We start from the raw sequence: 101,911 nt of genomic DNA on the forward strand, positions 1-101,911 counted from the left end.
CAGTGTCTCTGGGTCTGTTTCAGGATAGGTGTGTATCTCCTTGGAGCCTTGGTGGTGCAATGGTTAAGAGTTCAGCTGCTAACCAAAAGGTCAGCAGTTCAAATCCACCAGCCACTCCTGGGAAACCTCGGGGCAGTTCTACTCTGTCCTATAGAGTCGCTATGAGTCGGAATCGACTCAATGGCAGCAGGTTTGGTTTTGGTGCATCTCCTTCCCTTGCAGCATGCTTTTCCACCCTTTCATCTCACCTTTGCCCTCTCTTCTTGTATCCTCAGATTGTTTACCCTTCTCAGGTCCAACCCCTCGTATTGTGCAGCCAACACAGCCGCTATGCTGTCATGGGCTCCACACACCAGTCTCCTCTTCTTAAACTTCTGGGGCCAGGCCTTTTTAGCCCCTTTCATAACAAGTTATCACAAGCTGTCACATAAGAAGGCCAATAAATTCATTCATAAGACAGTAGTAAACACCACATGATTTAATGCATTACATGTCCTGTGAGAATTTGCATTTTCACAGTGGAAAAAGTGTCAAGCTAAAAAACGGATCTCCAAATGGGAACTTTCAGGAGAAAGTGGCAAGCCATCCCACTCCTCTTCAAATTAAATCATGAAGGTAAGGATTGTTTCCGTCTATCACACTGACCTGGACATATGCCAGGAGATTTTTACAAAATCTTTTTTAAAAAAACAGTTCTGGCTCTTTCAATGCTGCCATAATGGTGTGCATGGAATTCCTGGCCAACACTCTTAACAGCATCAATAATGCCTAGAAGAGAGGTAAACACAAGGTTGCTATCAGGTCATGATCGAAAATCATCGTTGGGTTTCTAACTGATGGTGAAACATGGTGAGACTGGAAAGTTTGAAATCATTGATGATCACAGAGGTGGGAAAATTGTTGTATGCCTCACAACGGGTTAAACAAGTGTGCAGTGATCAGCCCCAGATTCGATGTACAACTCAGAGATCTACAAAAGGGGCAGAATAATCTGCTCCCATCCTGTCAGTTTGGCTTCTTTGTACTGACAACCTCAGCTGGCATCAAGGACCACTAGGAAGCAAGACGAAAGCATACAGGAGGGACAATCCTGGCATTCTCTTTCTGTTGCTGTTAAGTGCCATTGGGTCAATTCCGAATCATAGCAACTCCACGCACAACAGAACGAAACATTGCCTGGTTCTGCCCCATCCTCACAATCGTTGCTAAGTTTGAGCCCACTGTTGCAACCGCTGTGTCAGTCTATCTCATTGAGGGTCTTTTCTCTTTTTTGCTGACTCTCTACTTTACCAAGTATGATGTCCTTCTCCAGTGACAGATCCCTCCTGATAACATGTCCAAAGTGTGTGAGACGTAGTCTCGCCATCCTTGCTTCTAAGGGGCATTCTGGTTCTACTTCTTCCAAGACAGACGTGTTTGTCCTTTTGGCAGTCCATGGTATATTCAATGTTCTTCACCAACACCACAGCTCAAAAGCGTCAATTCTTTGGTCTTCCTTATTCATTGTCTAGCTTTCATGTGCATATGAGGTGATTGAAAACACCATGGCTTGGGTCAGGGGCCCCTTAGTCTTTAAGGTGACATCTTTGCTTTTCAACACTGTAAAGAGGTCTTTCACAGACAATTTGCCCAGTTCAATGCTTCTTTTGATCTCTTGACTGCTGCTTCCCTAGGTGTTGACTGTGGATCCAAGTAAAATGAAATCCTTGACAAACTCAATCTTTTCTCCATTCATCGTGATGTTCCTTATTGGCCCAGTTGTGAGGATTTTTGTTTTCTTTATGTTGAGGTGTAATCCATACTGAAGGCTGTAGTCTTTGATCTTCATCAGTAAGTGCTTCAAGTCCTATTCACTTTCAGCAAGGAAGATTGTGACATCTGCACAACACAGGTTGTTAATGAGTCTTCCTCCAATCCTGATACCCCGTTCTTCTTCATTTTGTCCAGCTTCTTGGATTATTTGCTCAGTATACAGATTGAATAGGTATGGTGAAAGGATACAACCCTGACGCACATCTTTCCTGACTTTAAACCAATCAGTATCCCTTTGTTCTGTCCGAACAAATGCCTCTTCATCCATGAACAGAGTCCTCATGAGCATAATTAAGTGTTCTGGGATTTCCATTCTCCGCAATGTTATCCATAATTTGTTACGATCCACACAGTTGAATGCCTTAGCATAGTCAATAAAATACAGATAAACATCTTTCTGGTATTCTCTGCTTTCAGCCAGGATCCATCTGATGTCAGCAATAATATCTCTGGTTCCACGTTCTCTTTCAAATCCAGCTTGAATTTCTGGCAGCTCCCTGTCTCTTTCTAGGGGTATAAAACTCCTTGATGTCAAGTCGATTCCCACTCATAGCGACCCCATAGGGCAGAGTAGAACTGCCCCATAGGGTTTCCAAGAAGTGGCTAGTGGATTCGAATTGCTGACCTTTTGGTTAACAGCCAAACTCTTAACCACTGGCCACCAAGGCTCCAGGGATATAATACATACATATAAATAAAATGCATCTCAATGGACAAACACACACACATGAAACAATTTCTGGCACAATCCTTGGGTTATAGTTTATTCTGCCTCAACAGACCAAAAAAAACAAATAATTTCTGGCACAACCCTTTCGGTTACCGTCTATTCTGCTTCAATAGACCAAAAACAAACAAACAAACAAAGAATTTCTGGTACAATCCTTTTGGTTATAGTCTATTTTCTTCTGCAGAAATAGATGCCAGGAGATAATTGGTTTTGTTTTTTCTGAGAGTTGCAGTTAGTTAGGCCCTGGCTAGGAAAGGTTTTGCTGTACGTATCAAAAGTTACACTGCTGGTACCCATGTTATAGAAAGCAATGTGTGAGTCTCATTGTGGCACAGTGAAAAGAAGGCTAAAGAGAGACACCCTTTCCTTAAAAGGCTGCTAATGGAATGAGGGAAAAGATACATGCAAGAGCTTTTGTTAAGGTTGGGATCTAGCTGACTCTCCTGGAGAGCAGAACGGTGGAGGTCAGCCAAGAAAGAACAGGTCAATGAGAATCTTCTATTTATTACAGATTAACATGGAAAGAGCAACTGATGGAGCCAAGACAAATGGCTTGGGCCCAGCTGTGGCCACCAGCTTGGTCAGGGCATTAGGCACTGTGCTGAGTTTGTGAGCAGCTGTGCTTCAGGCCTGGCGAGTTGCAGAGCAGGCTGGCACGTTTATGAACTAAGAAAAAGATGGCACCAGCTTGAGTAATATATCAGCAGCTTGCAGAGAAAAACGCGAGCCTGCTACACACGAATGGGGATTTATGGCCAATCCAATCTGGAAAATATTTAAAGCAAACTAGCATTGCAAAACCACAATACTCCCTGGGGCTTTGAAATGAATTCTTTACACCTAGGCACAAAGGAGAAGCCCTGGTGGCACAATGGTTAAGTGCTCGGCTGTTAACCAAACGGTCAGTGGTTCAAACTCACCAGCCTTCCACAGGAGAAAGACGTGGCAGTCTGCTTCCCTAAAGATTTATAGCCTTAGAAACCCTGTGGGACAGTTCTGCTCTGTCCTATAGGGCCACTATGAGTTGGAATTCACTCAACCATAGTGGGCTTTGGTTTTGGGGCCCAAAGGACTAGTTTATCACAGATTCCCTCTGTTACATGACATTCCAGCACCATACGAATGAACTTAGATACCTGGCTTATGAAATGTCTTCCAAATCACTGGACAGACAGAGGCAGAACAGAGCCCAAGAAACATACATGGGATTTGTTCTGTTATTTTAAAAATTTTCTGTTAGTTAAACTAACAAATGTTAGGTAAACTAACATTAGGTAAACTAACATTTGAGTTTCTGAGATGAGCTAAGCACGGCTCTGGGCTCTGTAAGGGATAAGCTTGCCTTTTTGTCCCCACTGCCAAGTGCAGGTTATGGACACACTACCTGTGGCCTTCGAGCGGATGTTGACTCACAGTGTCCCTATAGGACAGCGTAGAACTGCCCAATAGAGTTTCCAAGGAGTGGCTGGGAGATTTGAACTGCTGACCTTTTGCTTAGCAGCGGAGCTCTTAACCACTGTGACACCAGGGCTCCGTGGGCACACTAGAGGCTCAATATTTCAGACCCTACATCACAGCTCAGAGGATGAAATGCATGTTACGTTTATACATTCACTTTGGGGTTTTTTTTTAAAAAGCAATTTGATGCTGAAAGCATTCACAGAGTTGTGCAACCATCATCACAATCAATTTTAGACCATTTTCACCCCAAAAAGAAACCCTGTGCCCATTAGCAGTGGCTCCCTATTTCACACCAACCCGTCCAGGCCTAGAAAACTACCGATCTACTTCCTGTCTCAGTAGATTTGTCTATTCTGGATGTTCCTTGTAAGTGCCATCATACAACATGTGGTCTTTCGTGCTGGCTTCTTTCACTTAGCATAACGTTTTCAAGGTTTGTCCATGTTAGCATGTATCAGTACTTCATTCCTTTTTATCATCAGTTAATATTTCACTGTGCAGCTATACCAAATTTTCCTTATCTATTCATCACTTTGTTTTTTTTATTCATCACTTAATGGACATTTGGGTTGTTTCCACTTTGGGGTATTATGAATGATGCACCTACATGGTACTGTATACCTTTGTACTGTGTGCATGTATTTGTGTGAAAATATGTTTTCATTTCTTTTGGGTATACTTGGGAAGTCAGATCAATTTGAGGAGTGGATTTTTGGGGTCATATGGTAACTCTACGTTTAAACTTCCAAGGAACTTCCAGATTGTTTTCCAGCGTGACTATACATTCCCACCTGTAGTGCTTGAAACCCAGTTGAACCAAACCCATTGCTGTTGAGTTGATTCTGACTCACAGCGACCCTATAGGGCAGAGCAGAGCTGCCCCACACGGTTTCCAAGGAGCTGCAGGAGGGTTTGAACTGCTGACCTTTTGGTTAGCAGCTGTAGCTCTTAACCACTAAGCCACAAGGGCTCCTGTAGTGTCTGAGGGTTCCATTTTCCCCACATCCTCACTTACGCTTGTTATGACGTCTCTCTTTTTGATGATAGCCATCCTAGTAAATGTGCAGTGGTATCTCGTTGTGATTTTGATTTGTGTTTCCCTGATAGCTAATGATATTGAGCATCATTTCATGTGTTTATTGGCCATTTGTATATTTTCTGTGGAAAAATATCTATTCATACCTTTACCCATTTTTAATTGGATTATTTTTTCTTTTTATTATTGAGCTGTAAGAATATTTATATGTGCTAGGTACAATTTGCAAGTATTTTCTTCTATTCTGTGAATTGTCTTTTCACTTTTTTGATGACTTCCTTTGAAGCACAAAAGTTTTAAAATTTTGTTAGAGGCCAGTTTACCTATTTTTTCTTTTGTTGCTTGTGCTTATGGTGTGACATTTAAGAAGACTTTGCCTAACACCAAATCCTAAAAATTTGCTCCTATGTTTTCTTTTAAGAGTTTTATAGTTTCATCCTTTATATTTAGGTCTGTGATCCATTTTGAGTCAATTTCTGTGTATGGAGTGAGGAAAAGGTCCACCAAAGAACTAAGATAAGCTGTCATGGATTGAATTGTGTCCCACCGAAATATGTGTCAACTTGACTAGGCCGTGATTTCCAGTATTGTGTAATTGTCCTCCATTTTGTGATCTGATGTAATTGTCCTCCATTTTGGGGTATTGTGCAATTATGTGCCGTAAATATAAACCTCTTTATATTAATGAGGCAGAATTAATTTTGGGTCACGCCCTTATTAAAGGCTCAAGCCACAGCCTTACTCAAGTCACATCCTTACTCAAGTCACATCAAGTCATGGCCTTCTTTGAGTGATACTTTTTAGCTTACAAGAGATAAGTGAGCAGAGAGGAAAAGTGCCTCATTACCACCAAGAAAGAAGAGCCAGGAGTGGAGTGCATCTTTGGACCCAGGGTCCCTGCTCTGAGAACTTCCTAGACTCAGGGGAAGATTGATGCCAAGACACATAGCGATCTTCAAGGAACACCAGGCCCACGGATGTTGAAAGGAGACAAAGACCTTCCCTCAGAGCTGACAGAGGAAGAAAGCCTTCCCCTTGAGCTGGAGCCCTGAATTCAGACTTCTAACCTCCTAAACTGTGAAAGAATACATTTCTGTTCATTAAAGTCATCCACTTGTGGTATTTATAGCAGCACTAGATAACTAAGTCATAAGCCCACGTATCCCTGGGTGATCAGAAAACCATTCATTGTGGGGAAGATACAAGAGAGCCTGACAAAAGTAAAAGCAAGGGAGACTTGAGATACAGCTCCAATTCGTAATGCATTCACACAGATTCATCAGCAAAGAGTGTAAGCCTTTCAGGCTGGAAGTGTTTGAGCGTCGCTTAAAGAATTCGCTGACCGTAGAGCTATGCAGATGCAGGGGCAGCCCCTAGGAAAGGTGGGCAAAAAATTGTAAATAAGGATAAAAACTGATGAGAGACATTGGTGGTTGCACACCATGGGGGAGGCAGAGTCCACAGTTTAAGTTCAACTTATAAACAACAACAACTCTAATAAAAATAAAACAGAATCTAGAGTTGCTGCAATAGAATATCTAAAATGTTCATTTTATTAAAAAATTACTGAACTGAAAAGAAAACAGGAAAGTATGATTCATGTTCGTGGGGGAAAAAAAAGCAGTCAATATAAACTGTCTCTGAGTGAGCCCAGAGTTTGAATTTGGGAAACAACAATTTAAAAGCACCTGTTACAGAGTTGCTATGAGTTGGAATCGACTTGAAGGCAACGAGTTTGGTTTTGGTTTGGTATTACAACTATGTTCAAAGAATTAATGAAAACCATATTCAAAGAATTAAGGGAAAATATCACAATGGTGGCAAAGTGAAGACCGTGTGATAAGATGGCAGAGCCACAGGTTTGAAGCAGTCTAGATCCTTAAATCCCATATAGGCAACAGCAGTCCATGCAGGATAAAAGACTTTGAATGAGCAAGAAATAAGCTTTTAAGTGTTAAACCACTGAGATTTGGGGTTGTTTGTTACCACATCATGGACCTAGCCTATTCTGACTTTGGGTTATAGAACAAAAATGAAATGGCTTTCTGAAGCTGCTCAAAGGATTGAGGAAAGAAGATGTTATTAACAGGAAATCTGAACACTCACAAATGAATGACTGGCATACGCTGGTGTCATCTGATCCCCCTCATTCCATGGTGAGGTAATATTCACAACCCACATGATGTCTCCCCTGCGGTTGTTAAGATCTGATCTTTTAAGCGGAAAACAATGTCTTAGATCTAATCTAAAAAACAAAAAAGAAACCCATTTCCATCCAGTTGATTCCGACTCATAGCCACCCTACGGAACAGAGTAGAACTGCCCTGTAACGTTTGCTTTATGGAAGCAGACTGCCACATCTTTCTCCCGTGAGACCTAATCTAAAGGACAGATATAATAAAGTGTCATTTAACTAGAGCCCCCCAAAAAATATCTAACCAGAAGCTTCATTTGTGAAAATATTTTCAACTACCAGTGTGAACACATTCTTTCTATTTTACTCTTCAGCTAACCAGCACATTTTGTTAATTAGAATCTATAACCTATCTCCTGAGCATTCTCATTATTTGAAGTTCAACCTTATACACAGAGATTTTTAGCAATATTAAACACTAAGGGGGCAGAAACTAGATGGTGCATTTCATAACAGAAAAAGGAATAATCAGAATTAGCAAAATTGCTTTCAGCAGGGAAATACTCAAATGTCTCTTTACCTCTAAGAAAAGCACCAGCTATATTACATATACTATGTAGCTGGTTATATTTTATGTTTAAACAGCAAACATTAGTTTTAAAGATTCATGGCTTTCTCAAGCTTGCTTCCCATCTGCTGTCTCCCAACCCCAATTTCACACCAGTCTTTCTTTTGCTCACCTGACTCACACCCCCCAATCAGAAAGGAAAATCCCATGCACGCGTGATCCATCAGTGCACTTATAATCAGAGAGCATGTGGGTTTTAGGTTGGAGGAAATTAAAGGCCAGCTTGCAGCTCATAGAAAATATTGTGAACCCATTTGGTGAGGTTAACTGCTAAACTATGAAAGTCAAATCTACCTTTCCTCTTTTTGCCTTTATTAACTTTGACATTTGCATGAAAATTGAATTCTCATTTCCTGGGGGTTCATCTGCTCCAGCAGCTTCCTCCCTACCTGAAGGCTTAATCCTCTGTTGGTGACAGGACCACCAGTTCTCCAGCCAGCAAGTATGATGTCACAAAGAGGCAATTATCACTTCAGGTGAGAAAATAAGCAGCCCGCACAGATGATCACTTGAAATCTTTATGATTATCTTAATGTAATTTTTAGTTCTAAAGATTTAATTTTATGTGAGAAAATGACGATAAGCTCAGAAATAGAACCCAACAGGCAATGGTAAAAGTTTTCTTTCTTGGTCCTGAGCCAAATATTTGTGGGGCGAAGGGGGCAGGGGTGGAAAGACCACTACTGCCATCCAGTCGATTGTAAATGACAGCAATGCTCTGGGACAGATTAGAACTCCTTCATAGGTTTCCAAGGCTGTAGTCTTTACGGAAGCAGACTGCCACATCTTTCTCTGGTGGAGCGGCTGGTGGGTTCGAACCACAAACCTTTTCAGTTAGCAGCTGAGTGCTTAACTACTACCCCCACAGGGCTTCTTAAATATTAGTAAAGGTTCCCTAAATCCTTGCTTAACAGTTCTAGAGCTTTCTTCTCCCTCCTCTGAGATGCACTGCAAAGTATAGCATACTGAATCCCAATGGAGATCCATCTATTGGCCCTAAATCTTCTCCCTCTTTCAAAGCGAAGTGAACAAAAGTAGATCCAATTGGAAAAATTAATATCATGGAATAAGACCGTTAATTAGGAGAAAACACATTTCATTGCACAAAAAATAGAGAATGTCTATAAGCAAAAGGAAGTCAATAAAAAATCATCTATAATCCTACCACCCAGAGAAAACCACAGCGTTAGGTTCCCGTTTTTTTTTTTTTTCTGAGTGTGTTGGGGTACATGTATGTGTGGTATGTTTTACGTGAACTAGTTCACAAAGTACACACTGTTTTATAATCTCCTCTTTCATTTGACCATACTTTATAAACACATTTCCATTGCACTATTACGTTTTAAATAAAGGAAACCAGTAGTCTTATTATAAAGAGAGCTCTAGCCAGGCCATTTTCAATGTGGCTGAAGAGATAGTGTTTGATCACAGTATTAAATGTATTTGGTGATTACTTTGCTGAAGACTAGGCACTGGGTTCAAGAGTCAGGAGTGGTCCAAAAGTGGCTACCCATCACGTGGGACAAGCTAATTTAAATAGACCTACTCAGGCCAAGAGTGATCTGCAAAGTTCTTACGGGCTAGACCGTTGCAGCCCCGATGTTGTCGTTAGTAACCGTCCGGTCGATTCCGACTCATGGCTTACCTTCCGAGTCAGCTCTGGTTGGATTCAAACCACCAACCTTTGGCTAGTAGTCAAGTGCTTAGCCATTTGTGGCACCCTGGGACTCTACAGTCCCAGTAAAAACCCAAACCAAACCTGTTGCCATCGAGTCAATTCCAACTCATAGCGACCTAATAGTCAGCTCTATTCACCCAGTCCCTAAAAGCACCGATTATTGTCCTCCATCCGTGCTCCCTTCTCCAGAGCATGATCACAAAAATTCAACTGCCAATCTTAAAAGGCTTCTACAAATGTTGACTTCCCTTTAGAATGTAAACACCGTAAAGGAGAGCCGCCTCTGCAAAACTGTGTGTCTGTTCTCCAGAGTGACAGCGGTGGATTAGCTTTTGTTTGGTTTTAGCGTAATAAAGGGGAAATTTTGCCTATAAACAATTGTCTTGTTGACTTTTCCAGATCTTCTTATCATCCTCATACTTGACACAGCTGGGTTCTGGGAGAGAAAGTTTCTGTACCTACCACAAGAGGGGACCATGTGGCGTAGAAGGAGGAGGAAAGAGAAGAGCACGCTTAGGCAGCATTTCTGAGAGTGGATTCTAACTCATAGCAACCCTATAGGACAGAATAGAACTGCCACATAGGGTTTTCTAGTTTTTAATCTTTACAGCAGCAGATTGCCAGGTTTCTCTCCCAAAGAGCCTCTGGTGGATTCGAAACATTGACCTTTCTTTTGGTTAGCAGCTGAGCACATAAGCATTGCACCACCAGGGTTCCTTCAGAGAGAGCCAGGGGTAGGCAATTAGAATTGAAAGGCCTAAGGAGCAAGTGGCAATGAAGCAGCTGCAGGAGTGAGAGGACTGTAGAAGAAAGGTAATCTCCAAAACTATGGTTGTGGAGAATTAATTGCATCTCTTCTAATATTTTTTTGATGGAAGCAAGTAAAGACTGAAATTATTTTTAATATTGGTTGCTGAACCCAAAGAACTTCTTGTGAATATAATGCTGAAATGAGACCGGACCATTTGGGATCTTCATTTATATCTAGGTTTCTCCAGTGGAGAATATAACAAAGGTCTGCAATGGGTCAGTGTAGACACATCATTGTTCTATTTGGCTTATTTCACATTTTATTATAATCGTAATTATAATTATTTTCTCACTATTCTATTATTTCCTCTAGACTCCACCCTTTTGCAGAATAGGGCCCTTTGGTTATTAATGAGCCGCTTTTACTGTCCCCCATAAGCACCTTTATTAATTAGGATAATAGAAACAGCTATAACAAAGATTCCCCCAAAAAAGTGTCTTACACAATTTAGATGTTTATTTCTCTTTCCTTCACATATTCATTAGGAGGTAGCTGGCCCATGGCTGGTTGTGTGGCTCTTACAACTTTTGCTGATACAGCTTTTATCTCTGACTTCAACATGGTTGCTCTACCTCTCGCCATCTCATACACATATGAGTCAGCAGAAAGGAAGAAAGAGAAACAGAAGGAAACACTCCTCTTATTTTGAAGGCCTAATCTGAATTCATGCAGATTTCTTCTGATCATATCCCATGTACCAGAACTTAGTCACATAACCATACCCAGCTGCAAGGCAGGCTGGGAAATGTAGCCTTTAGCTGTGTGACCAGGTGAGCTTGATTTCTGTGGAAGAAAGAGAGAAGATACACATTTTCTAGAGTCTGTTCACATTCAGCTTCACATTGCTTTTCCCCAGTTGTTCCCTCCCTGACCTCCCTCTGCCCTGAGCTCCTACGCGCTCCTTCCTCCTACGTCTGCTCACATGCTCTCGGTAATGTTTCTCTATTTCCCAGTAATATCTTCATCCCTGAACTCTCATCTTGTCAATTATGTCACGAATCGCTTTAAAGATTCTTAACCTAATTTATTGTATACTTGTCTCTTTTGGTTACCAACCCCCCCCCCGCCCCCAGTATTTACCACAATGCTCAGTACTCAAAGTTACTCAAAAGATACTTGCTGACTGAGATATTGGGAATTTTAGTAGACTGTCTAAGAGCATGAAGCGTTTTTCAGAAACTGAGTTGAATTACATACATACATTGGGTCCTGTGTATTTTCCTTCTCCTTTGAAGTGGGAACTTTTTGGCTCAGTGAAGAAGCAGCTGTTCAGTTTTAAGGCATTAGTTCTACAGCTATGACTGTAATCTTTTCAGCCCTGGGAATTATTTCTGGTGGTCAGACATCAAGAGACTAATCCAATTATGCTTCTGGATGTGAAGATATGTACCTGCCCTGAGACTCTTGCCTCAGGTATTAGCAACAGATCTTTCCAAATGAATTACTTCTAGGGCAGAACTTGCTAACCTCAAGTTTTGTATTGTGGGGCCACAAAGAAATTATTTTTACATTCTTTTTATTCTTTAAAGGAAGAAGAAACATTCCACTTTGATTTTTCAAATCTAAGGTGAAAGCCTGTTTTATATTTTAGGAGAGCCTCTGTTGAGTATGTGGTACCTTTTTTTCTCTAATCCATTCAGGATTGTAATGTTTCTGAATTTACGTAATAATTACCCAAGAGGAGGCCACTGGAAGTGAAACTTGTCCGTGTAGATCAGTTGTAATATGCCAGCCAAGGCTATATCTTGGGCCCGCATAGTGTAGTGAAAACAGCCTGGGCTTTGGAACGAAAGGCCAATGGTTAATAATTAATTTAGCCTCTCTGAGCCCCAATTTTCTCATCTATAGCATTTTGACAGTAATATCTATCTTGTTTTGTAGACCAAACAAGACAATGTATCTGTAACCAGCACATAGCTTCAATGGTTTTGATTTTCCACCTACCACCTACCCCTAGTTTTGTGATGTTGAATCTCGTTCTCCAGCTGGGTCATGGCTCCATTAATAATATCTTGGGAAAGATTTTATAATTTAGGGTCTTCAGCTTCACCTCAGCCCACTCAGAGCCCTTACAGGACTCCCTTTGACACCTGCACATAGTTCACCCTCAGCTCACTTTTCAGGTTGGATGTCCCATTACTTGGTAGTTACCTGTGACGGCCACTGTCTTAGTTATCTAGTGTTGCTATAAAAGAAATGCCACAAGTGGATGGCTTTAACAAAGAGAAATTTATTTCTTCACAGTAAAGTAGGCTAAACGTCCAAATTCAGGATGTTGGCTCCAGGGGAAAGTCTTTCTTTTTCTGTTGGCCTTCTCATCAATCTTCCCCCGGACTAGGAACTTCTTTGCACAGGAACCCTGGGTCCAAAGGACGCACTCTGCTCCTGGCACTGCTTTCTTGGTATGAGGTTCCCCACTCTCTGTTTGCTCCCTTTCCTTTTATTTCTTGAGGGATAAATGGTGGTACAGACCACGCCCCAGGGAAACTCCCTTTACCTTGGATCAGGGAGGTGACCTGAGTAAGGGTGGTGTTACAATCCCAGCCTAATCCTCTCAACATAAAATTACAATCACAAAATGGAGGACAACCACACATGACCTAACCAAGTTGACATGTATTTTGGGGGGGCGTATTCAATCCACATTACAGCCACTTCAAGTCACCTTGTAGTCAGTACTTACTTCCAACTCTTTGGTTCTGGTGCTTGTCAAAATCTCTCTTTCTTGAAGTTATTTATACTCTATGTAGTGAGTTGAATAAGTGCTCCCCAAAAGTTCATGTCTACCCAAAACCTCAGAATGTGACCTCATTTGGAAATAGTCTTTGCAGATGTTAAGATGAGGTCACGCTGGCTGTTATGGATTGAACTGAAATGCTGATTCTCAGTATTGCATAAGGGTCTACCATTTTGTCATCTGATGTGATTTTCGTGAAGACCCTCAACAAGTTGGTCTGACACAATGGCTACAACAATGGGCTCAAGCACAACAACAATAATGAGGATGGTCCAGGACCAGGCAGTGTTTCGTTCTACTGTGCATAGGGTCGCTATGAGTCAGTATGAACTCAACGGCACCTATCAGCAGCAACGTGACGTCGATGAGACAGGATTAGAGGCAGTTATGTTAATGAGGCAGGACTCAATCTACAAGATTTGGTTGTATCTTGAGTCAATCTCTTTTGAGATATAGAAGAGAGAAGCAAGCAGAGAGATAGGGGAACTTCCTACCACCAAGAATGGAGAGCCAGGAGCGTGAGCATGTCCTTTGGACCTGGGGTCCCTGCAGAAAGAATCTACTAGACCAGGGGAAGATTGATGGCAAGGACCTTCCCCCAGAACTGACAGAGTGATAGCTTTCCCCTGGAGCTGGCTCCTTGAACTTTTAGCCTTCTAAACTGTGAGAGAATACATTTCTTTTTTAAGGCCATCCACTTGTGGTATTTCTGTTGTAGCAGCAGTGGATAACTTAGACCCTGGCTTAGGGTACACCCTAATACCAATGATTGGCATCCTTAGAAGAAGAAAAGAGGACACAGAGAGATACACATAGAGAGAAGAAGCCCCATGAACATGGAGGAAGAGATTAAAGTAATGCAGCTAAAGCTAACGAACACCAAGGATTGCCACAACCACCACAAACTAGAATGAGAAGGAAGGATTCTTTCCTAGAGTCTCCACAGAGAGCATGGCCATGCTGACACCTTGGTTTTAGACTTCTAGCCTCCAGATCTATGAAAGAATACATTTCTGCTCTTTTAAGGCCCCAGTGTGTGATATTTTGTTATGGCGGCCCTAGGAAAATAATGGACTCTGTAACATGGGAGTGGGGAAATCTTTCCTATCTACCACTCAAAGGAGTCCTGGTGGCATAGTGGTTAAGAGCTCGGCTGCTAATCAAAAGGTTGGCAGTTCAAATCTACCAGCCGCTCCTTGGAAACTGTTCTACTCTGTCCTGTATGGTTGCTATGAGTCAGAATTGACTCGATGGAATGGGCTTATAAGTTATGACTCAAAATACAGAAGCAATATCAGAAAAGATTGTTATATTTGAGTACATAAAATTTTTAGAAAAAGAAAAAAACCTATATGACAAAAAATACTACAGGCCAAAAAAAAAAAAAAAGACAAATGGCAAACCGGAACTAAATATTGGCCAAGTTACTATGACTAACATATAAAAAGTTTCTCAGAATAAAGAAGAAAGACCCACCATCCTATAGAAAAGCGGGCCAGAGAAGATACATGCAAATAAAAACGGTACTGAGTTACCACGTCTTACTTGTCAGGTGACCAGATTCAAAAGTTAAATACTATACCCTGAGGAAAAGGCTGTGGAGAAACCAGGCACTGTCATGCATGATTTATAAAAATAAAAATGACTTTGCCAATAACTAACAAAATTCACTATGCATTTGCCTTTTAACTAAGGTAAATGATGTCACTGAGAAGTACATAAGAATAAGAGTTTTTAATAAATGCTATAACATACACAATTTTGCATCAACAGCAACAACCAAAAAATGTGTGTGGTTGCATATGTAGGTATGTATGCATGTACGTGTATAGGTAGGTATATGTGTGTATATACATGTGTATGGTCAGGTGTATCCATAGGCATATGTATATACATGTATGTGTGTGCTGCATATATATTATATATATATGTATATATGGAAACCCTGATGGCGTAGTGGTTAAGTGCTACAGCTGCTAAGCAAGAGGTCGGCAGTTTGAATCCACCAGGTGCTTCTTGGAAACTCTATGGGGCAGTTCTGCTCTGTCCTATAGGGTTGCTATGAGTCGGAATCGACTCGACAGCACTGGATTTGGTTTGGCTTGCTTTTATATATATATATATATATATATATATATATATATATATATATATATATATATATATATATACACACACACATGGGACACAGTTACAGATACTTCTTAGGCAAAACTAAACACCTCATGATATTGGTTTACTGGGTTTGAAGGCTTAAGGCCATAGTCTTGTGGGACAACCCAGTCGCTTGGCATGATATAGTTTATAAAGATTTTGTTCTACATCCTAGTTTGGTGAGTAGCATCTGAGGTCTCAAAAGCTTGCGTGTGGCCATCTAAGATACAACTGTTGGTCTCTATTCATCTGGAACAAAAGAGAAAGAAGGAAACCAAGACTTAAAGATGAAACTAGTCTATAGGACTAAGAGCCTACACAGACCACAGCCTCATCTACTCTGGAACCAGAAGAACTAGATCGTGCCCAGCTACCTTTACTGACTGTTCTGATCAGGGAGACAATAGATGGACTCTTACAGAATGGGATAAAAATGCAGAAAAGAACTCAAATTCTTAAAAAGTCCCAACTTACTGGAGTGGTGGAGGCTAAAGGAACCTCCAACTATCACCCTAAGATACCCTTTAAACTTTGAACTGAAACTATACCCAGAGGTCACCTTTCAGCGAAATAACAGGTTGGCTCATAAAATAAACAATATCACCTGTGAGTGCTGTGTTCCTTTTAAAAAAATCACCTACATGAGACCAAACGGTCAACGTTTACCCTAAAGCAAAGACGAGAAGGTAACGGTAGACATGGAAACCAAATTACTGGAAACGGAACAACGAGAACAGAAATAATAAGAATGTTAATATGTTCTGGAGAATGTGACCAATATCACTGAACAATTTGTATAGAAATTGTTAAATGGGAACATAATTTTTCTGTGTAAACTTCCATGAAAAAAACACTAAAATATTATTAAAACAAATAACAACAACAAAAAAGGTAGGGGAGAAGGAGAAAAATCTCTATCTACTACTGTGCCATGATCTCTAGGATGTATGGGTAAACGAAGAAAGCAAGCAGAGAAAAGTAAATCTAATATGCTGCCATTTGTCTAGGAAAGGGGGATATAAGTATATATTTTTAACAGCATGGAAGGATAAACCGTAAATTATAGTGCACCTTTAAGAGGAGGGAGGGCACGGGGACAGAAGCTAGTCTTCTCTCAACATACCTTGTACTTGGATTTGATAAAAGAGACACAAATACAAAATCAAAGAAGTAGAAACTGTTCATCCTAATTTAGTATTTAAAAAGAAAAGAAATTGGTTTCCCATAGCCCTCTAAGACCTGACTTTAACAGACGGAGAGGGGTTCATTACAGAGAGATGTCCCACTGCAAAAACGGTGCTGTATGGACGACGTCTGACCTCCTCTAACTTCATGAGTGTGGAGAATCACCAGCATCAACAGCCCCAGGCTGATTCCCAGGAAGCAGAAGTCAGACTTACTTCTTCTCTCTAACCTTTTTACTAATTCCTATCCCAGCCGTCCTTTCTGTGGCAGTCTCTACTCCTCTGCTAGATTCGATAATTCGTTGCAATGGCCACACAGAACTCACAGACAATACTCATGGTTATGGGGTTTATCAGGGAAGTAACAGGGTACAACTTAGGATCAGGAATGACTCAAGATACAGCTCTTCAATGAGGACAGCTTTTCAGTCATGCCTGCAGGCAGGGCTCTCCCTGGCCCTTGGAGTCTCAGCCCCTCTGGGCCCTTGGGCCAGCAGCCTCTGCCCTGCTTGGGCAAGTTTTACAAAGCTCTTTAGCTCCACTAATAAGTGCCAGAGGCACCCCACTCCATGAGCAAGTCTCCTGCCCAAAGGCACTCAGCTATCTCACTCCACGGGTCAGGGAGCCTAGCTCCATGAAGTGCCTGGTGGCACCCCTGCTGTAACTGCCTTGCTCCATGGACTGGGAAGCCTACTACGCTGTCTCTCACCAGTCTCCTGGTCCTGCTGCTGCTGTTTCCCTGCCTCTGCTTCTGGCTGTCTTGTGCCATCTCTGGTGTTACAGCTCTTTCTCTGTCTCCTGGGTCTAGAAGGTTCTCAGCACAGGGACCCCAGGCCCAAAGGACACACTCCACTCCTGGCTTTTCTTTCTTGGTGGTAGTGAGGTCCTCTCTCTGCTCTGGGATTGGATCTCTTTTAAGCCTAGGGGGATGACAAAACAACCAATCCCGTTGTTAGGGTTCCATACACCTTATTTGCATGGTCCCAACCCCAAGGGTGTCAAGCACCTTATTTGCATTATTAGCAAGCTATCCAATCCCTTTGGTAGGCCACAGCACTTCATTTGCATATTCCTACCCAGTCATTTGGCAAGAAAGGTCATATAAAAGTGATCCATCACAACATATTTAATCAACCTAACTATGTTTTAGAAGTAGCTCAGATTAATGGAAAAACATTGGACATGGAGTCAGAAATCCTAGGTTCTGGGCCAGCTTCCAGCTTCCATTAGGTTGGCCATATGATATCACTGCTATTGGACTGTTTTTCACCTACCAAAATAGAAGCTCAGAGTTATTACTCCTGCGGTCCCAGGCCGGCCGCATGACCTCCCTTACCTCTCTGGAAAAACCAAACTGGTGGGAGAAGAAGGACAGCCAGGCTTGGGGAATTATCCTGAGGAGCAAAAGAAACATAGGGAAACAGATTTTAGGTGTGCTATTGTTTTTTTTTTTTGTTGTTGTTAGAACTGAGAAGGAGATGAGTCTGTCGGGTGGGATTACAAGGTGTGAGTATGAATCCTTTTATAACTCCTTGCAGAACAGGTCTAAAAATAAGGCATAGATCTATTCCCAAACTGTGCCAGGTCTGCAGGCATGTTCTAAATTATACCAGTTTTAAAGATAGGACTCATTTGTAGTCTTAATTTGCAATTAAAGGACATTTCCTGGAAGGAGATTTTAGTTTTTTCACCCAGTGCTGTTCAAAGAGGATCCTCTGACTCATCTTCTCAATTGTCCTCAAATTTTTTTCTCCTTTAAAATGGTCTGTAACCAACCAGTTGCCATCAAGTTGATTCTGACCCATGGTGATCCCATGTGTGTCAGAGAAGAGCTGTATTCCATAGGGTTATTGAGGCTGTGACCTTTTGGAAGTAGATCACCAGGCCTGTCTTTCGAAGTGCATCTAGGTAAACTCAAACTTCCAACCTTTTGGTGTGTTAACCATTTTCTACCTCCTACACAACTCAAATTTGAGAGGCACTGGGCTAGAAAAATTATAGCCACCCAGGCAGGATATGATTTTGGCAGACATTTCTTAGAACCATCATATGGTGCATGGGTAGGAAATTGCCTTTTAGGACCCTTGCCAGATCCTCTGTGAAAATGGAAAGAACCATCCTCAAATGTAGATGTGATTGCCGATGACCCAGGCTGTCAGAAATACACACAGAGAGAAAGGCAGCAGGGTTACTTCCCTTCCAAGTAAGACAGTGCCCTTCACACTGGACTCAGTAAATGAGGAGCTAGTGGCGAGATGCTTTTGAGAAGTGAGTGAGTTGTTCCAATTTGGCTGTTTGCGGCCCTGAATTACAACTGCCTGGAAATGAAAGCTGTAAGCTGAGCCTCAAACCACAGGGAGTGGTGCTGAGGGCCTGCTGACCGCCTTACACAGCTCACAAATGTTTACAGTGCTTGGTAATGCTTGCTAGCATTAAGACAAGGGCGATAAAATGTGAATTAGATGGAGATGAACGTGCCCGGGGAGGCAGGAAGAAACCCTCCAGCAGATGTGTGTGGAAATTAATGGTGTGGTGATAACAAATTTTGATGATTGTGCACTAAATGTGTCCCCTGACAACAGTTTGTTTTATGGAGGGTGGAGCCTCCTGTGAATGAAAGGAAAATCTGGGCGCTGGAAGAACGTTTGGATTTGCTGCACCCCACACGTGTTAAGGCTCTCCTCCAGTCTGTCTCAGGAATGCAATTAAATTTGTGCTGCCGAAAGCTATTCTAGCCAGGGTCAGTATTCTTTGATTCGAGTCCACGTATTTTTTTTTTTTTTTCTCCTCTTCCTTCTACTTTCAGAGCCCTGGTGGTGCAGTATTTAAGAGCTTCGCTGCTAAACAAAAGGTCAGCAGTTCAAATCCACCGGCCGCTCCTTGGAAACCCTATGGGGCAGTTCTACTCTGTCCTGTAGGGTCACTATCAGTTGGAATTGACTCGACAACAACAGGTTTGGTTTTGGCCTTCTACTTTCGCTTCTTCTCTTTTTCTTTCCTCACCCACTCCTTTCCCAGGACAAGAATCAGGATAAGGTCAGTGGAGCAAAAATAATCACTGAACCCAAAGAACACATTTCAAAAAGATTCATTTCACAACATCGTTTCCTGACCCTTGTCTGGGTCTGGACAGTTACAGCAGTGTTTTCATGGAGACTCCGCAGAGACTCAGTAACATTTTTAAAAGTTCTGATCCTAAGCCTGGATACTCCAGTAGACTAGTGATTGGCTTTTTAAAAGCCTTATTTATATTAAATGTGAGGAAACTAAAATGAAAAATACACCACTTTATTGACTGTGACAAAATTCTTAATATTTAAAAGCAACACAAGTACAGATTGTATAGAGTGCGAATTCACAGTGGACCGTACAGTGCAGTGAAGTAGAAAGAATTGCTGGATTTAGCACTTGAAGACCTGGACAGAGTCTGTGGCTGAGTGAATTTTATAAGTCACCGTTGGTCTTTGAGAACTTTCAGGCTTATCATACTTTTCCAGCTCCAGACCCAAATCAGTCATTTTTCCAAGGAATCCCAGCTCCTTTTAGGGGAGAATAATGCTTAGAAACCACGATCTGGTGTGAGATATGTGTTATTGCTCCTAGACTCTTTCCATCAAGAGAGCTAAGGAATATATTTCAAACTGCTGACCTCTCAGTTAGCAGCCGAGCACTTAACCACTGTGCCAACAAGGTGCCTTGAGAAAATTAAAATAGTCTCTTTAATAAATGGTGCTGAGACACCTGGATTTCTATATGCAAAAGAATTAACCTGGACCTATACCTCATCATATACAAAACTAACTCAAAATAGATCAAAGACGTAAATGTAAGAATAAAAACCATAAAACTCTTAGAAGAAAACATAGAGGTAATGCTTTGGGACCTAGTTTTTAATAATGGATTCTTAGACTCAACACTAAAAGCACTACCAACAAAAGACAAATAGGTTTATTGGCCTCCATCAAAATTAAAAGCTTTTTTTTCCTATTTATTGCATCCTTAAACTCATTTCCTACTAGTCCGTAGAGTTCTATCACACTCATTTTTTACAGCTGCCTTGTATTCCTTCATGTGAATGTACCCTGGTTTGTTTAACCGGTCCCTTCAGGAAAAACATTTAGGTCATTACCAATATTTTGTGCTTACAAATAATTCCACAAGGGATAACCATGTAAATGTGTTGTTTTGTATTGATGGAGGTGTATTTTCAGAGTAAATTCCTAGAAGTGGGATTGTAATGTCAAAGGGTAAATGCATGTGTAATTCCTGCTAGATATTGCCACATTCTCCTCCAGAGTGATGACCCATGGTGACTGAGGGAGTCCACTGACATTTAGGGCCTGTGATGTTGGACATCTGGTGAAGGACTGTCCTGTACAAGGAAAGCGTACCTGGCTTCTTGCATATCTTTCAAATGGCTACCAATTATGGTACCAAATGGCTTCTAATTATCTAAACCTAACTCTGATTCCCATATAAACACACAAAAAATTTTTTGCATAGTTTTAATATACACTCTATAAAAAAAAAAGTTTTTTAAAAATTTTACCACGAATCATCAGCATTTCAGGAAAATCACATTACTGCTGGCAATCCGTATGAGGTGTTTGAGTCGCCAACACAACACGGCTGATAAACATTTTGCATTGAAGCTGCCATCTTCATAGAATTTTTGGTTTAAGTGCAAGTACCTGACTATTTCATTATGTCTTTCATCGTAGTTAATGCCCAAATACTTACTATAGAAATACATATTACCTTTATTACAAATTACTTCCCCTTATTTCTCTTTAATATAGTGAATTATATTGATTTTTAAAAATTATGTACATAAATAGAATGTGATTTATGAAATTCACTTCAGGATATGTTGTGAAATATTTGTTATATATACAGAGGGTTTGGAGTCTGATAGGGTTGGGAAACAATCCTAGATGGACCCCATCTTGTTCAGGCATTTTGACAACACATGCCGTGTAACAACTAGGCTGGCAGGGTGAGTTTGGATGCATCTTGGTAAACTCACTAGTGGCGCTGAAAAAACAGCTCGGACTCATGCTCGTCTGATATTGGGACAACGGCTTCCCCTGTGGTTCTGGAAAGAAAGTTATTTTTCAGGTAGTAGTAGAAGACACGAAAGATGAGAACCAAATCTGTCCAATTCCTGAGGACCCTCCCCTCTGAATGAGTGTCTTAGTCATCTAGTGCTGCTAGAACAGAAATAAATACTACAAGTGGATGGCTTTAACAAACAGAATTTATTCTCTCACAGTCTAGGAGGCTAGACGTCCAAATTCAGGGTGTCGGCTCCAGGGGAAGGCTTTCTCTGCCTGTCAGCTCTGGAGGAAGGTCCTTGTCATCTTTTCCTCTGCAGAGCCCTTTGTCAGTTACATGTGTTGAAACTCTCTTTTCCCAGTCTGTGTCTTATCTGTTCACTCTCTAGTGCTGTCATATATAATGTAGTTGAATGTAATTGAACACACCAATCTGGTCTTTTAGAAATGCTTCCCTACTCTGAGTTCAAGAAGAGAATCTCCTATATTATTTTCTAAAAAGTTTTTATTTTTTAATAGGGAAGAAGGGATTTCATGGTTGCAGATTGGAAGGACAAGAAAATAAGAGCGTTCTAGGGAAAGGGGTAGAGGCAGAGACGAGAGAACAGGCAAAGATTCCTCTATTCGTTTCCTATTGCTGCTACGATAAATTTCTACAGATTTAATGACTGAAACTACACCAATGTATCACCTTACAGTTCTGGAGGTCAGAAGTCTGAAGTGAATCCCATTGCTGTGCTCCTTCTAGGGAAGGGTCAGTTTCCTTGCTTTCTTTTCAGCTTCTGGAAGCCACCTGCATTCCTTGGCTCATGGCCCCATTCTTCAATCTTCAGAGCCGGCAAGGTTGGGTGTCATGGATTGAATTGTGTCCTCCAAAAATATCTGTCACCTTGGCTAGGCCATGATTCCCTGTGTTGTGTGATTCTCCACAATTCTGTCATCTGATGTGATTTTCCTATGTTTTGTAAATCCTACCTCTATGGTGTTAATGAGGCAGGACTCAATCTACAGATCTTAAGCCGGTTTCTTCTGAGATATAAAAGAGAGAAGTGAGCAGAGAGACAGGGGAACCTCATATCATCAAGAAAGAAGCACCGGGAGCGGAGTGTGTCCTTTGGACCTGGGGTCCCTGCTCTGAGAAGCTCCTTGACCAGGGTAAGATTAATGACAATGGTCTTCCCCTAGAGCCAACAGAGAGAAAGCCTTCCCTTGGAGCTGGTGCCCTGAATTCAGACTTCTAGTCTCCTAGACTGTGAGAAAATAAACTTCTGTTTGTTAAAGCCATCCACGTGTAGTATTCCTGTTATAGCAGCACTGGGTAACCAAGACAGAATTTTGTACCACGAGACTGGGGTGCTGCTCTAACAGATACTTAAAATGTGGAAGCGGTTTTGGAAATGTGAATGGATAGGGGCTGGAAGAGTTTTAAAGTGCCTAACAGTAAAAGCCTAGATTGCCTTGAAGAGAGTGTTGGTGGAATTATGCACAGCAGAGATAATTCTGGTGAGGTTTTAGAAGGAGACGAGGAGAGCCATTACACTGGAGGTGGCGAAGATGGCAAGAAGCAGCAGCAGCAGGGCCAGGATTCCAGCATAAGATGGTGAGCAGCAGAGCTGAGCGGCTTTGTGCTGGAGTCTTCCTGGTGGAGTGGGGCGCCTCCATGCACTTATCCAAGTTCTTTCAAGCCCATAATCAGGACTCAAAGATTCTTTATGCCCGAACCATAATCTGAGCAGCCATGAGCATCCTACTTTAGATTTTGCCTGTGGGGAGTGATGACAAGGCAGGGAGCTAAGGTCTCCTCATCAGAAATTAGGTTATTCTATCACCCAGCCCATGTTCTAAGACTGTAAATGCAAACTGGGGAGACAAAACCCCAAACCCAGCTTAACTGTAAAACCTGTTGCCATGGAGTCAATTCTGACTCATAGTGACCTTATAGGGCAGAGTAAAACTGCCCCATAGGGTTTCTAAGGAGTGCTTGGTAATCAGAACTGAAAACCTTTTGGTTAGGAGCCAAGCTCTTAACCATTGCACCACCAGGGTTCCCAGCTTAAGTCATCCCTAAATTAGAAAGTGAATGGGGGAGGGAGAAAAATAATTGTGATTTTTAAATAAAACTGAGATTGTTCTTTCCTTTCCACAAATTGAAACTTGGCTGTATTCCCAGTGCAGAATAAATAAAACTTTCTACATTCTTCTGCAAGGTAGAAATTAGATTTAAAAAATATGGGAAGAGGTTTATATGCTTTCCTGTTCTGAGTCTACTCCAGCAGTACCTAGAATTACCCTCTTGTGCCTTTTTGCTTTTTTTTTCAGTCCCCACCCTTGGCTGTTCTATCAGTAATTGGCTCACGTATGGCTGAGGTCCAGGTTGCTCCAGCAGTCACTGGGGGCCTGTGAAGTTAGGGGTCCCCAGGAGCACATAGCATATGGCTTCACTGAATGTGTGCAGTAGACAGGGACCCTCCTGGATGAATGTTTCCTCCTGGAGCCTAAATTTACTGTTAGTTCATACTGGTACTTCATCACGTTTTCTTACCTGAAGCTATATTTGTAGATATATCCTCTCATTTCGTTATTGTCTTTCCTTTTTGAGGTGTAGAGTGGGGTCGGGAGGAGGAGACACTAGGGGTAGGAGAGATCTGTCTACTTGTTCAGTTACTCTTTCTCTCTTTGTCTAGTTTTTACCACCTCTGGCTACAAACTAGATCTAAACCATTTTAAATCCTGCCTTTAACTTTATGATAAACCTCCACTCACTGCTTTGAATTTTCTGAAATTGGAAATACTGAGCATATATCCCCCTAGGCACCAGGGGAAAGGTACTTGCTTGGTCAAAGAGATGTCGTCTCTTTCTCCCTGCCAGATTCTGCCCTGTAGCAGAGCTCATGCGTGGACCTGAAATGTGACTAGAAGGTAATAATGTGGAAGACTAATTTTTTTTTTTTTAAGCTAATGTGTATTATCTCCTTCAAAACAGTCACTCTAGGAGGCTGAGCATTTATTCCAATTAACTGTTTTTGACCTTCTCTCAGATTTTGTGGAAATAGTTCCCAGTGTCAACAAACTTTCATCCTTGAGGAATGCTTTGTTTTTGGAACCAGCCAAAAGCTTTTCAGAGTCCTGGTGGAAAAGGGTGGGTGATCAAACATGATAATAATATATTTCATAAAAAAATGAAGACAGGGCTCTAGTGATTCTCAAAGGAGGCCACACCCTTTGGGGGTAGACATGAATCTTGAGGGAAAGGATGCATGCATATACTCAATATTATAATTCTATAGTTAAAAAATAAAAGAACTTCAAATAATATTAAAGGAAGGCATGAGATTTTAGGTTGTAAAAAGGGAGGATAGGTTTTACATTTTTGAGAAATAGCTCTAAAATAATCAAGGAAATGTTCCTATGTAGCCAGAAAATAAGCTCTGAATATGAGTTCTACCAAGGTCTCAAGTGAGTGTGGAGAAGTTGAGAATTGTGTGGCTGTCCCTACTTTAAAGGCCAAGTCTCAGGTGCAAAGTTCAGGCTCAAAGTAAATGCCAGAACTGACCCACATCCCATTACACTCGGGGCTGATCAGGGCACGCTGAAGCTCTGGGCTTAGCTCTACCAGGAATTTTAATGGGGTTCGTTAACCAATTACAGTGACCCAGGAGAAAGTCAACCTGCAGTGGAGAGGGATCTGGAAATCCTTTAAAACTGTAGAAGAATTGAAGAAATTCGCAGTGTGCAGTCTGGAGAACAGGGCAGTGGAACATATGACAGCTGCCTTCAAATATTTGACAGGGCTGACATGAAGAAAAGAGTTTTGACTTACTCTCTGCATCTCCCGAGAGCATTTTTTTCCCCTCTCTTTCTTTTTCCTTTAACCTGTTTTGTTTAAAAAGGATTTAAGGCAACTTATAAAGACTCGTATGTTATGACAAGAAAAAAATGGAATTTAAACATCTATGTGATAAAATTAGGGTAAAGAGAAAATAAAAGTTGGAAGGATTTATAAAGTGGAAGTGAGATTAGGACACAAAGTGTGTTTTGTGAAGCAGGTCACACAATAGGCTCTAATTTTTCAAGACGGTAGAACTAGGTCAATGAATTAAAGGGAGTTGGGCTTGGGATTAAAACAAGGAGAAATTTCCAAATGATTGCTGTTGTCAGTAATGGGAAAGATTGCCTTGCATGTGATAAGTCCCCCAGCACTGGAAGATGATTAAGCCAAGTCACAGACTGCCTGTTATCAGACACATTGTGGAAGGGAATTCCATATTGGAAGAGAAGAAGGGCTGGGTTAAATTAACTCTAAAGATCCTACCAACTCTAAAGTTCCATGATAACTGTTTAGGAATTGGTCTCATTACTTTTTAGTTTGTGATGGATTCATAGCCTGGGCTGTGTATTCCATAGATAGGTCATCCAAGTGGTCTCAGAAACAGGAAAGACTCAGAAACAAGAAAGTCCTCAGAGTACCTCCCCAGTTTTCTTCTTGAGGCCGGCAATTCAAAAAGCCAAGTACTTTTCCCCTAAGGAGACATGGAGGCACAGTAGTTAAAGTGCTCGGCTGCTAAAGGAAAGGTCAGTGGTTCAAACCCACCAGCCACTCCACGGGAGAAAGATGCGGCAGTTTGCTTCTGTACAGAGTTACAGCCTTGGAATCCCTATGGGGCAGTTCTACTCTGTCCTATAGAGTCACTATGAGTTGGAATTGACTCAATGGCAATGGGTTTTAGAGGTTTAATTTGCTAATGAAAGATAAGGCTAAAAATGTAAGATCTGGAGAATCACAACATATTTTTTAAAATTACACCAAGGCGAAAATGACTGACATAAAAACTTTCCAAAGAGCAGAAGCAATGAGAAATGGAGAAGGCAGATGGGGCAAGGAAGGAGTGACCTACTCTGTCCCAAGAGCTGTCCCACTCTGAATTTCCATGCCATCAGGTACCTCTAGCACCAGATCACGAGGACCATGTTTTTATATAAGAAAATATATTTTCAGTGTTTTGAGAAACCAAAGTACATCCCCCCGTAGCTCACCGGATGTTACTAATATACCTTTGGTTAATGCTCTCTGTGTGATGGCCAAATATGGTCACAGATGATCTCTAAATCCTTGTAGCTTAACACAGTAAAAGTTTGTTGTTTTTTTTTCTTTTTGGTCTAGACCCAGGCATCTAAGGATGCACAGCTTTCCTTAAAATGGTGACTTGAACCCAAGATCCTTCCAACTTGTTGGGTTACCATCTTTTGCATGTGGCCTCCAAATTTGCTGTACCAGAGGAAAAACGGAATTGAGAACTACGTGTGATCACACCTCTGCTCACGCCTCTGCTACCCATTTCCTATTATAAAGACATATCTTACCAGCTGACTCCAGGTTTCTTTTAGAGAAGCAGCTCTCTTGGTTAACCACCAAGAGAAGGTGAGATGCTGAGGGCATGAGCGTTGGCAGGAAACCAAGTAAAGACAGAGATAATTTGGGTGCCCTGCGTAAGACATTAATAAAAATTTAGCTTTGCTTCTGAAAGGGCAGAAATGGTGAAAGAAGCCAGCCAGATTTGGTGAGCCTGGGGCCTATTCAGGGAGGCGAGGGTGAATGACTACAGAAAGCCGCTAGGAGAACTTCCAAAGGCACGTGGAGGTCTAATGTTCCATTTAAGTTTGCTTGTTTGCGTTGAGATGATATAAACAATGCTTCATCTCCTCTAAGTCTTCAGCAGGGCTTATTATATACAAAATTACCAGCATCCGTCAGGGTTCCAAGTTGTAAGTAACAGAAAAAAATTCTGGCTAGTTCAGATGATTATGAATTTAGGAAAGGATATTAGCTGGCTTAGAGAATCTCTGGGGACCCGAAAACCAGATTGGAGACCATATAGTAGTGCCATGTCCCAAATCACCCCAGGGACTGGCCCAGTGGGGACCACCCTACAACCATCTCTGGAAACAGACACCACAGTTCGAACACTGATACCTCTGAGGCAGGTCACAAGACACTGCCCCTAGGAACCTGGCTCTGTCCCCCAAAACTAGAAGGAACTACCACCACTTTTGCCAGAACGAACTCAGCCAATGCCTGCTTCTTCACATAACGAGCTTCCAATTTAGGTTCTTATCTGACTGTTGGAGCTGGGATACTTGTTTGAGCCCTAGCAACACCAGGGGCTGCAAAGTGAATCAGTTTCACAAAGGCTCAAATGTGTGGGAGGCCACATATACATAAAGCCTGGACCAAAACATGGGGTCTCCATGAGTTAGAATCAACTCAGTGATAACTAAAAATAACAGAAGACCAAAACAAACGGCAAACATTCACTATATCCTTTTTATGACTGGTGGGATATATGGTTGCTCACCAACATTTTCTGCTTCTCAGGTTCAGTGGGAGAGTGTTTTCCCACTGACAGTGCCAAGGCCTTTATAACTGTTTGAAACAAAAACAAAAACAAAAACAAAAACAAAAACACGGTTTTGCATTGCAAATCACTGTTTCTACAGGGTGTTGTACGAGTTGTGCACATTTATGGTAGGAGAAATAGAAAATTTGGGAAAAAAATGGCAGATGTATGTCCCATGGACTTGAGAAGACTGTGAGGATAGAATTAGTATGTCCCTCTGGACTCTAAGGGTAAGCTTGTAGGAGGCGGCAAGAAAAAAATCCATACTATCTACCAAAAATTCAACAACACTCAATGATTCATCATGCTTCCTTTAAAGAAAACACATGGAATCACCAAAAAATTCAAAGCAGAAAATAATTGAGTCTTGAAAGGGATATGACTCTGTCATGGATTGAATTGTGTCCCTCCAAAATATCTGTCAACTTGGCTAGGTCATGATTCCCTTGAATGGTTGTATGACTATCCTTGTATATTCTAATGTGATTTCCCTATATATTGTAAACCCCATCACTATGATGTAATAAGATGGGTTAGTAGCAGTTCTACTGATGAGGTCTACAAGATTAGGTAGTGTCTTAAGCCAATCTCTTTTGAGATATAAAAGAGATAAGCAAGCAGAGAGATATGGGAGCCTCGTACCACTGAGAAAGCAGTGCCGGGAGCAGAACGCGTCCTTTGGGCCTGAGGTGTCTGTGCTAAATGCTCCCAGACCAAGGGAAGACTGATGACAAGGACCTTCCTCCAGAGCTGACAGAGAGAGAAAGCCTCCCCCTGCAGCTGATGCTCTGAATTTGGACTTGTAGCCTACTAGACAGTGAGAGAATAAATTTCTCTTTGTTAAAGCCATTCACTTGTGGTATTTCTGTTATAGTATCACTAGACGACTAAGACAGACTCTGTGGAAATCAATTAAGAAGCTGTATTTTTGACTGGGTCAATGTAAAACAGATATATGGGACTTTAGAATATATGAAATGAGGAAGAAGAAATAACTCCCCACATTGCCCTGCCACTCTAATTTTTCTTGAAAGAAATCTTGGGGAGAATGTGGGCATCCACTGATTGTAGAATTAGGGATTCAAAATACACAAATCTAGATCTCATGAGGTAGATGGGCCCCAGGTGTTATTATATGCTCATCCTCTTCCAATGAGAATATGAGAAGCTGGACTATATGAAGAGGAATGTGCATCAGGATTGGATGAAGACTCATTAACAACCTGTGATATGCAAATGATAAAATTTTGCTTGCTGAAAGTGTAGAGGACTTGAAACACTTACTGATGAAGGTCACAGGCCACAGCCTTCAGTATGGATTACACCTCAACATCAAGAAAACAAAAATCTTCACAACTGGACCAATAAGCAACATCATGGTAAATGGAGAAAAAAATTGAAATTGTCAAGGATTTCATTTTACTTGGATCCACGAACAACACACATGGAAGCAGCAGTCAAGAAATCAAATGAGGCATTGCATTGGGCAAATCTGCTGCAAAAGACCTCTTTAAAGTGTTGAGAAGCAAAAAAAATGTCACTTTAAGGTCTAAGGTGCCCCTGACCCAAGCCATAGTATTTTCAATTGCCTCATATGCATGCAAAAACTAGACAAAGAATAAGGAAGACCGAAGAATTAATATCTTTGAATTATGGTGTTAATGAAAATATTGAATATAACATGGACTGCCAGAAGAATGAACAAATTTGTCTTGGAAGAAATACAGCCAGAATGTTCCTTAGAAAGGACAATGGTGAGGCTGTGTCTTACATTGTTTGGACATGTTATCAGGAGGGATCGGCCCCTGGAGAAGGACATCATGCTTGGTAGAGGGTCAGCAAAAAAGAGGAAGACCCTCAATGAGTTAGACTGACACAGTGGCTACAACAATGGTCTCAAACACAGCAACGGTTGTAAGGGTGACACATGACCAGGCAGCATTTCGTCCTGTTGTACCCAGGTTGCTCTGAGTCAGAGCCGACTTGACAGCACCTAACAACAAAAACTTATTTAGGGGAAATTACTCTAAGCTATGGTTAAATAAATATATCCTGTGACCTCTTTACCAGCTGTGTGTCTGTGGGCAAGCCACTAACCCTCTCCGGACGCCTGTTAATGAAGGACTCGAGGGGATTTCTAGCTAATATTTTGCACTCAGCATTCACATTTTAGGAAACCTTTTTTTCTGTACTGAGATATAATTTCTATAAAGTACAAGGATCTAAAGTGAACAGCTTGATCACCTATAACCACAACTCCACTCAAGATATAGAACATTTCCTGAACCCAGAATACTCCTTTCTGCCCCATTCAAGTCACTATCTCCCCACAAACCTAACTACGATTCCAATCTATATCATCATAGTTTAGTTTTGCCTGTTCTTGAACTTCGTACAAGTGGAATCATACAATGTACTTTATGTTTGGCTTCTTTTGAACACCATAATGTTTTGAAGTTTGTCCATGTCATTTTAGGTTAGTTTTAAAAACTGGAATTGATCATCATGAAACAAAAAATTATTATTGGCTTTTAAAAATAGATCCATGATGTCCACCAGAGAACAAGGAGATTTTCTAGGTCGGCAGAGGGTGCAGTGACGTCTCTTCAGAGATCTGAGATCTTAATTTAAGCTGCAGAATGTGATTCTGTGGCTGATCCCAGACTTCCAAGGATTTTACTAACAACAAAAGAAGAAAAGGAGAAAGAGGGGGAGAGGAAGGCAGAGAGAGGAGATGGTACAGAAAGGAAGTGGGCAAGAGGGGCAGGTAAGAGGAAAGAAAGGGGTGGCTGCTAGCTGCAGGAGTTTGCTTTTTCTCTTCATTTTCTGGTAAACAACATTCCCTCAGAGAAGAAGTACAGTTGTATAAACAGATGTGTGCCTGGAATGTAAGGAAGGAGAAACTGCTGGAAAACAGGAAGAACTTGCCTGAAATAGAATACGCAAGTCTTCAATATGGAATTTCTTGGTTTTCAGGCATAACTGAAAACCAAACAGAGCACGAACAAGAACTTAAACACAAGGGGACTTTGCACCATGCTGTTCACCCACCTGTGGTGTCACTGCGCTTATACTAGCTCAGTGTGCCAAACAATGAGTTTTAGTGGGCTAATGGAAGAAGTAGCCAAGCTGAGGCCCTGACGGGTTAAGGGTTTATCATTAGACAGTGAGCTGAGAGAGGAATTGGAGCTAGACCCTGTTTTCCAGCCCCCTTTATCACTGGCTTCCCCCGAGCAGGCTGCTCTCAGCATAAAGGCATTTTTTACTTTTATCACATAACAGCAAATGTTGAAATTGTGAAATATTTCGTGAGGGAGAGAGGATAGACTTTCTACATTTTGGATCTTTGATCATGAAGAAATGATGCTGTGGAAATTCGCCTCTCAACTGTTTCTTAATGTATTCCCATTTGTAACAGATTTTTGCCTCTTTGCCTGGATTTTTCTTAACTGTAGCAGTTCAGGAACAGCTTTCTCTTGTCTTGACCCAACTGATCTTCTGTTCTGTTCCATTTTGTGGCCACTCTACTCTTTCCCCAATCTCTGTTCAGATTCCCCTCAAAGGTCTTAAGCAAGCTGATTGTTCCCTCTATAAACTAACAAATTCCACAGGTTCAAGGACGTTGAGGACTCAGGTGCTGTTGCTTTCCATTAAATTCTTTGGCCTTGCCGAAATCATATCTTTACAAAATAATGTAAAACCCAGGGCCAATGAAATATTGGCTATCCTCCAAGATGGATTTTAAAAATGGATGAGATACCATTACACTCCTATTAGCATGGCTAACATCCAAAAAGTTGACAATACCAAATGCTGGCAAGGACGTGGGGCAACAGGGGCTTTATTCCTTGCCGGTGGGAATGCAAAATAGTACAGCTACTTTGGAAGTCAGTTCGGCAGTTTCTTGCAAAGCTAAAGAAAGTCTTACATGATCCAGCAATTTTGCTCCTAGGTATTTACTCAGTGGAGTTGAAAACTTACATCCACAAAAAATCTGCACACAAATATTTATAGCAGCTTTATTCATAATTGCCAAATGTGAAGTGACCGAGATGCCCTTCGGTAGGCAAATGGATGAACAAACTGTGGCACATCCATACAACAGAATACTCATCAACAATAAAAAGGAACGAGCTATCAATCCACACACCAACATGGATGAATCTTAAATGCATATTGCTGAGCGAAAGTATGTAGTCTGAAAAGACTACATACTGTATGATTTCATTTATATGACCTTCTGGTAAAGGAAAAACTATAGAGACAGTAAACAGATCAATGGTTGCCAGGGGTTTGGAGGAGGAAAGAGGGTTGAATAGGGGAAGCACATAAGATTTTTTTTTTAGAGATGTGAAATTACTATGTGTGACACCATAGTGGTGGAGACATGACACTACGCATTTAACAAAACTCATGGAATTTCACAGCACAAAAGTGAGCCTTAATGTATGTAAATTAAAAAAAAAAATTAGCAGGTCATAGGATTCCAGGATAGAATGCCATGTGTGACAAAAGAATCTAACTGCATTATAAACGTACGGCATAAGCTTGCTGAAGGAGGTAAGGGGGAGAGGTGCTGACCTAAGCAATTTTTGAAATGAGTCTGTAAGATAGTGACAAAAGAAGCTGGCTAAGCACTGTACTCCCGGTGGTAAAGTTGTTTCTCACAGGGGTACAGGTTAAGAATTCTTGCACTGCTGTACACACACGCTGACAGGAACGGATTACCCAATAAGCAAGGCATGCGTGGTGTACTTGTGCTAGTTTACTAATCTGTAGTGCACAATTTCACATGGGTTTCACCACATCAAAATTATATGAAATTGTGCACTACGGATCAGTGATTAAACACAATTAAGCCAGTGTGTACCTCGCTTACTGCAAGCCATGCTTACTGGTTAATCTACTCCTCCATACTGGGATTAAAGGAATTAGTAAAATGGTGGATGGTGAGAACCAAGTTTCTTCCTGTTGGAGTGGGAGGTTACAGATAGGCAAGAGGAGAAAGCCTAGAATGAACCATGTGGTACTGGATTAGAGTTAACATGAGATATCAGTATGGACTCATGTTCAGCTTAGTATCAATACAGATAGGTAAATATAGAAATAATTATGGATCTGCATACACATACAGGTTCGCATCTACTCATATATTCCCAAACTCTGTCCTCAGTGAGGGCCTAGAAGCAATGACACCTCAGTAGCATCAAGCACATCCAGTGACCAGACCTTGACTTCTGATGCTGTTTCTCCAACAAAGGGGGCCAGAACTCATTAGAGAAATGGCTGAGCCTTAAGGTGGGGCAGGGGCTGTACAAACTGAACCCAGTGCATCTTGCGTTGTTGTTGTTAGGTGCTGTCAAGTTAATTTTTAACTCATAGTGATCATATGTGACAGAGTAGAACTGCCCTGTAGGGTTTTCTTGGCTCTCATCTTCATGCGAGCTAGTCACCAGGTCTTTCTCTGGCAAAGCTGCTGGGAGTGTCTAAACCACCAACCTCTTGGTTAGCAACCGACCACTTAACCATTGTGCCACCAGAAAATAAGGAAGTACTAAAAGCAAAAACTGATGTGATTATGTCGAAAGGACACAGGCGCCAACTGAAAGAACCCTCAACGGTCATAGATGGAACTATTCAAGGAACAAAATAAAAAATATACTATTGAATTATAACCCAAAACATAAAATAAATATTTATGCATTTATATTGGTATATGGATATTTATTTTATACTCAAACACACACACGTGAATAAATAAATAAATGAGGGTGAATAGAAAAATATTTTGTGTAGGTATTCTCCCCTTAAGGAGGTGGAGCATAACCCTCCACCTTTAGGTGTGGGCTGTGCTTAGTGACCTGTCTCCGAAGAGTACAATATGGAAAGGTTGGGTGGGAAGAGTAACTTTACAGTGGAGAAACCAGGCATACATTAGCTTCGCCAGGAGGTCAAAGTCAACACCTCAGTAATAAACCATGTTGACAGCATGTACCCTTGACATGATGTGATAAGAAATACATTTCAACTCTTTGGCCTTCCTCCCATATTTTATAACCCCAGTATAATCAGGAGAAAAATATTAAACAAACTGAAGTTGAATGACCTTCTACAAAATAACTGACCAGTATTCCTCAAAACACTCAGGTGATTACGCATTCTAGCAGAGCCTCAGGAGACGTGATGACTAAATGCAATATGGTATTCTGATTAGATCCTGGGACGAAAAAGGAGCATTAGGTAAAAACTAAGGAAATGGCTGAATGAAGCACGGATTTAGGTAATAACAAATCAATATTAATACACTGGTTCTGACCAGTGTTCCACAGTGATGGGACGTGTGAACAATGGGGGAAATTGGGTGTGGGTATATGGAGACTCTCTGTACTAGCTTTGCAGCTTTCTGTAAATCTAAATCTATCCTAAAATTAAAAGCTTATTAAAAATGGAATGGATGAAGATACCTACTATTTATACCAAGTTGGAGAAAATTATCATTCACCAGAATTTCATCAGAAATCTAATGATTTATTTGAAAGATACGCTTTGATGAACATCTTGGACTGGAGAAGGAGCCTCCAAGGGCATGCCACAAATCAACAAAAGTGAATAGGATAGTTTTGTATGGAATAGATTCCGTTCCTCAGAGGGATCCAAGAGTGAAATGTGGGAAAGAAGGAGGGTGAAGTGAAGGTAACAGTGCAAGCAGATTGTAATGTGGCACAGGGATGCTTCCTCAGGACCCCAGGCTTCACTAAAGTTTCCTCAGTCACGAAACGCTTGGCGGAAGTGGGTTTTTTTTTTTTTTTTTTGATAGGCAACTGATGGAGGGTCTTAGTTTCATGCTGGGGTAAAGAAAGAGGAATCAAGGAAGTAAAAGAATTTAATTTCCCTGGGAATTAACAGGAACCTTCAGGAGGGGATTGGATTACTCCAGCCATGGAATTAAGGATTTCAAGGCAATGGGACCTAGTTGACAAGAGACAGAACCCCCGGACACGAGGGTGGATTAACCAGTAAACACGGTTAATCAAAAAATGTGGTGAAACCCATCTGAAATTGCGCACTACAGATTAGTAAGTAAGCACAATTAAGCCCTTGCCTACCTTATTTTTGGGAAACCCATCTCTGCCCAAAGCGCGTTTGGATAGATACTATTTTATATTGTTGACCCAAATTGAAAATTATTCCTTAATTAAGTGTTAACAGCTATCTGTGAACATTGGTTAGCTAGTCACTAAGTTAAGAACATCACTGAATCAGTGCTACTGCTTCTCTCTCTCTCTCTCTTACAGGCACACACACAGCATGGTCAGGCGGTGGCAAATTTATGAGGCAGGCTAGTGTCATTGTTTTCTTCCTTCCATTTCACCTGTTTTCAATGGTCTTTTCCCTTCATTTTCCCCTCAAGCTCCATTTCTTCAATATTTCTTACACCTCCCTTAAGTCATCAACACCATAGTTTGAACAGTTAAGTTCCAGTAGCATTTACACTTAAAAAAAAAAACTTTGAATTAGAGGAAATAATCTAATAAATTAGTTTGTAATGGTTTTTTCAGCTTTCTACTTGTTGTAAAAATAAATATAATACAACGTTTGCCGATTCGACATTTTTCAGGTGTAAAATTTAGTGATATCAATTACGTTAATCATTTGTGCCGCCATCTCCCATAATCATTGCCAAATTTCCCGTCATTATAAACAGAAACACATTACTTCCTAAATCTAATGCTTTTGGATTCTGTGCTTTAACACGGGTGTTTTGGGTGGGGTGAAGTTCTGATGATGTAATTCTGAAAAAATCAACCACCGAAAACACTATGGAGCACAGTTCTACTCTGACACACATGGGGATGCCACGATTTGGAGTCAATGCAATGACAACTGTTTCTGTTTGATATTAAAGTCACGGAGCTCTGGTGACATAGTGGTTAAGAGCTCGGCTGCTAACCAAAAGGTAAGGAGTTTGAATTCACCAGCCACTCCTTGGAAACCCTATGGGGCGGTTCTTCTCTGTCCTGTAGGGTTGCTATGAGTCGGAAACGACTCGACGGCAACAGGTTTGGTTTTTAGTGATGAAAAGCATGCATTCGTGCAGTGGTTCTTCAAGAGTGCTCCCTAGACCAGCAGTAGCAGCAGCAGTAACACCTGCATCTGGGAACTTAAAAGAAATGCAGATTCTTGGTCCCATTTCTGACCTGCTGAATTAGACACTCAAGGGCAGGTCCCAGCAATCTAATCTTGTCTTTTAACAAGCCTTCCAAGGGATTCTACGAGCCTCAGTGGCACATTGGCTGCTAACCGAAAGGTCAGTGGTTCAAACACACCTGCAGGGCTGTAGGGGAAAAGATCTGGCAACCTGCTCCCATAAAGATGACAGCCTAGGAAGCCCCATAGGGCAGCTCTGCTCTGTCACAGGGGTCACTGTGAGCTGAAATAGACTCAGTGATGCCCAACAGCAGCATCAGGTGATTTTAATGCTCACTTCAGTTTGAGAACCACCAATTTGGTAAACTCCAGTTCTTCCCCTAAGGAGCCCTGATGGCGCAGTGGTTAAAGTGATGGCCTGCTAACCGGAAAGTTGTCTGTTCCAAACCACCAGTGGCTCCCCAGGAGTATAACGTGGCAGTCTGCTTCCCTAGAGCTTTACAGCCTTGGAAACCCTGTGGGGTTGCTATGAGTTGGAATCGACTTGACAGCAGTGGACTCTTCCCCTGGAAGCAAAAGGGTGGGGTGAGGAGTCAGGCACTATGCTGGGTTTTCCAAACCTGGTCGTACATTAGAATCACACGGGAACTTAAAAACAAAAGCCATTGCCTCCATCCTCAGAGATTCTGGTTCATATACTACTTTTTCTGAAAGCTTTCCAGGTGATTTTAATGTGTGCAACGAGTGGCGAGAGTCCCTTTTCCAGGGTACGAACCCAGGCCATTCTTTATTCCTTTTTTCTAAGGACCCTGGCTAAAAACTGAACAAATATGAGCGCACACCACAATCACCTGGAGGGCTCCTTAAGACACAGACTCAGGAGGCTGCATTTCTAACAGGTTCCCAGGCACTGCTGCTGCTACTCAGAGACCACTCTTTGAGAATTACTGTTGTAAGTTTAAGACCTGAGCGTATGACTGCCTTCAGGACCTGAAGGCACAAAAAAGTTACATGAGGAAGTGGCCCCAAAACCCGTGGTCCCCACTCCTGTCACATTACCTTCCTTCTCCCAGTCTTCACCTGTGGCCTCATGGGAGCTTCCTTATGATCAGTTGACTGAGGAATAGAAAACTCCTGCCTGGTTTACAGAGGGTTCTGTGCAACACACAGGCGCTGCACAGAAGTGGACAGCGCAGCACTGCTGCCCCTTTCCGGAACCTCCCAGAAGGACAATGGTGGAGGAAAATCCTTCTGGAGAGCAGAATTTTGAGCTGTGCATCTTGTTGTTCGTTTTGCTTGGAAGGAGAAATGGCCAGATGTGTGATTGTATACTGATTCACGGCTGTGGCCAATAACTTGAAAGGAACATAAGGAGGTATGAGGAAGGGCGTGTGGCTAGACCTGTCTGAATGGACCAAAGAAGTGAAGATGTTTGTGTCTCATATGAATGCTCACCAAAGGGTGACCTCAGCAGAGGAGGATTTTAAATATCAAGTGGATAGGATAGCGTGTTTTGTGAATAGCAGTCAGGCTCTTTCCCCAGCCACTCTTGTCATTTCCCAATGGGCTCATGAACAAAGTGGCCATGGTGGCAGGGATGGAGGCTATGCATGGGCTCAGCAACATGGACTTTCACTCGCCAGGGCCAATTTGGCTACAGACAATGCTGAGTGCCCAGTCTACCAGCAGCAGAGACCAACACTGAGTCCCCGGTATGGCACCATTCCTAGGGCCAATCAGCCAGAAGTTCTGGTGGGAAGTTGATTACATTAGACCACTTCCCTCATGGAAAGGGCAGCATTTTGTTCTTACTGGAATAGACACTTACTCTGGATATGGATTTGCCTTCACTGCACGCAATGCTTCTGCAAAACTACCACCTGTGAACTCACAGACTGCCTTATCCACCATCTTGGTATCCCACACAGCACTGCCTTGGTTCAAGGAACTCACTTCACAGCCAATGAAGTATGGCAGCGGGTTCATGCTAATGGAATTCACTAGTCTTACCACGTTCTCCATCATGCTGAAGCAGCTGGCTTGATAGAAGGATAGAATGATAGACTGGCTTTATAAAGACAAAATTGTGGTACCAGCTAGGAGACGGTACCACACAGGGTTGGGGCAATGTTCTCCAGGAGATTGTATATGTTCTAAACCAGCGTCCAATATATGATGCTCTTTCTTCTATAGCCGGAATTCATGGGTCCAGGAGTCAAGGGATGGAAATGGGAGTGGCACCACTCACTATTACCCCTAGTGACCCACTCACAAAATTTTTGCTCGCTGTCCATGTGACCCTATGCTCTGCAGGTCTAAAGGTCTTAGTTCCAAAGGGAGGAATGCTCCCCCTAGGAGACACAACACTGATTCCATTAATCTGGAATCTAAGAATGCCACTGAGCCACTTTGGGCTCCTCATACCTCTAGATCAACAAGAAAAGAAGGTAGGTATATTGGCTGGTGTGATTGATCCTGATTACCAAGGGGCAATCAGTTTGATATTACATAATGTAGGTAAAAAAAGAATATATCTGAAATATAGGAGATCCCTTTAGGGCATCTCTTAGTACTACTATGCCCTATGCTTAAAGTCGATGGAAAACTACAGCAACCCAGTTCCAACATGACTATTAATGGCCCAGACCCTACAGTAACGAAGGTTTGGGTCACCCTACCAGGCAAAGAACCATAACCAGCTGAAGTGCTTGCTGACAGTAAAGGGAATAAGGAATGAGTGATAGAAGAAAGTAGTTCTAAAGACAAGCTATGACCACATGACCAGTTGGAGAAATGAGGACTATAATTGTTATGAGTGTTTCTTCATTGTTTTGTTATACACGTGTGTGTGTGTGTGTGTGTGTGTGTGTCTAAAAAACCAAACCCATTGCCATTGAGTCAATTCCAACTCATAGTGACCCTATAGGACAGAGTAGAACTGCCCTATAGGGTTTCCAAGGAGCAGCTGGTAGATTCAAACTGCCAACATTTTGGTTAGCAGCCCAGGTCTTAACCACTGTACCACCAGGGTTCCACATACATATATATGTGTGTGTGTGTGTATATATATATATATATTTTTTCTTCCTTCCCTTATTCTGTTACTTATTATAAAATATAAGTTATAAACGGTGCTAGTGCATTTCTTGTTGTACACATGTTAGTTGTATCATGTTAGGTGCAAGTATGGCTTCATAATTGTTTTTATTTAGAGATTATGTATGGTTTAAGAGATGTGTACAGGTGCCAAGTTGACAAGGGGTGGACTGTGATAGTTAAGGTTATATGTCAACTGGGCTAGGCCATGAGTCTCAGCGGTTTGACAGGTATTATGTAATCATCCTCTATTTTTTGAACTGATGTGAGCAGCCAATCAGTTTAAAGAAGAGTTTTCTTGAGGGTGTGGCCTGTATCCAATATAAGTGGATGTTCTGGCAAAGCTCTCTCTCTCTCTCTCAGTGCTGCTTTCACCTCATCGTTCGCTCACCTCTGATTCTTGGGGCTTAAGCTGGCAGCCTTCAGATCGCAGGTTCATCAGCCCCTGCTACCACATGAGCCAGGACAAGCCTCCAGCCTACCATCTGATCCATGGATTTGGGACTTGACAGCCTCCACAGTTGCAGAGCCATTTCCTTGAAATAAATCTCTCTATACCCCCCTAAAAACAAAACAAAACAAAACCCAGTGCCGTCGAAATCTCTCTATACATATTCATATATATGCTTCGCTGGTTTTGCTCCTTTACAGAACCTAGCCTAAGACAGGTTGTAATCTCTGAAACTTGTGAATTTTACTTTATGTGGCAAAAGAGACTTTGTAGATGTGATTAAGTTAAGGATCTTGAGATAGGGAGATTATCCTGGGTTATTCAGGTGGACCCTAACTGCAATCACGAGTGCCCTTATAGGAGGGCAGCAGAGGGAGATGGACACAGAGGAAGAAGGCAACATGACCAATAAAGCAAGATGCTCTGTCGCTGGATTTGAAGATGGAAGGATGGGCCATTAGCCAAGGAATTCAGCTCCAGGAACTGGAAAACGCAAGGAAAAGGATTCTCCCCTTAGAGTCTCCAAAGGGAGTGCAGCTCACCTTGATGTTGGCCAGTGAAACTGATTTCAGACTTCTGACCTCGAGAACTGGAAGAGAATAAATGTATGTTGTTTTAAGCTACAGAGTTTGTGATAATTTGCTACAGAAGCCGTAGGAAACTAATATACACACGTGCGTGTACTCGCACACACACACACAGAATGCAAAAGGTGCAAGAAGCCAAGGGAGGAATCATAAATGTATGGAGTTTTACAACATATTTTCCCCTAACCTGATCTTCACAAGTTTGTTTAAGCAAGCAAGGAAAGTACTAGTGATATTCCCATTTTACAGATGAGCAAACAGTTTCGATCACTGACACATTCCCAGTAGGTAGGAGACCTGGGATTCAAACCCAGATTTTCAGATGCCAAGTCCAGGGCAGTTTCCACATCACACTGTGTTTTCTGTTTTCTCAAGCTCCTCCCCTCTGTGGGTTTAGCACATTCTCAAAGCCAACCTACTTCCCTGAAGAATAACTTTTACTTCTGTTTGGCACCTGCAAGAAATCACTTTCAGTGCCTCCCTCTCCTAAACGGTTGTTCATCATTCCATCAGTTGGCAAAAACTGCTGCTCAGAGAGTGCCAGGACAACTGCTTGCAATCTCCGTCCCCAGGGAAGCCCTGACATGGCAGCTGCCGCTCTCCCCAGCCAGGGACCCCAGAATGCTTTTGGAGACATTTAGGAGAGGATTGGGATGGCAGCAGCATGCCTTTCAGAAGGCTCCCCTACTTAAGCCTGTCAAGCCCAAGAGTTTCAAATAGTTTCCCCCACCAGCTGGATATTGCTCGTCCCACTTTTCCTGGATTCAAGGAGCCCTTGAATGCAGAGCAACTTGTTGTGGGTCAGGCAAGGTCATTTCTGCAGACCAGGCATTCAGGTAGGAGACAGGAAGCAAGTTGTTTTCAAAGGTGAAGTGATAACGTACTTGTTTCCTGGAGAGACACGTATGTCTTACATGCTGACAGGGTTGCCATATTCTACAAAATAGAGAAACAAATCCATTTCCTGTAACCGACTGTTATAGGCTTTGGTTGAATCACCTGGGGTGGCCCACCTTGCAGATGGTAGGCTTTTTGCCTGATTATGGAAACTTGGTCTGTTAAGAATTTGACAGCATCTGGGCACTTTAAGAAATATCTTAAGAGTAAGAAAGACAGAAACAGCTTTTCTAGGAGGTGAGGCCACATCACAATGCATTTTGAAGAATGCTTGCAGTTCTTGAACCTAACTCTGGTTCCTTCTCTGAGGAGCAGCCAGGGGGAATAATGACAGAAAGTCTCTGTTAAAGGGGAAATGAAAAATGCTCTGTAGTTAAAGTGTGTCTTGAGATAGCATTTATGTTTAAGTAACGTGGCATTTTATAGGCTCTCGACGACACTGGGTGGGTTTTGATGCTACTCAAGTCATATAGGGTCGCTATGAGTCAGAATCGACTCGATGGCAGTGGATTTGGTTTTGGATGCTATTCAATGGAGCCCTGCTGGCACAATGGTTAAGAGCTCAGCTGCTAACCAAAAGGTCAGCAGTTTGAATCCACCAGCTGCTCCTTGGAAACCCTATGAGGCAGTTCTACTCTGTCCTATAGGGTTGCTATGAGTTGGGATTGATTCCACAGCAGTGGGTTTGGTTGGTTTTTATGCTACTCAACACTGTCGAAAAGGGGTCTTTTTTATAGCAGAATATAAAGGACAGAAATGTCACCTGATGGGTGCACTTCCATGTGGGGGAAGGCAAGTGTGAGAGCCAAGCATGTGTATAATACTCTGCTGTGTTTGGGGACTGAAATAAACACTGATATCCTGTGTAAGTGAAGGTCAGGGGTCCTGGGTTTGCTTTTCTCATGGAAAACTTTGATCACAGGACAATCCTCACTAATAGCAGTTACTTCTGTGTAATGGACTTTACATCTATTACTTCATGAAATCCACACACCCCGCCGACAACACTGTAACTAGGTTGATTTCCTTCATTTTGCAGTGGAGAAACTAAGGCGCAGTCTTTAAGAAGCTTGCCCAAGGTCATGCAGCTGGTAACTGGCAGGCCCAGGATTTGAATCCAAGTTCGGACCTCCTAAATACCCGTTGTATCCCAAAACCAAACCCACTGCCATCAAGTCGATTCTGACTCATAGCGACCCTATAGGACAGAGTAGAACTGCCCGGTAGAGTTTCCAAGGAGTGCTTGATGGATTCGAACTGCCGACCTCTTGGTTAGCAGCCGTAACACTTAACCACTATGCCACCAGGGTTTCCACCTGTTGTATAAATGAGTAAAAAATGGCCTGTATGCATCATTGGCCCCAATTGTTTACCTCTTCATAGCAAGCTGAGGACCATTAGCCTGGAAAAGCCCACTGGCACCAAACTCAAATTTGTACACACCCAATGGTTTAAAACATAGCCCAAATAAGCAGATTTCTAGCCACTTAGAGCCAAGAAGTAGGAAGACTGGCTGTGGAGTGGCTAAGCACTGGGCTGCTAACCAAAAGGTCAGCGGTTCGACCCACCAGCCGCTCTGCTGAAGAAAGATCTGACAGTTCACTTCTGTAAAGATTTCCAGCCTTGGAAACCCTATGGGGCAGTTCAGCTCTGTCCTAAATGCTGCTATGACTTGGAATCTACACTATGGCAAGGGGTTTGTTTTGATTTTAGAGCCAAGGAGCCCTGGTGTTGCAGAGGCTGAGTGCTTGGCTCATAATCGAGAGGTCTTCAGTTGGAGCCCATTAGTCACCCTGCAGGAGGAAGATGTGGCAGCCTACCTCTGTAACGATTGACAGCCTTAGAAATCCACTGGGGCAGTTCTACTCTGTCCTATACAAAAAAAAAAAAAAAAATACAGTCACCGGGAATGGGAATCAACTCTATGGCAATTGCTTTTTTTGTTTGTTTTGTTTTGTTCCATTTCGTTTTAGAGCCTACCTGCTTTATGGACCCCACAAAACTATGCCCAACATCCGCTGCTCCTGTTGTTTGGTCAAGTCGGTGCCAACTTATAGCAACCCCTTGTACAACAGAGGCAAACAGTGCCCAGTCCTGTGCCAGCCTCACAATTGTTGCTACTTTTGAACCCATTGCTGCAGCCACTATGTCAAGCCATCTCCTTGAAGGTCTTCCTCTTTTTCGCTGACTGTCTACTTTGCCAAGCTTGGTGTCCTTCTAAAGAGACCAGTTCCTTCTGATAATATGTCTAAAGTATGTGAGATGAAGTCTCACCATCCTTGCTTCTATGAAGCATCCTGGTTTTACTTCTTCCAAGACAAATTTATTTGTTCTTCTGGAAATCCATGGTATAGTCAATATTTCTCTTCAACACCATAATTCGAAGACGTAAATTCTGCTTTGGTCTCCTTATTCACTGTCAAGCTTTTGCATGCAGATGAGGTGACTGAGAATACCATCATGGCTTGAGTCAGGGGCACTTCAGTCCTTAAAGTGACATCTTTACTTTTTAACACTTTAAAGAGGTCTTTTGCAGCAGATTTGGCCACTGCAAAACACTGTTTGATTTCTTGACTGCTGCTTCCATGGGTATTGATTGTGGATGCAAGTAAAATGAAATCCTTGACAACTTCAATCTTTTCTCTTTTCATCATGATTTTGCTTATTGGTCTAGTTGTGAGGATTTTTGTTTTCTTTACTTAGAGGTACAACCCAGACTGAAGGCTGTAGCCTTTGATCTTCATCAGTAAATGCTTCAAGTTCTCTTTGCTTTCACCAAGCAAGTTTGTGTCATCTGTATAGTGCAGGTTGTTAATGAGTCTTCCTCCAATCCTGATGCCACATTCATTTTCAAATAGTCCAGTTTATAGACTGAAAAAGTATGGTGAAGTTACACAACCCTTATGCATACCTTTTCTGACTTTAAACCCTCCCTCGCTCTGTTCAAACAACTGCCTCTTGGTCTCTGTACAGTTTCCTAATGAGCACAATTAAGTGTTCTGAAATTCCTGTTCTTCAAAAATTTATCCATAATTTGTTATGAACAACACAGTCAAATGCCTTTATATAGTCAATAAAACACAGCTAAACCTCTTTCTGGCATTTTCTGCTTTCAGCCAAGATCCATCTGATATCAGCAATGATATCCCTCTTCCGAATTCAGCTTGAATTTCTGGTAGTTCCTTGTTTATATACTGCTGCAACCATTTTTGAACGATCTTCAGCAAAATTTTACTTGTGTGTGATATTAATGGTATTCTTCGATAATTTCTTTCTTCTGTTGGATCACCTTTCTTTGGAATGGGTACAAATAAGGATCTCTTCCAGCCACTTGGCCAGTTAATTGTCTTCCAATTTCTCATCATAGATGCGTGAGCACCTCCAGCACCACGTCAGTTTGGTGAACATGTCCGTAGGTATTCCATGAATACCCGGGGTCTTGTTTTTTGCCAATGCCTTCATTGTGGCTTGGACCCCTTCCTGCAGTACCGTTGATTCTTGATCATATGCCACCTCCTGAAATGGTTGAACGTTCACCAATTTTTTTTTTTTTTTTTTTTGGTACAGTGACCCTGTGTATTCCTTCCATCTTCTTTTGATGTTTCCTGCATCATTCAGTATTTTGCCCATGGAATCCTTAAATGTTGCAACTAGAGGCTTGAACTTTCTCTTCCGTTTTCCAGCTTGAGAAATGCCTTTTCGTTTCCTAACTCCAGGTCTTTGCACATTTCATTACAATACTTCACTTTGTCTTTTTGAGTCGCCCTTTGAAATCTTCCGTTCAGCCCTTTTACTTCATCATTTCTTCCTTTTGCTTTAGCTACCTGAGATTCAAGAGCAACTTTCAGAGTCTCTTCTGACATCCATTTTGGTCTTTTCTTTCTTGTCTTTTTAATGGCCTCTTGCTTTCTTCATGTCATTCCACAACTCATCCGGTCTTCAGTCATTAGTGTTCAACACGTCAAACCTATTCTTTTTTTTTTTTCATCAGCATCTCTCTCCCACCCGCTGACCAGTCCCTTTCATGCCTGATGAGTTGTCTTCGGGGATGGTTCCTGTCCTGTGCCAAAAGAAGGTCTGGGGACCATGGCCGCCGGGATTCCTCTAGTCTCAGTCAGACCATTAAGTTTGGTCTTTTTATGAGAATTTGGGGTCTGTATCCCACTGATCTCCTGCTCCCTCAGGGGTCCTCTGTTGTGCTCCCTGTCAGGGCAGTCATCGATTGTGGCCGGGCACCAACTAGTTCTTCTGGTCTCAGGATGATGTAGGTCTCTGGTTCATGTGGCCCTTTCTGTCTCTTGGGCTCTTAGTTGTCGTGTGGCCTTGGTGTTCTTCTTTTTCCTTTGCTCCAGGTGGGTTGAGACCAATTGATGCATCTTAGATGGCCGCTTGTTAGCATTTAAGACCCCAGATGCCACATTTCTAAGTGGGACGCAGAATGATTTCATAATAGAATTATTTTGCCAATTGACTTAGAAGTCCCCGCAAACCATGTTCCCCAGACCCCCGCCCTTACTCCGCTGACCTTTGAAGCCTTCATTTTATCCTGGAAACTTCTTTGCTTTTGGTCCAGTCCAATTGAGCTGACCTTCCATGTATTGAGTGTTGTCTTTCCCTTCACCTAAAGCAGTCCTTATCTACTGATTAATCAATAAAAAACCCTCTCCCACTCTCCCTCCCTCCCCCCCTCGTAACCACAAAAGTATGTGTTCTTCTCAGGTTTACTATTACTCAAGGTCTTATAATAGTGGTCTTATACAATATTTGTCCTTTTGCTTCTGACTAATTTCGCTCAGCATAATGCCTTCCAGGTTCCTCCATGTTATGAAATGTTTCAGAGATTCGTCACTGTTCTTTATTGATGGGTAGGGTAGTATTCCATTGTGTGAATATACCACAATTTATTTACCCATTCATCCGCTGATGGACACCTTGGTTGCTTCCAACTTTTTGCTATTGTAAACAGAGCTGCAATAAACATGGGTGTGCATATATCTGTTTGTATGAAGGCTCTTGTATCTCTAGGGTCTATTCCCAGGAGCCGGATTTCTGGGTTGTATGGTAGTTCTATTTCTAACTGTTTAAGATAACGCCAGATAGATTTCCAAAGTGGTTGTACCATTTTACATTCCCAACAGCAGTGTATAAGAGTTCCAATCTCTCCACAGCCTCTCCAACATTTATTATTTTGTGTTTTTTGGATTAATGCCAGCCTTGCTGGTGTGAGATGGAATCTCATCGTAGTTTTAATTTGCATTTCTCTAATGGCTAATGATCGTGAGCATTTTCTCATGTATCTGTTGGCTGCCTGAATATCTTCTTTAGTGAAATGTGTGTTCATATCCTTTGCCCACTTTTTGATTGGGTTGTTTGTCTTTTTGTGGTTGAGTTTTGACAGAATCATGTAGATTTTAGAGATCAGGCGCTGGTCAGAGATGTCATAGCTGAAAATTCTTTCCCAATCTGTAGGTGGTCTTTTTACTCTTTTGGTGAAGTCTTTAGATGAGCATAGGTGTTTGAGTTTTAGGAGCTCCCAATTATCGGGTTTCTCTTCATCATTTTTGGTAATGTTTTGTATTCTGTTTATGCCTTGTATTAGGGCTCCTAGGGTTGTCCCAATTTTTTCTTCCATGATCTTTATCGTTTTAGTCTTTATGTTTAGGTCTTTGATCCACTTGGAGTTAGTTTTTGTGCATGGTGTGAGGTATGGGTCCTGTTTCATTTTTTTGCAAATGAATATCCAGTTATGCCAGCACCACTTGTTAAAAAGGCTTTCTTTTCCCCAATTAATTGACACTGGTCCTTTGTCAAATATCAGCTGCTCATACGTGGATGGATCTATGTCTGGGTTCTCAATTCTGTTCCATTGGTCTATGTGCCTGTTGTTGTACCAGTACCAGGCTGTTTTGACTATTGTGGCTGTATAATACCTTCTGAAATCAGGTAGAGTGAGACCTCCCACTTTCTTCTTCTTTTTCAGTAGTGCTTTGCTTATCCGGGGCTTCTTTCCCTTCCATATGAAATTGGTGATTTGTTTCTCTATCCCCTTAAAATATGACACTGGAATTTGGATCGGAAGTGCGTTAAATGTATAGATGGCTTTTGGTAGAATAGACATTTTTACTATGTTAAGTCTTCCTATCCATGAGCAAGGTATGTTTTTCCACTTAAGTATATCCTTTTGAATTTCTTGTAGTAGCGCTTTGTAGTTTTCTTTGTATAGGTCTTTTACATCCTTGGTAAGATTTATTCCTAAGTATCTTACCTTCTTGGGGGCTACTGTGAATGGTATTGATTTGGTTATTTCCTCTTCGGTGTTCTTTTTGTTGATGTAGAGGAATCCAAGTGATTTTTGTATGTTTATTTTATAACCTGAGACTCTGCCAAACTCTTCTATTAGTTTCAGTAGTTTTCTGGAGGATTCCTTAGGGTTTTCTGTGTATATAATCATGTCGTCTGCAAATAGTGATAACTTTACTTCCTCCTTCCAATCCGGATGCCTTTTATTTCTTTGTCTAGCCTAATTGCCCTGGCTAGGACTTCCAGCATGATGTTGAATAAGAGCGGTGATAAAGGGCATCCTTGTCTGGTTCCCGTTCTCAAGGGAAATGCTTTCAGGTTCTCTCCATTTAGAGTGATATTGGCTGTTGGCTTTGCATAGATGCCCTTTATTATGTTGAGGAATTTTCCTTCAATTCCTATTTTGGTTAGAGTTTTTATCATAAATGGGTGTTGGACTTTGTCAAATGCCTTTTCTGCATCAATTCATAAGATCATGTGGTTTTTGTCTTTTGTTTTATTTATGTGATGGATTACATTAATGGCTTTTCTGATATTAAACCAGCCTTGCATACCCGGTATAAATCCTACTTGATCATGGTGAATTATTTTTTTGATGTGTTGTTGGATTCTATTGGCTAGAATTTTGTTGAGGTTTTTTGCATCTATGTTCATGAGGGATATAGGTCTATAATTTTCTTTTTTTGTGATGTCTTTACCTGGTTTTGCTATCAGGGAGATGGTGGCTTCATAGAATGAGTTGGGTAGTATTCCATCATTTTCTGTGCTTTGGAATACCTTCAGAAGTAGTGGTGTTAACTCTTCTCTGAAAATTTGGTAGAACTCTGCAGTGAAGCCTTCCGGGCCAGGGCTTTTTTTTGTTGGGAGTTTTTTGATTACCGTTTCAATCTCTTTTTTTGTTATGGGTCTATTTAGTTGTTCTACTTCTGAATGTGTTAGTTTAGGTAGGTAGTGTTTTTCCAGGAATTCATCCATTTCTTCTAGGTTTTCAAATTTGTTAGAGTACAATTTTTCATAAAAATCTGAAATGATTCTTTTAATTTCATTTGGTTCTGTTGTGATGTGGTCCTTCTCCTTTCTTATTCGGGTTATTTGTTTCCTTTCCTGTATTTCTTTAGTCAGTCTAGCCAGTGGTTTATCAATTTTGTTAATTTTTTCAAAGAACCAGCTTTTGGCTTTGTTAATTCTTTCGATTGTTTTTCTGTTCTCTAATTCATTTAGTTCAGCTCTAATTTTTATTATTTGTTTTCTTCTGGTGTCTGATGGATTCTTTTGTTGCTCAGTTTCTATTTGTTCAAGTTGTAGGGACAGTTCTCTGATTTTGGCTCTTTCTTCTTTTTGTATGTGTGCATTTATCGATATAAATTGGCCTCTGAGCACTGCTTTTGCCGTGTCCCAGAGGTTTTGATAGGAAGTATTTTCATTCTCATTGCTTTCTAAGAATTTCCTTATTCCCTCCTTAATGTCTTCTATAACCCAGTCTTTTTTCAGGAGGGTATTGTTCATTTTCCAAGTATTTGATTTCTTTTCCCTAGTTTTTCTGTTATTGATCTCTAGTTTTATTGCCTTGTGGTCTGAGAAGATGCTTTGTAATATTTCGATGTTTTGGACTCTGCAAAGGTTTGTTTTATGACCTAATATGTGGTCTATTCTAGAGAATGTTCCATGTGCGCTAGAAAAAAAAGTATATTTTGCAGCAGTTGGGTGGAGAGTTCTGTATAAGTCAATGAGGTCAAGTTGGTTGATTGTTGTAATTAGATCTTCCGTGTCTCTATTGAGTTTCTTACTGGATGTCCTGTCCTTCTCCGAAAGTGGTGTGTTGAAGTCTCCTACTATAATTGTGGAGGTATCTATCTCACTTTTCAATTCTGTTAAAATTTGATTTATGTATCTTGCAGCCCTGTCATTGGGTGCATAAATATTTAATATGGTTATGTCTTCCTGATCAATTGTCCCTTTTATCATTATATAGTGTCCTTCTTTATCCTTTGTGGTGGTTTTAAGTCTAAAGTCTATTTTGTCAGAAATTAATATTGCTACTCCTCTTCTTTTTTGCTTATTGTTTGCTTGATATATTTTTTTCCATCCTTTGAGTTTTAGTTTGTTTGTGTCTCTAAGTCTAAGGTGTGTCTCTTGTAGGCAGCATATAGATGGATCGTGTTTCTTTATCCAGTCTGTGACTCTCTGTCTCTTTATTGGTGCATTTAGTCCATTTACATTCAGCGTAATTATAGATAAATAAGTTTTTAGTGCTGTCATTTTGATGCCTTTTTATGTGTGTTGTTGACAATTTCATTTTTCCACATACTTTTTTTGTGCTGAGGCGTTTTTCTTAGTAAATTGTGAGATCCTCATTTTCATAGTGTTTGACTTTATGTTAGTTGAGTCGTTACGTTTTTCTTGGCTATTATCTTGAGTTATAGAGTTGTTATACCTTTTTGTGGTTACCTTATTATTTACCCCTATTTTTCTAAGTAAAAACCCAACTTGTATTGTTCTATATCGCCTTGTATCACTCTCCATATGGCAGTTCAATGCCTCCTGTATTTAGTCCCTCTTTTTGATTATTGTGATCTTTTACCTATTGACTTCCATGATTCCCTGTTATGTGTATTTTTTTTTAATTAATCTTAATTTGTTTGTTTTTGTGATTTCCCTATTTGAGTTGATATCAGGACGTTCTGTTTTGTGACCTTGTGTTGTGCTGATATCTGATATTATTGGTTCTCTGACCAAACAATATCCTTTAGTATTTCTTGTAGCTTTGGTTTGGTTTTTGCAAATTCTCTAAACTTGTGTTTATCTGTAAATATCTTAATTTCGCCTTCATATTTCAGAGAGAGTTTTGCTGGATATATGATCCTTGGCTGGCAGTTTTTCTCCTTCAGTGTTCTGTATATGTCGTCCCATTCCCTTCTTGCCTGCATGGTTTCTGCTGAGTAGTCTGAACTTCTTCTTATTGATTCTCCCTTGAAGGAAACCTTTCTTTTCTCCCTGGCTGCTTTTAAAATTTTCTGTTTATCTGTGGTTTTGGCGAGTTTGATGATAATATGTCTTGGTGTTTTTCTTTTTGGATCAATCTTAAATGGGGTTTGATGAGCATCTTGGATAGATATCCTTTCGTCTTTCATGATGTCAGGGAAGTTTTCTGTCAGGAGTTCTTCAACTATTTTCTCTGTGTTTTCTGTCCCCCATCCCTGTTCTGGGACTCCAATCACCCGCAGGTTATCCTTCTTGATAGAGTCCCACATGATTCTTAGGGTTTCTTCATTTTTTTTAATTCTTTTATCTGATTTTTTTTTCAGCTATGTTGGTGTTGGTTCCCTTGTCCTCCAGATGTCCCAGTCTGCATTCTAATTGCTCGAGTCTGCTCCTCTGACTTCCTAGTGCGTTGTCTAATTCTGTAATTTTATTGTTAATCTTTTGGATTTCTACATGCTGTCTCTCTATGGATTCTTGCAACTTATTAATTTTTCCACTATGTTCTTGAATAATCTTTTTGAGTTCTTCCACAGTTTTATCAGTGTGTTCCTTGGCTTTTTCTGCAGTTAGCCTAATTTCATTTGTGATATCTTTAAGCATTCTGTAAATTAGTTTTTTATATTTTGTATCTGATAATTCCCGGATTGTATCCTCATTTGGGAAAGATTTTGATTGTTTTGTTTGGGGGCTTGGAGAAGCTGTCATGGTCTGCTTCTTTAAGTGGTTTGATATGGATTGTTGTCTCCGAGCCATCACTGGGAAACTAGTTTTTCCAGAAAATCCGCTAAAAAAAAATGCAGTCAGATCCCTATCAGAGTTCTCCCTCTGGCTCAGGCTATTCGGATGTTAATGAAGCCGCCTGGGGAGGGTGGGGGAGGGAACAGAGAGATAGGAGAGTAGCACCTCAGAATATGGCCAGAGTTGCTTGTCTTGCTTGGAATGACTATTATATCTGAGATTCCCGCGGGGCACATCGCCTATGTGTGCTGGCTGTGTGGAGATTGTCCCCGGGGGTCTGGCCCGCTGGAGTCAAGGTCAGATCCTCCGCTTCCAGCCCCACGCCCAGCGTCAAGGCTCCCCTACTGGGACGGTGCACTCTCGACTCCAAAATCAGTCGCTGCCTCCCGGGGACTTCTCCTACCAGCTGCGTCCCACGCCGCCTGCCCGAACCAGCTGGGCCCCTTCCCGGGGTTAGTTCAGGGGGGTGGAGCAGCTCTCCATGTTTATGCCGTACCTGCGTCCAGTCCAAATCCCAGCGGGATGGTTCCCTGGCTGGGACGCTGCTCTCCCCGTTCCAAGACCAGTCACTGCCTCCCGGGGACTTCTCCTACCGGCTGCATCCCACGCCACCCGCGGAACCGGCTGGTCCCCCTCCCGGGGTTAGTTCAGGGGGTGGAGCCGCTCTCTGTGCTTGTGCCGTACCTGACTGGTACGCTGGCTCCAGGCTCTGAAAACAATCGCTACTTCCCCGTATTAGTTCATTCTCCGTCTCTAAATCTGTGTTTGTTGTTCAGGGTTGGTAGATTGTTATGTATGTGATCGATTCACTTGTTTTTCCGTGTCTTTGTTGTAAGAGGGATCCGAGGTAGCGTCTGCCTAGTCCGCCATCTTGGCTCCGCCCTCGAACGTCCGTCAAACCTATTCTTGAGAGGGTCTCTAAATTCAGGTGGGATATGCTCAAGATTGTACTTTGGCACTCGTGGACTTGCTCTAATTTTCTTCAGTTTCAGCTTGAACTTGCGTATGAGTATTAATGATCTGATCCACAGTCAGACCCTGGCCTTGTTCTGACTCATGATTTTGAGCTTTTCCATTGTCTCCTTCCACAGATGTAGTCGATTTGATTCCTATGTATCCCATCCAGTGAGGTTCACGTATATAGTTTCTGTTTATGTTGTTGAAAAAGGTATTTGCAATGAATAAGTCATTGGTCTTGCAAAATTCTATCCTGTGATCTCTGGCATCATTTCTATCACCAAGACCACATTTTCCAACTCCCTATCCTTCTTTTTTGTTTCCAACTTCTGCATTCCAATCACTAGTAATCATCAATGCATCCTGATTGCACGTTTGATCAATTTCAGACTGCAGAAGGTGGTAAAAGTCTTCAGTTTCTTCATCTTTGGCATTAGTGTTTGATGCATAAATTTGAATAATAGTCGTATTAACTGTTCTTCCTTGTAGGTGTATTATCGTATCACCAACAGCATTGTACTCAGGATACATCTTGAAATGTTCTTTTGTTGATGAAAGTAATGCTGTTCTTCTGCAGCCTGTCGTTCCCAGCAGAGTAGACCCTACGATTATCTGATTTAAGTAGCCAGTGTCTGTTCATTTCAGCTCTCGAATGCCTAGGATATCGATGCTTATGAGCTCCACTTCATTTTTGATGGCTTCCAATTTTCCTAGATTCATATTTCATGCATTCCACTTTCCAATTATTAATGGATGTTTGCAGTTGTTTTTTCTTATTTTGAGTCGTGCCACACCAGCAAATGAAGGTTCTGAGAGCTTAACTCCATCCACCTCATTAAGGTCGACTCTACTTTAAGGGGCAGCTCTTCTCCAGTCGTATTTTCAGCGCCTTCCAACCTGAGGGGCTCGTCTTCTGGCACTGTATCAGACGATATTCTGCTGCCATTCATAAGGTTTCCACTGGCCAATTTCTTCAGAAGTAGACTGCCAGGTCCTTCTTCCTAGTCTGTCTTAGTCTGAAAGCTCTGCTGAAAACTGTCTACCAAGAGTGACCCTGCTAGTATTTGAAATACTGGTGGCAAATCTTCCAGTATAACAGCAACACACAGCCACAACGGTACAACAAACTGACAACAAGCACGTGGTGGCCCAGTGCAGTATGTCGTTTGATTTCTTAACTGCTGCTTTCATAAGCGTTGGTTGTGAATTCAAGTAGAGTGAAATCCTTGACAACTTCTGTATTTTCTCCGTTTATCATGGTGTTGCTTATTGGTCCAGCTGTGAGGATTTTTGTTTTCTTTGTGTTGAGGTGCAATCCATGCTGAAGGCTGTAGTCTTTGATCTTCATCAGTAAGTGCTTCAAGTCCTCTTCACTTTCAGCAAGCATGGATAAATATTAAAGATCTGTAGGCAGTAATCTAACTCCATAATGTGAAATTGCTTATTTATATTTATCATTTGGAAGGAATCTGGGGGGACCCATTTAATTACTTTGCTCAATTTGAGCTCTGTCTTTTGATTTTCATGGATTTTCCCAGGACTTCTTGGTAAACTTACATGTCATCTGCTGTGAAATTAGTCTTAAAGAAAAAACACAGCTAGAGCCAGAGTTCTATACAAGCTACTAAAAAAAGTTTTGTGACCGTCTGAGAGACACACATTGGCTCCTCAGCAGTCTCGGGATCTTCTCCCTGCAGAAATTCTGATGCACACTTACTGCCGTGACCGGAGTGTGCTGACATTTTCCTCACAGGAGAACGAACGGAGAGCAATCGCGATCTGACCTTTCGGAAGAGTGCGGCTTTGCCTGAGGAGGAAACCCTACTGGGACTTCACAGAGATTGGAATATGATTTATTGTTGTTGTGGATAGTGATGTACGCCTAGTAATAACTTAATTCATTAATCTCTCTCAATCGACACTCTCCTTCCATTTGTTTGATTTCTTTCCAGGCTTCAGGAAGGTATTGAAAAAATGTTTAATGTAATTCCAACTAGGCTCAAAAATATTTTAAAGTTTGAAATTGAACTACGAGTTGAAAACTCAATTCTTTATGCAACAGTGGAAAAACTTAGAGTTGGAACACTTGACAGTAATCTGTATGTTTCCACTTACCGTGGGTTCTCTCTGCTTCAGTTTCTTCCTCAAACAGGGATAGTAACATCTACCTTACATAATTACTAGAAAGTAAATTAGATAATATATTTTTAAATGCAAGAGAATATGCACTTAAAATGTCTTTTATACTGTGGGCACATAGAAGATTCTCAGGTCTTCCACTCTCCCTCTCTTTTTGTTTTTTTTCTTTCTCCTACCTTCTCTCCTGCCCCTGATTCTTCTTTTTCTCAAACTCCCCCTTCCTTTTTCTTGCTGGTGATCAAATGAATTATACAGCCAGACTAAGGTGACCTGTAATTTAGTCAAACAAATGATTGGTATATCTGCTTTACACAAACAGTCATAATAATAATAACTTATATTTATATCATGATATATACTTTAGAAAGTACCTTCAAATATAGAATACCTACTCCTCACTATTCTGATGGTAATGAATGCTGAGGTGGGAGGCAAAAGTTAACACTGGCTATGATGGTTAAGGTTATGTGTCAGCTTGGATGGAACAGGATTCTCAGTGGTTTGGTACTTATGTAACGATGTAATCATCCTCCATTTTCATACAATGCCAATTATTGCATAATAACCTGGTCTTTGGAAACTAACCATGTTGGTAAGTAAGGAATGGATGTATTTAATACTGGGGATTTTACCAAAACTAACAAGCTAAAGCTTAATGCCATTGTACATCAGACCCCGTCTTAGGAACCCAGTTATATATAACAAACCCACCTCTACAACTTGCCAGTAAGCCCCGTCAGCACTACGTAACCAATGTGAACACCAAATATCCTAATAAATGAGGGATTCTGTTTATCATTCATCTAACCAAGTGCTGTCTTCATGGACAGGTGTTGAATCACAATTGGTGACTATGAGCAGAAAAATGACATGGTGGAAATCTGTCTTTGGTGTCCTCCTCACTACTTTTTCAGTGATTTGCACTTCATTTTAGTAATTAAGGAATTCGTGCTTTCCCCCCAGAAAAAGAAACATTTTTTATACTGTTGTACACTGAAGAGTTAGTAACTAATAATTTGTCCTTCCCAGGAGTATCTAATTTTTTTAAAGAATGAAACTCTCCATCTTTGTCTAATTTCTAGGTTTCTCTTGATTTTTCCTTAAATGTCGAAGTTCCTCTAGGTTTTATTGTAAGCACTCAACTTTCCATTCAATACCATCTCCCTGGGTGACCATCTCCACTGCTATGGAGTCAGAGATCATTATATAATAACAATTTCCCAAATTGTCTCCAGCCCAGTCTCTTTCCTAAGTTCCAGATCTACTAGTATATGTCCAACTGCTCATTGGATGTGTCTACTTGTCCCTTCAACTCTAACATGTTTGAACTTTAACTCATCTTTCCCTGCATATTTTGCCGTACTTCTGTATCATCCCCCTCAATGAATGTGGTAGCAGCCACCCAGTGGCTAAAGCCAGAAATCTAGAACTATCTTGCTTCCTCCCTTTATCTCATTCTCCAAAACCAATCACCAAGTCATGTTGATTCCACCTCCTATAAAAAAAAAAAAAAAATTTTTTTTTTTTTGTATTTCAAATTCCATTCACTACCTTCCTTCCATGCTAATACCACCCTAGTCAATCTTCCACCATCTCTCACTTGGAATATTACAGCACCTCCAACTAATCTCCTTGCTTCCCATCCAGGCAATCAAAACTCTATAACCAAAGTGGATGTATATATTCTCTTTATTCCTTTGTACTGCATTTTGGAAAGATTCCTCAGCCTGATCCTCTAGTTTATTAATTCACTATTCAGCAGATTGTTTCAAACATATCTAATTAGTTCTTTTTTGAAGTCTTCCTTTATTACTTTGAGGATATAGATTATTTTAAAGCTCTTTTCTATTTGTTTTATCAACTTTATTTCTTTGGGTGTATGTTTTTCTGTTAAGTTTGTTGTCTCTCATGGTGCCAATCCCTTTCAAGTTTGTGGTAATTCTTGGTTGTGGACTCAACTTTGCACTTGGGAATCCCCGCTAGATTGTTTACTACCTCTGTTTCTAGCAGGGAGAAGGAACAGAAGGATCTGCTAGGGTTTTATTCTACATTGTTTTCAGTGAAAGCAGAAGACCAGGCCTGGTCACTGGGCTAGGGCAACCCATTCCTTGAAGGCTTTGCCATGTACCCAGTGATTTCCTGTCTCTCTGACCCAATCGCATGATAATAGATACTCTTTTTGCCAACACCTAGCTCATGTCAAGGAGCCCTTGTGGCGCTTTGGTTAAGTGCTAGGCTGCTAAGTGGAAGGTCGGCAGTTAGAACCCACCAGATACTCCATGTGAGAAAGATGTGGCTGTCTACTTCCATAAAGGTCACATCATTTGAAAGCCTAAATGGGGGAGTTCTACTCTGTCCTATAGGGTTGCTATGAGTCAGAATCAACTGAACAGCAATGGGTTTGGTTTTTTAGTTAGTTTGTGGCAGGCATGTGTGTGATACCTAAGAGTGGACCAGCCTGGCTACTCTGATTGTGGTGCTCCAACCAATCTCCCTGGGCCACCTTTGTTTCTGCTATTTTGAATATGGAACACCCTTGGTGTTGTTTCTAACTATTGTGTTTGTATTTTCCTGTGGTCTCCTATCCTAGGCAGCCAGTTTTGTCTTTAATCCCATTTCATATTTTCTCTTAATCTTGGAGCCTTTTCATCATCTTAATATGTTTTGACTAAATATAAAAACAAAAACTATAAAGAACACAGAAAAAAATAGGATCAATGCTAGAGGCCCTAACACACTGCATTAACAGGACACAATCATAACTAACAAAACAAAATCCAGAAGATAAGCTAGATAACTGGGATCTTCTAAAAATTAAACACTTACACTAATCAAAGGACTTCACCAAAAGAGTAAAAAAAAAAGAACATACAGACTGGGAAAGAAAAAATTTTGGGCTATTACAAATCCAACAAAGGCCTAAGTTCTAAGACCTACAAGAAAACCCAATACCTCTGCAACAAAAAGATGAATAATCCAATTAAAAAATGGGCAAAGGAAATGAACAGACACTTCATCAAAGAAGCTATTAAAGCAGCCAACAGACACATGAGCAAATGTTCATGATCACTAGCCATTATAGAAATGCAGATCAAAACCACAATGAGATACCATCTCACCCCAGCAGTATTGACAAGAAAAATAAGAAATAACAAATGTTGGAGAGGCCGCGGGGAGATTGGAACTCTTGCTGGTGGGAATGCAAAATGGTACAACCATTTTGGAAAATGATATGGTGCTTCCTTAGAAAGTCAGAAATTGAAATACCAAATGATTCAGCAATCCCACTCCTAGGAATATATCCTAGAGAAATAAGAGTTGTCACGCGGATAGCCATATGCACACCCATGTTCACTGCAGCATTGTTCACAATAGCAAAAAAGATGGAAACAACCCAGATGCCTGTCAACAGATAAATGGATAAACAAACTATGGCTCATACACACGATGAAGTACCTTGCAATGACAAAGAACAATGATGAACCTGTCAAGCATCTCACGACGTGGATGAATCTGGAGGGCATTATGCTGAGTGAAGTAAGTCAGTCACAAAAGGACAAATACTGTATGAGACCACTACTACAAAAATTCAGCAGAAGGTTTACACACAAAAATAAACAATCTTTGATGGTTACAAGGGAGGGGAGGTGTAGAAAAGAAAAAACACTAAGTAGACAATAGATAAGTGGTAACTTTGGTGAAGGGTAAGACAGTACACAATACTGGGGAAGCCAGCACAACTTGTCCAAGGCAAGGCCATGGAAGCTCCATAGACACATTCAAACTCCCTGAGGGACCAAATTACTGGGCTGAGGGCTGTGGGGACTATGGTCTTGGGGAACAACTAGCTCAATTCACATAACATAGTTTATAAAGAAAATGTTCTACATTCTACTTTGGTGAGTAGCCTCTGGGGTCTTAAAAGCTTGTGAGCGGCCATCTAAGATACTCTGCTGGTCTCACCCCTTCAGGAGCAAGGGAGAATGAAGAAAACCAAAGACACAAGGGAATGACGAGTCCAAATGACTAATGTTTGGACTAATGGGCTACAAGTACTACAGCCTCCACCAGACTGGGTCCAGCACAACTAGATGGTGCCCGGCTGCCACCACTGACTGTTCTGACAGGGATCACAATAGAGGGTTCTGAGCAAAACTGGAGAATAATGTAGCACAAAATTCTAACTCTCAAAAAAAAAAAAAAAAAAGACCAGACTTACTGGTCTGAGAGAGACTGGAGAAACCCTGAGAATATGGCCCCCAGACACCTTTTTAGCTCAGTAATGAAGTCACTCCTGAAATTCACCCTTCAGCCAAAGATTAGACAGGCCCATGAAACAAAACGAGACTAAAGAGGTGCACCAGTCCAGGTGCAAGGACGACTAGAAGGCAGGAGGGGACAGGAAAGCTGGTGATAGAGGATCCAACGTCAAGAAAATGAGAGTGTTGACATGTCGTGGGGTTGTTAACCAATGTCACAAAACAATATGTGTAATAATTGCTTAATGAGAAGGTAATTTGTTCTGTAAACATTTATCTAAAGTACAATAATAAAAATTATTTTTTATTTTAATGGAGTCCAATTTATCATTTTTTCAATAGTTAATGCTTTTTGACTTATGCTTAAGACTTTTTGACCCAAAGGTCCTGAAGATTTTGTCCTCCTTTTTTTCTGAACATTTTACGGTTTTCATTCTTTATTTAGGACTGCTATCCATTTTATCCATTTTGAGGTAACTTTTGTATATTGATTTTTGTCCCTATGAATAACTGATTATTCTGGAACTATTTGTTGAAAAGACTATTCTTTTTTCCGTTGAATTATCTTGGTACCTTTGTTGAAAATCAACGTGTATGTGTTGGTTTATTCCTGGACACTCATTTTGTTCCATTGATCAAGATATCTACCATTATACCAATACCACACTGACTTGCTTACTGTAGCTTTGCAAAAGGTCCTGAACTCAGGTAGGAGAAGTCATCAATTTCTTGCTGTTTTTGGTTTCCTGGGTCTGGTTGCATGACCCCATAACTTTTAGAATCAACTAATCAATTTCTACATAAATGTCCTCTGGGGTTTTGATTAGGATTGTGTTGACACTATAAATCACCACTTTACAAGTAGTGTCAAGACTCTTTCAACAATAGATTTCCATTTCCCGCCTCCTGTTCGGACTGTGGTTGCCTAACATTTTACTTCTTCATATGTTATAAACCCCACAATACATTGTTATTTTTGCTTTATAAACTATCAATTTTCTTTGATATTTTTATATTTTACATGGGTCTTCTATCTCTTTTTATGTTCATGTATTCCTTTAAATTATAATAGCTGCCTTAAAGCTCTCATGTGCCAGTTCCACCATTTTCTCTGACATTCCTAACTCTGTTTTTATAGGCTGATTTTTTTTCCTTCTAATTATAGGCCACATTCCTGCTTCTTCACTTACCTAGTGATTTTGATTTGATGCTCTTCTGTCAAATGTCGGGATTTTGCTGTCTTCCTCTAAAGAGTGTTGGGTTCTACTTGGGCAAGACTTTAATTACTTGTAGACCAGTTTGATTCTTTTCAGGCTTGTTTTTAAGCATTGTTACTGTAGGTCTCATGTAGCCTTTTTGCTTGGGCTTTGTTTAGTCCTGCTACTAACACAGAACATATCAGGGGTCCCTACTGAGTGCCCCAAGTGTTCAGTGACCTCTCTTTACTTTGGCTGGTCCTAGTGCAAATGTCTCTAAGTCCTGTGCAAGGTTTGTGAACTTTCCAACTTCTAACTCCCTGCTAGCTCACTGCCCAGTCCCAAGAAGTTTCACCTCCCGTGTGTACACTTAGTAGTCAGCAAAGGACTCGAGAGAACCCCAATGCAGAGTTTTTTTTTTTTTTTAGCTCTTTTATTGTGCCGTTCCCTCCTCTTCAGTACTCCAACCACTTCATCTTCACCAAACCTTAATGTCTGTCTGCTCATGTCAGCGAGACTGCTGTCTTTTGCTTAGGTCCCCCTTCCTGTTTCACATTCTGGAGAAGGCTTCCAAACCAAAACACCAGGGTGATCGTAGACCTCACCTCATTTGTTTCCCTTTGGTTGGGGATCACAGTCTTTTGCTGGTTGTTGTCCAATGTCTGTAAAGGATTGTTTCCTACATCGTGTCCAGTTTTCTGTTTCTTACAGCAGGGGTTCTGTACCAGTTATCTCATCATGCTGGAAGCATAGGTACCTGTAGCATTTTATAATATAAGGGCCATAGCTTGAGCAGTCTCTTAGTCCCACAGCCCCATTCTCAAGGACAGAGAAATATTTGAGATCCTCCCCACATACAATCCACCATGCCAGGTCACATGGGACAGTAAGTATTTATGGATTAATTGTGATGTGAAAACACATTAATGTTTAAAATTACTTCTTTGAACATTTTGATTGCTTTGAGCTCCTTGAAAAACTTAGGGGATGAGCATCTCTATGTAACAGTCATAACCCACTTGCCAACACAATTTTTCTGTTTTAATTTCTGTTACATAAAAAGCTCTCTCATGAAGATAGGTTGGTGTTGTTGTGTTCGTTTGTGATGGAATATTAACAGTGTTCCAGTACAGTACTCTTTCTGCACAAAACTTGTACAATAACAAGTATTTGATTGAAACCTGCTCATTCCACCCTAAACACCTTTGGGCTTTTGCCTGCAACGGCCAAGGTGAAAGTGATTGCAATCCTGTTTTGGTTCACTCCATAACGGAGATTTTGATGACAAGCATTTTGCTGCTCAGGGCTTATTTACTGATTATGTTCCCGTCCCACACTTTCCTACTCCTTGAATCTCTGCTCTGGTTTTATTTGTTTGGTTGGTTGGTTTTTTTGGTTTTGCTTCATCTTTTGGCTCTTGATGCTGTGTTCTTTCCTTATGCTTTCCCTAGCTCAGTGTTGACAATATTTAGTGGTGGCTGTTTTTACTTGCCTGTATTTATTTATTCACTGATCTTCATCCATATGTCCTTTTCCCCCACTTCCGTCTCACTGGAAGTGGTCACGGAGAAAATAAAGAAGAGAATGTGGTACCCTCCCATCTACTTATAAAAGCTCTCTGCCTCCTATGATATCCTTGTTCTCTTGGTTCCCCTGACACTAGATTTCAGTTCCTCAGTTCTTCCCTGGGGTTCAGACCTCCCATTAGCAGCCTCTAGCTGGGGCTAAGCAAGGTGCTGTCTTTCCAATCTTTCTTTTCTCCTTCTTGTAAAGTTGAACTATTCTCCATGCCAGTTATTCCTAGCTATGACCACAACGGAGAAAATAAGATTGGCCTTCAAGGGAAATTATTGATTGTGGTTTAATGTGTGGCCTCTCTGCCATACCTAATTACTCTGGAAAGGGGAGGGTCAATGAGTAGGAAACCCAAGGAAATGGCTTCTGGTTGGAGTTGCAGGCAAGGGAGGGAAAAAGTTAAAGGGGTTATTTTGGGGACTGGTCTCCACTGGAGCTTCTACATTGCTTTCTTCATCTGTGTCTCTTTCAGACTGGTACTGAATTTGAAGAACAATCAACCTGACAGAGTGTATCAAAAAACAAGCCAACTGTTTGAATGAGTGTGGTAATTTTAATAGTACATTCGAAAGCTCGACATGGTAGCCCTGGAAGCAGCTATTTTGCCATTCTTGTTTGATATGGAGTTGATTATGTCAATTAACAAGCTTAAAATCCTCCCAGTTCTCCAGGCAAGAAGGTGAGTGGGAGGTTTATCTGTAAAGCACAGTCTAGATGACTTTAATAACTGATGTTTGAATAATTTCCCAACTGTTTGAACATCTAATGTACTTGGCACAATTGAACGCCTCTGTCTTGTTGGCGGTAATAACTGGCTACGAGGCAACAGGGTTGGTGACTGAAACCTTCTTTCATGGGCTCTTTGCCGTTTTGTCATCATCAAGATTTTTTTTAGTATAATTTCCTTTTTATTTTGCTTCTGATTAGCTTTTTTCAGCCTTTAGGGACTCCAGTCCTTACATGCAGGGGCAGATTAACCAGTAAGCAAGCCACACACGGATTTACAGTAAGCAAGGTACCAAAAAAAAAAAACCAAAAATCCCCAATCCCATTGCTGTTGAGTGGATTTCAACACACAGCAACCCTACAGGACAGAGCAGAACTGCCGCCACAGAGTTCCCAAGGAGCGGCTGGTGGATTCAAACTGCCAACCTTTTGGTTAGCAGCCAACCTCTTAACCACTAAGCCACCAGGGGAAGGTACATATGGGCTTAATTGTGCTTACTTACTAATCTGTAGTGCACAATTTCAAATGAGTTAGATGGGTGAAAAACAGATGAAATTGTGCTCTACAGATTAGTAAGTAAGCAGAGGAAAATCCGTGTGTATCTTGCTCATCGGGTAATCCACCCCTGCACGGCTTTTGGTGGACATCTGGGCAGTGCCTCAGGTCTAAATGGGGGTGAGGGTGTTCTGTCCTTCAGGGCTTCACAGAGCAGCTCCTGACCACCTTGCTGTGAACGGCACAGCTCACACAATAATGCAGCTTCCGAAGCACGTGTGTGTGAAGACACTGGCTTCAGAAATATCCCTGATGGCTTTGGCCTCTACTATGTTTCCAATTACAAACTTAAGGGCCTGGTCTTTGGGCAGGTGGCAGGCACAGTCCTTGCAGAGAATAGGATGAATGTGGTCATGGTCCTTTTTGGCGCAACCATCGTTGTTCCTTTTCTTTGTCATCTTTGAAGCGAGGACCCGAGAGCCATCATCAGGAATTTTAATGAAAAAATGAAAGCTGGACCAGAAAAAAAAAAAAAAAATTATAGCAAAGCTTTGTCTAATTAGCTTCACTCACACCCATGGTCAGTGATTTCTACCCAGAATCCTTTTCATTAAACGTTTGACTATTAATCTTAGGCCAACTAAATAAACAGTTTACTTAGATACTAGATTTCTATGGGACTGAAGGAGATTGTTTATAAACAGAGCAAATTTTAGCATATGTTTATTTTTCTAAAATTCCACCAAAGATACCGAAGAAATTTATTTGAAATCTCTGTCAAAACCAGAGGCAGGGTGGCTAACTGAGCTACCGGGGTTGAGAGGAGGCATTTATCCTCTGGAATTTATTTTCTTCTTGCAGAGTATTTGAATGTTTATGGCTCTTTTTCATGCTGTGCCAAACGTGACTTGCTCCATACAAAAAGCAACTAATAGAAGAAACCAAAGTGCTGGCTATAATCAACATGAGATGTACGTACATAGTCTCAGAGCAGGCTGAACTGCTAATTACATGCAAGTTAGATCTTGAGCCCCACCATGCAGGCCTGTACGATGGTGAGGGTGTAGGGACAATTCCTGGGAGGCCTCCCTGATGTGTATAAAGTACATTAACGTTGACATTATACGAAGGCCCCAGCCATTCAATGAGGAGCCTTGTTGCTTCTTATTAATGGAAATTGATTCTCTTATTTTTCACAGTCAGGTTCCAGCACTACTGACTATATGCTATTCAGAGTGTCTGAAACCGCCCAGATGCTGGTCTCTGTGGGTGTGAGACAGGAAATGCAAAATGGTTTTGGCCCAAGGACGAAAATGTGCACTACAAAAGAGACCACTGTGGGATGACCTCTATTATTTTTATACTTTCGCAGGTGAGGTGTTGAATGGTGAATAGCCCATCTCTAGGGAAATTTTGGTCTCTCAGGCCTCTTCGAGTTGTAAGTATCAAAGTCCTATTGAACTAATTTAAGCAACTTATTGGAAAGTTCATGGGTTATCTCACATAGGATCAGGAAGCTGCTGGGCACAGTAGGGCCTCAGGGACCAGCAGAATCTCTCAGATGTCCCATCTCTCATCTCTGCTTTTCTTCACTTGACTTCATGCTTTTCCCCCTCTGAAGACTGGCTTTCTTTACATGTTGGCTAGCGCAGCTGGTAACTATACCTGGACTTCACCCCTTACAGCTTCAGCCACACTGACTGAGTGCTCTCATCGATCACAGGTCCGAGTATCTCAGGGAAGGGACCCATTGGTGCAGCTTGGGTCAGATGTCCAGCCCTGGGCCCATCACCTGTAGGCTGGAGAGCAAGCCACCTAAAAGGGGAAAGCATATGTTTGGAACAGAAGGGGAGTTCTTGATGGAAGGAAGATTTGTTGTTGTTGGGTGCCATTGAATCAACTCTGACTCATAACAACGCTGTGGGGCAGAGCAGGACCACCCCTTAGTATTTCCTAGGCTGTGATCTTTACGAGAGCAGATCACCAGGTCTTTCCTGATGGAGCTGCTGAGTGGGTTCATACTACCTACCTTTTGGTTAGCAGCTGAGTACTTAACCATTGTACTACCAGAGCTCCTTAGAAGAAGGATAGGGGAATTCAGTCCAGTTGTTGTTGAGTTAAGTCTGACGCATGGTGACCCCACGCGTGTCAGAGTAAAACTGTGCTCCATAGGGTTTTCAATGGCTTTTTTTTTTTTCCAGAAATAGATCACCAGACCTTTCTTCCAAGTCACCTCTGGGTGGACTCAAACCTCCAACCTTTCAACTAGCAACCAAGCACATTAACTGTTGATACTATTCAGGGACTCCACGAAGGGGAATACTAGTGGGTCAGTGCTGGGTAGACACACCAACTCTTCTTAACATGTGGCAAGATGTGCACTTGCTTGTTTTTGTCTGGGCCATTAATCCAAATTTGGTTGATCACAGACTTTCTATGGTTTTTCTTACGCAATATCATTTTGATATGGTTATTATTTAATTGGAGCCCCAGTGGCTCATGGTTAAGAAATCAGTTGCTAACCAAAAGTTGGCAGTTCAAACCCACCAGCCACTCCTCGGAAACCCCATGGGGCAGTTCTACTCTGTCTATAGGATCACTATGAATCAAAACGACTCAATGGCAACAAGGTATAAACTAAATTTTGGAGAAAAATGCTGTACCAATATTTGAAGCAGGAAGCATAAGCAACTGCTACTGGAATCAATGCTCATGGTAGAAATATAACCAAAACCCCAAACCCATTGCTGTCAATTCCAACTCATAGCGACCCTACAGGACAGAGTAGAACTGCCCCATAGGGTTTCCAAGGAGCGCCTGGTGGATTCAAACTGCCAAGCTTTTGGTTAACAGCCATAGCACTTAACGACTACGCCACCAGGGTTTCCAGAAAAATAAACAAGCTGTTAAATACTGGAATAAAGAACGATGTCACAAAATACCAATATGAAAATTACAGGTTGGAGTTCATTAGGCTGAGAGACCAAAGCACTTCAGGTAGTCAGGGACTGAAATAGTCTCTTTTGAGGGCTGAGATCACTATGAAACTGTTCAGTGTGAATCTGGGAGCTGCACTCATGACCAGTTGACAGGGATCAGTCATGAGGCCAAAATTTTGTTGGTTTGGCTAGCTGTGTGATTCTTGAAATTTCATTGAGTTTATTTGGTTTGAAGTTTTTTATTGCATTAAATGACATGTTATTATCACACACAAAAAAATTTGAAACTATACCTAGATTCCTCAAAGAGCAGAATTCTACAGAAGAAAGATGCCAGCCTAACAGCCTAGAAGCTAAAACTGCCTGTTACACATGTTATGTTGTTTAAACATTTTTAAAAGCCATCTTCGTCAGAACTGAAATGTGAATTTCTACAGTTTGTTAAAAAGTCTGCACTCCTGAGGCTTTCCTCTCTATGTACACTCACACCCTCCCCCCGTCCGTATCACCCACACGTGTCCACAACTGCTCACTCATTCAACTAACATGTTTCTGCTCTGGTCACTTTTCCTTTCTTCTGTGTCTATTACCCACTCTCTCCACAGGTCCTCCCAAACCTTTTCCTGCCTTCTGTGTCTATTACCCACTCTCTCCACAGGTCCTCCCAAACCTTTTCCTGCCTTCTGTGTCTATTAACCACTCTCTCCACAGGTCCTCCCAAAACTTTTCCTGCCTTCTGTGTCTATTACCCACTCTCTCCACAGGTCCTTCCAAACCTTTTCCTACCTTCTTCTCCTCCCCATCTTCTGAACATCATCTTTATCCTCCTTCTCTCTTCCTAGGACTCCACCCCGCAGATGTTCCTCAGTGGTCCTGTGCCTAGGACATTGCCCCAACGGCGTTGCTTAGCTCTGCAGTAGCAGTCAGGTGAGAAGGGTGCTGTTTTGGTTATCTATTGCTGAATAACAAACTACCTTAAACTTAATGGCATAAACAATGACAATTTATTACTTCTCACTATTTCTGTGAGTTGGGCAGCTCAGTTGGGTGGCTCTGTCGCTGGCCTCTCTCACCTGCATTCAATCATGTGGCTTCATTCTGCTGGGAGCTCAGCTGGGGAAGAGACACCCAACATGGCACTTTCCATGTGACCTCTCCCTGGCAGCATAGCTGGAACCTTTTACACAGCAACTGACTTCCAAGAGAGAAGACAGGGAAGCTGCTAATTCTCTTAAGACCTGAGTTGGGAAGTCTCAGAACGTCACTTCCACTGTGTTCTATTGCAGGGGTAGGCAAACTCTTTCTGTGATGGGCCACATAATAAATATTTTAGCTTTGCAGGTTATATGGTCTCTCTCACAACCACTCATCTCTGCCATTGTAGCTTGAAAGCTGCCTTAAAAAAATGAGGATGACTGTGTTCCAATAAAACTTTATTTATAAGAACAGACCATGGGCCAGATTTGACCTGAGGATCATAGTCTTCTGACTCCTGCTATTGGCTATAAGAAGTCACTAGACCAGCCCAGATCTAAAGGGAGGAATGGCACATGCCTCAGGAAGGAGAGGAACAGAGAGTGGCCATCTTTGGAGACTAGCTGGCACAGGCTCTAAGCCCAGGGTCTCATGGGCTAGTTGGTGAAGGACAGAGAGGTCAGCAGAGCCCACCATGACAATGAGGGATAAGCAAATACTTATAACATTGCTGCAGCTCGTGAAGATAGTGCTGGGAAAGAGGAAAAGCTGGCTTTTTGGCCTCCTCAGTAGCTTAGCACTATTTAGGGCCAGGAAAGGGTACCATGCCTCAAAGTCAACATCCTCAGAGGCAGTACCTGCCAGCAAGTCAGGATCTGTGACCTTTCTGAACCTATCCCACTCTGAAAACCTACAGGCATTCCTATCTACAAAAGACAACCTTCACCTACCCATAATGCATTGCTGGTAATGACAGCGTTCTTTTTTTTTTTTTTTTTCTATAGCACTAAAAATCAACAGTCTGAGACACAGTATTTTCCTTTTATGAATTTGTATTATTAGGACTGGTTACTATATCGAAAGAGAAGGTGGTGCAAAGGGAGTAGAGAAGGCAAAAAGTGAAGTGCCGTGGCTACTGTGGGTAGGGGCTAGGGAGTGTGCTGGAAAGCTGGTAGGGGGACACAGAAGATTCTAGGTCCTTGAAATATGGATTATGTTGTACTTGTCTTTTTTCTCCAAGGTATTCAGTAAGGCAGGTATCAGTGAAGAAATAAGGCTTGGTTCTGTAAGCTCTAGTTAGCAACTAAAGAATAAGGGTTAGTGGTTGGTGATCCATAAGCTGTAGTTAGCAGATACAGAGTAGGGGGTTAGTGCTTGGTGATCCATAAGCTGTGGTTAGCAGATACAGAGTAGGGCATTAGTGGTTGGTGATCCATAAGCTGTGGTTAGCAGATAAAGAATAGGGGGTTAGTGGTTGGTGATGGAACATGTCATGAAGTATAGAAGGGGATGCTTACCAGGGGACGCAGGAACTCTGACAGGCACTTGTCGAAACTCATTGAATTACACATTTTAAATATGTGCAGTTTATTGTATTTCAATTATACTTCAATGAAGTCATTAAAATGCAGATGTTATTGGACTCCATTTTAGGCTTGAGAAAGCAAGAAAAAGCCCTCAGGGCTGTTTCCAGGGATTGGTGCCTAGGGCCTATCTGGAGGTGTGAAGGAAAGTAACTGCTCACCCACAGCTGCCAACGGGAGCCTGTCGTAGATTCTTTGTGCTGCTGTAACAGAAATACCACATGTGGGCAGCTTTAACAAATGGAAATTTATTTTCTCACAGATTAGGAGGCTAGAAGTCTGAATTCAGGGCTCTGGCTCCAGGGGAAAGCTTCGTCTCTGTGTCGTCTCGGGGGAAGGTCCGTGTCTCTTTTCAGCTTCGGTTCCTTGGTTTCTTGGCTCTCTTCACTTGGCATCTATCTCCCCCATCTGTGCTTCCTTCTCTCTCTGCCTCATCTGTTCTTTTTACATCTCAAAAGTGATTAGTTTAAGACCCACCTTGCATTGATATGACCTCCTTAAAGTAACAAACTCTATTCCCAAATGAGATTGCGCAGGTATAAAAACCATTTGCCTTTGAGTAGATTTTGGCTCATAGTGACCCTACAGGACAGAGTAGAACTGCTCCATAGGCTTCCAAGGAGTGGCTGGTGGGTTCCAACTGCTGACTTTTTGGTTAGCAGCTGAGTTCTTAACCTCTGTGCCACCAAGGCTCCATCCACACAGATATAGGGGTTAGGATTTACAACACATATTTTGGGGGGACAAAATTCAATCCATAACAAAACCCTCATGTGGCTGTGTCCTGTGATACCTGCCTTGGGGCAGGAGACCCCTGCTCCTGAGACCCTCAAAGTAGAAAGAGCATTGACAGAAAAGAGTTCTGGGAACCACCTCTGTTAACAAACTCCTCCAACCTCAGATCTGGAGGCTGTTCAACAACAAAGTTTGCTCCACCCCTCCCTTCATCGCCAGCCAACTCTCCAAGCTTGAGATTCACCGGTTAGGCAGTAATAATGACTCATGGGCATATATCCAAAGCTTACAGATTCTAATAATGCAACATGAAAAATGACTTTAAAACACACACACACACACACACACACACACACACACGGTAAAAATAAAGCCTAGAGCAAAGTCTAACTCTCACAAAGGAAATACCTAAACGATTTTAAACTGATATGCTAATATGACACGAATGGCATTATACCTATGGAAGGGGAAAGGAAGCCTCCTGAGTAAATACCTTGGGGGAGACAAGAGTCTAAAGCAGAGCCTTAAAATGGAGAGACAGGTTTTGGCAGAGAGGAATGGTCTCATCCCCGAACTATTAGTTTGAAAGAAGGAACTCTATGCGAAGGTGCTTTGTAAACTATAAATCACTTTGGCAAGTCTTAATCGTTGTTGTTTCTAATAACGCTAACCTTGATGTTGCAGTCCTTAAAATGCCAGTTCTGGGACGGCTTGCAACCTGCTTGCAAAATCTAATTACAGTCTTCAGCTACTTGTCATTTTAATGTCTGTGTTCTGCTTCCCCAACTGGACGGACAGCCCTCTGCGGACAGGAATGGGGTCTTAAACCCTCCTGTGGATACTGCCTAGCCCAGGGTCTTGCTCTCCGGACAATTGAAAAACGCAGACTGCAAGGGTAGAGTATTAAGAGTATCAGACTGAGAGTGAGAAAACTTCAGATGCTCATGAAAACTGCTCAGGGAGCAAGTCACAATCTCTGACCTTCAGCTTCCTTAGCCATAAAATAGGGACTCTATTCCTGCCTGCCCTGCAGAATCTGGGAAGGATTAAACTGGAAATTAATTGTAAAGTACCATTTAAACCAGAGGCTTTAGATTACCTGGAGCAGACCTTTGAATATAACGGTTGCCTGTACAATTGTTGGGAGTCCCTGTGTTATACTAACGGTTAACGCACTCGTCTGCTAATTGCAAGGTTGGGGGTTTGAGTCCACCCAGAGGTACCTCAGAAGCAAGCCTTGGTTGTTTACTTCTGGAAAATCAGCCACTGAAAACCCTCTGGACCGCAGCTCTGCTCTGACACACATGGGATCGCCACGAGTTGGAATCGACTGAATGGCAACTGGTTGGCTCTGCAGTCGCTGACTGGATGAAGTGCTCAACGTAAGCCGTGTTGCTATTGCTGCTTTTTTAGTACTTTTTCCTCCTGAATGAAGGGTGGCTCTTTTATTGTTATTACTTCATCAAAAATATTCTGATTTAAACTAAGCCTCTTGGAGATACGCCACCTTAACAGAAGAAATGAATCTCTGATGGTAATATGAGAGGTAGCGAGCGGAGCAAGTTCGAAGTACACTTATTTTCACTCTAATCATGGGCTGGCCCTGCGTTTACATGGCTACCTTAAAACTCTGCACAATAATTAACAAAATAAACATAAAATGAAAAACACAAACAAATTGAAAGAAGGTTTTTAAAAACGAAGAAAGAAAAACAACCAAACCATTCTGGGAGACCTCTGGGGGTCATTGCAGATGCTGTCTGCACTTTGTTGTCGAAGAACAAGCTCAGGATAGAGCTAAGTAGGGCTCAATGACCTGCCAAATTGGAAAGCAGCAATGCCCTAAGAGCCACAGAAGTGGTGTCACTACTTTGGGACTAGACATATCCATCCAAAGCTGAAGAGCAAGTTTTTTTTTTGCGCTTATTTTCTTATTCAAAATTCTATGCACAAATTGTTTTGTGACATTAGTTGCAATCCCACAATATGTCAGCACCCTCCCTATTTCCACCCTGGGCTCTCCGTGCCCATTTGTCCAATTTTCCTGTCCCTTCCTGCTTTCTCGTATTTGCTTTTGGACAGGTGTTGCCTATACTTGATTGAACTAAGAAGCGCATTCCTCACATGTGTTATTGTTTATTTTATAGGCCTGTCTAATCTTTGGCTGAAAGACAGACTTTGGGATTGGCTTCAGTTCTGAGTTAGCAGGGTAGTCCTGGGGGTTCCTCTAGTCTCTGTCAGACCAGTAAGTCTAGTCTTTTTTTGTGTGTGTATGAATTTGAATTTTTCTCCTGCTCTGTCCGGGACCCTCTATATTGTTTTCCCTGTCAGATTGGTTGGTGGTGGTAGCCAGGCACCATCTGGTTCTTCTGGGCTCAGGCTGGTAGAGGCTGTGGTTCATGTGGTCCATTAGTTCTTTGGACTAATATTTTCCTTGTGTCTTTAGTTTTCTTCATTCTCCTTCACTCTGGATGGGATGGGCCCAATAGATGTATCTTAGATGGCTGCTCACAAACTGTTAAGATCCCAGATGCTACTCACCAAAGTAGGATGTAGAATGTTTTCTTTATGAAATATGCTATGCCAATTGACCTAGATGTCCCCTGAGACAATGGCCCCAACCCTCAGCTCCAGTAACTTGGTCCCTCAAGGTGTTCGGATGTGTCTAGGAAATTTCTATGACTTTGCCTTGTTTGGGTTGTGCCTATTTTCCCTTGAATGGACAGTTTTGAGCCACTGATGGAGCAAGAAATAGTTCAGGTGCTTGTGGAGCCTGATGTTCCTCTTGGCCTCAGCCTACCCATCTCTGCCTAGCTGCAGGCCAGCCTTGCCCAGCTCCTGGGCTAATGAGATTGTGGCCAGGGCATACTTCAGGGCCTCCTCTCTGAAAGCTGGTGTCTGGCTCTGGTCTGGAGGCCCTAAGGCTGGTATCTAGTACCCATGGAGCTGCAGGTTCCCTATATAAAACTGAAATGTATGTCCACTTGTTTGAGTTATTGCTTTGGGTTTTTATAAAAATGGTGTGGCAGAGGTATCTGATCTCTTCTAAGTTCACAAGAAGGAAGGAGATTCAAGATCAATGGCCCAAGGTTGATTCCTATGAGGCAGAGGTCAGACATACCTCCTCTCGCCAGCCCTTTTTACCAATTCTGACACCATCTCTCACTCCCACAGTGCACTCTGATTCTCTGCTATGTTTGATAATTCATCATAATGGCCACACAGAACTCACAGACGATATCATTATGGAGCTTATTTGGGAAGTAGCAGGTTACAATTCAGGTTCAGGAATGCTCAGGAACAGTTCTTCGATCAGGATGGCTTCTTTCCAGTCATGCCAGCAGGCGGGTCTCTTTCTGGCCATTGGCCCCTTGGCCTCTCGACCTGGCCTCTGCCCTGCTTGGGCAGGTGTTACTTTACAAAGTACTTTTAGTTCTGCCAATAAGAGCCTGGAGGCACCCCACTCCATCAGTAAGCCTTGTCCTGAAGGCATTCAGCTCTAGCTCCTTGGGTCAGCAAAACTAGCTCCAGCAAGTGCCCAGAAGCACCCTACTGTGTCAGCAAGCCTCCTTGCTCAAAGGCACTCAGCTTTCTGGCTTCCTGGGCCAGGAAGCCCATCGTGCTCTTTCCAGTCTCCTACCAGTCTCCTGAGGTCTCCCGTGGTCTCCTTCGGGTCTCCTGGTTCTGCTGCCACTTTTTCCCTGCCACTGCTTCTTGCCATCTTCAATATTACAGCTCTCCCTCTGTGTCTTCTGTGTTATAGCTCCTAATATCTCTCTCTTGGTGTCTCCTTTAAGCCTAATGAAATGGCAAAACTGACTAATCCCCTCGTTAGGATTCCATGCACCTATTTGGGTAGTCCCACCCTCACGTGAGTGCCATGCATCTTATTTACATTATTAGCAAGCTATCCAATCCCCTTGGTGAGTCATAATTACCTTATTTGCATAGTCCCACCCAAGCAATTACAAGACCATGATGAGAAAGGCTATATAAAAGCAATTCATCACATCACAGTTTCATATTAAGAAATTCACTGTAAGTCCTCTGTCCCTACAAACCAAAAAAAAAAACAAAACAAAAAAACCACTCATTGCCATCAAGTCCATTCCAGAGACTCCATGTGTTACAGAATATCAGAATAGAACTGTGCTCCATAGGGTTTTTCTTGGCTGTAATCTTTATGAAAGTGTATCGCCAGGGCTCTTTTCTGTGGCACTGCTGTGAGTTCAAATAACCTTTTGCTTAGTAAAAAAAAAAAAAAATTGGTTAGTAGCCGAGAGCAAATTGCTTGCACCATACAGGGACCTTCTGTCCCACAAGGGAATTGGGGAAAGTATGAGTGGGGAATTATTCTAAGGGCTGCTCTTACATGAGTAGCCATGCCGCTCTTTAACCATGGCAGTCTGGTTAATGTCTATTCTCCTTGGCCCTTCTTTACCTTTTTGGTTAAAAGTCTGTAAATTCAAGTCCAGAAGAGGTTAGAAACTGTGTTTATCTGTTTTAATCTCATCATTTCACCAGCAGTCCCGTACAAATAAGAAAGCCCTTTCTCTGGAGCCTCTGGCCGTCTTCAGGCTCCCTTGCTGGGATCAACACTTACCTTCCCTAACCTGGGCTCCTCTCCTCAGGCCCTGCTCACAGAACCCCTCAGTGGGTTGGCTGGAGCTGTGCATAATAACGACTTTGTGCTTCTTAATATTTTTTTAGACTGAAAGGAAACTTCCCCCCCTCCCTGCCTTTGGCTTCAGTTAGTTATTTCAAATGGCAAAAGTTATTAAAATTCCAACATGGAAACTTGCTTAATAAACAGGAAAGTAGGTTTGAGGACCCACCACTGAGCATGAAAATTAACCCGGTGGTTGCTGGTCCTTAGTTTTAAACAGTTTCTCAAGCTGGCATTTGGTGGGTCCTCAGTAGTCCTTCATGATGACTGTTTGCGGGCTGCTGCTGTGTGCTGGCTTTTTTGTTTGTTTATTTTATTGTGATAAAAACAGATATAACAAAAGATTTGCTATGCATTTTTGATACTGAGCATATAATTTTCTAATATCAAACTTAAAGAAAAAATAAGCAGGATCATACTAAATGATCTCGTTTATACAAGATCTGTGTAACCACAGATTTACTTTTGGATGGCAACATCTATTCATCAAATATTTATCCAGTGTTTGGTTCTATGGGATAGTAAAAAAGAACAAATTGAGGCACTCAAAAGCTTAAAATCTAAGGGAGAAAAGTTAAATAATGCACACAAATAAAACTAAGGTAGGAAGGGAAAACATTCACTGGCAACAGGAGGGTTGTAGGAACTTAGAAGAAAGTGTGTTCCTGGCCTATTGGAGGAAGTAAGGAAGGTGTCCTGGAGGACATAGCATCTGAGGTCAGCCTTGAAAGATGGATGGGATGATAGATTAAAGACGGCCACAGATAATTTGACACCTTCCTCTTGAGAAATGGGGTCTGTATCCCTTTTCCTGAATCCTGGTGGGTTCTTCAGCTGCTTAGAACAATGGAATACAATGAAATTGATCTGTATCAGTTTCCAGGCTGAGACTTCAAGATCCTGGCAGCTTCCTCTTCTTGTCTTTTGAAGACTTGATCTTGGAACACTTTCTCTGGACACCCTAAGTTCTGAGCTGTCACATTATAGCACAAAGTACTCTGAGACTGCCATGCTGGAAAGGCCATACGTAGGTGCTTCAGCTGACAATCTTTTCTGTGTCCGGCCTTCCAGTCATCCTTTCCAAGGTGCCTGACATGGGAGTGAAGTTATCTTGGATTCCCCAGTCTAGCCCATCTGCCAGCTGAGTGCTATTGAGTAACCTCCATCAACACCAAGTGGAGCACAGGCACCGCTCTTCTGAGCCCGGCTCAATTTCCCAACACACACGATCATGAGCTATAATAAAATGGTGGTTGTTTGAGGCCACTAAGTTTGGGGTAATTTTTTTATGAAGTGATAAACAACTGAAACAGAGGGTTTTGACTAGCAGAGACGGGAGCCCACTGGGCTCCCAGTGTTGTGGATAGAGCTGTGAAGCTGTGAAGGTGCAGAGTCTATTTCAAGCTTTGAGTTTTGTGGGAAATCAGAGAACTTGCAGAAAAGTATAAGGAAAAAAATAACTGTTGTATATGTTTAAAAGCTAAATAGAGAGTCTGAATGACATGTGAAGGTCATATATTCTATGGTCAATAAGGTGTAACTAAAATCCTATGTATTTTTTAACTTTTTGTTATGAAAAATTTTACATATACACAGACAGTAGAACAATGGTACCCTTATATATGTCACAATTGGGGGGCAATGGATGTATAAGTGGTTTCCTAGAGAAAGAATTATCAATACTTCGTCAATCTCTTTCCCTGAAATATGTTAAAGCAAATCCCAGATACCATATCACTTTGTTCATAAAGACTACAGTGTGTATCTTGAAAAGATAAGGGCCTAACCACACCTAAAAAAAATAATAGTCTTAATATAAAACCCACTCCATGATGAAATGTCTCCTATCGTATTTCTTCTTGTGATTCATAATCTAAGCTAGGTCCTACACTGTGTATAGTTGATACGCCTCTTAGTTGATGTGCTATATCTCATGCCTTGCCTACTTCTCCACGCCATTTATTTGTCCTGTAGACTTTCCCTCAGTGTGGATTAGGCTTAGGCTGTTTGCACTCACATGGTGTGATGTTATTTAACATGCTCCTCTGTCGCCACATTTCCTGAAGATTGGAAGTCAGATTGGGAAGATTGCTTTGGTCACTGGCATTCGGAGGTAGGGAACATCATGTCAAGGCTATGTTTAGGAAGGTCAATCTGACAACTCTGTGGGGTGGGTTGGGATCAGTCCAAAACAAGGGTCAATAACTCCTGGCTCATTAAGCACCTGGCACAAACCATTTGTGCTCTACTACCAACCTAAAGGCTAGTGGTTCGAATCCACCCAGCCGTGCTGTAGAAGAGATCCCTAGTGATCTGCTTCCATAAAGATTACAGCCAAGAAAATCCCATGGAGCACAGTTCTACTCTGACACATGTGAAGCTGCCATGAGTCAGAATCCACTCACGGACCACGGACTTTTTGGTTTTGGCAGAGGCTGGTGGGAGGCGGAAGGAGCAGACAGATGTCAGAGTGCTGTGTAGATGGAGAGGTTGGCAGGGGATTTTTGATAATGGTAAAAATTCCTAATATTTGTTACGTGCTTACTATATTCTAGGCTCTGTGCATGTTATCTATTAACCCAATATAAAAACGAACAAACACACAAACCTGTTGCCATTGAGTTGATTCTGACTCATAGCGGCCCTATAGGGCAGAGTAGAACCGCCCATAAGGTTTCCAAGGAGCAGCTGGTGGATTTGAACTGCTAACCTTTTGGTTAGCAGCTGATCTCTTAACCACTGCACCACCAGGGCTCCATTAACCCAGTATACTAGATAGCATTTCCCCCATTTTACAGACCCAGGCCTAGAAAGGACACTGATTTACCCGCACAGTTAGTTCGTAACACAACAGGAAGTAGAACCCAAAGCCTGTGTTCTTAGCTACTGCACTGATCGCAGAAATGAAACCCCTGGGAAGGGCTGTGGTGGGCATGGTGTATGAGGGCAGAAGATGCACATTGTGGAAGTGCCTGAAGCCAGGCGAACGAAGACTGAGGCCTGAGGCAGGGGAGTCTTTGTGGAGAGTAGAATGCCTCAGTTTCTCAAAGTATACTGTGAAGGAGTACTTCTACCAGAGCCCTCCAGAAATCTTTTTTTTTTTTAATGCAGATCCCTGGGCCCTAGCCAATACCTAAAATAAAACAAAATAAAAAAGAATCAAACAAAATCAAACCATTACCGTGGAGTCGATCCTGACTCATGGCAACCCAAGACCAAACCCACTGCCACTGAGTCGATTGGACTCTAGCGACCGTACAGGACAGAGAAGAACTGCCCGTAGGGTTTCAAAGGAGCAGCTGGTAGATTCAAACTGCTGACCTTTTTGGTTAGCACGCCATATCTCTTAACCACTGCGTTACCAGGGCTCCCAAGACCTACTAGACCAGAATTTCTGGGAGTGTTACCCAGGAACCTACTTTAACAAGCACCTTGGGATTTTTATACTAAATTTGAGAAACACTGGAATAAAGAATGAGACCTGTTTTAACAGAGGGAGAAGGAGGGTCTTGTACGGAGGGGGATAACAGATTCAAGTGAATGAAAAGAAAAGGACTCTTCACAGTGCCTCACACATAGGTAATATTTTATGAGTGAACACTGTTGAACAAACAAATGAATGGAAAGGAACTTGGGTGTCTGTGGGCCCCAGAAATTATATACGGTCTCCAGGTAGAGCACCTGAGTTTAACAGTCCTTTATGAAGTGGAGTGGTTAGTGGTACAGGACACTCATTGTTTATTAATAGAGCTGTTTTACCTTGTGGGAATTACGGGGGATTTCGTCACACCTCATAAACTGGTACTGAAAGAATTGGTGATAATTAGAGATCTTTACAGAGGTGTTAATGGTCCATAGAGACCTGACCAAAGTAGCCAATCTTTCCTGGCCTTCCTCTAAAACTTAACTCCTCCATGTTTGGATGGGAGAGAGACAAAAACCCCACGGGTAGTATCAAAATAACCATAGGCCCAACATGAATGAAAGGGAATAAAAAATTAGATGAGACAGGTGGACGAGAGTGCTCTGAACACTGTTTTATGTTGTTGTTTTGTTGTTAGGTGTCAGTAAAGTCAGATCACAGCGACCCCAGGTGACAGAGCAGAACTGCTCCCACAGGGCTTCCTAAGCTGTAATTTTTACAGAAGAGCCCTGGTGGCATGGCGCTAAGGTTAGGAGCTCGCTGCTGGACGATAGGTCAGCAGTTTGAACCCACCAGCTGCTCCGTGGGAGAAAGACCTGGTGATCTGTTTCCGTAAAGATTACAGCCTGGGAAACCCCATTGAGCAGTTCTGTTCTGACACACGGGATCACAATGAGTTGGAATTGACTCAAGGGCACACAACAACAACAACAACAAATCTTTACCACAGCAGATAGCCAGCCAGGTATTTCTTCTGCACAGCTGTTGGGTGGGTTCGAACTACCAAACTTTCAGTTAGCAGCTGAGCGCTTAATCATTGTGCCACCAGGACTCCTTGTAGAATGTGTAAACTCCCACTTGAAAGAGATCTGTGAAGCCTACTGTAAACCGTTCTTGTTTCTGCACATTACAAAATGGACCCTTTAGAGCAAATGGTCGTCATTTTTACCTTCTTGGTTAGAAACTGTAAAGTTCGTTTTAAATAGAAGATTTGCGATCAGTGTACTCCTCTGGCCATACTTTCTAATCACTGCCCTTTATCCTGAAGGTGCTGCTCCACCCCGCACCTCTGCTGGATGTGGGCTGTAGCAGGTTGGAGGGCGGCATGTGAATGACCTTTTCTCTATCCTCTCCGTTGCCTAGTGAATAAGTGCTTGGCTGCTAACCAAAAGGCCAGCAGTTCAAATCTACCAGGCACTCCTTGGAAACTGTATGGGGCAGTTCTACTCTGTCCTATAGGGTCACTATGAGTCGGAATGGGCTCAACGGCAACGAGTTTGATTTCTTTTGGTTGGTATTCTCTCCCTGAGGAGAAAAGTCAAGGTCTAATTCTCAGGAAATGTTTTGTGTGTATGTGTGTGTGTGTGTGATCTTACTGGTAAAAAACAAAAAAAAAAAAATTTTTTTTTTTTGATCTTACTGGTAATTATTTTAAAATAATTTTCTGTAGGATCCTTGATTTTTCCTACTAATTCTACACTTAAAATAATATTTTTAAAAAATATAGGACCATATAAAATTAGGATTTCATATTTACTTTTTCTTCAAGTCCTACAACTGTCCAAGCTAATTAAAGCAGACCTTTTAAACTTTTCTTGGAATCTTTATTTTAAATTTTTACGGTGGAATCTTTAAATTAGCAAAAATAAAATTGCCACCATGAGTTTTTAACTGTAAACATGAAGAGATGGGACGGGAAGGCATGACATGCAAATCTGCCGCCCAAAGATAGCAGGAAAAAAAAAAAAAATCCAGGGAGGGGGCTGACTGACCTCACTAGCTGCGTAAACTCAGTTCTGATCAGATCCTAGTTAAGAGATTTAAAACTCCTGGAGATTCTGCTTGGAGGGTGGAGGGGAGAAGGTAAGGTTGATCTCCAGGAGATAAATAAGAGATTACAATTAATATGCTTAATTTATGTTCTAAACCAATCCAAACAGAACACTGGCTTTCTATTGCTTTGATTTTCTTTTCTAATAAGACATTTCCTGCTCTTAGGCAAAAGTAAATATATGCCTAGCTGCTTTTGTAGCCCTACCATCCATTCCACCATTTCCCCAGGGTTTATAAGCATTTCCCGATGATAACTTGATGTAGGACATTCTCTTTCTGACACTCACTGCCTCCTCGGGCAGCCTGTGCAACCCGAGTCATCGTTATTCTCTCAGGCCTCCTCACAGTCTCTTTTCTCAGCTATCATCTGTCTTTTCTAACTCAATGCTAATATATTTCTTTCTCACTGCCTGGTGGAGGAGCCCAACTGCATTACGAGGGGAGCTAATTATACAGTGAGAGAGCCAGCACTTAACACTGGGAGGTGTAAAAAGTGAGGAAAGAGATTAAGAACAGAGGCAATCGGCTGGGTTCCGTTCAGATCAGATCTTAGATGGGAAGGGCCCTAAAGGTAAATTTTACATTGCCACCGTTTCGTAGACAGGTACAGGGAGATTAATTAGGGGACTTGTTCAAGGTCACAGGAAGTGGGGACAAGTTTGTCTTAGTTTTCATGCATCACCCCACACTGCCTTTCATGTGTCCTCTGTATCTGAATAGACCTCTATATTGAGATGGCAGTTTTTCATTTTTATTAGGCCTCACTTTGTGGCATAGTGGTTAAGAGTTCGGCTGCTAACCAAAAGGCCAGCAGTTTGAATTCACCAGGTGCTCCTTGGAAACTCTATGGGGCAGTTCTCCTCTATTCTATAAGGTCGCTATGGGTGGGAATCGACTCCGTGGCAATGGGTATGGTATGGTATTAACATCTAAAATCCTATGGAGCAGTTCTATTCTATTCACCACTAGTTGGAATCCGTTCAAAGGCAACTAACAAGAACACTTTATCATTTAAATGTGCATGGCTTACAGACAGCACAACTGGTCAGGGTTTGTTTTTCTACCACCTACAAAGCTCACCCTTGCCTTGGTTTCTGAAAGCCTTTTCGACTGGAATTATTTGCGGTGGGATGTTTTCCTGGACGGCAGCTTTGAGGCCAGACTGTGAAGTCTTCAAAATATCACAGCACACAGCCCTGCCAAAGGCATCTGTAAGGGCAGCGTGGGGAACCGAGGAAATTCCAAGGGCCACTTCATCAGACAAGGCAGGAGCAAAGCCCTGAGCCAGGGAAGCTGTGAGGTGGGGGAAGGCGGGAAGAAGAATTAACCCGGAATACGGGAAAACAGTGAGAAAGCAGGTTGGGGTGAGAGGAGAAAGTGGGGCAGAAGAGAAAGGAGAGCCGGAATCTGGCAAACACTCCGCCCTCCACCTCCCCACCCCTTCACACACACCACCACCCCCGTGCCTGGAAAGCGTTTTCCCTTTTCCTGGGTTCCTACGAGCCCTTCCATATACCGCTGGAACTAAGCTCTGTCCTCGCTGCTTTCCGCAGCTGGCAGCGCCGGCACCGCCGTAGTCTCTCCGGGGGTCCCCTGGGCGCTCCCAGCATCGGGAAGCCGCGCTGCCTTGGAGCAGAGGGACGGCTACCCCTTTGGGGTCGAGGGGGGTGAGGGGGGGCGGCTGGCCGTGTGCAGGCAGCCCGGGGCCTCGGGGGCGCTCGCCCGAGCGCTGGGCACGGCCGCCTTGGCCAGCTGCCCCCTGGCGCGTCGCCGGGCCGCGTCCTGTCCCGCCCGGAGCAATGAAAGGAGCGAATTGAGCGGCGCCTGCCCGCCTGTGCCCGGTTTGCACGCGTCGGGTAGATAAGGCCCCTCTTCTCCGGCGTGACCTCCAGTCCGGACGCAGCGGCTCAGCGTGCGCCCGTCGCCCTCCGGCCCCACTGCACCTCATCAGCCCCGCAGCCATGGCCACCTCCTCCGCGCCGCCCGCCGTCCTGGCCCTGACCGGACTGGTGCTGCTCCTCCTGCTCTGCCAGGGCCCAGGTGAGTGAGGCGGCGCCAGGCTTTGAGCCGTGCCCTGGCTCGAGGCTGGGCTTGGTTCAAGGTAGCGCTGCTGAAGCTCCCGGGGAAGGGTGATTGGTGACGGAGGCGGCGGGAGTAGGGACCCTATCCTTAGCCAGGTCAAAGGGCAAGAGTTGATGGAACACCAGGTTTAGAGTTTTGCATTTAAAGGAGGGGGAAGTGGCACTTGGGCGACCTCAGATCTGCGGGGTAACCTTGGGAAAGATCCAGAGCCAGGCGTCCAAAGTGGGGGGGGGGGGAGGGGTAAGAAGTGTTTCAGAATTAATGTAAGGCGCAAAGGGTTACTGAGGACTTTAAGCAAGGTGATGCCCTCCGGGACCGAGGGGGGAGGCAGATGGCGCCATCACCTCCCTTTCCTCCCAGGCGGTCACTAGGCAACGGAGTTTCTGCTGCCCTTCTCAGGCCAAGTTCCAGGTCTGCAAAGCGCAGACCCAGGCCTCACACCCCAGAGAGGTGAAACACTCCTTTTCTACTTCATGGAATCCTCCACAAATCTGTTGAAAGTTCCAGGTTCATTCCCCATAAAAAGTACACACTTTATACAGATACTCATAATGAAATGGTTTGGTGGGTGCACAGATACATGAACCCGGGGAGGCCAGGGCCACTTTGCAAGAAAAGGCAGGAGCAAAGCCCTGAGCCAGGGAAGCTGTGAGATGAGGGAGGAAGGGGAGAAGTATTAAGGGGGAATACGAAGGAGAACACAAAAACAGAGAGCAGATTGGGGTGAGAGGAGAAAGGGGGTAGAAGAGAAATGAGAGCCGGAATCAAGCAAGTCTTCCCGCTCCACCTCTTAAGAACTGCGACCTGAAACAGCATGTTTTGTCCTGATACATTATATAATCCTTTATGGCTCACAAGTAGCCACAGGTACACATGCGAGCCTTTGCTCCTTACAACTCTGTGGGGCACGTACTGGGGCCCCAGTTTTACAGCTGAGGGTACTGATGCTGGAAGGAGTTAAGTGATTTGCCTAAGTAAGCTCCTGATCAAGCCAGCAGATCCTGCTTCCAGACTGGTGCTTTATCCACTCAAAGTCACTGGGCACTGGAAAATGTAAACTGAAAGCAAACTTGGTTGCTCAGCTCCTATATTTTGCTTATTATTCAAAACAGGTATGGAAAACCGGAGTCACCATTAAGGGGGGAGCCTTTGAGGCACTTGAACAGCAGGGGACCTGTTCAAGTGGGGAGAATTACTGTTGTTCTCGTTACAACCACCCAAAAATCAAACCCGTTGCTATCAAGTCGATTCTGACACATAGCGACCCCATTGGGCAGAGCAGAACTGCCCCACAGGGTTTCCATGGAGCGGCTGGTGGATTCGAACTGTCGACCTTTTGATTCGCAGCCTGAGGTATTAACCACTGCACCACCAGGGCTCCTAGTTACAACCACAGGGGCTGCTAGTCAACAATTTCCCATTACATGACTTCCCTACTTCACCCTAGTAGTTCATCCCATTTTAAGAAGTACATCTGAACAAGTATTTGGCTATAAGCCATTCCTTTTCAGGACCCATATTTTATCTAGTTCATAATTTAGCAATAAGACTTGGTTAAGATATTACCTTTGAGCTGAAATATGATAAGTTCTTAGGACATAACATGAAAAAAATTTTTTTTTTTTTATATTATGTAGAGTCCCCAAAATGGCTCTCTGCTACCTAAAGAACATTTAATGAAGAAAAAAAAAAAAAAACCCACTGTCCCTTTTGATCAATGTATTAATAGTTAGCAACTAGGAAGTCACATCATGCAATCCTGAAACTGTTGGGAGATCGATGCAAGGTAACCAGGTTTGGTAAATTAGGGAATCTAGTATCACGCCTAGAAAGAGTAACTGATGATGTTGGCATAGAAAATCCATAATACAGAAAAAAAAAAGTCACAGCTATTCATTTGTTCTTTATTCCTTTATTCAAACAAATTTAGTTTGGTGTCCAGTTAGATGTATTAATACTTATAGTTCAGCATGTAGTAATTGGCACAGTGGCAACATCAATAATTTATAATTTAGGACTTACCTGTGCTTTTCAGTTGTATAGCTGAGGTTTGGTGAGGTTTACATTTCTGGAGCAATAGTTATATGTATATATACATTTGGTGCAAGAAATTGCAGCCTCATTGCTAATGCCTAAATTCTATGTCTATTTCAACATCAAAACCACAGTCTATTCATTAATTGTGAAGAACTTTTACAGAAGGCAAACAGATGGAGGGACGATATTTAGCTCTGTGTGTGCTACCCTGTGAGTTGTTAGAGACCAACAAATGTTAAGACGTTAGGGAATGCTGATATTAGTGCCAAGGAGCTTATCTGTCTTTGGCAAATGTTTTCATAGATTTTTCTTTTCACTGACTCTTAAGATTGGAAGGGAAGTACAGCCTTTAAGAAAACCAGATTTTTTATGCAAATAACGTGCACCTTCTTTGTATTTGCCCCCTGTGAGGTATTCTGTTACGTGCACTATGCTAATTGTTTTACAGGGGAAGGAGGGTGAGGTTGGCAAACACTAACATAGAAGGTGCGCATTATTTGGGTAAAAATACAGTAGTCCCACCCTCATCTAATTAAACATTCCCATCTTGTCACAAGCTTATGCCTATTTATTTATGCTCAGACTGTCTAGCAACTCTTGACCAGAAACCTCTTGGGGCAACTCATTCCATCTTTGGAAGGCTGCCCAGCTGTTGGAAACTTTACTTCATGCCCTAGTCTGTGACGGAACGGTCCCTCAGATGCATGGCACTCCTCCCAGAAGTTTCAGTTCTTGCAGTTCTTGCACCCAAGTTATTTTAAGTTTTTCTCATATAACAAATGTTTGGGCCCCTGTCCACCCTGGACAAATTCCTCCGACCACAGCTCCAGTTTTTCTATGAGCTTCTTAAAATGATGTTATGAACTTCACACCATAGATCAAAGAAGTGATGGAACAGAAATAGGACAATCGTTTCCTTTTTTTTTTTTCCAACGTGTTATGCTTTAATCGGTTGGAGCCCTGGTGGTGCAGAAGTTAAGCACTTGGCTGCTAACCAAGAGGTGGGCAGTTTGAATCCACCAGCTGCTCCTTGGAAACCCTATGGGGCAGTTCTGCTCTGTCCTATAGGGTCACTATGAGTTCTACTCTGTCCTATAGGGTAACTATGAGTTGGAATTGACTCGAAGGCAATGAGTAATGGTAATCCATTTATTAATGCAGCCCAAGATTGTGAATTAGTTTTCCATTCAAAAATCTACACACAAATTGTTTCATGACATTGGTTGCAATCCTGCAATGTGTCAGCACTTTCCTCCTTTCCCTTTCCACCCTGGGTTCTCCGTGTCCATTAGTCCAGTTTTCCTGTTCCTTCTTGCCTTCTCATCTTTGCTTTTGGGGAGGTATTTCTCTTTTGACCTCGTATACTTGATTGAACTAAGAATTACATTCCTCACATGTGTTATTGTTTTATAGGCCTGTCTAATCTTTGGCTGAAGGGTGGACTTAGGGAGTGGCTTCAGTTCTCAGTTAGCAGGGTGTCCGGGGTCCATAGTGTCAGGGGTTTCCTCAGTCTCTGTCAGACCAGTAAGTCTGGTCTTTTTTGTTGTGAGCTTGAATTTTGTTCTACATTTTTCTCCCACTCTGTCCAGGACCCTCTACTGTACTCCGTGTCAGAGCAGTCAGCGGTGGTAGCCGGACACCATCTAGTTGTGCTGGACTCAGTTTGGTGAAGGCTGTGGTCCATTAGTCCTTTGAACTAATATTTTTCTTGTGTCTTTGGTTTTCTTCATTCTCCTTTAGTCTGAATGTGATGGGACCAATAGATGTATCTCAGATGCAATTTCTTTTTAAAGAGCCACATCACTGTAGACCAATACCGAGCATGAAATGAAATGAAAAGCACTGAATCTCTTTGATGGGCTGCTTGCTGCACACTGGGCTATTAGCAGAGATACCCAGCTTTCCTTTGGAAGACATGGAGACAATATCTTCTGTGCCTCCCCCACCTTAAGTCAGCATCCCCATCAGAGATGTTGTGGTCCCTAGAAATTCTTCCCAAGTCACTTCTGGCTGTTCCATTAAGCCTGTAAAACGAGGGTGACCATATAATTTATCACCCAAGCTGGAACACTTTGAGGATGAAAGGAGGCACTATCATCAATTATGCCAGGACAACAGGCCTAAACTGGGACTGTCCTGGGAGAACCAGAAGTGTGGTCACCCTACTCATGAATCGTGAGGTTGGTGCTTGCGTGTTAAACAAGCTGGGGAAGTCCTAGCAGGTTTCCTACCCCATCTCAGAGATCAGGCCAGCAAGCTCCTGGACTGGCACAATACTGTAAAGACAGTCGGGTAGCACTTAAAGGGGATGCAAATTCAAATGCCTACTGAGGAATAGGCAAGCAACTGAAGTAGATGAAGTATAGCAGCCTATGGGGACCATGAAGTGTACTGAATCACTTTGGCCTAAACGTGTTCAGATTCAACTTTTGCAGACATTGGGCCCTATAATAATATATGTCTGCAGGCAGAGTTCAGCTGTGGGCAGCCAGCCTGTGATCCTTGGCTGTGAGTGTGCTTTCTCTTTCTAGCTACACAGTGTGATTTTTTTTTTTTAAATAATTTTTATTGTGCTTTAAGTGAGAGTTTACAAATCAAGTCAGTCTGTCATATATAAGCTTATATACACCTTACTACATACTCCCACTTACTCTCCCCCTAATGAGTCAGCCCGCTCCCTCCTTCCAGTCTCTCCTTTCATGACAATTTTGCCAGTTTCTAACCCTCTCTACCCTCCTATCTCCCCTCCAGACAGGAGATGCCAACACAGTCTCAAGTGTCCACCTGATACAAGTAGCTCACTCTTCCTTAGCATCTCTCTCCAATCCATTGTCCAGTCCCTTCCATGTCTGATGAGTTGTCTTCGCGAATGGTTCTTGTCCTGGGCCAACAGAAGGTTTGGGGACCATGACTGCTGGGATTCCTCTAGTCTCAGTCAGACCATTAAGTCTGGTCTTTTTATGGGAATTTGGGGTCTGCATCCCACTGATCTCCTGCTCCCTCAGGCGTTCTCTGTTGTGCTCCCTGTCAGGGCAGTCATCGGTTGTGGCCAGGCACCATCTAGTTCTTCTGGTCTCAGAATGTTTTTTATTCAAAACACATTTTAAAGTTTTTGCTCCCCCACTGCACCCCATAAAAAAGAAATGAAAGAAAATAAAAAGATACTTGACATGAATTTATTTTTTAAAAAAATCCTCCCATGTAGACAGGGTCAGAGTGAAATACCAAAACCAAACCCATTGCCATCCAGTCGATTTCAATTTATAATGACCCCATAGGACAGAGTAGAACTGCCCCATACATAGAGTTTTCAAGGAGTGGCTGGTGGATTAGAGCTGCTGATCTTTTGGTTAGCAGCTGAGCTCTTAACCACTGTGTCACCAGGGCTCCTGAGGGAGATACAAGTTCTGATTTTACATTGTATATGGCAGAAGTGATAAACGGAGAAAAGATCGAAGTTGTCAAGGATTTCAATTTACTTGGATCCACAATCAACGGCCATGGAAGCAGCAGTCAGGAAATCAAAAGACGCATTGCATTGGGCAAACCTGCTGCAAAGGACCTCTCCAAAGTGTTGAAGAGCAAAGATGTCACCCTGAAGACTAAGGTGCGCGTGACCCAAGCCATGGTATTTTCAATCGCATCATATGCATGTGAAAGCTGGACAATGAATAAGGAAGACCAAAGAAGAGTTGACGCCTTTGAATTGTGGTGTTGGTGAAGAATATTGAATATACCATGGACTGCCAAAAGAACGAACAAATCTGTCTTCGAAGAGTACAACCAGAATGCTCCTTAGAAGCAAGGATGGCGAGACTGCGTCTTATATACTTTGGACATGTTGTCAGGAGGGATCAGTCCCTGGAGAAGGACATCATGCTTGGCAGAGTACAGGGTCAGCGGAAAAGAGGAAGACCCTCAACGAGGTGGATTGACACAGTGGCTGCAACAATGAGCTCAAGCATAACAACGATTGTAAGGATGGCGCAGGACCGAGCAGTGTTTTGTGCATAGGGGTGCTATGAGTCGGAACCGACTCGATGGCAACAACAACAACAAACCTCTTAGAATAGTGCCTGACACATAATAAACATTATAGAAGTTATATAGACACTAATTCTTTTTTTCCAGTTTACTCTCTGGAAAATCAAAAAGCACTATTTATATAGACACCCAGTTTGAACACTAAATCAATTTTTTGAGAGTCCAAAATAGTTGAGCATGTGCGTGTCTGGTTACCCATGTGTTCTAATTTTCTACAGCTACCATAACAGAGTTTGGCTGGCTTAAACACAACCAAACTAAGTGGCTGAAAACAACAGAAATGTAGTTTTCCAGAGTTCTGAAGACAAAGTCCGAAATCAAGGTGTTGGCAGGGCCATGCTCCCTCTGAATGCTCTAGGGAAGAATCTTTCCTTGCTCTTCCTAGCTTCTGACGCCCCCAGGTATTCTCTAGTTTGTGATGGTATAACTCCAATCTCTGGCTATCTCTATCTTCACATAGCCTTGTCTGTATGTTCTTTTCTTCTTATAAGGACCCCAGTCATTGGATTAGGGTCCACCCTATTTTCAGTATAATACGATCTCAATATCCTCAACTAATTACATCCACAAAGACCCTATTTCCCACTAAACTTACATCTTGAGGTTCAGGTGGACTTGGGTTTTTGGAGGACACTATTCAACCCACTAGGGGCCAACAGTGGTTCAGTGGTAGAATCCTTACCTTCCATGTGGGAGACTAGGTTTGATTCCTGGCCAGTGCACCTCCACTCTCTATCAGTGGGGGCTTGCATGTTGCTGTGATGCTGAACAGGTTTCAACAGAGTTTCTACACTACAATGGACTAGGAAGACTTCACAATCTACTTCTGAAAAATTAGCCAATGAAAATCCTATGGATCACAATGGTCCATTCCCATTGGACATGGGGTTGCCATGAGTTGAGCGCCAACTCCACAGCAGCCAACAACAATGTTAAACCCATTAAATCATGAAAAGTAAAAGTTGGCTGGAAGGTACACAGGACAGATGCGTAGCCCTCTTAATACTACATGAGGACTAAAAGAACAGTGCCGCTTTTCCCTGGGAATAACATTGTAATGCTCTTGGTGCCCATGGTCATGGTCACCAGCATTAGCCACTGGCAGCCTGAGTTTTGTTTGAAACCCTGGTGGCATAGTGGTCAAGTGCTATGGGTGCTAACCAAAAGGTCAGCAGTTTGAATCCACCAGGTGCTCCCTGGAAATTCTATAGGGCAGTTCTACTCTGTCCTATAGGGTTGCTGTGAGTTGGAATTGACTTGACGGCAATGGGTTTGGTTTTGGTTTGGGCATGATGGGTAATGGGGCAAGCATTAAATACTGTGTATTAAATAGAGACCATGTCTCTTTTGACGACTTAGTGGTATATTGTTGCCTTGGTTAGAAGGAAAGGGTCAAGGCCAGTGTAGGAATGATAGCTTTCCAGGGGGTATGAATATGGGGATGAAGGAAGAATGATGGGAAAAGATCCCTGTGTCAGCTCTGACCTCATCTCTGGGGCCATTACACTGGATGGGGACTACTAAGAGAAACCAGTCTTTTCACATGATCCACATTTTGCTGGATTGCCAAATGGCCAACTCAAGGGTGGGGGCATGCAGTTCTTTCTTCTGACTCTGATTGAGGCATTTGAGAAATTAAAGGCTTTGGGGCAACTCTGAAACTTATTTCTGTTTTCATTCCTTTAGGTGGCATAAGTGGAAATAAACTCAAGCTGATGCTTCAAAAACGGGAAGGTAAGTATACCTCAATGGATGAAGGTTGGAGCCCTGGTGGCACAGAGGTTAAGAACTTGGCTGCTAACCAAAAGTTTGGCAGTTTGAATCCACCAGTCACTCCTTGGAAACCCTATGGGGCAGTTCTACTCTGTCCCATAGGGTTGCTACGAGTCGGAATGGACTCGACGGCAGTGGGTTTGTCTTTTCGGTTTGGATAAAGATTGCATTCTTAACTAGATTGAAATGAAATGGCCGTCTTCAATGTGTTCACTGGAGTCTTGTATTTGGAAAATCAAATGTGTTTACTCCTTAAAAGGCTAGCAGATCAAAAGGCCTTATTCTGTGGTTACGTGGTATCGTACTTTATGAGATAAATATTATCGCCGGTGAATGTTTGAAGATTGTTTTTCTGAAAGCTGTCTGTGAACTCAAAACTAAAAGAAACAGTGTCACGATGTTAATTGAACGCTGTTTGTTTTAGAACCCTGGAACACTTTAGAGCACATGTCTAAATTTAGAGCCTGTCTTTTGAAGTAGGGAAAACCTCAGTTGGCAGAGTACTCAGGGGATGGCATTGTTGTGCAACTCTATACCCAGTTAGCTGTTCACAGGGGCAAGGGCGGTGAAACGGGAAAACCTTTTTGTTCCTAACCCCTGTCGTGCAAAACGCTTCTAAGATAAATTCGGTGGGCAGCAACACGAAGTAGAACTAGGACAGTCGGGAGCCACAAAACATGGGCTTGAGGCCAGACCTAATCAGGGAGATTAACTGGACCAACTGAATCTATTGTATGGCGTTGTGAATGCTGTCTCCCCTCTCTGAACTCTGATCTGCATCCATAAAATTAACACGTCATCTCAGTTTTGACTACACTTCTGATGTGAACATTTTAATCATTTATTCTTTTTTCTCCTTCCTAACTGGGGATTCTAGTAGGCTGAGTCCCTGAGTGGTGCGAACGGTTAACACCTGGGGCCCCTGGGTGGTAACTGAAAAGCTGGAAGGCTGACTCCACCCAGAGGCTCTTTGGAAGAAACGCCTGGTGATCTACTTCTGAAGAACCCGTCACTGAGAACCCCATGGAGCACAGTTCTACGCGGACGCACGTGGGGTCGCCATGAGTCGGAGTCGAGCCTAAGGCAACTGATCTTCTAGTCAGCTGGAATCTGCTCTGCAAGGGGGGCCCTAGGGCACTTACTCTTGTGCTTCCCAATCAGCCCCTCAGAGGTCCCCACAGGTCCCTGGGCCGTATGTGGCCCCTCTCAGGGCAGAGTTTCTGGGGGGAGTTCCCCTCCTACGGCAGAGCTTTCAGCATCTTTCCCAGCATCCCCAGTAGTCGTGGGGACCTGGTTCACCTGACCTGGTCCACCTCGGTCGCTGGGCCAGGCAGCTGTGCAAGAGCCATCAACTCAAAGGATGCTCGGGGTGACTGGACATTCTCGGAGGTCGGGCCTGTTGAAGGTGGATCAGAGAACAAACAGTGGAGATAATCAGGACTGCCTCAGCCAAGAAAAATTTTTCTGAAGATCGTTCAAAAACGATGCAGCAGTACATCAACAGGGAACTGCCAGGAATTCAAGCAGGATTCAGAAGAGGATATGGAACAAGGGGATATCATTGCTGATGTCCGGAAGATCTTGGCTGAAAGCCAAGAATACCAGAACGATGTTTACCTGTGTTTTATTGACTATGCAAAGGCATTTGACTGTGTGGATCCTAACAAATTTTACGGATAACATTGTGAAGAATGGGAATTCCAGAACACTTAATTGTACTCGTGAGGAACCTGTACACAGACCAGGAAGCAGTAGTTTGAACAGAACAAGGGGATACTGTGTGGTTTAAAATCAGGAAAAATGTGTATCAGGGTTGTATCCTTTCACCATCCTTACTCAATCTGTATGCTGAGCAAATAATCTGAGAAACTGGACTATATGAAGAAAAACAGTGCACAAATAATCTGAGAAACTAGACTGTGAATAAAAATGGGGCTTCAGGATTGGAGGGAGACTCATTAACAACCTATGATATGCAGATAACACAACCTTGCTTGCTGAAAGAGAAAAGAGGGCTTGAAGCACTTACTGATGAAGATCAAAGACTACAGCCTTTAGTATGGGTTGCACCTCAACATAAAGCAAAAATCCTCACAACCAGACCAATAAGCAATATCATGATAAAGGGAGAAAAGATTGAAGTTGTCAAGGATTTCATTTTACTTGGATCCACAATCAACACCCATGGAAGTAGCAGTCAAGAAATCAAACAATGTATTACATTGGGCAAATCTGCTGCAAAAGACCTCTTTAAAGTGTTAAAAAGCAAAGATGTCACTTTGGGGACTAAGGTACGCCTGACCCAAGCTGTGGAATTTTCAGTTGCCTCATGTACGTGCGAAAGCTGGACAATGAACAAAGAAGACCAAAGAAGAATTGATGCATTTGAATTATGGTGTTGGTGAAAAATACTGAATATACCAAGGGCTACCAGAAGAACAAACAAACCTGTCTTGGAAGAAGTTCAGCCAGAGTGTTCCTTCAGAAGCGAAGATGGTGAGACTTCATCTCACATACTTTGGAAATGTTGTCAGGAGGGATGAGTCCCTGGAGAAGGGCATTATACTTGGTAAAGTACAGGGTCGGCGAAAAATAGGAAGACCCTCAACGACATGGACTGACCAGTGGCTGCAACAATGGGCTCAAACATAGCAATTATTGTCAGGATGGGGCCGGACCAGGCAGTGTTCCAGTCTGTTGTACATGGGTCACTAGGAGTCAGAACCGACTCAGCAGCACCTAACAACCACCTCAGCCTTTACTCAGTTCACACCAGGAATACATATATATTATCTACTGTGTACAAAATATTGTAACCGGCCCTGAGGAGAATACAGATGAACAAGAGGTGAAAAAACAAACCCTGGTAATACTTCCTGATGTCACCAACAAATATATCAGGCACTTTACTTGCATTATTTTGTTCTTCATAATAACACTAAGATAGGGAGGGAGAGGACAAAAGCTCAGAGAGGTTTAGATACAAGGGGCAAGCCCTATGACACAGCTGGGGAGGTGGCGGGGGGGGGGCAGCTGCTTTCCTTGAGCGCATCTTCCTGAAGTGGCACCTTCTAAACAACTGAGACTGTGATGGAAAGACGCTGGAGGAAGCAGTGTCAAAGCGAGGCCCAGTGCAGTTCAAGACTTCATTGAATCATCAGTAATCAGACCAGGAGGCCCAGAGATGGTAGCCTAGGGTGGCACTGTGTATTTTAGCAAACTGATGTGAGAACTTGGCCATGTCACTAGACTGCGTCTAGTCCTACCCTTTCAGGGCCCATCATTCCAGTTTTTTCTTACTTTGTCTTCGAAGCAAGCACGCTCCCCTCCTTTGTATATATAACGAACATATACCGTATATATAATGAACATATACCATATATATGTCCAGCACAAGACACCCAGTTTTATTACCCATGGGGTGAGCCACTACTCAGGAATCCCAGGATGGCACAAATGGCTAAGTGTTCGACTGCTAACTAAAAGTTTAGCAGTTTGAACCTACCCAGAGACACCTTGGAAGAAAGACCTGGCAATCTGCTTCTGAAAGCTCACAGCCTTGGAAACCCTATGGAGCACAGTTCTATTCTGCCACCCATGGGGGTCACCATAAATTGGAATCAGCTTGACGGTAACCGGTAAGCCACGACTCCCTGTGTGAAGCCTGGGGTCTGGGCCTGGTGAGTGGGCTGCAGATAAGCTGAACTTTGTTCCTATCCAGAGCCCTAGATGTTGAACATCCGCCTGTGCACAGCAAGGGGAGCTTACTAACAGGAACATGGGGCCGTGGGGGCTTAGGCTGGAGTTTTTGCACACTGTGCTAAGAATGAAACAGTCAGAGCTACCTTATGTCTGGTGGGGTGGGAGCAGGATGTGTAAAAGTGATTCACCCTAGGAAGAAAAATCGTAATTTTTTGTTCTTTGGGGGTGGGAATTGGATCATTACAGCATCTGCTCCAACGAAGCCTACGGTGGCTGTTGATGAGAGCAAAGCGAAAGAATTCTTGAACAGCCTGAAACGCCAGAAGCGACAGCTGTGGGACCGGACGCGGCCGGAAGTGCAGCAGTGGTACCAGCAGTTCCTGTACATGGGCTTTGATGAAGCTGTAGGTATCAGCTGGAGGGCTCACTTCCTACAGGCCGTGTGGTGGGGCCAGAGGAATGGCTTGGGGAGAGAGAAAATGCTTATCCATCCCCAAAGTATGCATTCCGCCCTTATCTGCCAAGGGCCATCTAGGCGTTGGATGACATTACCTGCATTGTCAGGGCATCAGCTGAAATTCTCCTCCATCACACTAAGCCCAGCTCAGAATCTCTGCAGGGAGGACATGTCTGGAAGGCGCAATTCCAGAGAAGCCACAGACCAAAAAGGCTTGGACCTAGGCTTATTAAGGAGTCCCTGGGTGGTACAATGGTTAAAGTGCTCGGCTGGTAACTGAAAGGTTGGAGGTTTGAGTCCGCCCAGAGGCACCTTGGAAGAAAACCCAAAAGAAAACCAAGCCTGTTGCCGTCGAGTCGATTCCGACTCCTAGCGAGCCTACAGGACGGAGTACAACTGCCCCATAAGGTTTCCAAGGAGCGGCTGGTGGATTCAAACTGTTGACTTTTTTTTGGTTAGCAGCCATAACACGCTGTAGCTCTTAACCACTGCGCCACCCCTGGGTATCTGTTCCTGAAAAATTAGCCATTAGAGCACAGTTCTACTCTGACACATGGGTTCACCATGAGTCAGAATCAACTTGAAAACTTTTTTTTTTTAAGATTTATGAAAAACCTGATTTTCCTAGGAAGGCTATTAACTTATTTGTACAATTTTGCCTGGGTGTCCTCAGAATAACTCACAACCACCCGACAAATTTCCAGCTTTACCTAAGAAAACCTCAGAAACGGCCAGACCAATGCGAAGACCCATGAGGATAATGGAACGAGATAAAAAGTGACTTTTTAAAGGAGACAGGTCTTTGCAGATGTTTTTGGAAAAATATGGCAACCCACTTGAGGGAAAAGATGAATTTCAATTCACATTCCTAGATGGCTTTCATGGACTAATCCACTAAGGAAAAAGAATATTTATAATCAGACGCCCACCTGGGGTACAGGTACAGGTAAGGCAGCGGCGGGGAAAAGTTTGACAAGAGTTAAATCTTAGATTCTGCTGCACCGGGGCGTTTTTACAGAGTGGGTGACAAGGCTGAATCTAGCCCTTGTTTTGAGAGGTGTACGTGAGACACAGAGGCACAGGGAACATGGAACCTGCACTGTCCAGACAGGCGCTAGATGAGCGTTTCACAGGCGGCATTTCCAACTGGGGTGGCCGGAAGTGTTTTCCCAAAAGGGCACAGTATTGGTGTTGCGAACAGAGGGTGCACACAAAATACTGCAGTGGGTGGGAAAAAAATTAACTCTTTAGAAATATCATTTTTAATGGCTGCATAAAATTAAATCATGCAGATGTATGACAATTTCCTTCTTGTTCCCTACTATTATTTTTTTGCTAACTCAAATACACTTTTTTTTTTTCTGTCCAAAGAGCTAAACACATGCAACCAGTGTGCCAGGCACGATTCTAAGCACTTCTGTGAATTAGCTTTCTAGCATTCACAACCCAAAAGATAGATGCTATGATTTGTACTGTCGTGTGCAGTTTGTTCCTTACTTAAAATTACATTCTGGCCATTGGGATGGCTTGGGCAGAAGGTCACGCTTTTAAGTCCTGTCAAAATAGGCCCAAAAATCATGTATGAGGGCACCGATTTTCTAGCACCTTCAACATCATCTGGTATTCTCATTGAAAATAAAATAAAAAATAGTACCTTTACTGATTGGATAGGTAAAAATGGTTTATCATCTTTTAATAATTTGCACGTCCTTGATTCTTAGTATTTTCTTGGTATCTGCCTGGCATCTGTATCAGACAGTTCATTAAAATGGGAACTACGAGTTTCACATGGGCAAATAGCTAAAATGTCTGATGATGAAAACAGAATACAGATGGATATAAAGGAAGATGACAGTAACACCATGTGCACAGGAAAGCCTGGAAGGAAACACTGCAAAATGTTACCAGTGGTTGTCTTTGATGGTGGAATTACTTGAGTCCCCTAACTCTTTGATCTTCTCCTACAGGCAAGATGAGTTTGCATTAGCTCTTTATCCACTAAAACAAATTTATTACAACTATTTATTTTTAGCCAAAACTTTAAACAAGCTTATAAAATAACAAAAACCAAGGAATAAGATGATGTAATGTGAGCAAAGAAAGGTGGGGAGGGAGGCAGAGCAGCCAGTGTCTTCTTAAAGGCGAAGGGGACGAGGTAAGATTAGCAAGATTACAAAGGCCTCAGGCTCAGCGAATGGAGCTGAGGAATTTGAACCATGCTCCTCAGCACAGCACAAAGTGGCCTAAATCCTGCCTTCTCACCCAAGGTGGGCAGCCGTTGGTGCGTTGAGGACACCAACATAGTATGCAGCAGCATCCAGCCTCACCAAGTTCTCCACACGTTAGTGTTTCCCAGCAATCTTATTAAAATAAGAGTACGGATTTCTGGGAGCCAGCCACCAGAAAGTGTGACCCAAGAGGTGCGAAGTGGTGCCAAAGAATCTGTGTTTTACAGCAGCTGGGATGCAGGTGTGTCCCAGACTCCTTGACAGGCTCACCACCTACCCAGTCTGGTTCTCTAGGCTCATGTATGGATTCACTCCCCTACTTTTTGCCCTCACAGTAAATCTCTCACCTGATCCTGAACGTCAACATGTATTAGTACCAATCTTAATTCATTGTGCACCTTCCCCACCACCAAAGAAAGATCCGTCTCTGCTTTCAAAAACACATTAATAGCAAACACCAGTTGCCCAAGCTATAAACCTGAATGTCCTTCCATGCCTCTTACTCGTCTTCAGTTCTTGTCTTTTTCTTTTTATTAACTGCAACTGTCCTATCTCTCACTGTAGGCTTCTTGAAGGCAGGGAATGTCTGATTTGTTTCTGATGACCGTCTAGCACCTAGCACAGTGCCTGACACGCTGTGCCCCTTTAATAAATGTTTGTGGAAAGAATAAATGCACGCTGTAAACAACACAGGTATAAAAGAAGTACCACCAACAGCACCGAAAATATCCTGTCCTGTAGCTATAACATGCCAATGCCGTGCTTGATTTATCCAGCCAACAGTTACTAAGCACCTGCTATCCCTGGCAGTACAGTGGTTAAGAGCTACGGCTGCTAACCAAAAGGTTGACCATTCAAATCTGCCAGCGGCTCTTTGAAAACCCAGTGGGGCAGTTCTACTCTGTCCTATAGGGTCGCTATGAGTGGGAACTGACCCGACAGCAACAGGTTTGGTTTAGTTTTTTGGATGTGCAATGCATAGTAGTCTAGGCACAGGAATAGAATGGAAAGGTAAGAGAGTGTCTGCCCACAATAAGATGTTTGCAGGGCCTAAGGGTCAGGCCAAGTTGTTAGAGCATCTGGCAAAAGTCCCTTTTATTTGCCAAAAAGAGAAAAACGTTTAAGTCTGGGGTATATTTACAACTAGTATGACAAGTTTTCAAAGGTATTGGCATGCATTCCTTTGGGGCAAAAGAGTTTTGGTCAGTTTATTCCTTCCAGCTGGTTGGGGTTGACGTCTGAGCACAGGAGTACTATCACAAGGAGTTATTCTTAGTAAGGGCTGTTAACCATTAAGGAAAAACCACCAAACAGAAAAGTCCTAGGTAAGATGTCGTCTAAGGCAGTGTGCGTCCTTAAATCAGTTCTCGTTTCCTCCAGAAATTTGAAGATGATATCACCTACTGGCTAAACAGAAATCGAAACGGGCACGACTATTACGGTGACTACTACCAGCGTCACTATGATGAAGATGCTGCAATTGGTCCCCGTAGCTCCTACAGCTTTAGGCATGGAGCCAGTGTTAACTACGACGACTACTAACCACTCCCGCACAGCGTACAAGAAACCAGGAGTGGTTTTCTTCATGTATCTCATAATCTCAAACTATTTGGTTTCCATTTTGCTTGATTTCAGCTGATCTTTTCTATCACCTTTTCTAGAGGCTCCTGTGACAAAAAAAGAGTTAAGCAAAAAATATAAATGTCTTTTGATATTTTATGCAGGTACCTAAAAATGCCTCTCATTGAAAAATAGGAATAAAAGCATTTTGTTAAAAAGTCTCTGCAAATTTATTTGGGTGAAAATTAACCTGGCAACAGTTAGTTCCCATTGGGGGGTTTACTCAGGTTATCTAATACGCCATACTACTGGGAACAGAACATCTATTTGGTCATTTATTCCAAGGAGTACTTCTTAGACAGTCTTCAACTTTTCTGTGTCTAGGAATATCTCTTAAGAATAATGTTTTTAAACACAGAAAACACAAAGGATTGCAAAAGGAAGCCAATTAAAAAAAAAAAAAAACTATCAGCATTTTAAAAGACATGTTTGTAATATATAGTAAAACCTGCCAAAGCTGGAACCTGTATAAGGTGGGAACCTGTCAGAGAAGGCAAACTCAAATATTTTCCACTGAAATGAATGATAGAGAAGTGGTAAGGCTGCACCCTGTCAAAGGCAGAAAACATGTGAGATACGGAAAAATGAGGCAGTTCTGTCAAGTTCCTGCTCTCACAGGTTTCACTGTAGCAATAAATGTGCTTTTTCATGCAATAAACAAGATCTAGTGGCAGGTCTACACAGCTACTGTAATTTTAAAGTAGCGACAGTAAATGATATTGAGACATCCACAGCAACTATGATGTGAGGAAACAGCTGATTCCTAAGGGTGACAAAGCCTCAGATGAGTTAATACTATTGCAGTGGGCTGCCTACATGTATAATTGAAGAAAAAACTAAACTTGAATTAGAGATTAGTAAAAATAAATGTATTTTTCTCTTCCCATTCAAGTTAATGACCCACCTTATTAAAAGGGATTTCCAGTCTAATCCCTGTAATATACCCAGAGTGAAAGCTTCTGACTGTTGTTAGGATAAAGATGAAAATACTTGATGTATCCGAGGAGGTCTGGCCCCAGCCTAGCTCTTCAGTCCCCTCTTGTCCTCACTCCCTTGTTCTGTAAGTCAGCCTCTCTAGCCATCAACTCCTCCATCAAACACACCCTGCTGCTCCCTCCCCAGTTGGCCTAGTTAACTCCCAGACTTCCTTCAGTGCTCAGTGCTGTCGCTTCCCCATCCCTCAGGCTCTGATATACCAAACAACAACAACAAAAAACCCTGTCCATTGCCATTCTGTTGATTCTGACTTCTAGCCACCCCAAAGAACAGAGTAGAACTGCCCCATAGAGTTTCCAAGGCTGTAATCTTTTTTTTTTTTTAACTTTTATTGAGCTTCAAGTGAATGTTTACAAATCAAGTCAGACTGTCACATGTAAGTTTATATACACCTTACTCTGTGCTCCCACTTGCTCTCCCCCTAATGAGTCAGCCCTTCCAGTCTCTCCTTTCGTGACAATTTTGCCAGCTTCCAACTCTCTCTATCCTCCCATCCCCCCTCCAGACAGGAGATGCCAACACAGTCTCAAGTGTCCACCTGATACAAGTAGCTCACTCTTCATCAGCATCTCTCACCTACCCACTGTCCAGTCCCTTTCATGTCTGATGAGTTGTCTTCGGGAATGGTTCCTGTCCTGGGCCAACAGAAGGTTTGGGGACCATGACCGCCGGGATCCCTCTAGTCTCAGTCAGACCATTAAGTATGGTCTTTTTGTGAGAATTTGGGGTCTGCATCCCACTGATCTCCTGCTCCCTTAGGGGTTCTCTGTTATGCTCCCTGTCAGGGCAGTCATCGGTTGTGGCCGGGCACCAACTAGTTCTTCTGGTCTCAGGATGATGTAGGTCTCTGGTTCATGTGGCCCTTTCTGTCTCTTGGGCTCTTAGTTGTCGTGTGACCTTGGTGTTCTTCATTCTCCTTTGATCCAGGTGGGTTGAGACCAACTGATGCATCTTAGATGGCCGCTGGTTAGCATTTAAGACCCCAGACGCCACATTTCAAAGTGGGATGCAGAATGTTTTCATAATAGAATTATTTTGCCAATTGACTTAGAAGTCCCCTTAAACCCTGGTCCCCAAACCCCTGCCCTTGGTCCACTGACCTTTGAAGCATTCAGTTTATCCCGGAAACTTCTTTGCTTTTGGTCCAGTCCAGCAAGGCTGTAATCTTTATGGAAGCTGACTGCCACATCTTTCTCCCGTGGAGCAGCTGACAGGTTTGAATCGCCAACCTTTCGGTTAGCAGCTGAGGGATCAACCACTGTGTCACCACCACGTATTTAGCACGTGTACTTATTTGGCAGGCGTCTTTCTCTCTGCTAGGTGGTGAGGCCCAGGACAGAGAGCACAACGGTCTCTGCTCAGTATTGACACCTCAGAACCTAGCACAGGGCCTGTGATACGTGTTGAAGGGATCCTGACAGCGCTCAAGAAGGGAAAAACTGATCTAGGCTCATTTTTACATCTGAGGAAAACGAACGTCCAAGAGGCTGAATGACACACGCCTCCTGGGGTACAGCATGAGTTAGAAACAGAGCGAGGATCACAACTCAGCCTTGGGGGGTCTTTCCCACATGTTTTTTCTCCCCCCCCCCAGACAAGGAGCACCCTGCCTGCCAGGTTTGTCCATGGCGCACCATGGCAGGGTCCCATCGCCTTCCTCTGAAGTATTCCTCTTGGGCCCCCAGTTTCCTGAGCCTGTGCTTGGCTTGGAAATGGCGACGTAACATCTTCTCCTGTGTGACTACTACACTGGCAGCTAGCTGCCTTCTGAGCAGGAGCCTTATGTGACCATGGTTCGAGCTCACAGGTGGCCAGGGGAGACGGTTTTTCCAAGGGCTTTTCAAATCATATCAGCTGATACCCTCAGACTGTCCCTCTTCAAATAATCTGTCAATGCTCCTTAGAAGCAATGATGACGAGGCCTCATCTCACATACTTTGGACATGTTATCAGGAGGGATCAGTCCCTGGAGAAGGACATCATGCTTGGTAGAGTGTCAGTGAAAAAGAGGAAGGCTGTCAATGAGATGGACTGACACAGTGGCTGCAACAATGGGCTCAAGCATAATAATGATTGTGAGGATGGTGCAGGACTGGGCAGTGTTTAGTCCTCTTGTAAATAGGGTTGCTATGAGTCGGAACCGACTGGACAGCACCTAACACCACCACCACATAAAGCTGATTCTTCCACAGTGGAAGAAACTCCCATGTAAGAGGATACTAAGCACTAAAGGTTGGAAATGGGGGGATGGCACGTGCCCACACATTCCTATCCCTCTCCTCCTCCATCTTTTTAAAGATAAGACTCAGGGAGGGCATGTGGGTAAGGGTGATCAGGCCAATGAACAGAACCCAGGCCAAAGGCGGACGCAGAGAAGGAGCCTGGGATGTCCAGCTTGGAAGAACAGAGTCCAAGAAGTACCACAGTTGCTTGTTTTCAAACACGTGAAAGGCCATCAAGAGAAATAAGACTTGGCCTTATTCTTGCAGAGGCCCACAGGAACAACCAGGACCCAGGAGTGGCTGCTCAAAACTCCACTGCTGGAATGGGCTGTTTCACGAAGTGCTCCCAGCAGGGTGAGTGACTATTTCCCAGGACTCTAGAAATTTCTGCATTTGAAGATTGAAGTTTCTGAAAGCTTGAGGCCGTGGATACAAACTGGTGATTTTCATACACAACACGGACTTCCTTCTCCATACTTGCTGAAACTTTATAAAGATTTAGTATCTGATTCCGCTGAAGCTTTCACTAAAACTCACTCTCTCATAAAACTAACAGTGGGTATACATAAGGATCAGGGGCAAGATGAGATACAGGAAGAAATGTTAGCGCTGACAGGATCTGCCAGCCCCCTCAGGTTACAGACGAGGAAATTAAGGCCCAGGGAAACAAAATGTCTTGATTACAGCCAGGCCAATAGTTTGCTAGTAGTTTCGTGATCTACCCTCCTTCCCATGTCATATTGTAGCAAACAGAAAAAAACAAACCTCAGATAAACACAGCCAGGGAACTGGGACTTATAAAGAGCTACGTCTTTCCACTGGAAGTATACTTTTCCGGTAAATAAATAACAGACCTAAGGTAAGATGGCCTGGGGAAGAAGGCAGAGAAAGACAGGTGATGTTGTTGTTGTTGTTGTCGTCATCCACATTAAAAGCGAAGCTGAGGAACAGCCTGGAGCCCTGGTGGTGCGGGGGTTAACGGCACAGCTGCTAACCAGAAGGTCAGCAGTCCAAATCTACCAGCTGCTCCTTGGAACCCTACGAGGCAGCTCTACCCTGACCTATAGGGTCGCTGTGAATCGGAATTAACTCGACGGCAGTAGGTCTGGGTTGTTTTTTTTGAGGAATGGCCTGTATGAGAAGTAGATGTGGTGGCTATGGCAAAAGTATGGATCACGCTTTGCTACAGGGGCTGTGGATGGCCTTTCCCAGCCCTCTTTTTTTTTTTAAATTGAACTCTCTTTCTTCTCTGGTTTCCAGTTCCTTTTCTCTTCTTGCTGAGCATCAAGTTTTGTGAAAATAAAGTGGGAAATGTGAAATGGAACGTGGTAAGCATTCATTATTGAAGAAGCCCAAACGCTGACAGGAAGACCGCCGAGCGGGTCCTTACTGTGCTGACAAGACTCATCTTACCTCCTACCATTTGATCGATGGCACTAGGAATAAAAAATTTGATTAACTCTCCATCTGTGGCCTTTCCACTTGGCCAGCTGTTCTGGGAAGTAATGAAGGAACGCCATTATCATCATTCCCTCCTCGCGTCTGTGTTACATCACTGCCTCCTCACCGTCCCTTTCCAAGCAGGAAAATGAGGTTGTTATCACTTCGAGCCATACATTTTTTTGGGTGCATCTTTAATGAGTTTTTATTTCATTAATATCTGATGAATGCAACTCCATTTTGTGTAATTATTATTGATTCCTACTAAATCCTTTTCAATGCGTATCATGTCTCAAATGTATTTTCTTCCCTTTATTTGAAAATAATTTTCCAAGTTTTCTCAGAGAGAAAGACTGCATGTGGCATGCTTGGTGATTTAAGATTCTTGTATATTCTTGGTAGTTGGATCCTTTATCATGATGTAATGTTCTTCTCTGTGTCTGCTAAGTTTTTTTTGTTTGTTTTTCCCTTTTTTTGCTCTGAAATCTACTTTTTCTAATATTAATATAGCCAAATATGCTCTCTTCTGGTTTGTACATAGCATACTTTTTCTATCTTTTACTTTCCAGCTGCAT

At 42.6% G+C, this 101,911-nt stretch overlaps 1 protein-coding gene and 2 pseudogenes across 6 annotated transcripts; 2 read left to right on the plus strand and 1 right to left on the minus strand.

Annotated features, from left to right (window-relative positions):
- The first annotated feature begins 715 nt into the window (after window positions 1-715).
- Window positions 716-1,117, plus strand: LOC135227848 (small ribosomal subunit protein uS8-like; annotated as a pseudogene).
- Window positions 1,118-40,524: 39,407 nt separating this feature from the next.
- On the plus strand, window positions 40,525-97,870 carry ECRG4 (ECRG4 augurin precursor). Of its 6 annotated transcripts, XR_010317901.1 has the most exons (7): window positions 40,820-40,932; window positions 61,612-61,818; window positions 63,223-63,332; window positions 63,734-63,799; window positions 66,143-66,227; window positions 88,585-88,632; window positions 96,439-96,551. XR_010317901.1 is itself a non-coding variant. In XM_064268586.1 (4 exons), exons 1-4 carry the CDS (start codon window positions 40,761-40,763, stop codon window positions 96,598-96,600), a joined length of 540 nt encoding a protein of 179 aa, XP_064124656.1. In that variant the 5' UTR covers window positions 40,525-40,760; the 3' UTR covers window positions 96,601-97,870. The 6 variants fall into 6 exon arrangements, 2 of the variants coding, with proteins under 2 accessions (XP_064124656.1, XP_064124657.1); XR_010317904.1 differs by lacking the exon at window positions 66,143-66,227; XR_010317902.1 differs by lacking the exons at window positions 88,585-88,632; window positions 96,439-96,551 and adding an exon at window positions 74,143-76,151.
- On the minus strand, window positions 62,474-62,819 carry LOC111751539 (small ribosomal subunit protein eS26-like; annotated as a pseudogene).
- Window positions 97,871-101,911: the final 4,041 nt, after the last annotated feature.

Source organism: Loxodonta africana, chromosome 15 (genome assembly GCF_030014295.1).
Source record: "Loxodonta africana isolate mLoxAfr1 chromosome 15, mLoxAfr1.hap2, whole genome shotgun sequence".
In the NCBI taxonomy this organism is placed as follows: Eukaryota; Metazoa; Chordata; class Mammalia; order Proboscidea; family Elephantidae; genus Loxodonta; species Loxodonta africana.

Excerpts from the sequence above, each read along its gene's own strand:
- ECRG4 (XM_064268586.1), top strand. The coding sequence starts at position 40,761 with ATGCCTTTCAGAAGGCTCCCCTACTTAAGCCTGTCAAGCCCAAGAGTT. Across the intron at positions 40,933-88,584 it reads TCTGCAGACCAGGCATTCAG|GTGGCATAAGTGGAAATAAA; the intron begins GTAGGAGACAGG and ends TCATTCCTTTAG. Across the intron at positions 88,633-92,619 it reads GATGCTTCAAAAACGGGAAG|CATCTGCTCCAACGAAGCCT; the intron begins GTAAGTATACCT and ends GGATCATTACAG.